Genomic DNA, 144,179 nt, shown 5'->3' on the forward strand with positions numbered 1-144,179 from the left:
CTTTGTATTCAGAAGTCAACTCCCATTAACTTCAACTTGCTAACAACTGGGGATGATGGCGACTGTAGTCCATGTCATTTAGATGGGCTTCAGATGGAGAAAATGGGGTGGGAGTTCATCCCTGTGTATGGGCTGGCTGTCAAATCCCTTTTGTGTATGTGTATCTGTGCCTTCAAGTCACCTTTCAGCATGGTGATCCCATCTATTTCATAGGATCCCCTTAGGCAAGGAATACTCCAGGTGGTTTTGCTAATTCCTTCCTCTGAAATAAAGCCTACAGCTCCTGGTATTTGTTGGTAGTACCCATCTATGTACTAACTAGGGCTGACACTGCTTAGCTTCCAGCATCAGACAGGATATGGTGCCATTACTCCCTGTACTGGAAGGAAGGTGGGATATTATTATTATTATTATTATTATTATTATTATTATTATTATTATTATTGGTATTTGTTATTGACTGTGATGACTGAGGCTTATGGTCATTGAAGTCCAGAACATGTAGAGAGCCAAATGGTCTCCACAATGTTTGACAATGTTGAGAACTATTTCTGGGCCTTCACACACATGCTAGTGGGAAATGCCATTTCAAAACCAGCCCATGTGACATTTAGTAAATGTTGGGATGGATGCCAGTGTTACAGATAAGCTATTCAGAGCAGCAGTATTTATGAGGACCTAGTAAAAAAAAGGACAAGTTTAGAGATACTGTAAACAAGTTGATGTTCCTTAATTTCTAGTTTAATTATCAGAGGCTATTGAGTAGATTATAAACATGCAGTAGCTGCTAGTTGATTATTGTTCCCTGAGGACCCCTGTTTGAGTAGCTGTAAAATATGTCCTAGAGCTGCTACTGTATTATGTGTTGTGAAAAGCTGCTTACAATTTAATACAGCTGTTGTTTGTAGCTTCTGCTGTTGCATACACTTAATTACCATTGAATGTGTAACATCAGTGAATCCTGAGTGTTAAATTACACGGATGATCAATAATTCATTTGCTAGCGGTGTATTGTTTTACTACAGAGTGACCTTGCAAGAATATAAAGCCTGAAAATAAACATCCCCCTCTCATGGTGGCTTTAGAGTTTGGTCAGTGGAAGCCGACACTCTAAAGTCTTCGATTTCCTTGCTCACTTGCTTGATAACAACTTGTATAAAATAATCATATGACTGATAAAACATAGTTAATGGTGAGTTTCAATTAAACCACTTCACTCATGGAGCTGCTTTCTTCTAACCACTCTCTGTTCTCACCGATCTGCAGGGATACGTGATCAGGTGAAGAAACATCTGTGCAAACGGTGCTGCATGTGAATATTGCTTTCATGCAGGAAAATGAAACATTCAGTATCACATGCAACCAGCGTGTGACTATCTTAACAAAGCAGTGGGCTAGCCAGGTTTCTGTGAAGTTCTGTAAGAATGTACTCATGATCTATGGATGTGTGTTTTAAGGGTACAAGGTTATGGGGATAAAGAAAAAGAATTATTTCTAATGAATTTCGTCCAAACGTTTGTCTTTTCTTTTCCATCTAAGTTCGTTGTCAGTTTCCCCCTTGGGTGGTTATAATGGTGTGAACGGAGAGAGTGAGGCCATGTCTTCCTTTGTTTGATTTAATTTATATACTGCTTTTCTCCTGACTCAAAGGACTCAAAGCATCTTAAAATATAAATTAGAATATCTAAAACCATACAGAGTACAAAAGTTATAAAAGCATTAAATGATATATTTCATTAAAACACTACATTTAAAAGATTAAAAAGTAAATAACTAAAACACTTAAAATGCACATTACATACTAAAAACAGCACATGTAATTGCACACCATTCTGCACTGGTCAGCCAAGTTTGAAGTTCTGTTTAAACAGGAAAGTCTTTGCCTGCTGGCAGGATGGAGCACAGACCACCCTGGGTAATGTGTTCCATAGACCAGGAGCAGCCACCAAGAAGTCTCTCTCTTGTGTCCTTACGAGGTGAGTCTGGGAGTATGGTGAGATGGAGAGAAAGACCTCTCTAAAGATTGGAAGACTTGGGCAGGCTCATATGGAGAGTGATTTTCAGATTGTCTGGACCTAAGCCATATAGGGTTTTAAAGGTCATGACTAACACTTTGAATTGTGCCCAGAAACACATTGGTAGCCAGTAAAGCTGTTTCAGCAAGGGAGTTAGCACATTTGCTTGACTATATGTTGACCTCAAGGGTAGGTTTTGGAGCCAAAATTATGGATTTTGATATGACTCGTGAATAAGTGGAAGTTAAAAAAGGATGCGAAGAATGAATCTAGGGAAACCTATGCCAAAGAATGTACAAAATTCCATCGGACATAACTGTTCACACTAAAGGGTCAATGGATGAAAGAGTACAAGGCATCGGTGGTTTCAGGATACATTACACTCTTGTCTTCCAACTGGATGGTTCCTTTTTCATATAAGAATTAATGTAAAGTGCATACATAGACCCATGGATAAGTCGAATCAAGTTTTTGGGGTCAATTTTTTGACTGAAATTTCTAGACTTACACATGGATATATACAGTATATGATCTCAGTAACCAGCCCTATACTATTCCATTCCCAGAAAAATAAGAGGGAGGTGACTCCGACACAAGAGCTGAGGCTAAACAGGACTGTAACTAATGAAAAGACCTAGAACAAATAATTGAAACAATAAGTAATGTATTAAACACGTATCTAAAAATAGTAACCCATTTTGACGGTACCAAAAACATGGGATAATGTACAAACCTCAACAGAACAAAATAGATACTCCACATCAAACACTAACAGAACAAAACAAATTCCACATGCAACACAAAGGACTAGCCAGGAATTAAAGATTAAACAAACAGATGAAAACAACTACTTGAAAGGACAACAATACCAACAGTATAGCTATGTACATAATTAATGACAAAATACAATCTGAGAAACTGAGACCTAAATGGAATACCAGCTACTCATAACAAACTATAAAATCCATATTAAACTACTAACAAACAAAACATGGTGAATTCAGGTCTGCTTAAATATAATCTATGGATACTGGCAAAAATTCCAGAAAATGTTTGGGGCAAACGTCCCTGCAGATCACAAGTTACCTATTACTTTCCAAACAGCTCCTGATACATTTAGGGAGGGGATGTCTGCAGTGTGCATTTATACGTGTGAGCGGGATTAGAAGCTCTGATCTGGCAGAGCCCTTATATTAGGAAGCTGTCTATTTCTCTGGAGGCTACCCTCATGATTTGGAACCCAGCACAGTATCAGTTCTGAATTACAGAAAGAAACCTTGCACATGCAGCAAGTGTACAAAGACCACCCTCTGTGTGCAAAGGACTCTTTCACTGTGACTGTAATTGTGTGTGTGCACCTGCAAACAACCACAATTCTTCCAGAATCTTCTTTGCTGTTCTTGTGCATCAAATAATGTCTCCAGACACTGCTGCTCTGAATTATTTTCTAACTTTATGTCATATCCTTACATGAACACATGGGGCAAGACTAGTTTGCTTAGTTCTCCTCTGGTATAGAAAACCTCAAGGCACATTGTTGCAATCCTTCTTGCATGTGGTAGCCACATAAAATGTGTTCTCTGTGCTAACAGTGCTACCACCTCAATACGTTGTGACCATTTTTTTTTAAATGAACACAAATTTCCTCATTGTCCATTACTTTTCTGTGCAGGAACCTGTGCAGCTCCTGAAGGGTTTCCTCAATCTGAGACTTGGAGGGTGGCCAGGGAATGTAGGACTGTTTTGAGGTCAGTCTAGCTCTGAAATGCTGACATTGCAAGAGCTTGCATACCTGTTACCTATTGCATTATCTTTTGATGTTATGCTAAGGCCTTTCTGTTTTCCTGGGCATTTAAAGTATTTTAGCTTATTTACTGCTTATTCACTGGAGACATTTTTTTTCTGGTATGATTTTAACATGTGTAATGGAGCTTTTATTTTTTTAAAATCTGCATTATATTTTGTGCTGCATTAATATGTTTTAGCTTGTATTGGATTTTTTAAATGTTTAATACGCTAAATTTTTAATGTTTTAAACTGTATAGTGTATTGCTTTTGTTGCTGTTGTGTGCCTTTAAGTCATTTCCAACTTACAGTGACTCTAAGCCAAACCTATCACAAGATTTTCTTGGTAAGATTTGTTCAGAAGGGGGTTGCTTTTGCCTTCCTCTGTGGCTGAGAGACTGTGACTTATCCACTGTCACCCAATGTGTTTCCATGACTGGGTGGGGACTGAAACCCTAGTCTCTGAGTCCTGGTCCAACACTCAAACTATTACACTATGTTGGTTCTCTAAGCTAATGCTCAGTGAATTTTGTTTTATGATCAAATAGAAGTTAATAAATAATGATGAACCCATTTTGGTACATAGATATGTGTGCTAGAAAGACAGATAAAGACAGAAATATAAACATGCTAAACCAGTAAGTTACCTTTGAGCTACAAAAACGGATACCATAATAAATATTAGTTTTAAGGTCCCACAGGAATATCTGATGTTTTGTAAAAATTGCAACAGACAGACAGACACAATGGCTGCTCTGGAATAAACTGGACAACCATTGCAAATGCTGTTTCTGGCTTCTTTGTATGCGTTACAACTTAACAGGACTGAGTCAATTACATCAGCACAGTCTTTCCCAAACTAGTGTCTTCCAGATAACCTGCACTCTACGCCTCATTGCCCCCAGCTATCCTCGTCAATGGCTATGTTGGCTGGGGATCATAGGGACTGCAGTCAAACACATGTAGATCTCTAGGTTTGGGGAAGGTGGTAGTAATATTTTGTGGAGGATACTGTATAAAAGAAGAAACAGCAAAGGGACCTATAGTATGTATAGAAGGCAGGCCTGGAAGAAAAGAAGACCAGCCTAGTGTGCTATGTGAATTTTTTTGACTATTATTATTTTGTAGCCTTTAGATGTCACTGTTGGTCAGAGGGAAGAAAAATACCTTGATCGGCTGGAGGAGTGTGCTTTCCCCAGTTCTCTCTTTTTCTTCTCATGAGGTCACAATAGAGCAGCTTTTGCATTCATTAAGGCAGATGTGTGAAATGCAAACCTCCACTTCTATGAGCTCCTTTACATTCCAACACAGCTGGGGACATTGCTTTTTTTGCTGATAATTACATCTACTTCACTCAGTTTAAGTCTCAGTTGATTAATATCATTCTGCCCATACACACAGCTCCAACAAGTAAGATGAAAATAGTGTTTCAGTTTAATTGCAGTCTAACAACCATATTCTACTGTGAACTGTACACGGTATTATTTAACCAACCTATAGGTCTCCTTTCTCCTTTTAAATGTGTGTTTGCTCACATCATGCAATAGGTAGTTTTTGCAGATTGTGCTAGTGTTCCTGCACTTGTCAGGCATCTCTTGGTTTGTTCCAATTTTGGATGGTTAATATTTTTCTTCTAAAGGTACGCCACATTTTATAAAATATTCTCTTAAAGGTATCCCCAGTTGCTCAGACTTAATGTGTAAATTAATGCATATTATTAGTATTAGTATTTTAAAGTGAAACTTGAGGGGATATATATATAGTACAATGTGAGGGCCATCATAAGGAAATTTAATCTTTGGAGATAAATGGAGAAAGGCTGGCTTTAGTGTCTAAAATAAGTGAGTAGAAATCAGTTCTTATGGAGCAAATTTCCAGTCCCCTGCTTTCCACACTGCCTGTTCCCCATTCTTTCCTTTCTGGACAGTATATAAGCTTTCTTGAACAATACTGTATGTGGAGGGGATGGGAAGGAATGAAGTCACCAGATGTGAAATCATCACAGTGATTTTTGCCTATTTAAAATATAACTTTGAGTTAGAGTGCTTTTCGATATTTCATCTTTCCAAATATTTGCCTTTTGCCTTTCCATAAACAATACTAAATTGGAAGCCGTACTAGACCACAGCGTGGAACGTTATCTTCAAAACATCCAGTCTTCCCCTGCCAATAATTCATATTTTAGATAATTAAAAAAACAACTAAAAGCAGGGTTTTTTTTTTTTTACTTGAAATACCTCCCCCCACCATTTAGAATGCTACAAGCTACTGGTCTATGGCCCAAACTCCCTTAAGCATTAAGGACACATACCACTATAACTATCTAAAAGTAACTAAGAGGCTTGACAATGGAAAGTCTTGAGTGCTGTCCTTGGCCACTGCAATACTGTAATGTGTGAATCAAGGGCAGTATAACATTGTGGCCAATGATATAGATGTTGGCTAATTTTTTCTGTTGTGCATTTGTTTTTGTTATGTGCCTTCAAGTCATTTCTGACTTATGGCAACCCTAAAGCCTACATATCATGGGGTTTTCTTGGCAATATTTGTTCAGAGGGGGTTTGCCATTGTCTTCCCATGAAACTGAGAGAGCGTGACTTACTTGCCCAAAGTCACCTAATGGGTTTCGTGGCTAAGCTGGAAATTGAACCCTGGTCTCCAGAACACTCTATGGACTTTATCACAGAAGGCTAGACAGGTAGAATTTTGACAGGATAAAAGCATCTTTGGCCGGTACTTATCACACAACATTATGTCCATCCTTCTGCTACCTTGTATTCTATTCATTACTGTAATGCACCTTGTCATTGATGGGCAAAACCCGTCAATAGGCTTTTAGTCTTGTTGCTATTCCAATACTGCCTTCATGCAGTAGGTCCCTTCTGCTGCAATGTGCTTCACAGGCAGTCATGTGGTGTAAGTGGCTGTGATTTTGCACCTTTCCCCCCACCCCCTTGCATTTCCCAAGCAGCTTCAGGAGGGGGGAGGAGTAGTGGTTTCAGTTGCCAACTGCCTCCTGAAGCTGGCTGGTTTGTTCACAGTCCTCCTGGAAGTGTTTGGCAGTGCAAAAAACAGATGGATTGCCAAAGCAATATTGTGGCAAAAAGTGTGATAAGAAAGTTAACCAAACCAGTATGCTTCCATTCTTAAACTTGAGCAATTGTGGTGGGACAGCAAGCTGGTGCGATAAAGTCAAAAGACATCAGTATCCCTAGGATTTGCTGTATCAACTAATAATTTAGTATCTGAGTAGCATCTTAATCACTGAGATGCCAGTTTAGAATTATAGAATCCTAGAATCTTGAAGTTACAAGAGGCTACACAGGGCACCAACTTCACTCCAGCCATGAAAGAATATGCAATTGAAGTGCTCCTGGAAGATGCTTACCCAGCTTCTGTTTAAGGACTTTCAAGTTTGTAGAATCCACCACCTTCCAAGGCAGTCCATTCCATTGTCAAATAGCTCATTCAGTAAAGAATTTCTTTCTATTGCTTGTTCGAAAGCTCTTTTATTGTAATTTGAATCCATTGGTTTATCTGCTAATCTCAAGCAGCAGAGGAACTTGGCCTGATTTCTTTCTTTCTTTCTTTCTTTCTTTCTTAAAGCATTCCATTTTCTTCCTTTAGCAGGACAACAACAAATTATCTTTTAAAAATCATGTTCACAGAAATAAGGATTTGTATTGTGAATTCTCCAGGTAAGGGATACTGTACACTGATCCTATGTATTTAGCACCCAGGGGTAACAGAAGGATCCATGTCTTGTTCCATGCTAGTCCAAACAGGAACAAGCCTATCCCAACTGGGGCAATGTGAGTTGCACTGTTCAAACCACCAATTGTGGGAATATATACTATGCTACTAACTAGACACATCTCTGTGGCAATATTGCACATAGTTTATGAATTAATAACTAGTTGCTTGTGTGTGTGGAACAACTGCTGGTAAAGCATTTTTTGTCTCCCCCTCCCCAGTGAATGATGCATTTCCAGTTAGTACTGATTTTTCCTCCTTTACTGCTCTAACAAACTTTAAAAGCAAATTTAAGAATAGTGCAAAATAAGTAGGACATTGGCATTCACTAGCTATCTGAGGGCATATGGTAAATCCTTTGTTCATTAAAAGAAAAAGATTTCCCTAGTTTCAAAAACAAGGGATGTTCTTGCACTTTTAGACATCTTCAACACAGAAAAATAACTTCAAAATGATCGGCTTCTAACCTTTCAATCTGCTTGCCCTTTGACTGGGCTAGTGATCAGAAATTAAGCTGAAAACTTAATCTTGGACTGACATTCTGTATTTTTGCAGGCTTGGCAGCTAATGATAATTCTATATATAAATGATCCATATCCTCTGCTGAACATGACTTTCAGATCACTTAGCAATTATAAAAAAGGTCTGTACCACCCACGTGATACATTTTAGCAACAAGAATAGCTCAAGCATAAATGTAAAAACTGCTAGCTGACATTTCCAGGGAAAATTTCCCAGGACGTCATAGGGTGTTTCACATCAGGGATGGAAGTTACATGTTTCTGAGGTACTTGTAACCTTCTGAGGAGGCCCCTGTAGCCCTTGGATTCCCAGACACCTGAATAATAATAATAATAATAATAATAATAATAATAATAATAATAATAATTCATAGAATCATAGAATCATAGAATTGAAAGAGACCGCAAGGGCCATCCAGTCCAACCCCTGCCATGCAGGAAATCTAAATCAAAGCATCCCTGACAGATGGCCATTCAGCCTTTGTTTAAAAACCTCTAAGGAAGGAAAAGCCCATCCAATCACGAAGAATCTGGACAGGTTACAACAGTAAGGAAAATACATAGCAATAACAATAGAATAAAAATAACATAACAATTTACAATAATAATAAATAGCAAGAAGAATGCATAGCAAATAATAACAATAATAGCAATAAAAACTGCATAACAATTAACATATCAAATCAATACAACTTAAAATTAATCCCCAAATACATAGCAAATAATAACAAAAATAACAGCAAATCAAAATAGCAATAAATAGCAAAAACTGACAATGTCTAACTCTCTCCTGGCAGCAGCAATATAATACAGTGCAAAATGCAAGATGACAATAACAACAAAAGACTTTTTTATGGGCCAAAATGTTTTCTTCAGGTGGCAATAATCTCTAAGGAGGTGTATTTTGGTCGATAAACACTGTTGGGGAGGAGGGGGTTCAAATCCAAACAGCAAAAAGTTCAGGCTAGCAACCTGTTCAGTAGTTACACAGCCATAAATTGGATTTACAACCTCACAATTATTGGGATTCATATCTACAATCATTACATGACTGGACCTAAGGCCTACCTTTTCAGTGAGGAACAGCTGAAAGATTTCCAAGTCATTGGGGATTGGGAAATGAAGTCTGCAGAGCTTTCTTAATTGTGGGATGCACTGAGAGAAACAGTTGCGGTAGGACCCCTTCAAGATGCCAGCCACAGATGCTGGCAAAACATCAGGAAGAAACTCTTCTAGAACACGGCCACATAGCCCAAAAAACCCACAAAAAACTATGGATGCTGGCCATGAAAACCTTCACATTGACAAACCAATTTTTTTCTTCTCTCCCATCGAGAACTAGATGCGATTTAAATAAAAATTCTTTTCAAAAGTCCCACTTTCAAAAGGTTATTTTTTCTCTCCCTGTCAAGAAGTATTTTTCACAGATTTCTTGAATGCAAATAAAAGGCAAAGGAAGCGAACATTTACACTAATTACCTGGCATTTCAAACTCAGTTAGCATGTCAAAAGGAAGTTTGGCAGAGGTTTAAAGAACATTCCTCTGCTAGAAAAACCTAATATTAAAAACCAAAATTTTTACTCGTTGATCGAGAAGTGCTCATAATTTCTTCTCTTCAAAAAGCTTTCGAAATCTTCAAATGACAGCTATTTCCTCTGTTTATCGAATTTTGATTCTTTACATCACTATTTACCAGTACCCTAATCTAGCGTGCCTTGGAAAACCTTTCATGTGGAGTGCACTCTGGCTGAAAAGGTAGGGGCTGGCAGGATGGCATTGTCAGACCTAGCTACAATGATGTAACTCTGTTAGATCTGGCTATAGTGATATAACTCTGTCATTGTAGTTATGTCTAACCATGCAGGATAGCAACCACAGTTTAAAATATCATTAAAATATAATGAAACATCATTACTAGGCATTGCTGATCCCATCCACCAAAGACTGGGATGTACTGAAGATAGCCCACTTACCATCTCTTGTTTTAGATTTCCCCTTCTAGTAGGGCTGGTTTTGCTTCAGGTGCCAGATTCTGATCAACGTGGTGGTGCTGGTGGGGCAGAAAGAGTAATTCCTTGGACATTTCCCTCTCCTGAGGACAGTTGTGTGTGTTCCAGGCAAGCTGATCGGCATCATGTCAACTATTCTCCTATCTTTGGGTGCAACAGAGAATGATGTCTCATTTCTAGTGTTGAATCAAAGCTTGCTGGCCATGGGATTCAGAAAGTTGTAGTCCAAAGTAACTTGTTCAAAACTCTATGTTCAATGGAGATTCAATTGTGGAATTATTCAGCTTCTGGAAGTGTAATAATGGATGCCATCTTGTCTTCCCCGCCAGTAACAAATTGTGTTGGGTTGGCCCTGACTCTTATGGAAGACAGAGGTGGACATCTGACCTGCCAACCACTCCCAGATGCTAAAGCAAAGGACAACAGCTATAGCTTCATGTGTAGCAGACCTGTGGTTAATGGTGGGAGTTTTGATCTTTTAATATGCATAGTTGGAAAAATAGTGGCTTTTTAGGAGAAGGGGGCATTGCTAGAGAGAATAAAAGCAAATCTTTGGCTAAGAATTCTGCATAACCTCTAGGTAAAGCTTCTTAGAGTGTTCTTAATTTTTTCTCCTGTTTTTCTAAAGAGGTTTAGCATTTATGCCCATTTAAAAGTATCTTTGCTTCCACAATGAAATGGGATTATAATTATGGTAGATAGTTTTAAAGCTATAATGTCAAAAAATGCCTGAGCAGACTGGTGAGCTAGTCTGAAGCAAAAGAGTACTGATTTCAAGGGTCATGTGTGAATAAAATTCAGCCACAGACCTGCTCTTTTTCCTGACAAAGAGATTAATACAGGGAAAAGAAATGGGTGAAGTCACCTGCAAGACTAGTGTAATGCTATGGCCTAACACAGTAGGAGATACATATATGCTCAATTCCCCACAATTATCTGAGGTCAGAGTGGTGCTTAAGTCTGAATTCCAGATTTTTTCATTTTCATATTGGTAAGCACCATTTTCTTTGTATGTGTGACTAGCACAAAGAGAGTTAATTTTTAATTTTTCACTTGGCAGCACAACCAAATTATTGCCTTCCAATCTCCTGCTAAGCACTGGCAAAATGCCTTCTCAATGGAAAATTACCTCATCAAATCCTATTATTTAAGAGAACAGGAGCTGGCAATTGCCTTCATGATCTTGACCTACATCTGTGCTATCTATATTGTCAAAGATCAACAAACTTGTTTACGAAGCGCTGACTGAGATCAGTACCAAACCGAACTTGCTCCAAATCACATTTTATTTTTGCTTGTCCTATTTGTCTCTTAGAGCCCTGCCGTACTACACTGTTATAGTGTTATCTTCCACTGTAACTGCCATGGAAATATTCTGTGGTATTCTGAGGTTGGTAGTTTAGTGTGGCCCAAGGAGCTCTCTGGCTGAGAAGTTTAAATGCCTCTCCCTCAACTACAAATCCCAGGATTCTGTACAATGTTGCCATGGCAGTTAAAGTGGGATATAGTGCTATAACAACATAGTATAATAGGGACCTTAAAAAGAGCTAAGATAATTAATACTATAAATAGTAAACAATACTGCAGCAAGAGAAAGGGGAGTAAGAAGATGCTAGTAGTCAAATATTTTGAAACAAGACCAATCCAAGAAGCAGTACACAAAATGCCTGCTTGGAAAAAGAGATCAGAGGTAGTGCAGGCCCAGGATGGACTTCTCTTGGAAGAAGTAAACACAGTCTGCATAAAATGCAAATAAATTTAAGCCATGATTATTTGGTACTCAATGTTTTTTATAGCTATATCATAAAAAGTACTGCAACTTGACTGATATCAAAAAGATCCTTCCATGGGTAGTTGCTGGAAAACTAGAAGATTGCTGTACCTGAGTGTAATGTAATATGTTTCTCATGTCCAGAATATAATTTTATAGAATATAATGCTAATTGTGCCACTGGAAGTGGCACTAGATTTTAAGAAATGAAGAAAAGGATGTGTGTGTGTGTGTGTGGGGGGGTGTTGGTGTGGCTGCAGTATTATCAGGAAGTGAGATTGAAACTTTGCATCACCAACTGTGATCCTATTGATACAGCACCACTGCCATTGGCTTTGGCAAGAAAAGTGTTCTCATTGGGGTCAGTGGAAGCCTTCCTCCAAGACTGACAGAAACACAGAAGCATTGCAGAGTTAAACTTTGCCTCCATGTGATTGATGGTCCTGATGCAGATCACTGTCTGCAGTGTTCCAATGAGCACTGTGATACTTGCTATATTGCCCCATAGTAGGGTTGCCAGGTTGAGACTATCCCAGGCACTGGGATTTCAGGACCCAAACCTGTGATCTTGTTGATGTCATTAAGCATGATCTATTAAGCATGAACCATAAGTGAACAGAATATACCAGATCTAACAACTGAAGAAATTATAAACATACAGTGGGCCCTTGGTATCTGCTGTGGTTTAGTGCCAGGACCCTGCATGGATACCAAGATCCATGGATGCTGAAGTCCAGTCGTATACAATGTCATAGTAAAAAGTGTTCCTTATATAAAATGGCAAAATCAAGGTTTGCTGTTTGGATTTTAATCCCCCCCCCACTTTTTTCCATAGTTGAATCCTTGGATATGTAGGGCTAACTGTATGAACACACTTTTCAAGAAGCACCCTGGTCCTTGGATTCTTCTCCCTTGCCATAAGGAGAAGAAGGCCCTGAAATCTATTGACACTACTACACAGTCTCTGCATGTGGACTCCCTTTATTTCCTCCACAGTAGATCCATCAGCAGCTGCTCAGGGCCTGTCACCCTGAATTGATTGATTATTACTGGTGTGGTTTAGTTCAATGCTTATATTGGCTTACTCAAGTTTCTACTCATCGTCTACAGTTAAGTCTTTGATCTCCTGAATGTATTGGTTTGATGTTCAAATAGTCTCACCAATAAAGTTGAAAAGTGATTTATATCAAGGTGTGGATTGGATATGAGTTTAGCTGCCTGGGTAGACACACATCTGAATGTGTGCTGAGTTTAGAACAGACCTTTCTGTGTGAGCTTGTTGAAGGCTTTAGAGGGCTAACAAAAGCACTAGTGTGGGAAGAGAAAAAAGAATCACTGCTCTTCAACAAGCTGAACATGTGTATCCTTTGAGCTAACAGAAATGCAGTTGTAAAGCAGTATTGCTCAATTACCTCTAGCTAAAAATACATCCCTAGTTGGATATTGACAAGCCAAAATCAGCTTGAGTGGCCATGTTAGGAAAAAGATAAATGGGAAGTGCTGATAATTAAAAGATGAAAAGGAGGAAATATTAGCCCAGGACTTGGAGTTCCAGTAAATGCGCAACTAAGATGGATGGGATAATCTTTGTTTCATGATACAGGAAGGCTTTTACTTTTTGAACAGAAACTGACAAAAAAATTGTATAACCACAGCTGTCCTAGGTACCATGTAATAGATAAAGAATTTCAATCACAAAGTGATCCAAAGTTTTCATTATGTGATTATTTAATTTTGATAAGAAAGCATTCGAGACAAGGCTATTGAAAGAAAGGGGTATAAAAGTGAAGAGTTGACCAAAAAGTGAAGGGACAAGTGTCAAATATAATTGGTTGCATCTAATTATCTAAAATAACTGGTGATGCTGATTTAATTGAAGCAACATTTTTAGCTTCAAAAAACTCCCTGGCCAACTGACTCCAGGATTGTCCATGTTTCATCTTTGAGGGCTTGCTGTAGTTGATGGAAAAGTTCAGGATTAATTTCTACTTGATGACTGGAGGACTCAGCAGCTCTCTTTGTGAGGTTATACAGTCTGTTCATACTGAGCCATCATTATTTGGTAAAGAGCCCCTGTGGCTGAAGTTTTGTGGGCAAATGCATGGCATTGCATGGTATGTTGCTGTAGCCTTGGCAGCAAAGGTACTGAAGCAAAGCCTCGAGGCTCACACCATGCCTTGGGATTTACACGGCATGCCTGGGGGGGGGGGGGTCTAGAGTAATGTAGACAATAAAACTGAGTTGTGGTCTGGATTTCTGTTCTTGAATGCTGTCTGTAAAATTCTGGTAAAACCTAACACAGTATTAGTGCTTGCTAGTATTATTGAAGGGGAGGGAGGAATTCACAAAAGTTCTCGTGTAGTCTGTAATAACATGCTTAGGTGTTAAACTTCAGCATCGCATGGACTTTGGCCCTAGGCTACCATGAAACTTATTTTTGTGATCATAAGCTGTCATATGAACTGTATGGAGAAAGGATTGCTTTCCTGCTATATCATAGGGCATGTTTGGGTTTAATGTATTATCTCACAGAGTAAGTAAGTTAAATTGTGTTCAGTGGGGATTGTCCTAAGGCTAGAATTTTAATACTTTCAATAAACCTAGAGATAATTTATACAAATAGCAAGCATCTTACTTACCTGTGACTGAACAGGGGACTAGAATTACAAAATACCAACACCCATTATTCTTATTTGGAGTTTATATGTATGCCAGCAATATGCCATTCTACCTACTGATCTGTGTGTAAATTGTTCAGTGCAAGTTTAATGGTGTTCTAGCCCTTAGTGATTTTAGTAATTTATAAAACTCCTCCAAGAGAATGTTGATTCAGATTGCTTGTCAGTCCACTACCATACCAAGCTGAACAAAGGTCATCATGTTAATCCTGATGTTGAGCAGTAACTATACAGGATACCAATTACTAGACTAATTGCTGTGGGTGCAACAGAGGATTCCTATACCTTTAATCTGGGAATCTACCCATTATTGGAATCTAAGTTTCATTAGGAAAGTGTTAGTCATGTAAAATGCCTATGGCAATGAAGATGGATCTTCTTGTCCAGGAACAATAAGAAAAAAGAGTTTGTGTGAATGATTTGGGTCAAGGCTGTGATGTGAAGTAATGAAACCATTGTGCTCATACCAGTTTCCCAGCTTAAATTGCTCCCTGAAGCATCTACTATCTATAGAGGAGGAAAAGGGAACAATACCTGTGCCATAGGTTCTGCCCTGTACAGGGAGTAGCATCTCTGAGACGGCAGTGAAGCCAAGGAATAGGTTGGATTTATCTTCTTATCCCTCCCGCATTTAAATCCTCATTTCTATAGATGCTTCCTCATGATGAAAATTCAACTGGGAGTTCTAGTAGCTCCATCCTAACATGTAGTGGATCTGTCAATTTCTCCTCCTCTTAGGTTATTCACACTTGGACTTATGGGACAGTCAGACTACAGTGGTGGAAGTACAGGGGACTCATACTCACAGGTCAAGGGCTATGTTATTTACAGTATGACTAGTATCTTACAGAGGTAGAACTTGTGAACCCATGCACATTTTAAGTCAGGATTGCCAAAATATTCTTTCTTGGTTCTCCAGGAATGAAACTCCTTTTTATTTAGGTTTAATACTCGGTGAACCAGTTCCAGGATATCTCCTTAAAATGTTTTAGATCAGATTTGATTTCAAGTTGCTACTGAATGTACTGAGAAACAGATATAATGAATAATTTAAAATATTAAAATATAGTATTTTAGCACCTATAAGCCTGCATAGGTCCTTTATTAAAGGTAGCTATAGAAATCTGTTATTCTTAAAAGGGGTTGCACCTTTTCTTCATTAAACATAAATATGTCCACACATTATATTCCACTTATTGTGCTTATTGTCAATAGCACACTTATAGGTTAAATATGTAACAACAGTATCAGTGTCCATATCTTGCCATTGCATAACTTTCTTACCTAATCTGTTTGCTTCCAATTAGATTTACCTTTACTGGAATATAGGGCAAAGGGCATTTGCTATACCCAGACCTTTCAATTTGCTCTGAAATAGTAAAGGAACACATTGGAAATCTACAATGAAGAGAAAGGTTTGCTTGTGACTTGCATTAGCGTGACAAAATCCTGATAGGCCTGTTGTGTTTTTCAGACCCCAGATGGGAAAGCAAAACAGTGAAAAGAAATAGTCTTACCAGCAACCTTTATTCCACTTCTCATATCTTTAAATGACCCATACATTTTTTTTTAAAAAAAACCCCAAACCCTTAATATTAAGTGTTGGGACAAAGGTAGCCTGCAGTCTGTATAGAATTATTCAAATGAAGCAGATTTGAATCTAGTTTGCATAATTCAGTGTGCTTCTGCTGTGCAGAAGAAGAATAGGGGACTTGAGGGACCATTGCCTTTCCAGCCATTACAAATCTTAGTCTACTTGCCCCAGCCATTGCCAGTATAATTTTATACCTTCCTCAGGAGTTCATAGGGAGGAGATTTTGTTTAAATAAGAAAAGAAATCAGAGGTGCTCAGCGCTTAGTGTTTTGAAACCAGTGCCAAATTCCAGACGTTTGTGGTATTTGCTTAAAACTCAGCACTCAGACATACACAGCTGCATGTGAGCAGAAGAGTTCCAACATCTGTTTAGTGCAAATAGGGGTCCCTCCAGATGTCAGACTCAAAGTCCCAGCAGGCTTAGCCAGAGCAGACAACAGTGAGGAAGGCTGCGACTTGCAGCCCAACAACAATTCATTTTAAACTATTATAAATAATTTAATCTGTCTTTTTGGACTTGTTCAATTGTTTCATATGTTTTTAACCTTTTAAAATAATTTAAATTATTCACACTGTTTTAAACTGTCAGATTTGTTTTCTTGTATGCCTCTGGATAAGGGCAGGATATAAATACCTTAATCAATAATAAATGAATAAACATCTGGTAGGGCACACAATTCCCACCACTTGCCTTATGCATTGGTTTTTGAAAGATAAACTGTTTATTGAAGAAGCATTGACTGATCTAATTTAGTCACCTTTAGAATTGATAAAAGTGGTAGCACAATGTTGATGTTTCCAGTACTCCTTTCTGCTGCTTTTCTATTCCTTCTCCCTAAAGAATCTGTTTTCTGTGGCCACTGAAAATGCTTGTAAATACACAGGAAATTATGCTTCCACACTACCCCATATTGGCACTTTGGTACCGCTGTAATTGCCATGGTTGCTTCCTACAGGATCCTGTGATTTGTAGTTTGTTGAGTCCCTAAAGCCCTCTGGTAGACCATTCTAAATAACTCATAAAACTACAAAGGCCAGAGTTCTGTAGGATAGGATCAGGACAGCTAAAGTATCAAAGCACTACAATTGTGTAGCATAAAAGAGACCTGTTGATTCATCTGGCCTAGAGTTGTCAGTTCTATTGGCAGCAGAGATTCGGGCAGGTTTCTTTTTTTTAGCCCTACTCAGTTATCTTTGTTGATCTGTCAGCCAGATACTAGTCAGGCCTGTTCCTACTTAGCTTCCAAAATCAGGTGAGAATGGGTGTGTCCAGAGTGGTATATACATTATTGAGCAGTGTGTCACCTTGGCATAAGGGTTCCCCCCCCTCCATTTATTTCTTTTATTTAGAAAAAAATCTATGGAGGATTTCGTCCCTTCTTGGTTGTGCATAATGCTGGTTTGTCTACATAAAGAATGATACTGATCTCTCAACATCAGTAAGGAGTAGTGATATGAAATAGCGGGTTACTCAAAGTGACTGTTACACTTTATACCTCTTTTATCCTAATACTAGGATTAGCCTCCAATCCAGATACATTTAAAAGAAGAAGAAAAAAATTCAGATAATTTGTACTTTTGAAAATAATTTATTACTGAAACAAATAAGTTAACATTTCATAGAAATGATAAAACATATCTCTACTGTGTAAACAGAACACTGTTTTAGAGATCAATACTTTAAATAACATTCATGTGAACCAACCCATCCGGCAAACAAAAATAATCAAATCACTATGTTTTTCATTGGTAAGGCACTCTATACTGTTCACTGAACAGTATAGAGCAGAAGATGAGTTATGGATAGTGTAGTGGCAAAAATGACATTTTGTTTATAATTCAGACATCATTGGTGCTCATTACATCTTCCCGTTTGACATTCTGTCCTCACCAATTTGCCATTTGCCCAACAGACTGAATGTATGTAATATAACAAAGATCCCACTGAAAATCTGACACGTTGTAACTCTCAAACCCTATAAAGGCAAGTGATTAAAATCAAGACGCAAAAGGGCTTAAAAATCATTTGGGACCAAACTGGCTTCTATTAGATTTTACTAGCTTATCAGTTAGTCTACCCTGAGGCAATCTACAACCCCCAACTTGTTTTGATTTTACATCAGAGTAAAGGGTTTAAGCTTCAATGATAGCTTCTAATAAACTTAATTTAATGAAAAACATATGTAGATGATAACAATCATTTCATTAAAACAATGATATATTTTTCATTGTGTTCTGCCACTTTCTGGAGTATATGGAATGTATTTTCAAAAGATGGTAGTTACATGTCAGGCAGTCCATTAAATAAATTGGTTGCCTTTATACCCTTCACTTTTATATCTTCATGCCATGTGATAATATTTCATCTCTAGTAAAATGTATGGGCTACATTCAGACTAACTTGGTTATATCTGGGTCACATGAATTACCATAGAAAATTATTCAAAACTAACTTGCCCCACTGACTTCACAGTATCATAAATATATTATCTTGAGTGACTCAGCTTGCATTGCTTTTGATGCAGCACACTAATGCAGCTAGTCTTTTGGAAACGGATTTCTGTACCTCATCTGACTCCAGCTCTATGGAAAATAGGCCTGTCAACTTTTAAGCTATATCTTATCATATATCTTTAACAATATTCTGACATGATCGATAACAACTGATGCTTAATCCTGACGCCAGCACAAAAAACACCCTCTATATCAAGAAAGGCTTCTATTGATATATGTCTTTTAGTAAGTGAAACAAGTCCATTTGGAAGCTCTATATGGAATATACCAATTTTGATCTAGAAGAAACATGATTATGAAGAAACAAAGAACCCTGTCAACCTCCCCAATAATAGCACTATGATTACACTTTAGTGGTCATGGTTCCATCCTATGTAATAGCATTTTCAAGAGGGATACTTGGAATTCTCATCCAGAAACTCCTTATACTACAAACTGTAAAATTCCATAGGAGACAGCCATGACAGCTGAAGTGGAATCATACTGTTAAAATTGTGTACCATGAAAGGGCTCAGAGTTCACTGAACACCTCACAGGACAATGGCCATAGACTTCAACTGGTTACATGATATGTTGGATACATATCTGATTTTTAGTAGGAAAGACAATAGAACAAAGTGGAGTGTTCATTCAAATTCTAAACATATGAAAGACACAAAAGTTTCCAGACTAGCATGGACATCCAAACCAGTTTTGCAATCTAAGCCTAATCCTTTGAGACTAGTCTCTACAGACTAGATTATCAAGAGATTCCAGAGTACATTGTATTGACTACACTGTGAAGACCATGATTCTCCCTCAGTTTGGCCAGTTATAGAATTAATATAACACAGTTAAAGAAAATAGAATTACTATAGATTTGAGCAATATAACAAAGTGTTACAATCAGTCTTCTCAATTATTCACACAGCATTATAGATTAAATAGAAAGGCATCTTCCACTGGCTCGGCATACATTGATGACTAGCTTCCAGAGCAGTTCAGTTTTGGATTGAGCTGAAGGACATACAAACCCTTGAGCACAGAATCTGAAGGCAACTTTAGGGTTGCTTCTCAGGAGAAAAAAAGGAAGTGATAACAAATAGTCCAAAGAGAACTGGCAATTCATTCATTGTCTTCAAGCAGTCTTTGTAAATTGTTCTGTATCTTTAAGAAAGGAAAATACAAAAGAAAGAAAATGGACAAAAGTTGTTCCCACTGTTGCAATGCATAAACTAACAATGATTGCTTTTGCAGTTCTCTATATTCACCTTTTCCAGTTTGATAAGATTAGCTGTTAGCTCTTCACAGAAACCATCAGCATTAAGGTGCAGATGAGATGCCAAGCCTTCTTGTAGTGGATGTCTTGACATACAAGACATGGACGGGGGAAAGGAAAGAGAAGACAATTAATTTTATGTCATTTAAAACAACCAGAAACAAAGTTTTAGGGAAAATTCTCCCATAGCAGCAAACATATATATTTTCAATCTCAAAACACCAAACAGCAATGAAAGTAACAGCAGAAACAAAATTAGCCAATGAAGCAGGGTGACAGCATATACACCATTGCAGTTAATAAAATCTGGACTCAGTGATAGATTCAAGATAAAAAAGGTCCATCTTTAGGGCCTGCTTGAAGACCAATAATGAGATAAATCAATTTGGACAGTTTCACAAACAGGGGACACTGTTGAGAAGACCCTATTAAATTTAATAGATAAAAATGGATTAAAAAAAAAGAGTTTGAATAACTGAATGACAGAAATGTGCGATTGGGTTTAGAATGATCAAGTATATAGCAGTGAAACAGAACATTGATTGCCATGGCAGCATTTCTTGGACTCCTGTGATTGTAGTTGGTGAGGCACTAGAGCAGTGATGGCGAACCTATGGCACACGTGTCAGAGCCCTCTGTGTGGGCACATGTCCCGTCGCTCCAGCACAGAGTTTGCCAGAGTTTGTTACTAGAAAGCCAGAGGGACATGGCACTTTGCAATAAATAAGTGGGTTTTGGATTGCAGTTTGGGTACTCAGCCTCTAAAAGGTTCAGCATCACTGCACTAGAGCTCTATGGCTGAGACCTCTAGCTACTCCTCCCTAAACTGCAGATCTCAGGATTCCATAGGATGAAACCATAGCAGTTAAAGTGGAATCATAGTCCTTATAACTGGGTGAAGTGAAAGGGCCCTGTGTCCAATATAATACATGTAGCTTGCATGGTATATTGGTTTGAGTGTTGGATTATGACTGTAGAGACCAGAGGTCAAATCTCCATTTAGCCATGAAATCCAGCTTAGGGTTGCCATAAGTCAGAAATGACTTGAAGGTACACAACAATAGCAACAGCAGCAGCAGCAACAACAGTAAATTGAGAGAGACAGAACATTTAGACAAAGACAATACCATCTTACTTAATATATGAATCCCTGAAGGAAGCCATGGAACCAAGTTGGTCTTCTAGCATGTGGATTTTATATCTCATGTAGAATGTGGAGAAAATGAGTACGCAAACACTGCAAGAGAGGTGTGGTGAGGAACAGAAAAAATAAACATGTGACTGCTTGATATCTTAATATGAAAGCATACTGAGAAAGTGTTGTTAAATTGATTTAGCAATGCTTAAACTGTGAAGGATTTAAGTTTATTTTCTGTCTCAGTCAAGCTGACGTGCTGCAATATAAGGCAGCAAAGCTTAACCAAGGAAAAGGGCTTTTAGAATTGTCTTTGACATATTTCCCCTCCTGGAAGTTTTAATACAGGCATGGGGAACCTTTGCCCCTGGGGACTGATGCATTTTACTGCACAACATAGCAAGCATTTCCCACTGATGTTTCATAGCTGCTGGCTTCACCACTCCCCCTTAGCTGCATTTTGGGTTGTGATGCTGCTGGCTGTTCTTACTGACCTGTAATCCTTGAAAATATCTCTCAATCTACTTTTAGTTAGCCTCCAGGAATTTGGCAAAATGCTTCTGGAAAACTATATAAGCATATTATCCATAACACAAAGCTGAACAATTTAGAAAAGGTCATTTTCCTTCTCCCTCCTTGTTCCCTCAGTAGAAAGTTTTTCCTGTGGAACATACTGAGTATTTGGTTGGTGTGTAACAAATAAGGGTGGCGGGGGGGGGGGGGGGAGGAATGTGTAAGCCATTTATTTAACCACAGGAAGCCCAACTTTCTGAGTACATCCCAGATTTATACCAGTGCAGTCCTCACAAAAATAGGGTATGTTGATAGGTGGTTTTCACAGAATTATATAGTGAAAGAATATATGGTTCACTTACAGAACTGCATAGAGAATAAGTATGTGGTTCACAGACAAGAACCTTTGGTAATTCAATCGGTAGAAGAATCCAAGGACTCCAGGTGAAACTATGGGATGAACAAAATATTCATGACTGCCAACATAGATCATGAGATACATCTGAAAATGTCATAGCTGAACACCTAGTGGGAGACTAGAACTGCCAAATAGAGATAAGATCCCAGTTTATATTAGTTGTCCCCCCCCCCCCTTAGTGAATTAAAAATAATAATACAGTGTGGTAATGCAGGTTGTGTGACCTCTTTGTGTTGCTGCTCAGTTGGAGGGGGTGGCGGAGACAGGACTCAGTTGGTGTTTAGCCCCACTCTCCTTGCCTCTCTGATGGTTCTTCACCCCCCAGCTGAGCAGCAACACAAAGAGGATAATCAGGGAATGAAAAGACAAGAAGAAACAGGGTGGCTTTCATACCAAGAAAAGATGTAGTAAAAGTAGTCAGAGAATACAATGCAAAATCAGACAGAATCATTTCAGTAAGGCTCCATGCTAAACCTATGAATATCACCATAATTCAGGTGATGCACCAACCACAGAGGCAGAATAGTAAGAAATTGATAGATTCTATGAAGGAGAGTATAGGAAGAAATTGACAGCACACCAACACAGGATATCCAGCTGATAATTGGAGATTGGAATGCAAAAGTTGGATTCAAAGAAGAATCAAAAACAGTAGACAGATTTGGATTAGGCAAAAGAAATGAAGCAGGTGAACATCTGATAGATTTTTGTGAAGCCAACAATTTATTCATTGCAAACACATGTTTCATACGACCAGAAAGAAGGCTGTACATATGGACATCACCAGATCGTCAACACAAAAATCAAACAGATTATATATTGGAAACGGAACTCTATACTGGTGGCCAAGACTAGACCAGGTGCCGATTATGGCACAGATCACAAATTACTCACATCAAAAATAAGAGTAAGACTCAAGAAGAAAACAAAACCAAAATATGATCTAAATAATATCTCAACAGAATTTACTGACAACATAAGAAACAGATTCACACTACTAAACATAATAGACCGAGAACCAGAGGCACTATGGTCTGAAGCCAGGGACATAATAAAAGAAGAATTTAGACAGACACTTTCAATAAACAAAAAGAAAGAGAAAAAACATTGATGACAAAAAAAAATACTACAAGCAATAAAGAAAAGAAGAGAAGAAAAACAAAAGGGAAATAGGAAGAAACTAAGAATTATGAATGCAACAGTACAAAGGCTTGTAGATAGGAAGAAAATCCATTCATTTGAGATGTGGTGTTGGAGAAGAGTACTGAGGATCCCATGGACAGCCAAAAGGACAAACAAATGAGTCCTATAGCAGATCAAGCTGGAAACCTCCTTGGAAGCCAAGATGACCAAATTGGAAAAGACAATTATGCTGGGAAAAGTGGAAGGAAGTAGGAAGAGAGGAAGGCCACATGCCAGATGGATGGACTCTATTAAGGGGGTCACAGGTATGGGGTTGCAGGAATTAAGCAGAGCAGTGGAGGACAGAGAGTCTTGGGAGTTTATCAGACAAGGGAAATTGGAAGTATAATCCAATGGCAATCTGAACACAATCATGGGGTTTAACGTTATTGCGTGATAACCCACTACATGCAAATTTGGGCAATGGGAAGTCAGTCCGAACGCAATCATGGGGTTTCATGTTATTGCGTGGTAGACTGCCACATGCAAATTCGGGCAATGACATACTATTTTTGGGCAATGGGGAGTCAGTTTGAATGCAATGCACATTCACGTAATTGCACTAAACTAGCGACCTTAAGTGAATGCGTTCTGGCCCCACTTTCTTTTCATCCGAATTTAAGAGAAATTCCTCCTGTTTGATAAACTCCTTGGAGATGTCTCACCCATAGGGTTGCATGAGTTGAGATCGACTCAAGGGCAGTTAACAACAAAATGCAGGTTATGTTTTTTTAAACTTTGCGTATTTTAATTTTTTTATTATTATTAAAACTATTCTACACAGATTCAGATTGACAGCCTTGCATATTCCACATCATATAAAATGCAATATACACAACTGAAAGTTAACTGTGTGTGAAAAAGTATAAAAAGATTCCACTTACATTTCAACTTAATCAACTTTCTATTGTATCTAGTTCCACAGAACATTTGCCTAGCTCTATATTCACAACTTCTGATTCTTTAACTTTTTATAGTCTCAACACTTTTAGCTAACTGGCTTTGTCTGCTATACCACATGAATACAAGATATGCTAAATCAGTGGAGCCTGTTGCTTATTGTAGTTGCATCAGCACTGGACACTTTTACAGCTAAGGAAGTCTTGATTAAAATCTACTGTTTAAATATGTGATTAACAGATTAGCAAGCTCATGTTCTCAGCCATATGGGAGATAGCATTCAAAGTGTAAACTAATCTGAACTGATTATTCAAATTTTCCAGTTTTGGTGGGTTCAGCTCCAAGCAGGAGGAAAGGGCTGTGGGAAAACCTCCAGCCCAGGTAGTAGAGTAGAAGCTTGCTGCAATTTGCAAGCCATAATTGATTTGTTTCTGCAACTTGCTGTGATTTTTCCAGGGGAATCTATGTTTTTACTTCCTCTTTTCCTTGCATTCATTGTGGCACTAGGCTCTGCTTTGAATTCAGCTTCTGTCTAGAAGTAAGTAGGCTAGAATCAAATGTTGCTTATCTGATTTCTCTAAGTAAGTGAGACGGCATAACTCCCTTGTTTCACCTTGATTTAGGAACAGCCCATTTAGCTAAGAACTGTGCCTTAATTTCCAAACAGAAAAATATGTTCTCTGCATGTTTGAACTATAAGCAGAGAACATCTGTGGTTGAAACTTAATGCATAACCTGTCCCCAGGTTTCAGGTTTTGGTCTGGAAACCTAAGGACCTGGGATGAGCCTAAACTGGTAACTCTAGCAGTATCATACTTTGAGGTAATGAATCTGCCTCAGGTTTGGGGATGCATGTAGAGCTCCATCTATAAGGAAAGTAGAATTGGAGAAAAGCTTCCAGTATGCTGGGAATATCAGCTAAAGGAAACACTGATCTATGTACACTTACCAATCCTTTCGTCACTACTCTCACAAAGAAAAACAAAAAACAAATTATGTATGTTTCCTGGGGGGCTCCTTTCTGTTGCATTCTCTGGATCCTAGCAGATTTTTTTTTTTTGCAAATGCTATCAGCTTTCTTGAGAGACAATATACAGTCTTCCTTCCGATTTCATGGAGATCCATTCCAAACCCCACCCTGCGAAAATGAAAAACTGCGCATATACAAGCCCTATTGGCTTGAATGGAAGTGCACCCCTGTGAGGATGTGCAGGCACGTGCCACAGGTGCACCCCCATTTTTGTTCCCTCCATTTGTCCCCCACGGATAATCAAAGGACATGGATGCAAAGTCCATGAGAATGGAGGAGGACTGTAGGATAGTGGTTTGAGTTCAGGATTAGAATTCTGGGAGACCACAGTTCAGATTCCAGCTCAGCTGTGGAAATCCACTGGGTGATCTAGGGAAAGTCACACTTGCTCAGCCTCAGAGGAAGTCAACAGCAAACCTCTTCTGAATATGACTCTTGCATGAAAACCCTATGAAAGGGTCAACATAACTTCCTCTCAACCAAGGATCACACTATATATACCACACTCACTTCCATGCCAGCATTCTCTGAAGATGCCAGCCACAGCTGCCGGTGAAGTGTCAGGAATAAACTCTTCCAGAACACGGCCACATAGCCCACCCACACCCCCCAAAAAACACAACTATATGCAACAGCTTTTCTATATGCAACAGGCACTTCCCATATGTGGATGGGCAGTTTTGGATTTAACCCATAGTGTTGTTTTTTAACATACTGTAGAGATCTCAGCCTTACTTGTCTACATCAGTCCCCCAGAACTCAATAAATGTGGATTGTGTTTATTTACCGTTTCTTGAAGTATTCCTGACTTTATCATCACACAAACATTTAGACTGTAAATCTGCATGCAGAGGATTTGTCTCCATCTTGGATGCTTTCAGATGAGCCTGGGTGCCAACTATGTGATAATCTGTGGAAGAACAAGAATTGTAAGTGAAAAGCAGAAGCACGGAAAGCATTATGAACAACTTAAGAAATACTTGAACTTGCACTTGAAGGATGAATTTGTAACACAAAGATGAGACTTTACACAATCAGGTTTCCTTGGTGCTATGAAGAGCCAGTGTGGTGTAGTGGTTTGAGTGCTGGACTATGGTCTAGAGACCAGGGTTCAATTCGCAGCTCAGCCATGAAACCCACTGGGTGACCTTGGCCAAGTCACATGCTCTCAGCCTCAGGGGAAGGAAGTGGCAAACCTCCTTTGAACAAACCTTACCAAGAAAACCCCATGATACGGTCACCTTAGGGGTTGCCATAAATTGGAAACAATTTGAAGGCACACAACATACACATGACAGTGCTTAGCAAATTATTAAAATTAGTTATTTAAATTAGTTTAAATTAAATTAAACTAAATTAAAATTGGTTATTTAAAAATCATCTGAATGCTACATGCTCTTCTCCCATCTACCTAATTTTTTTCGTTAATGCGCACACCAAAGCATGATGTGTAGCAGAGGACACTCTGAAATGTGAAATATCCTTATGCACACAAATTACTGAGGCCATATCTGCATAACTCTAACAATTAGCTTTAAAGGAATCAAGCAATTAGCCTTGTTAAATTAAGTTGCAATGTGGCTGTTATAACATTCTGATTGGGAAAAGGCATTAATTATTAGCAACTAGTTATTTGCAGCTAGTTACTTCTAAGTTCTGGTTAGTAGGTGAGAAAACCTTCAACCACAGTTTGATTTTGCATGTTTGGACCAAGGGCTTGTCTACACCAGGGAAAACTCTGAATTCAACCCAAAGCCAGTGCTGCAGTACTCATGACATGGCCACTTCTGGGTTCCTTAACCTAACTTTGCTCCGAACTAAGCAAAGTCAGGAGAAAGCCCAATGTTTCCCAGAAATTCTGGAATAACAGGGTTCTTTTGGCATGTGAACAGCTGGACTGGGTCCAATTTGGTCTGATCCATTGTCCAAATGACAAGAGCCATACCATGCCCCTGAGCAGCACAGGGAAAGGTGATGGCCTGTTTTAAGAGCCACTTGCCACTTCCTCATGGGCAGGAGCTCCATATAAAGCCTATCATGGCATACCACCACTTCTGCTGAGGACAGAAACGGGTGTTCAGACATGTGATCAACAAGTCTGGGTGTCTGTTTCTGTCCTCAGCAGAAGCGGCAGCACAGTAGGTTTTACATGGAGCTCCTGCCCATGAATAAGCAGTGCCAGTGGCTTTGAAAAGAGGCTGCTGCCTTTCTGATAAAGCAGTTCCCTGCAAATACCTGGCTGTTGCCATTGCTTTTGCTGATGTCAGAACAGGCTGCCCATGTGATCAATGAGGAGTGGGCTGAGTGACCTTCCCTCCTTTTTGACCAGATGTCTGGGTACCCAAAGGCTTCTAATATGAATAGTCTTGAAAGAATGCATTATGCAAACCTTGAAAGTGTTCCAGTTCTGGAGTCTGAGAACCAGTGCTGCTGGATTCTTCCATCTCATGCCTGCGTTGGTGGATGATGCCATCCAATTCAGAAAAATCTTCATTGAAATCCTAGAAAGGGTTGGTGCATCAAAAATATCAGGGTATTAGCTATTTCCCCTCCTGCTTGCCTTCAGTAATTTGTTTTAAAACCAGCATAGTATATTCATAATGAATTCTGTGTACATCTGCTCAAAAGGCACTGAGCTCAGTGGAGCTCGCATCTACCTAACTATATAGGATGCAATGGAGAAAACCCTGGAACTTCATAGTCCTGATGCTACAAAGATTAATAGATAATCTTCATGAAGACACACTTCGTAAATCTAATCTAGTTTGAATTAATCTGAAATTCTTGAAATATAGTGGCCAAGAATATTTGGTTTTCCTCTGATTATAGAATCATAGAGTTAGAAGGGTCACCTAGTCAAATCTGACATACAGATGACTCTTAGCTTCTTAAGTTTAGTGGGCACACTCTTACACATACGATAAAGAGAATGAGTATCTGAAGACTACCTTCCTGTGTGATCCTGACTGAATTTTAAGATCTTAGGAAAGGGCTTTTTTTCAGCCCTACCACGGTCACAGATATTGTTGGTTTGGTAAGGACACAGTAGACAGCTTTCTTGGTGACTGCACCAATGCTGTGGAATTCTCTCCCATGGGAGGCTAGGTTGGCCCCCTCTTTGCTATCTTTTTGTCAGCTGACAAAGAGCTTTTTATTTAAATGAGCCCTTGATTTTTTTTACTGGATGTGACAGAAGATTCAGGTATTTTAATAGGACTGTTGATTTAATAGCTTTAAAACTTTAGCACTGTACATTAATTTAATTGTATTTTGTTTTAATGTACTCTGAAAGATGTCTTGGGAGAAAATATAGGTAGATGTCTGTCTGTCTGTCATCTGTTTTGATGGGGAGGCTTGTGGGTATTCTGGGGTTGAAGGCTATAAAAATGGGTCTGGAGCCATGTGAAGATCAGTTTCCTCACTCCTGTTTTAGATTAGCTGCTATTTATCATGTTGTCTGAATACTAAACTCTAGATACTCTTATCTATGGCTTACATAATTAAGATATACTGTACTTTTCCAGGGCTCTAACATCATAACATAGTGTTGTTTGTCTCAAATGAAAGCTCGCCCAAATCATCTCTATAGCTTTACTATGGTGGGGAGAGGGAGAGAAGACATGAGCCTGAGGCTCATTGAAGCTTGATCCTTTAAATGCTGATTAACTTGGAACACAGTCATGATGCCAACAGAAAATTATCTTTTGCCAATTTTATATCAGTCATCATTCACTACCAATGCTGTTTCTACCCCATCCCCCCTCCAGCACCACTTACCAAAGGTAAGGTTGTAGGGCGATCACTCCTGAAACTGTTTTCTGGAGAAGAAGGATTGGGACTGTTGCCAACACTCAAATCCTGAAAACATAGTTTAAATGATACAGTTGGATCAGTTTCTAATAAGAACATACTCAGAAAGAGACATCTGAAGATACTTATAACTCACCTCTAAATGCCGACAAACAGATTTTAATAGTTTATAAGCTGTGTCTCTGGACAGAAAGGAGACAAATATGTACTGAAAAGAAAAGCAACAACAATAATTATTTAAAATCAAGAGAACATCTAGATTTTGTCTCTGCTAATTTTTAAAAACTTATTTATATCCTAGTTCAACAATTGCCTTTAAGGACACAACATATTTTAACAGTTTTCAAAGAAATAGCTGTGCTAATCTGTTGTAGCATAAAAAGGAGAAGGGGAGAGGAAAAACAAATAAATCTAACAGCACCTATAAGACTGTTTTATATTTTAGCATGAGCTTTCAGGGTATCAGTCCATTTCCTAGATGTACTGACAAGCTGATAGTAAAGCCACAGCTTTTTAAGGATCATTACACAGTTGTGAGAGTGGGATAGAATATAATAGGATACAGAAAGATGAAAATTGTGGCCCTGACCAAAAATGTTTATGGAGCTGTCTGTGATAATACAGGACTTTTGATCTGTGAAAGCAATAAATCAGTCTACCAAAAGTCAGTTCCCTTGGAGTCATATTTCCACTGGCACCCACAGACCACAACTACTTTCTGTCATCTGTCTGTATCATTTTTGCTCAAGCTATATAAAATTCAACTGGATTTCTTATGCCAAGGAGTCTTTCATGCCATTGCCGTTGTAGATTGAAGTGTGCTGACTTGCTCTCATAGAGTGCATCTGCATTGTAGAAATCATGCAGTCTGGCACCACTTCAAAGGCCAAGGCTGCATCCTACCAAATCCTGGGATTTGTAGTGTGGTGAGGCACTAGCACTCTGTGGTAGAGAAGGCAAAAGATCTTGTAAATTTGCAAATCCCAGGATTCCATAGAATGGAGCTACAACATTTAAAGTGGTCTCAATCTGCATTATTTCTGTAGATACACCCTAATTTGAGCCATCTTGTTTGTTTTACTGAGCCACTTGTCAAAGCACCTTTGATTTCATTAGGCATTATGGCTGCTTCCTTTTTCTGTCATACATTTCCTCATCTTTAATGGTTACAGAACTGGTATGAAACTGAAGAGATGGAGTCCTCTCTTATTACAGTTCCATGCTAGGAAAACTTGTTGCTAATTTTTCTGATCCCCAGTTGTTAAAAGCCAGCCTGTCTAAGTGTGCAAGACCAGCTTTGACAAAATATATCAGAAAGGCTCTTTAATGTTCTCTATTCAGGTACAATGCATTTTTATTTTATTTTATTTTTTATTTTATGTTTTGCACATTATTGGTGTTTCTACACAAACCAACACATACGTTTTAACCAATATTTCCAGATAGTTTATATCATAGTCAAGAAACCACATATAGATCAGTTTTATCATGAACCCTTTCATCCCAATAATCATTACAAATTATTGAACAATGAATACATTGAGTTCACATTTCTATAAAATGGTTATCTTGACTACCTTCTTAAACTCTAACTAAATTAATTAACTTGAATTTATAAGCCATTTCACAAATCCTGCATGCCCAATCTGGCCTTTTTGGAGTGAAGATTCCCCCACCTCATTTATTAGACATTCACATTTATATACTCGTTAGTAACTATACAATTAATTCAACATTTTCTGATTTTGCTACCCCTTTTGCATAATAAAAATATTAAGAATGGATCCAATGACAAAATATAGACATAATGTATTTTAACAACCCAATGCACTGCAGAATTTACAAGAATATGTCTACACTAAGTAGTTACAGCAGTTTCATACCATTCTTAGAATCTTGGCATGTGCAGTTTGGTGAGGCACCTAGAATTCTCCATAAAAGAGCTTTCGTAGTGCACTGAAGTGAACTAGAAGGAATTTTCAATATATCACCAAAGCTACAAGTTGCAGGATCATGTAGGATGGAGCCATTACCATTAAAGATACAAAACGGATATAACTGTGTTGTTCACATGTAATCTTAGTTCAAATAATAGAAGCAGCATATATTCTTTCGCAGATGTTTGTTTAGAATCAGAGCACTGGCATTAAGAAATCCAGAGATGCTTCTGTCAGGAAGAGCTTGCTATTTCATAAATGACTTTGCTTCCTTTTAATTTTTTTTTTTTGGGGGGAGGGAGGTCTAGTGGCACTATTGACTAATACTGTATCAGTCAATGCCTCTTCCTTCAGCTACTACAGAAAGCCACAAAACAGCTCCCAGTAGCTGCAGTTTTCCATTGACTGTTTTTTTTTTAATGCTGCAACCGCTGTGCAAAAGCAATGAACAATATTTACTACAGTCAATTCTTTGCTCAGTTTATAAGCTGGCCACGGTCGATATGTGTCAATTCAGTTGAGGCTAGTCTGGTCAACAACTAGTTTCACTACAGGGTTATATCCATGGTGGTGTAAGCAGAGTGGCACATGCAGGATCATTTCAGCAATGCATTTAAATATACAGAGTAGCATGTGAATGTGTATTGCCTATGTGCATTGCACCTTGCAACTGCAGAACAGGCTATCAGCCATAGACATTGGCCATTGATCTACATAGATTGCACTATTCATTATAGGGAATGTGTAATGTAACTCTGCTGACACATATTTATGCAACATAGGATCTCATTCAGGGTGGGAAGAACAATTTATCTATTTTTAAAAATGAGTTAAATTCAAAGTACAAGAAATAACTGGAAATAACAAAAACATAAAAAACAAAAATGTGAACTTACCCTATCAGAGAGAGTTGTTATAACCAAAGCATTTGGCACTAAAAGGGCAGTTTTAGTTTTCTTTATTAGTGTGACAGAAAGCACAGGTATAGTAATCTGAAATGAAATCACATTTATAATTACAGTGTAAACATGAGAATTCATTTAGAAATAGTCCATGGGATATGGATTTTGGATTTATGAGGCTTAAGCATTATGACATTTCCATCTGTACTAACAAAGACTGTAAGGTTGTGATAGTGTTTGTTAAGGCTTATCTGTTTTAGCATCCATCATCTGATACTGAACAGGAAATAATGCATTTGATACCCACACTGATCAAAGTTAAAACATAATGAATGTTATAGCATTCATTTCCCTTAAAAATCCTGTTGTAACATGTACAATAATTTGAAAATTAAGAAGTTTTCATTAACAAGAAAGCATTATAAAACATCTTAATGCTTATAAATACTAACCAGTACATTACAAATGTTCATTTTTATCCTTTTCCAGCTACAAGAAGCACCCTACATCTATAGGATCCTCCTGAATAGTGCTAAAACCAAATATCTTGTTCAAAGGGGTGGGTTTTTTGGGGAGGGGTTTGTCATGAAGAAAGAAGAAATAATTATTTCTCCTGATGGGAAATTTGCAATTGATTCCTACCGATGGGCTTTAAGGAAATCTGAGGCACACGAGAACCTTCCCACGAGGGAAGGAAATAATATTCACAGTTATTTATTTCCAAGTTGACAAACAGATTTTCTGTCAGGAGAAGTATTAGAGCAGTGAGACTTTGGCATGGTTTTTGTCGATAATCAAACCCAAAGTTTTGTAGAGGAATTAATTTTCAAATGTATACACATGTGTGTGTGTTTTTAAACAAAACCACAAACATTCTCCAGAGAAAACAGACTTACTGTGCAGAAAATACTGTTTTCGAAACTTTTCCTGCACAGAAAATGTGTGCAAAAGAAATAAATAGATATACATTTCTCAACACAATAATCCCTCTGAATCTTTTTGAGATATTCAAATACAGGAAGAATACAATGTAGAAATATTTGTTTTCTTCCCCAGTGGGGAAGAATTATTTGTCTTTGCCTGTATGGATGATATAATCATGTCTAGCTTCCAGAAATGCAATTCTACTCTAATACGAGGGCTCTATAATAAATCTCATGGCTCTAACACTGTATTCTGGCCCCAGAGCCATCCTGGATTCACCTCATTACCACCGCACTCTGTAGCAAGCAACACTGGGTGGCTGTCTACACAAGTGTTCTGCCATGTTCCCCAACACCAGTACCGCTGTTTTGAGTCACTTCCTCTGAGGTTGAAAATGAATTGCCCAGTGTCAGTCACATGACTGAGCACCTATTTGTGGCACCAGAGAGAGTGACTTGTGCTAGTGGTTGGCAGTGCCATGCAGTATAGTGAGACACAGCCATGTGGCAGTAAATAGCCACCTGGTATTGCTACAGAGTGCTCCAGATTTTCTGACAAAATCCAGAGCATAAGGTGAGTTATTGTACACTGGTTTAAGGGGGAGATAGGGTGGATTCAGTGCAGAACTAGCCTCATGTTGTAAAGACAGTCTGCAATCAAACTGGGACTTTTGCTCTACTTTATGTAGACAGGTTGCAGTGAGGGTCGGGGGAAACTGGTTTAATTGGCCCGGGTAGACATGCCCTCAGTGTATTCCACCTCCAGTGTAACTTAGTATGGGAAACAAGTAACAGTATATTGCTTCTTTAGAACTTGCCTTCTCTAAAGAAAGGGTCTTGACAATATTAGTTGTTATCATCCTCTACACTCAGTATCATCTTAGACAGCCACAGCTGAGCTACAAGACTTTTTGTGGAATAAATGCCTAGACAACAATTTAGAAAATTCACTTCTATTAATCAACATGGATGAATACATTGATATGGAAATGAAAATCTGATGATCTGATTTTCTACTTTTATGTTTTATGTTGTGCCAATTACCATTTGTATCCTATGCGTATTAAATTAGAATTAGGCATGACTCATTGAACCTAACTCATAAAATGTGACTTTACTTACCTTAGTGTCTTTGCCAAAGACCTTAGAATGGAAGCAAATCCAGTTTTCCGAAATGAAAAGCTTCCCTTGGTACAAGATTTCTTTCTGTAAGGCACAGGTGAAATCTACAAAGGTCATATATGACAAATTATCTATCAGTTACACTTGTGAAATTCTCTAGGAAATGTATTTAATATATTCTACATATATAAGACAATTTTTAATACACACACACACACACACACACACTACAGATGTTAAGGATGTGATTCTTGAGGAGGAAAATGACTTTGTAAAAGCCAAATGGCCTTGGATCATATCTTAGTACTTTTGTAATCTGAACCTTGATATTTATGGGGTGGGAGGAGTATTTAATATTAAATAGCCATTGGATTCTTGAATGAAAAGGAACCCAGCAATTACATCTTGGCTATGAACCAGAACAGACCATCAAAAAGTGGAAAATCTAAATTCATGAGTCAATAGCTGAAAATCTCCCACTAACATTTCAGCAATCAATAATCTTTGTTGCAGAAGATGCATTAAAGGGGGGGGGGGGGTGGGCCGTGATGGAACACAGAACACAGTCTATATGAACATAATAATAATAATAATAATAATAATAATAATAATAATAATAATAATAATAGAGTGAGCATTTTCAGCTTACTTTGTCTCAAAGGTTCATCAATTGGAACATCCAGAAACAGTTTGTGAAAGTGAGCATTTGCCTTAAACTGTATTTGGGAAAAATGGAATACATTTTAATGGTTAATGTTATCACCCATTTGTCAGCCTATGTCTCTCTTATATTTAAGTAACTGTGAATACATTTTCTGTATCAGGAAATGGAAGGAACCAGGAATGTCCATGCTTGTCAATAATGGAGAAAACAAATGAAGACTATGGGCCTGATACTTGTAGAAAAGGAGGGGTGTTATAAGGAAGGGATTGCAGTTGTTGTACAAATAGAATAGGCTAGAGGTCCAAGGGATCCCTATCTTATCTTAGTACCAGGGAGAATACTTTGGCCAGGTTGTGAAAATGTCCAAGGTTAGTCCCAAGTCCAATTTTCTTACAGGCTCCTGTTTGTATTTTGGTGTGACAATAATACATACACCATGCCTGTGTGGCATAGTTTGCTTAAAATGGTTAACTAGTCCCAAATGTCTTCTTCCCTCCCCCAACTTTTATGAATAACAAGCCCTATGAATTCACTAGTTGGCATTGGTTCACCATTCCTGGGCAATTGAGCAGGAGGGAGCATCATATTGTTTAGTTCATGAGTGGTACTGGACTTACCAAGGTGAAGTCAGGTCTTAGTTGTTCTGTTCTTGCTGAAGACAGAGAGTAACATACCCTCCAGCATTTCCCAGATGAAAACTGGGATATGTGTGACCAAATCACATCACAGTATGGTCATTGACAAAGAGCTTACCAGAGAGGAGAGCCTGCAGCAGTTTGCTTTTGCCTAAGCTTACTGGGAAGGGCAAAATTCCACCCCTCCTCTTCTCTCCCCATCCCCGCTGAGCTAATTCTGTGCAAACTAGTTTTGCACTTTAAACTCCATTTGCAGCATCTGATGTAAGCTGAGGACAAAGGGATGAAAGTGGGAGAAGGAGAGAGAAATTGGAACTTAGAAGCAGCTGAGAAAGTGGGATGACTGAGGATTAACTGGGACTGTCCGTGCCAAATTGGGACAGTTGGAGAGTATGCAGTAAAGTTTTGGAAGTAACTTATAGTATTTATTTGTCCCTAGGTTCTTGACAAATGTGTCCAATAATCATTCAATGAAAGCAGGAAAAGGGATGTAGAGCTCTCACTTCTGTTACTAGGTCTTAGGCTCAGTAGAATGTGGGTAGGGGAAGAAATTGCATGTCACTGCTATTGTATTCTTCCAGCCTGATTTTTTCAAGATGGTCCCCTGCCATAACCAGAGAATATAACAGAATCTTTTGTTCCCTGGCCCTCATGAGTCTACATCACTGCACATCACAAACAAGTAACATTTTTCCTTTACCTGATTTGAAGCATGCTTCTTTCTTTCAGGCTTTGAGTCATTTTTTCCATCTATTGCAAAGAAGGTATTATCCACAATAGTCTTTGACCTAGAATAATAATAATAATAATAATAATAATAATAATAATAATAATATACTTAAGACTGTTTCATTATTTTTGTTGCTGAAAGGATCGCCCCTCCACCTTTTTAGAAAGCTTCTGAATGGAATTATTGCTGGCCTTTGCTGATCTGAAGTTTGTTTGATTTTAATCAGATCTGCTCACTCTTGATGGCTTTTTTTTGGCCTCGGCATATTTTAAGAATATTTCTGAATATTTAATAAGTTAGATCTGGAAACAATGAGCTTATTTTGAGGTTTGAAATGAAGGTGACTCAACTGAGGCTCTTGTACCTGGGACATATCATGAGATGAAGTGACTCATTGAAAAAGATGGTAAAGTGGAAAGCAGTAGGAAAAGAAGGAGAGTGCAATACAAGTGGATTGATTCAGTCAAGGAAATCATAGCCCTGAGTTTGGAAGACCTCAGCAGAGTGGTTGATGACAGGGTTTCTTAGAGGTGTCTCATTCATAGGGTAAGCATAGGAAACAGTTGACTTAATGACAAAGAACAACAACAAACTACTGTAAGCTTTGAATCACAGACAGATTCATTCACCAGAACTATGTATGTAACTCATACATAGCAGCAGAGAAGTATGGCCTACAGTGTCCTAAAATGTAAGAAGTTGTCTTAAGGCACATCCAGACTGATTTTAAAAAATTCCCAGATTTTGTTCTTGTTCTTTCCAGTTTTATTTTGAGACCCTTAGGCGGGTTACAAACCGCCATAAAGTACGCGCTCCGCGCGTACTAGGGTTAGGAAGGGCCGTATTAGGGTTAGGAAGGTTCTTACCTTCCTGACAGCCCTTCGTCCCAGTACGCGCGGAGCGCGTACTTTTTTGCGGTGCCCATCCACATGGGCGCCGCCATGTTGACGTACTGGACGCTGTGCGTCCAGACGTGTCGCGGCGGAAGTGACGTCGTGAGGACGCACTCCACCCCTCGCGGCGCCACTTCCACATTCCAAAAAGGAGCGGCATTTCGCCGCTCCTTTTTTGCTGCGCAGGGAAGCCTTGCGGTCTGGCAGCTGGGGCTTCCCTACGCAGCGAATGGCGGCGGCGGCAAAACGGCCCCTTGAGGGCTGTTTGTAACCCGCCTTACATAATTTGTGAATCCCAGAGTATTTTCTGTCAGCTCCTGGTATAATCAGAAACTTTTTATACCAATTCCCCAGGTTGGTTTATTTTAATCCAGTATAAAATCAGAAAGAAGAGGAACAAAATCTGAGACTTTTCAGTCAGTCTAGATGTGCCCTTAAACTGAGTCAGATTGCTGGTCCATATAGCTGAGTACTGTTGACATTGACTGATGGTGCCCTTCCAGAGTTCTAACTAGAAATGTTTTCCAGCCTTAACTCAAGGTGCCAAGGATTAAATTGGGGATTATCTGTTTACAAATCTGCCCTCTACCATTGAGCCTCACTTCCTCAAGATGGAATAAACAAACAAACAAACAGCTTCATTTATATACCGCTTCATACTGAACTATCAGTGTCTAAGTGGTTTATAACTGTAAGCTAATTGCCCCCAACTATCTGGGTACTCATTTTAGCGACCTCCTTGGAAGGATGCAAGCCTGAGTCAAGCTTGAGCCCTTTTGCTGGTATTGAACGTGCAACCTTATGGTTTTGAGTGAGTGGCTGTAGTACAGGCATTTAACCACTGCTCCATCAGTGTCATGTTACACCAAGGAGTTTATCAAACGGGAGGAATTTCTCTGAAATTCAAATGAAAAGAAAGTGGGGCCAGAACGCATTCACTTAAAGTCGCTAGTTTCACGCAATTACGTGACTATGCATTGCATTCGAACTGGTTCCCCATTGCCCCAAAATAGCATGCCATTGCTCAAATATTGCAGTCTATCATGCAGTAATGTGAAACCACATGATTGCGTTTGGACTGACTTCCCATTGCCCGAATTTGAGTGTATTGGGTTATCATGCAATAATGTTAAACCTCATGATTGCATTCAGATTGCTATTGGATTATACTTCCAATTCCCCTTTGATAAACTCCCAAGACAGAAGACCTAAAGTTTGCCACAAACAACATTCATCATGTTTACCCTGACTGAATGCTGCCCCAACCCCCTTATTGATAGATAATCATCATTTATAGCCATGCAGGCTAATGAAGCATGGGGACAGCTTTAATTGTGCTCTGGTGCTTAATCAGGGATTTATTTGGAATGGACTAGAAAAAAGTTAGGGCTCTTTTGGACGGCTAATAGTCCTTATAAATGTTGAGCTATTCTGTTCCTGTATTGCATGCATCACAGTTGATGTTCCTGCATCCAGTTATATCTGAAATAATTATAAGGTCGATTCTTTTTTCCTGCTCAAAGTCTGGTGTGCAGGGTTTCATTTAGAGTTCTTCTTCTAGTCCAAACATGTCTTATGCTTAAGTGCATAAACCTTGATAGAACTCTAATGTTTGAAGGCTGTACAGTTATATTGGCTTTTGTAGATCAATATATTTTTGAAACGTTTACATTGTTTGAATTGTTTATTACCTTGAAACTGAAACTTTCCTCTGGTGTTCAAAATATTCTGCATCACTAGATGGTATCTGTGACAATTGAGGGGATGGCTTTCCAGATTTCTTCCTTTCTTCTGCTCCATTCTCACTCTCTGAACTGCAAGAAAGCAACATTCTTTCTTAGTCCTAATCAAGAAATAAAGGGCTGTTCCACACAAATGCAAAGTAGTAGGAGCGCTCATAACAAATATTGATGGTTGACGTCTTATGTTTCATCTGAGCATTTGCATGCAGTCGGTAAAAGGCAGCAGGAGTTGGGGACAGGGCATAGGGAAGAGAATGAAGGAAGTTGTGTGGTATGGTTGGCAATTACAGTCATCAGATCTCTTCAGTATCTTTGCTCACTTTAGTCTTTGGAGATGTGGATAGGCACATCTTCTTTTATAAAGGAATAGTTGTTTCAAAACTCTTCCTGTACTAATGTAAACTATGCTCTCATCCAGTGAGGAGGAGGAATGGCCAAGGAACCTGAAAGGAATTGGGGAGGGGGGGGCTATAAAACCATAAGAGTCCTCTGAGGTTTTTTTTTTTTTAGCTATGATGCATACAGGCATTTTTTTAAAAAAATCCTTCCTCTGCGTGAGGATAAAATATTGCTGATGCTGGCAATTGCCACTGAATGCTCTGGGACAACAAGAATATTATCTAGTTATTTAAAGTGTGAGAGAGAGTGCTACAAGAAGAAATGCAGCAGTCAACAGCAACATTTACTTTGACTGGAGACCTCTATTATAATATCTGCTTTAATTCTATTTTCCAGTTTCAGCTTGGTAGTTAAAGAGTGTGCTTTTTATATTTTAAAAGATGCAGTTTAAAAATAAAAAAATATTTCCCAATACTAGAGTGGCTTCAGTTGCTATGAAGAAACATTTAATTTTCACTGCATGGTCACTGAAACATCTAAAGTGGAAATAGCATCTGTTTTTTCTATGCGATGGCTAAGCTCTTAAAATTCTCACATCTCACCATGCATTGGGTGGACGATAAAGAGTAAAAGCAAAGACAGTCAATTCAACTCCTAAAAAGCAGTGTGGAGTCAATGAGCTTCTTGTTTCATCTGGATTATATATCATATCAGACCAAATGTGTTACTAGTTTTAATGGACCCATTAATATTTTTTCTCTCCATTGAGGGGCACAACATAAAGGGAGAATAGATTCTGTTTCACAACGGGATCATCTTTTTATTTAGGTACATTTCTATACAACTTTTTATTTAAAAACTACAATGCATTTCACAATGGTACAACTACAACAAAATGCAATAAAATGTATTAATCACTCATCATCATCATCATCATCATCATCATCATCATCATCATCATCATCATCATCTGTTAATAATAAAAGATTGTCTCTGTGTTTGTGGAAGCCATAAGCCACTGGAACTTTGTACGAAATGTCCCTAAATTTGATAGGAGTGCTTTTGGCTGTTACAGTGGCCTATTTCCTAGAAGCAATGGATGGAGATTCTCACATCTTCTCTTCAAATAATGACATCCCTTCATCTTTAATTAGGATGGATGTGACAGTATTTCATTGCCCAGGATTTGAACTTTCATTCATTCTTGGACAGAAAACAAATAGGATCATATGGTGCATTCCAAGTTTTTTTGCTCTCCAAAGAAGAGTCCACTCTCCCTTTCTCCAGAGCCAGGGCTAATGTTGTGAAAGGTATTCTGACACCAGCCCAGAGTTGAAATCAAGGCGCGTTATAGACAGGCCTAAGCAGCGCCCTCGTTGTGCCGTGAATACGCGTGAGGGGCGGCGCTTCCGGATGCGCCTTGCCCCTCGCGTGTATTCCGTACGTCAAGATGGCAGCGCCCTATACAGATGGGCGCGGCCATCTTGACGTAACAGATGCTGTGCGTCCGGACATCCAAACCCGGAAGAGACGTCGCAAATGCGCACTTTGGCATTTGCGGCATCTCTTCCGGGTTGCCGGAAGGAGCGCGATTTGCGCGCTCCTTTTTTACAGCGCGGGGGAGTCGCGCAGTTTGGCTGCAGCGGCTTCCCCGCGCTGCAACTGGCAGCGGCCCAAGACCGCCCCTTTTGGGTGGTCTGTAACGGGCCTTAGATTGGGCAACTGGTTAGACAATCTTGCTTTGATATTTTAAAGAATGGGCCTTGCCCATCTGATTATCATTATCTCAAGAGACTCAGTCTAAAACTTTTCATTTTATTATTTTATTGTTGTATAGCACCATGTACATTGATGATGAAAAAGGAGAAGGAGAAGAATTATTATGACAACAGACTAAGCAGAATGGAATGCCTCTTTGCTCTAGTCACACGCTACCTATGGCTTCCAAATAGGCATATTTTGAAATTATGTCTGTTTTCACATACAGATACAAAAGTACACCTGAGTCTGGTTCACTTCAAATATTTATTGCTGTACATTTATTTGATTCATCTCTTGGTCCAGGTCCTGGATGCAATTAGTAGCCTCAGATAATCTATGTTGGAGTGCACAGGTCTGGCTCGGTAGATCTTGGAGAGTAACTCCTCCCAAGCCACATCACTGACATTGCTGTCTTATACTGATGGAGTTTTGCTTCAGCAACATCTGGTGGGCCACAACTGCCTATTCCATTTTATGAGAACTGACCTTTTTCTTGAGTTGAATGTCATGCCTCTCTTCATCTATCCCTTTGTTCTGGTGTTGCCTGAAGCAGGTAAATTTACCTTGCTGCAGGGCAGGGCCCGCCCTGGAAAAATAGCCTCAGGAGTCCTAATGTACAATCACAACAGAGAGAACCTATTGGCTGTATCTTTGGAAAAGACAGTACATCAGACCTCCTTTGGTAGACACTGCCAAAACAAGCTGGATGAAAGTAAAACACCTTGTTGAAAGGCAAATAAAAGAAGGTACTGGCTGTGTTGAAACAGAATGACTTTGTTTTGCTTGTGCAGTGAACAAATATTGTATCTGTCCTGAGCAACATGAGCTGCCAAATGCAATTCCAGAAAAGGTCAGAGAAGCAATAGCTGACTTGGTGAACTAGCAGCTCATGTAATCTTTTCTCTCATTGTAGAGGAAAGGAGTAGATTCAGCTTGATGTCAAAGTTTTAAAGTATTAATTGTCTTGATGAGGAGTCAAGTATGGTATGTGCTATATTTAGTCTCAAACACATTTATGCAGAAGCCAGCCTCAATGGTTTCAGTGGAACTTGTTTCAGAATAAGCAGATTTAGGCTTCCATACATAAGACTGCAGACCTGTGGTTTTAAGAACACATCTTGTGGGCCATAAGAAGGAGCAGATCACCTCCTCCCAGATTAGTGACAATGTTCAATAAAGTTCTGATCTCAGAAGCAGAGTCCCAGAGCTTGGATTAGTTATTTTCACAGGTGCCCATATGCTATTATTATTATTATGTTTATTATGTTTATTTATAAAGCACCATAAATTTACACAGTGCTGTACATTGCAAGTAGCAAAATATAAATAAAAGCCTACCTGTGGCATACAGTCTAAAAACAAAAGGAAGAATTTATAGAATAAACAATGTATCATTAAAATAACTGTAAGCAATAAACTATCGAACAGTAGACATATCAGAACTATGAACCAAGAAAGGGAAAAAGTACAATGATAACCTAATTCCCTCCTCTTCGTTGCAGTGGAAGGCTTCAAAAGGTAGGATAAAACCCCAATGATGAAGAAATTGCAGCAAAAATTAAACCACTTGATATATTTATCATATTACAGTGAGTCTAGTATGTCAGAGTCTTTGAGTTTGGAGCATTCTCTTATCTGTCCCATCCCTTGATTTTAGCAGTTGGTAAATATACACTGTAAAGTGAAATTTGTTTCAGACAAAAATTAAACTATTATTCTGCTTGCTTGCCTGGCAAATATTTTGCTCTAGCTAACTGAATTATTTTCTCTTCAGTAGAGAGTGTTGAGACTCAAGAGTTTGTCCTACCTGTATTCACTGACAATGAAAAATGTTGCACTGTCCTCTATCACTTGACAGTTTGCATAGTTTTTCACCAATAGAGATTGATTCAGTGTTTCTCATTCCTTAGACCCCCCACCACCACCCATGTCAGAATGAGAGCTTTTATGGAAAACCTCACCAAACTAGTTTCAAGGACAGGCTGAAGTAAAATGAAGCCAGCGATGATACAAAACAGTTTTATTGATCATAAGTAGATGGCAGATGGCTGCAGTAACAGAAACAAAGGCAAGGACAGTTTTCTCACATACCTTCATCTGAAAGCAGACACAACTGATGTATATCTGATGGTCTAAGGTTGTCAGATCGAAAACTTGAGATGGTCCCTGTTCTTTTAATGGTTGTATAGAAGAGGGAATTTCAGCAGGTATTGCCTGTCATACAGCCAGGTAGCACCGGCTGAAATTGCCTTTTACACACAGCCATAAAAGATATAGGACATTGCTACAGTTTTCACTCTGGCAACTCTAAATTGGGCTCTGGAGATATATGGGCCATCTATATGGATCACTAGATCTCCTAGACAGGCAGTCAGCTGTTGCTCCCTATGGGACAGAGAGAAAGGAATGTTTCAATCACCAGGCTTTATAAACCCACCAGGCCTTGCTCTCTAGAAGCTATGGTGAAGCTTACAGGTTGGGAGACTTCATTTCCTTGTGATCAATAGAACTGGGAGAATGGATGATTCCTGTTCTCAAGGAGAAAAGCGTTCTTATCAGTAGGGAAGCTGGCAAAACCATGAACCAACAGCAAAGATGTTTAGGTTATGCTGTCTCTATGTTGCACAACCTATTTAGGGGACCTAAAAGGGATTACAATAAACCCAGGCAAAGAGAAAGAGACCTGCTAAACTAACATATGTATGCATCTAGACATTTTAGACTATACACACAATTTAACAGTGGTAGAGGAGGAATCAGAAGGCCAACAATCATAGTCCTTGCTAATTTACCAAAAACGCAATTCACAACATCCTCAAAATTGCTGCATTCACTTCTAGTCTCCCAAAGATAGAAAAGCTTTAATGACTGCACTGATAAACAGTCCTTCAGTTGTGGAATTGATAATCTGAGTTGCACATAGGAAGAGGGGTATAAAACCACCAAATATCAATGTTGTGTACTTTCACAGTATCACTGGCATTGCCAGCATGAGGGTTCTGCTTTCTTTTAAGTGGAGAAATTTTGCAATATGCTTGATCTGCAGCCTCTGACTGATAGCGCTACACTACGTGAAATGCATAGTGTGCATTTAGCAATCTCTTTTATTTGTACAACAAAGTAATCATGTGTGGGACTAGTCCAGACTGGGATCATTGTGTACAAGTGGAGGGTGGTTTTTGCCTCCTCCCACAAAGTTTTTATTTAATAATTGACACACAGGGGCTAACAGAACAGCCAATTTCATTTGGTGCTGATGGAGGGTGGTGGGTTTGGCCAGAGATTGGGGTCGGGTAGAAAACTGAAAAAACATAACCCAATCTCCTTTTATGCATGATGGTCCTGAGAGGCATTGCTTATGCTCACTTTAATGTAAAAAACACAGGAATCTAAAATTGCATGTTACACGTCAATGTACCTGTAATTTATATCTTAGTGCCGGCCTGTGGATGGGGTTAGGGTGCAGCGTCCACATGCTGTTTGCCCTAACCCTGCCCCCAGGGTGCCATTTAGGCATGTGCTGGTCCACATGATGATGTCCCTCCGGTGCTGCATTCACATGATGAAGCACCAAAGGGACATCATAAAGCCGTGCTGCTGCACTCCTTGGAGAGTGTAAAAAGGAGCCGCTTTCTGCCCAAAGGGGTGGTCTGTATAGCCCCTTAGCATATTTTGAAGAACCATTATCTTACAATGGAGTAGGAGATATTTCAGGCTTGTTGGACATACATGATTTGCTTTTAGAAGCTCAGTTTCTACTAGCTTTCTACAACACAAAATTAAAGAAAAGAGTGCTTCTGAGCACAGAGATAAGGAACTTGATTTTTAGTATCAGAGCTGAACTTTGTTTATACAAAATTCAATCTCTGGTCACTTAAAACTTTTCTCATTTGAGTAAATTGTTAAAGAGTTTCAGTATCTTGGATCAGTCATTAACCAGAATGGAGATTGCAGTAAAGACATCAGAAGACTATGCCTTGGGAGAGTATCTATGAAAGAACAAGACAAGATCTTCAAGTGCAAAGACATCTCATTTATTTTTTTATTTTTTATTTATTTTTATTTATGGCATTGTATTTCCCATCACTATGTATGAGTTTGAGAGCTGGACAGGAAAGAAAGCTGATAGGAAGAAAGCTGACTCACTTGAAATGTGGTACTGGACAAGAATTTTGTGGATATCATGGACTGCCAAAAAGACAAATAAAGACGTCTTAGAACAAATCATACCTGAACTACTACCTCTGGAGGCCAGGATGACTAGACATGGGCAGGTTACAGACCGCCTGTTTGGGGCGGCCCGCACCCGCCCCTTTCCCTGCTGTATCGGGGCCTCAGCTGCCAAAGTGGCAGCCTCCGAGGCCCCGATCCACCGCTTTGCAGGCCATGGGGAAGCGGCAAAAGGCCGCTTCCCCGCGGCCTGGAAAGGGGGGTTCTTGGGGCTTCAAGCTCCAAGGACACCCAGCGACGGCGGGGAGGAGGAGAAAGGGGCCGCTTGGCCCCTTTCTCCTCTGTGTCACTGGGCGCAGCCATGTAAAGGCTGCGCCCAGTGATGCAAACCCCAGAAGGAGCTCCTTTTCGGAGCTCCTTCTTGCGCCGCAGAAAGGGCGCTCTAGGCACCCTTGCGTGGCACAAAGATGTTACGTCCACGCCGCCTCGTTTGGAGGTGGCGCGGTCGTGATATCATAATGGCGGTGGCTGTGTGGAACGGCCACCGCCATTTTGTACGGACTGGGTCCATATTAGGGTTAGGGGCATCAGGAAGTCTGTATTTTCAGGCCCGTCTGTAACGGGCCTGAGGCTGTAATATTTTGGACACATCATGAGAAGACTTGACTCACTAGAAAATACAATAATAGGTAAGGTAGAAGTTAGCAGGAAAAGAGGAAGACTACATTCCAGATGAATAGACTGAATAAAGGAATAAAGGAATCTATGACCCTGAGTCAGCAAGACCTAAACAGGACTTTTGACAGGGCTTTTTGGAGGTGTTTCACCATACGTTGAGGTTGACTTGAAGACAGTTCACACACACACACACACACACACACACACGGGATGGGGAAGGGGAAGGGAGCTTTTCAGATGTTGTTCTTCTAATAAAGTTCTGGTGAGAAATGCTTGGTGCTCTACTATACATCACCTTAAGATCTACCAGGATGTTCTGACCTACATTTTGCTTACTGTTACCTTAGAGGAAGCAAACCCTGTGAGGAAAATCGGCCAAAATTGACATTATGCAAACATTTCTATAGATTAATGATATATGAGCCACTGGTAAGTTTATTATGTTTTCAGTCCACTTTACACAGAAATTATTTTTGTCTGGCTCCTTTATAATGTTTTTCTCTTTAAGATAGGCTGTTTGGCATTTTAATGACAATTACTTTCATCTGTGTTATGAGAAAACAGAATGTAGAATGTACTTTTTTGCTTTATGCTTTTAATGTAATAGAAGCAGGGAAGGAGAACAAATGTCATAAAGAAGAAAAAAAGAAGATTTTTTTGGATATGCACATCTGAAAGAGAGGCTAATTTTTAAAAGCTACGGTTCTGTATTAATAAATTAAGATGTTTGTCTTTTGCCATTTTATGCCAGAGGACTTTGAGGTGACATAGCATTGGCCAGCATATAATTTAATAACATTACATAATAAAATAAGAATAAAACATTAAAATAAAGCCCAAACAATAGTAGAACAAGAAAACCAAACCTAAATCAGAGAAGCACAAATCTTAGAAGAACGGCTCCGAACGTTCAAATGAAACAAGAGGGTTTTTGCTTCTCAAAGAAGGACAGGAATAAGGGGATAGATTATGCTCACCACAGGAAGGACCTTCAGATACTTATGGCTGTTAAAACATGAAAAATATTTTCAGCTAAATCACATACCAGAATACCCTATCTGGGAATTAATTTTGCATACTGAAGTTAACCAATGAAGACTGTTAACGTAAGCCTTCGTAAAGCCATGTTTAAAAGGGTAGCAGTCAATAGCTACCCTCCCACCCTGAGGCCTGCCTTTAGCAACAGAACAATCCACATGCAAATCACTCCTACCTTCCCAGGTCTATCTATATATCTATACACACACACACACACACACACCCCAACTCCTTTCTAGGCCAGCATTCTCTGAAGATGCCAGGCACAGATGCTGGTGAAATGTCAGGAAGAAACTCTTCTAGAACATGGCCACGTAGCCTGAAAAACCCACAAAAAACGAATAGCTACAAGTATAGGAATATCATCTTCTATTGTTAAAAGCTAATTGGTTCACATCTCCATATTTGGAGAAGACAATAGGAAGGACAAAGGAAGTCCTGGTGTCAGTACAACTGATATTTTTCTGAAAGTGCTCTTGTGGCTAGGTCCCCTTTGGCCTATTACCTGCCTTCTGTCCTTTCTAGTGGTGACAACCAGAACTAAATTATCCATGTGGACACAAAACTCAAGAGTGTTGCTACTGTAAATGACTAGGAAGGCTATTGGCTAGGTCAGGCTTCCACAGCCTGGTGTCCTCTGCATACTATAGACTGGACTCCCCATTAATCCCAGCTGATATGGACAATGGAGGTGGATCCTGGGAGATGAAATCCAAAATATGTGAAATGCACCTGGCTGGGGAAGGCAGGAGCTAGATGCTCCCTGTTAACAGTGCCTTTGTAGTGAATTCAAAGAGACAAAGAGATTGAGGAACCAGAGAAAGCAAAAAATAAGGCTGGAGGGAGAAATCTTGAGGAGGTTTCATTTCCTATTCTAGGGATTCAATGGATGGATAACATCTACACTATTACATACAAGTTCATACTTACGAATCTTTGGGATTTTGTCTGTGTTTGGATTTCTAAATTGGCACTCCGGTTAAATAATGTTAAATAAAAAGGCCCATGACATACAGAAAGAACCTAGAAATTATGCACATTTAAATGTTTTTAAAAAATGGAGGCATTTTTGATTGTTCCTTTATAAAGCAATAAAACCGAGATTTTGCTGCTTTATAACATAATCTATGATGATATAAGTGAACTTCTTGTGTTTAAAAAAAGTCATTGCAAGATGACACTTTCCACCATTATATATTTTCATATTTCCACTTGAATTCCAGAACAACTGCAGGACTCTTTGAAAATTAGCATTGCCCAGACATAGTATTTTAAAAATAAGATCTTGTTATAAATTAAGGAGCTGTTCTGCATACCTTGCCATTAACCATCATGAAATATATCACATGATAGGAACCTATTTGTCTGGTGAGTGTTATGTGTGAAATTAAAGATATTAACACACTAATAGATAATGTAATTTAAAATGACTGAATAATTAGCTCAACCAAGAATTGGAAGACATGTCTTCATTTTTACAGTAAGATTAAAATTAGGATTAGCGAACTTTTTGGAATGGTGTTTTAAAAAAGAAGACACACAGTGATCTGTATAGCAAGTCATTAATAACTCATGCAGAATAATGAATAAAATGCTTTGCAAGAAGAGAGAAGAGATTCATGGTATATTTAAGACAACTCCAAGTTGTAACTTTCATCTAATTGCAGAATCTGTACACTATTACTAACAGCCTTACTGAATTGTTAGCCATCATATCCTAACACAGTAGAAACTAGAAATGGAAAGAATGTTTGCAAATATTCAAATTCCACATGAAAATTGGGTTTTTTGAGGGCCAGGAAACCCTGATGAACCCTGGACAGAGAAGTATTTTTGCAGTTTGGGAAATATTCTGCATAAAAAGTGCACATGGAGTTGTTTGCACAGAAAATATCTTCTGTACAGAAATAATGACTGGTATCCTGTTAGGTATTTATGTCACCATTAACTGACACATGAATTGCAATATTGCAAAACACTCTTAATCTCAAGAGGTACTAGAGGCTTAGCTATATCTCTGGGTTGTCGATGTTGTGTTTAGTGGCATCACTAGGGTTGGTGTCATCCAGTAAGGTAACTCATAGTATCATCCCTCATTGATCTCTTCCCATGCTACACGTTACAGAATCCTCAGTAATGTTTTCTATACTAATATTACTCATAAATTTTAATTACCATATGTCACTGAATGTAATGGCAATAGTTGTGACATAAACACCAAGCAAAATTAAAATTATACCTTTGAATTACAATATCATATGTACTGTCTAAATGCATTTATATGTACACTGTTTCATGTGATTAAAATGGAAATTTAGTAAGATGCGATGTTTCTAAAGAATTTGAAAATTATGTTTAAATAAATTTTAAAAAATTAAAATTCATTTAAAAAAAACCTGGGCCTCTCCTTTTTCTTCCCACTGAGCCTCACCCCACTCACACCACGTCTTCAACATTTTAAAGGGACACAGCTGAATGTGCTCAAAGGCAGATGTTTGGGGATCAGTGGTGTCACTATCCCTTAGGGTGTCAGTTGGTGCAACATCACCCCTGTACTCTCCTAGTGACACCCTTGATTGTGTTTTCAAGTCATTTACAACTTAAGGTGACCCTAAAATGAATCTATCATAGCGTTTTCTTGACAAGATTTGTGCAGAGAGGGGGTGCCTTTGTTTTTCTGTAAGCTGAGTGTGACCTGCCCAAGGTAGCCTAGTGGCTTTCAATTGCCAGGCAAGGATTCAAACCCAGGTCTTCAGAGTCATAGCCTAACATCCAAATCATATATTATGCTGGTTCTATGGCACAAATGGAGCAAGCAGTGTTGCCATTGTGCCTTGGGTCCCATTGTGCCATAGGCATTGAAGTATTATGTGATTCATTAAGCAACAGGCACCAGAATACTATGGGATTTGTTGCACAACACAACTGTGTTGTTACATAATACACTTATTACACAACATGGTACTACACAGGACTCTTATATAGCTTGGGTCCAGGATATTTGAAGTATCATATCTCCCTTTATGAACCCATTAGATCTCCAAGATTGTCTGGAGAGGCCATTCTCTCTGTCTCACCACCTTCTCAGGCTTCTTTAGTAGGAAAGGGTCTTCTCGATGGTTGTTCCCAGACTTTGGACCTCCTTCCCTAAGGAAGACAGGAAGGACCAGTCCTTCCTCTCCTTCTGCTGGCAGGTCAAAACACCATTGTGCCCTCAGTCTTTTAGGAACTGATGAGGCTGGGCTTTTAAACCTGTGTGGTGCTTTTTAAGGTATTTATATAGTGTTTTAATAATTTTTAATATTTTTAATATTTTATGTTTTAGTCCCAAAGACTAATATCCTTTTGCAACTTTATAAATGGTTTGTGTTTATATCTTGAGTTTATAAGTAAGCTTCCTGCACAGAAAAAATGATTTTCTGCCAAGAATTATGCTGTTTTTTAAGCAAATCCCCCAATGAATGGGTTTTTCACAGAATAAACATGGAACTGTGAAGGTTCTGGTGCATGAGAGGAAAATGATTAAATCATTCTTGCCACACAGTCTCTTTTGTATTAATGATTTGAAGGACATGAAAAGAGTCCTAAGTTGATCCTGAGTCAATAGTGTGACGTGGCAGCTAAAAAGGCCAATGCTATTTTAGATTGCATCAATAGAAGTATAGTGTCTAGATCAAGGGAAGTAATACTGTACTGAGTCCAGGTCTGGACACCACAGTTCAGAAAGGATGTTATCAAATTGGAGCGTGTCCAGAGGAGGGCGACCAAAATGGTGAAGGGCCTGGAAACCATGCCCTATGAGGAACGACTTAGGGAGCTGGGTATGTTTAGCCTGGAGAAGAGAAGGTTAAGAGGTGATATGATAGCCCTGTTTAAATATTTGAAGGGATGCCATAGTGAGGAGGGAGCAAGCTTGTTTTCTGCTGCTCCAGAGACTAGAACACGGAACAATGAATGCAAGCAACAGGAAAAGAGATTCCATCTCAACATTAGGAGGAAACCTCCTGACAGTAAGGGCTGTTCAACAGTGAAACACACTCCCTTGGAGTGTGGAGGAGTCTCCATCATTGGAAGTCTTTAAACAGAGGCTGGATGGCCATCTGTCGGGGATGCTTTGATTGAGATTTCCTGCATGGCAGAATGCAGTTGAACTTCTGGTCCAACTCTATGATTCTATGAAAATACATATGTAGGATTGTACCAAGGTTGGGCAACTCTGGACTATCAGATATTGGTGAATTGTAGTTCCCATCAACCACAGCCAACATAGTAAAAGGTGAGAGATTATGGGAGTTGCAGTCCAGTATCTGGAAGATGTGATGGTCTTTTTGCCACATCCATGTTAATACAATATACACTTCTTTTGATCTCCCACCATGAAATAAAGAGACCAGACATGTAAATTGGATGTAAATAAATGGACCTTTATTAGACCTAAAACCTATTATTATTATTATTATTATTATTATTATTACCCCAATTGATAAGTGTAAACTTTTGTGACTTCAACTGAGGGTGAAATCCTGATGTGGGTTCAGCTGAAGCCAGGTGACTTTACCTAAACTACCTCTTCAGCCTTCCCAAAGGGTGAAAACACCAGACTCTGGCGGGTTACAGATGGGCAAAAAGGGGTGTGCTCATGACGTCATGAAGGTATAGCCTTTAGACAGCCCTTACCTGAATGCCGCCATGAACGCGCCGCCTGCACGCCCCAAGCAGGAAGAAGCGGCATTAAAAAGGTGCTGCTTTTTTCCCGCCAGCCGGCAAAAGAAAAAAAAAAAGCCCCGTTTTTGGCCGCCCGTGAGGAAGCTGCCTCTCTCTTTGCAGCGTCCTGCGAGGCGGTGGTATGGAAGCTACGGATCAGAAACGGCCCCAGGTGAGGCGTCTTCACTACCCCCATGTGGAAGCCCCATACACCTGAGCCACGCTCCCGGGGCGGGCGGTCTGGAGGCTCCGTATTCAGCAGAATACACCTTCAAGACGTCTTCCCCTGCCCGTCTGTAACCCGCCTCTGTGTGCAACCGAATCCTCGGATTGTATCTTCAGCCAGTCATAGGGAAGTTGATATGAGGCACACTCTCCCAAACTCCCTCGAGTTTGAATGAGAGGGCAAAACCCCCATATCTTCCCAAAAGGCTGTTTCACGAGTAGCCTCCATGGCCCTTGACATGTAAAGGCTGCCCCGATCCAGACCTTTCATCTCAATGGGGTGCCTGGGTGCACACCGATTGTTCCCCCACCCCCATTAGGCCAGGGGAAACCTATTTAACATCTTGCCCTAAGCCCATTACCCGTCCCTAGAAACAGTATGAGGTAGGCAAAAAACCCCGGGAAAAGGGGAGAAAATTGCTACCTGGCCCCGAAGTGACCGAACAGGTCCATACTGTCCTAAGGGTGGAAGGGTGGGATGCAATCTCGCAAAAGAGGCTGATGAGGGGGCAAGACAGCTTAAATAGCTTAGGTCTGCCCCCTGTTGGCAGATTAGGCCCATAAGGCCCCACCTTTTATTATAACTCTGGTCTCAATTCATGGGTGGTCTCAAATATTACACCCAAGCCTATAGTGGCAAGCCACTGTTTGGGTGTCCATTGCACAGTTCATATATTTTCCCTGTCAAATACATATGAATTAGTCCCAGAAACAAATTGTAAAGCAAATCAGCTAAGAAATGGTATATTGCAATATGTTTTAATTTCAAGCAACAGACATAGTCATAACATACTAGTTTTGGTGCTCTTCCTGATTTTATCTGGAGTTTCTTCCAACTCATCCAAAATTGCGAACCTCCTTCATTGACCCTGGTGAACAACATAGTCTTTCAGCTGCCCAGATTTCAGACCTTTTAAGGGTTTTAATTTAAAACTTTAAATTCATTAAATTAAATAAAACTAATGATAGAAATAGGCTGGTACTTTTCCCTCATACAAGTTCCTTTGTTCAAGTGAACCTTTATGTGGCAATCCTTTAACCATGCTCTGTGTCAAATTTTGGCAGACATGGTTAAATTCTTTGCTCCACACCTATAAGGTAAAGCATTGCTATGAAGCAACACTTGAGGAAATAGCTGTGGCAATGAACATGTTGTTATAGTTGGTTGACTAATACATCTTGATTGGTTTATTGATAGTTAACCCTCATATCTACTCAGAAATAGGTACCATCTATTCATATCTACTCAGAAATAGGTACCATCAAAATCACTTGGGACTTGGGGCTGGGTAGAGCTTTTGTACAAACCAAACTAACACTTTTGTACAAACCAAATGTAGCACTTTTGTACAATCCAAACTAGCAGTATAATCTTGTGGCTGTTCACTCAGAAAGACATGTCATACTTCCATTTCAGCATTATACTTTTGCAGAAATCTTGCAAACCCTGTTTGCTACAGGGTTATTTTTCTCCAATCTGTCATACTGTCTGGCAGAGAACATACATTTCCTGTGTGTCTCTGAAGCACACACATTCAAATGCTTCATGAAATTTCTTTTCTCTCCCACCTTAACTGATCCAGTACTGTGGATTATCAAGGACTAGCTTGCCTGCAAAAGGGATGGCAGTCCTTTTATATTTATATGTCAATGTCAAATTGAGCCAAATTAAGTATCCAATTAGGACATTAGAGAAATTGATTCACTGAAACACACACAAGAATTTAGCATGCCCTATTTCTCAACTAGAGAGGAGGACAAAATAAGTGGAAGTAAACACACAGCAATTTCAGATATATGATTTTGGGAATTAAGTGGACAGATGCTCATTAGGTGTGCAGCGTATTAACATAACTATAGACACATTGTCATTAGGCAACTGGAATCTCTCATAGCTCCATTTAAATAATTGCAAAGAATAAATCAAAGTAATTATACAATACTGTGGATGTTTACTTCAAAGTACATTCTATTAAATATAATGGAATATTCTTCCTATAAATCAGTTTAAGGTTGTAGCTTAACGGTGCAAATTTTCCTTTACTCTTCCTCCCAGAGTAGTTTATAACAATAAGAAATATGATTGCTCCAGGAATTTTCCAGACTGGATGTGTCAAGTAAGTAGGCAATCTGCTTGACTGATATGTGCAAATGTACACAGACACACAGACTGACTTACAAGAGCAAAGCCAACTGCAAGAAAAATTGGATGGCACTTCAGTAATATAAAAGTCCCAGAAACAGCTGGCATTTCTCAAAGCAAATGACTTGAAACACACAGAGAACACATAAATATGTTTTACAAAATCTTTACTGAAAAGAAGAGAAAGAAAAGCAGACTTGAGCATGTACAATTCTGCACGGAGGAGTGGTGAGAGAGGGGCTACTTAGTCTTACTTCTCTCAAAATAACTTCTGTAAATTCCACATATATACTTACACTGTAAATTTACATCTGGAAAACTCTCTCTGTGTGTAAGCATGTGCATGTGTGTGTGCACATGAAGAATAAGGAGGCTTTGAGTACCCCCCCCCCAAATAACCAGCCAGCAAGGAAAGGGTTAAGCAGTTCCCCCTGCTTCTTTTCTCTGAACAACAGCCTACCAGGTTGCTTTTTATTAAAAAAGTGAAATGATCAGGGCTTCAGTACACACATTTGCATGTTACTGAGGTTTTGTATTAAACCTATTCATACCTCAGTGAGAAAACTCACAGGAATGCCAACCAACTAAGTTATAAACTAGCTGTAGCTGTAATAAAACAGGTGCCAAGCCTTACCCACATAGGAGTGTAGTGAATTTGATGGGCCAGGATCATTTGGCTCCTCATTGCTGCTTACTGAGAGGACTGCAGCCTTTTCTATTTGACATAGATGGTTACTGTACTGTGAAATCCCAAGATCACAGTTCTGTCATTCAGCATCTGCTGGGCCGTCCTTGTTGGTTGTGTAGGCTGAAACTTCAGCTGGTGGAGAACGTGGTGGCCTAGTTTTTGGGAAGACAGATACTGATCTGGTTTGGATGATTGTATCTCAGAGTAATAAACTGAGACATGAGATAAACTGGCTCCCTCCATCTTGTGTATGTTTTGATTAAACCTAGAAATCTTTAATTTTTAAATTTCATCTAAATGAAAAAACTATGGTTACCAGATTCAGAACAAACCAGGACATTAAGACAGCTTCTTATAGTGGTTTAAAGTCTTGGCTTGCAACTAAGGTTTCCAAGTTTGGATGAAAGAAGTGAGGGAAGTATTATTAACAAAAGACATCTGAGTTTAATTGCAGCATGGTAAGAAGAAAGGATGAAAGAGACTATGTGCATAGGACTGGCTATCAAAATGCTCTTGAGCTTAACTTTCAGAGCCATGATGGCTGGAAACTTGAGAATTAAAATGGGAGCTTTAGAAATAAAGGCCAAGTTCCATATGAAATAAATGGGTTCTGCATAAACCCGTTGTTGTTGTGTGCTTCCAAGTCATTTTTTAAGGTAAATCTATCATAGGGTTTTCTTGGCATGTTTCTTCAGAGGGGGATTGCCATTGCCATCTTTTGAGGCTTAAAGAGTGTGACTTGCCCAAGTTGCCTAATAAGTTTTCAGAAAGTGCCAATTATATCTGGAAACAGAAGGAAGTCCCAATTATAGTATACCTGGAAACACAAGGAAGTCCCACTTTTAATTAAAGGTGAGTACTGTGTCTGAATAAAAGGTCAACAGGAGCCCATCTATTCAGCCATCCAATATGTGTCTTCTGACCTTCTGAAAATGCAGCAAAATAAAGTCCTGATATCCACAGTCATCTTCTCACTAACAACCTGCTCCTGTGACCTGGCCTCCCAAGGCATTCTACTGAAATAATTAATATTCTAGCATGAGCAGCAGACAGATGTGAATGGATGCAGGCAAACCTTGTCACTCCAAGTAAAACACAGTATTCATGTATATTTGTAACATTATAGATATTAATGAAGTCACTTTAATAAGCAGTTTTATAAATGAGATCTATACAGTTTAAAGAAATCCCAACGAGGAAAGATAATTGCCCAGAAAAACTGAATAAGATATGAGGAGTTGTGCTGAATCAGACTAAAGGCCTATCTCCTTCAGCATTCTCTTCTTACAGTGGCTAGCCACATGTCTATGGGAAGACCACAAAGTGGGAGTTAGTTCAACGGCACTTGTCTAGGCCTTGGTATTCAGAGCCATACTGCCTCCAGCACTGGGTTAAAATATAGCCATTGTGACTATCCAATGTTGATTCACATCTCATGGGAACAAACTCCATAATTTACCTCTGTGTGGCTCTCCCACAAGCTTCACTGGATGATCCTTGCTTTTGGTATGATATGATCAGAAGAAAAATGTCTCCCTATTTGCTTTTGTCACATCATGCATTATTTGCCCACCCAGTGAAAATTAAGAGTGAGACACAAAATGTATGGATAAACTAAGGGTCACTTTATTAACTATTTAATTCTGATCTGAAGCAGAGCTGCTTAGTGCAGTATATGTTCAAGTAACTGTTGTACTTTGGTGACATCATTAGAAAGCACGACTCATTAAAAAAAAAGAAGAATTCTGGAAAAGGTAGAAGGTAGCAGAAAGGGAGGAAGACCACCTGTCAGATGGATAGACTCAATCAGGGAGGACATGAGCCTGAGTTTGCAGTACCTAAGCAGAGCATTGGAGAACTATGGGTCTTGGAGATGTCTCATCCACAGGGTCACCAAGAATCGGGGTTGACTTGAGGGCAATTAACAACAGTCTTTTCTCCTCTTTAGCAAAGTAAGAGCCAGTCACCCCTAACCTCAGAGGCAACCCGATCAGTCTTGCTTGTCCCTGACCAGTCTATTTCCAGGAAGCCTAAGGACTTTATCATACCACCTCTGGTGCCTGACTTACCTCATCCAAATTTGAGCCAAATTTGGAAGTTATGCTGATTTTATCGGACAGACTTTCCCCTCAAAACAGCTTCCCAATGCTTCCATTGTTGAATTCAGGCCCTTTAAATCACTTTGGCAGCCATTTCCCCCAATTCTTAAGCTTCTGATTTGGAAAAATTGGCCACTGAAGTGACTTACGGGGCCCAAATTCAACACTGGAGGCAACAGGAAGCCATTTTGAGAGAAAAATCAATGTGATAAAATCAGTGTAACTTCCGAATTTGGCTCAAATTAGGAAGAAGTAAGTCGGGCATCAGAGACAATGCAATAAAGTCTTAGATCTGTTGACCTTTTCCCTCAAGCTGTGAACCCTAAAGGAGAAAGCCAACCTGGTTCAGTCCCCAAAGTTGTTTTCTTTCCTATCCCTGAGTCTCATGACCAATAGGGAATTCCAGAGAAATCCCTTTCATAGAATCATAGAGTTGAATGAGACCTCAAGGACCATCCAGACCAATCCCCTGCCATGCAAAAATACACAAAGCACCCCTGACAGATGGCTATCCAGCCTCTGTTTAAAAACCTCCAAAGAAGGAGACTCTACTACACTCCGAGGCTGCATATTCCACTACCAAACAGCTCTGATCATCAGATTTAGGTACTGTATATACTCGACTATAAGTCGATCTCATATATAAGTTGAGGGTAGAGTTGGGGGGGCAAAATTATGGTTTTTGATATGACTCATGGATCAGTCTAGGATAAAATTTAGGGCCATGCAACAAAGGATGTAAAAGACGAAGTTTAATGTCTTCATACAGAAATGTCTTATTCAGATCCTTCTAAGCCCAATTCCTCTTGGCACTCTTTTGAGAGGAAGCACCAAAGAGGTGCCACCACTGCCATTTTCCCACCCAAGCATTAAAAAATGCTAGAAGTAACATCATGGTGGAAAGAGTAGAAGGGGTTGGTGCTTTTTTTGGGTGCTCCCAGGATGAACTAAGCTCTTACCTTTTGCCAAGGAGAAGAGTTAAAATGCACTATTTATAGTGGATAAGTTGAGCCAGCTTTTTCTGGTTAATTTTTTGACAAAAATGTCTAGATTTATACATGAGTACTGTGGGCCCTTGCTTTATGCGGGGGATCCTTTCCGGACCCCCCCCCTCGTGTAAAGCAACATGCACATATGCTTGAGCCCCATTATATCCAATGGGGTTCGTGCTCGCTCCGTGGCCGTGCGCGTGTCCGGTGGCCGCACATGCCATATGCGAACCCCATTGGATATAATGGGGTGCGTGCTCACCATGCGGCTGTGAGCACACATTCTCCCCTTTCTCAAGCGGCTACAGCGTAAACTGAAAGCTGCCTATAATGAGCTCGCGTATGGTGCGGGCTCACTGTATATACAGTAATCAAATATGAATTATGTTAAATAAATATTAAATAAATAAATAACTTTAAATACAAATTACTTACATTATATTCAAGCCATATTTTAAAAAAATTAAAGCAACACCCAAAGCCAATTTTCCCATAGTACCATGGTGAATTGTGAAGGCCAAGGGAGGAGCAAAATTCCTACCTGGCCTCAAAAAGGTGACCAGCTGAGGCCAGGATAAGTTAGTAGACCAAGAAATGTTGAAGGGTAGTAGAAGTGTGATAAAGCAGTGATTTATTATAACTCTTCTTCTTTCTCTCCCCTCATGCCTCAACCCAAAATTTTAATGGCATTGTTTCTCTCTTTTCCCTTCCAGGGGTACAAATGATGTCCCCAGGTAATTGCTGTTCCAGATGAGACAAGGCATGGGGCCAGAATTTCATCCCCGTTATGTCTCTTGCCTTCACTTACTTTTTTCTAGGCTAAAATGTCCCAGTCATTGTAACTTTTCACATGTGCTGAGTTTCCACCTGCTATTGTTTGACTTTCTAAATGGAATTGCAGGAAAGTTTGCATAATTTGGCAGAGTTGATTAATTCTGCTCACGTGACAAGAACTGAAGACTGATTAGCAAATTAGCAAAATTCATAATAGCAGCTAATTGGCAGAACTTTTCTGTTTCAAATGCTTCAGTTGCTGGGTAAAGTGTAGGAGAGAAAGTATGCTTTCAGTTGTCCTTAAAACTGTGCACAAACCAAAGTAAAACTTACGTGATATTTGGCAATATTTAAAAGAGAAATTTTACCTGTGCTACTCCTGTTTCTTCCCTTTTTGGTTGATGGTTACCCTTGTCTCTCCCTCCTATTTTCACTTAGTGGCCAGGAACTATTTTGTCCATCTCTCTCTTTGTTCTGCTTATCTTACTTTATAGAGTTCCATGCACACTAATTGCACCATGCACACGATAACACAAACAGTGAGAGTGTCTTTTTATTTATAAACCATATCAATACCCTTGGCAGTGTAGATCAGAAAGAGAACTCAGTTCAAATACCTAATATTAACAGATTTTATACTAAAATCAAAATATGATCTGTGAGTTTTGCACATGTTCTAGAATTATTGAATGACACCTCCAAGGTTTTAGTATCTGGGATGATACAACCAGCCCTCCTTAACCATGAATTTGGCATCCAAGGATTCAACCATCAATGGTTTGAATATATATATATATATATATATATATATATATATGAAAACCAAACATTGATTTTGCCCTTTTATATTAAAAAAACCTACCATCTTACTACACCACTGTATATAATGGGATTTGAGCATCCACAGATTTTGGCATCTGCAGGGGGGGGAGGGGCGTTCTAGGAACCAATTTCCTCCCTGCTGCTTCATTAACTGAAGTATCATCTGTAGAAATTTATCTAGTGAAGCTATCCTGTTATGTCATCTCTGCATCAGAAACACATTGCCATTTATTGTCATGAAACTGCCCTATCATCCGGCAAAGCAGATAGCTGCCACAAGTGGCAGGCCTGGAGATGGTGGGAAGAGAAAGAAGAGGCCCCAGTTAAAAACATCACATCTTACCAAATTTTCACTTTAACCACATGAAACAAAGTACATGTAAATACATTTAGGCTGTGCATATGATATTGTAATTGAAATATATAATTTTAATTTTGCCAACCATTTATGTCACAACCATTGCCATTACATTCAGTGATATATGGGAGTTACGATTTATGAGTAACAATAGTACAAAAACATTATTGAGTATTCTGTATGGTGTGGCATGGGAGAAGGTCATTGGCGGGTGACACTATGAATTACCACACTAGATGACATCAACCCTAGTGATGGCACTGCTGCACTCTTGAAATAAGATTTAACTCTCATGAGCTTACTACCTGGAGTAAGGAGGAAATGGGTAGGAGAGAGGTGTCATCTTGTCAATTGTCTCTAGGGACAAAAAGTATGGACTAGTCTCCTACAGTTGGTAAAGACATGGAGCATGAAAAAAAACACCCCACCCTATTATCTGTGCCCTTCTCCTCCCCTAACTTTTAGCAGTGAATCAGTTCAGACTGATTTTGTAAGTAAGATCTGTAAATTTTCTGATCATATCTTGCATAGGAAAAAAGGGAAGAGGGAAAGAATATCAGGAAAAATGTGCATGAGAAGAAAGGGAAAGAAAAAATGAGAGTGAGAGTGAGAAGGGAGTGATCCCATACTGCTTTCTTCAGCCAGTCTATTTGTGGCATGTGGCCCAGTTCTTGTTGTCTCATGGTCAACAATGATTATCCCAAGAGGGAATGTGGCCCTCAACACAAAATATGATCTTAATCTTTGGTCTATAACCTCCTAATGTGTCTAGACTAAAAAAATAGGTAAGCAGAAACTGACAACTATAGGAACCCAGCCATTAACATCAGGCTTGGAAAATGAATAGTTCTCTAAATGTTGCTAGACTTAAACTGCCATCACCCCTCACCACTGGTAGTGCTGGTTGGGGCTAATGGGAAGTATAGTCCAATAACATTTGGCCATGCCTACATATTATAAATATTTCAATTTTATTAAAGCATCTATAACTGAGATGCCACAACTGAGAGCTTGTCAACACTACATATATGTTGTGTGTTGTGTAGTTTTGCCTTCAAGTTGTTTCTGACTTATGGTAACCCTACAGTGAACCTATCACAGGCTTTTCTTGGCAGGTTTCTTCAGAGGGGCGTTGTCTTTGCCATCCTCTGAGGTTGTGAGACTATGACTTGCCCAAGGTCACCCAGTGGGTTTTCATGGCTGATTGGGGATTTGAACTCTGGTCTCCAGAGTCAATGCTCAAACCACTACACCATGCTGACTCTCACTAAGGATATACATTGGACTTAACCCACTCCTTGTGTAATCTGACCAGGTGACATACAGCCACAATTGCAGCATAAATGCTATTTTAGGTTTAATAGAACCCACAGTTTTCTTGGCTGTCTGGACAGCTGGATCAGGTCTAATTTGGCATGAAACTCGAGTACCTTCAGTTCTCTTTGCTGTTTAGACAAATGAATCAGGCCCAATTTGGCGTAATCCACTTGTCCAGGCAGCAAACAAAGCACCAGCAACCTTACGCTACACTGGGCAGCATAGGGAAAGGGATGATTCACTTTGGAGATGCTGCCAGCATCTTGCCAGCCAAGTTGATGGCAGCATCTGCAAGAGCCTAGCCATTACCATCACTTCTGCTGAGGGTAGACTGGGGCACCCATGAGATCAACAAGAAAGAGGTTGAGTGATCTTCTCCTTGTTGAGCAGATGGCAGAGCATCCTGTCCTGCCCTTAGCAGATGCAACAGCAATGCCCAGACTCTAACAGGTAGCTGCTTAGTCAATCAGATGGTAGTGGCAGCAGTGACACTGAGGGAGATCGGCCAAAGGTGCTGATGCACAATGACATGCCGACACACCAGGCTTGGCCCAGTGTGTGTGGTCCCCATTGTGATCAGTCTGTGGCCAGTCTGGGGTATAATGCTCTGGACTGGTCATGGATTAAGCGGCTGGTATAGATGGTCCCTGAAAAGGCGCTTGCTATAGTCAATGCAAAGTGGTCTGATGGTATCGGCTGATGATCCTCTCTTAATGAGTCTATACCACAGGCAGACTGATATAGAGAAGGATGCTCTCAAAGTATTTCTGATTACAAGAATGGGTGAGCAATTACTCCACTGTGGCACCACTTCTGGCCTTTTTGAATGCCTTTCTGAAGTGGGAAAAATGGCAGCTGCTGTAGCTCTTTGGTGCTTGCCCTCAAAGAAGTGCTGAGTGAATAGAGAGGGCCAGTGCTTCTTTTGTATACTCCCAGGATGGACTAAGTTCTCACCTTTTGCCACACTGCTAGAGAAGGGGATTCCAGTGATTTTATTCCAGTGATGAAGAATTGGGCTTTGAAGGATTTAAATTAGGCATTTGTCAGCTTTTGGAGGTTAAAATCAGGCAAAAATATGACATTAAAGTTAAAGGCTGTAATCACTGCTAATATAGTCACAGTTTTCTTTGCTTTGTCATCATATCCTTTTTGACATGTGCATATTTTCTTAGCCTTGCGCATGCCTGGTCACCTCCCCTACATATGACATAGCCACCATTTACCATAGTTCCCTCCTCAGCCATCTAGCCTTTTGGATGAGCACAAATAGTTATGCCTGAAGGAATTTTGTAAGTTCTTTGGCATTATTTTCCTTTGCTTTGTTCTTTACATTCTTTGTGACATGCCCCTATGTTTTACCCCTGACTTATCCATGGATCATATCAAAATCTATAATTTTGGCCTCAAAACCTGCCCTTGATTTCTACATGCATATATAAGGTATAGAGATGGAATCCATTCAAATTCAAACAAAAACTTGTCAACAAATGTGAAAAAAACAAAGCAATGATCCACAGACTGGTGTAGGATAAGATCTTCACATGTAAAGATACATTAAATAACAAAGTCAGAATTATCCATGCCATTGAGTTTCTAGTTTCTATGTATGGTTGTAAAAGCTGGATAGTGAAGAAAGCTGACAGATAGAGAATCAACTCATTTGAAAAGTGATGCTGCAGAAGAATTCTATAGATACCAGAGACTGCTAAAATGGGTCTTAGAGCAAGTCAGGCCTGAGCTCTCACTAGAAGCAAAGTTGATTGAATTGAGGCTGTCATATGTTAGACATATGATGAGATTACATAACTCATTAGAAAAGATGATAAAGCTCTATAAGGTGGAAGGCAGTAGGAAAAGAGACAGCACTACAGCTGGAGTAACTGAATCAAGGAAACCATTCCCCTGAGTTTGCAATCCCTAAGCAGCGCAGTTGATGACTGGGGCTCTTGGAAGTCTCTCATTCAGTTGACCTGACAGTCAATAATAGCAACAATAATGTGTGTGTGTGTGTGTGTGTGTGTGTGCATGTATACTTTCATCCTTAATATTGATTATTTTTATCTGGAGTGTATCCTACTAGATGTCATTTGCCCACATATTTCTCAGTTTCTTTAAAGAAATCTTAGGCCCGGTACAAACGGTTGCTTAGTGGCATGACAGCAGCAATTTTAGGGTTCGGGAACATGCAGCAACCGTACGCTCCCAAACCCTAATATGTATGGGCAGTGCCTTCTATACGGCGCACATGTCCATGATGTGTCTTGTGCGATGCATCCAATTGGCGTGGTGCACAAGACACATCACCGCGATGCCCCAGGCTGCAAATGGCATTTTGGTGGCATCGCGGGACGGAGATCCAATTTGGAGCTCCTTTTTGCAGCAGACCATTGTCGCGGCCGTGGGGCTGCCGTGGCAATGATCCAAAGGAGAAAGGGACGACCTCTGGCCTCCCCTTTCTTCTAATCTGTACTGGGCCATAGAGTGTCAACAAAGATAGAATTACTGGCTGCTGGTAGTTCCTGTGTCAGTGGGATGGTGAATCCACTTCAGGATTTAGAAATAACCTTGAAGGAGCAGCTAAATTGCTAAATCTGATTTGGAGATAGAGTCTACCCCTTGGGTATCCTCTTTAAAGTTCAGTCTAAAACCCAGAGAGGATTCACACAAAGCCTCCAGCTGTCACTGCAGTTCATCACCAGCTGATCAAACCCCATACAAATCAATAATAGCATGATCAAAAATGTGTTTGTTTGAGTGTATAGTTTAAAAAATGATATAAAAGCTTAGCTATGTACATATTTCACCGGGCAACCTGCTGGGAAAGTACCCACCATTTCAAATGACACTTGGAATTAAACTAGTGATCTCTATAGTGAAAGGCATGATTTGTTGTAGTTTATGCTTTAAAAGCCTCCCTCTCTCTACTTCAAGCTATAACCTCATCTGGACTGGACACAGAGGTGGCAACTGAACATGATTGGCCATACATTATGCAACAACAGCAGGGCAAATGACTAAATTTACAATATACTATTTAGTCTTCACATTCTCAGAGTGAAATTGACCTTCAAGTGACAGACTTTTACATGGTGAGTTACCTAAGCCAAATATGTTAGGCATTCAGACTCTTTAGGGCCTTTTGCAGAGAATTGGAAGCTCTCTGTGTGACAGATTTTATCTCGATAGGAAGGCAAAGATGACAAGAGCAAGAGGGAAAAAGCAGCTGACAGGCAGACCAGCAGGCTATGAAAATTCTGGCTCTTTTGTCAGTACTACCGTCAGTACTACCAATCAGGCATATATCTGAGCTGGCTGAAGGAGAGAGAAAATGATATAATGTGACAAATATGACTCTCACCTCAACCACTATACCTGCTGACAGATGCAACATTCTTATTTCAAAGTATTCTTGGGATATTTGGGCTAGGGTTGCTAGGAGCTGTAGTCCAACAATGCCTGGAGATTTGCACAATTCCTCCTGATTATTAAAACACTAGTCCCTTTGTTTGTGATGTCCCCTTGCTTTTCTAAAATTATAAATTTGATCCAGCTTTCATGTCTCACATGTGTCCTCAGTTGTTCATTTGTCTAACATTTCTGATTCTGTGTTCTCAATTGCTTTGTTTACTTCAGATGACTATTCAGAACTACCCATATTTAAGTGCTTGAAGTATGGGGAAACTAAATGATGGGTTGGTTCCATTATATTTTGAGAAGATCTTAGCTACCATGTTTATAGAATGGGGGACATGATTTGTCTAAAGGTTAGGAAATATCAGAGATGGTATTTAAATACCCCCTTGGACCATACTGTAAAAACAGTAGAGACTTCTGCTTGAAAGGAGGAACCCTCAGATACACACATTAGTCAACCCAAGAAAAGTCTATTGATGCCTCTATGTTGCAGATTCACTAGCATATGTGGGGGATGGTCTTTTGAGCTATGAATTTTGTAGAACTTTGTAACAGACCTGAGCCACAGCAAAATGATTATCTCTTTAGTCCAGTGACAAATGGGAGCAGAACTGTATAGGCTTGTTCTACTTTTCTCTCATAGGATGGGGTGTAGTAGGTACAAGCTTGTAGCAGGATGTCCTTCAATAGTCTCATGCTTCTCCCCAGGCATAAGATTAAGCTGTCCAAAACCAGGGCATGGAAGTAGAAACTGTTTTCAGTGGTGGAACTTAGCCAAGAAAAGGCGGAATTATCCAATGATTTTCCCTGCAGGATGCTTTCCTCTTCAATACTAAATGCAACCCAAAATACACTAATTAGAGGAGAAAGCCACCAGGGCAGAGAGCATGGCTTTCATGCAGACCTGTCCTTCAGCAATTACTGCATTACAAATAGCACTATAAAAACCACTGAATGGAAATGTCAAGAAATACTCAAGATTTAGTTTGCACAATCCACACAGGAATGTCATTTGTGATGAGCTGGTGTTCAATCAGACTGGGAGGAAGTAGTATATAAATCATTGAGGTACCATGTAACGTCAGCCCAATCTATAATGATATCCATGGTTTAATCCATCATAAAACATAAAAATAGCCATATTACCTGGAGCAATTGTAGCTTTATCACAGACTACAAAACAAATGCCACAGTGAGATCTACTATGATGTCTATTCTAAGCCTGTGTCTGTCCAGCTACCTGTAGACAATAGTTTAGGCTAGTCATATGTATCTATAGTAATAGTAATAAAATTTATTCGGTCTTTGACCAGTATAAAAACAAAACCACACAAACAGTGTATCAGTGTAACAGTAACAGGTTAAAATATAAACTGATAGTAGACTATACATATACAATATCCAAACAGATCTTTCTACGACGTATCTATATTATATTGTGGTATATTGTACTTAGTGCACTATATTAACATTATATATATGTGTGTGTGCCATTGCTTGTATTACCATGTTTTGAGTATTTTGAAACGGCCCTCGGGCTATTCAATAAACATACTGACTGACTCTAGACAATAGATTAACAAAGAGTGCATATGTGCCTCTTCATTGCTCCACTGTAACATTAACTTAAAACTTGCAAGTGTGAAAAAGACATTAGAAATCAAGTATCAGCCGGCTTTTCTTCAATAACTGGCATCACCTCTTATTCAGCACTATTGAAGGAGCTAGTTCACACATTCAGCTAAGAACTATTGAGTGCAAGTTACTGATTTTTGTATACACCTATGAGAATGAGATTGAATCAAACTTTGCATAATATAAGCATTACTCACTATCTCTTTAGAAACCTGGGAAGACAATTACACCATTCAGCTTTACAATCATGCCACCAATCGCACCACTTAACCCACATTATTGCACCCTTTCAGTAGGGACTATTACCCATTTTATTATATACACAGATTATAAAACTACTCTCTCTCTCTCTAACCCTTATCTGCAACCCTTTGAATTACACAAAAGGTCAACTGGGGCTGTAATTGCAAAAAGAGCTCCCAGTGACAACCTGAGCCATTTATTAATTCACGTGACATACCCCTAAGAGTTTTGTTTGTATTGTTTTTACAAGGAAAGAACTCAGTTCTCATGTTAGTCAAGTGGCAGTCTCACTGAAAAACTTTCCAGGAAGTTTGTCATAAATTTAGCTTTTTCTGTGATGTTGTCATTCCAATCTGACAACTGGTGAGCAGAGCACTCTAGTACAGCATGTACTGCTAAGCAAGGTACTTACTGGATTAAGGCAGGTTTTTCTTTTCTACTGGTCACCCTGACAGGCTTCAGTTCTTCCTCATCCTGCTGTAGATCAGTCATTAGCACCATCGGAAGCAAGGCACACTCTGGTCTATCTAGCTTGCCAACTCCACTCTTCCCCCTCCCACTATTCCTAGCAATGTTTGAACAAGACTCACTCCAAGCTTTTCCAGTCCCCCCCTTCACTGCCTCCTCACACAGTACACTGCTTTGCACCTTCAGAATCCAAATAGAAAACAGCTTGCTCTCTCCTCTTCTTCTCGCTGTGGTTTCTCACTAACTAACCTGAGCAAGTTTGAACTGGTGGTGCTGTTGGATGAAGCAAGTGAGAAGGGAGGGGAAAAACCCAGAGAAGACACATCCCTCTTCTCAACCCGCAAACTAGTTAGGAGGAAAGGACACACATACACACACACTAAAATAAAACCTGTTGAACAAGCTTTGCATCAGAGAGGAAATGATTACTCAAGCACAGAAAAGTAGATCCAAATTTCAATTACTGGTTGTTGTTGTTGTCGTCGTTTTAACCTGGAAAGTCCAAGGGTTTCCGCTCCCCTCCAGTTTCAAGAAAGCTATTGTAGTAGGATTTAGGCATGCTGAATTTAAGAAGTGTTCATAACTACAAATCAGCCAGATAAGAAATGGAGGGAGGGGGTGGCAGGAGGAGGATGAGAGTTCCAAAGCAACCGACCATGATCTTGACTCCTTATATGACTTCAAGGGACTGGCTTGGTACAGAGTTTAAATTATTCAGACAGGATGTTGGGCTCCTGAGGTATTGTTTCTTGGTTGCTTAAAACAAAAGGTCTGCTCAATGTTTTATGTGGGAATGAGAAAGGTGACAAGGGGAAGGCACACTAATGTGAGTTGGTCTTTGGTTCCCAGCAAACAGGCAAAACACTTGGGATGTAATTCTTTGCTAAAACAGTTCTGAAAGGAATCAACAAGTAATTTTCACTATTTTCTTCCTGTTACAAGAACGTCTTGCTTATTTGAAGGCAAGGAATTATTTTGTGCAAAGTTTGCACTTTTTTGAACAGAAAACAACACCTTCTGTCCAGATGCTGTTTTCTGTGCAAATGTTGTGTAGAACAAACACCCAATTGCAGCATTTTCTGCACAAAATATTTATGAGTATAGATACTGTTTTCTGAACTGCAAAGATTCTTGTCATTCCATGATTCTTTTCATCAGGATTTCTTGACACTCCTGAAATGTTTGTCAACCACCTTTTGATTTTTTTTAAAAAAAATATTCCTTCCATCTTTCTAAAACAAACATTCATGAACCCATATTCCAGTTGACTAGAAAAAAAGCATTTTAAGGTTTACTACCAGTTTGATGTGCATGGCAGTTATATTATAATTTCATGTGATGTTGCCCTGAGGCATTATTATGATACTCTTAAAGCCCAGTTTTCTTAGAAGTTATTTTTTTTACTTGCCATACTCCTGTTTTTTTCACAGATGCTTGAAAAGAGTATGTGTGTGAAGGTATTTATGCCACAACCAGAAAAGATTCATTGACTCCTGTCTGCAGATTAAACCAGTTAAAGTGGCAAGAGTTTTACCAAAAATAACTATTGGAAGCTCTATGATTCTTTCTGAGGAAACCATGAGGTTGGACTTTTGTGTAAGGTTCCCTTCCCTCCTATGCATTTATAGATCTGATCATGCTGCTTTCCTATGGGGCAATAAACTTTGCAATAATTTTCATAACATTGGTTTGAATTACACAACACCAGGAAACTCCTTCCCTATCAAAGCGAACAAAACCCCTTCACCACAAGCATTTAGTAAAGATCTTTCTAAGGTTCAAAACATACTGCAGAAATAATCCAGTTTGAGACCACTTTTACTGCCCTGGCTCAAGGCTCTGGAATTCTGGGAGCTGGAGTTTGTTGTGTACCCAGAGCAGAGCGGAGTCCCACAACAAATTCCATAGCCCTAAGCCATGGCAGTTAAAGCGGTGCCAAACTAGGTTATTTCTCCAGTGTGGATGCAGCCTCAGTTGCCTAAGCCACTAGCAGGAAATAAGATGGAGTGATGGCACTTAAAGCAGTATCAAAGTGCTACAACTGGGTACTGTGAAAGAGAATATGAATACAAACTACAAAGACTACAAAGAGATTTATTCTGTTCTCCCTGGTTTGATCATCATTTACTATGAGAGTTTGCTTAGAGAGAGAAAAAATGTCCATACATGCTTTTATTTAGGAGGTACAGTATATAATCCTATACATGTCTATTCAGAAGTAAGACCACTAACTACAATAATAGTTATTTCCTACAAAGTAAGCATAGGATTGCCACTTTACCATTTAATAATAATAATAATAATAATAATAATAATAATAATAATAATAATAATAATAATAAATTATTTACGGTATTTATACCCCGCCCTTCAGCCCTAAAGGCTATCGGAGCAGCTTACAATTATTATATTTAATTAGATGGTTCCCTGCCCTCAGGCTTACAATCTAAAAGACACAACACAAAAGGAGAAGGGAATGGTGGTGGGAAAGGGGATGAGATTCAGTGGTTATTCTCTCCCTCTGAGGCCTGGACCAAGGCAGATGGATTGGAGGGAGGCTTCTTCTTTTTCAGGCTAGCCCTGATGGAGCTGGGCCTGCCTGTTCACTCCCTCGCAGTCCGAAGGATGATAGTTATCATGGAGGGAAGGCTCTCTTTCTTCAGGCTAGCCCTGATGGAGCTGGGCCTGCCTGTTCACTCCCTCGCAGGTCACCTCCTATCCCGCCTCCTCAACAAGACTGAGGCGGCTTTGAATTGTGTTACTAATTCAGTCAAACCAGTTGAATCATTTTAAACTTGAAACTGAGCCAGGAACCTTGGCCCGAAACAGACAGGCCAAAGATGCAGCTTCTGGCTGTGTTCAGGGTGTAGCATTTAGTTGATGCACACCCTGAATGTGTCCAGAAGCTGTCCCATGCCCATGTTTTTGCAGAAGTAGTTGGCCAAAAAGGAGTGGACAAGATCCACTTCTTCTGCTGGCCTGGTGTAGGACTGCCTGGATCAGGGCCGAGTGTGTGCAGTTGCTGCCATCAGAGCAGCCTCACACCACTCTTTCTGGGCTGTCTGTTTTGGCCCCTAGACATCAGAACCAGAATTATTAGCACACTATGAGGCTGTGCACACAGGCCATAAAGGCTGGCCTGAGGGCGGAATCAGGGCGTGATGTCCACACAACGTACAGCATCACGGCACTCCTCTGGTGCTGCATCCACACAATGCAGCACTAAAGGAGTGCCTTAAAGCCGTGGCACAGCGGCTATCGCACCCTTTCCATGGCGCAAAAATGAGCTGCTTTTTGCGGCTCCTTTTTGCACCCTGGGAAGGCCAGATTGGGGCCATGCCATATGGTTGTCATAGCCCTGATTTGGCACAGCTGGAGGCAGCTGGAGGCTGCCCCTTAGGGGTGGTCTGCACAGTCTCCTATGTCTGGAATACTCTTGGGGAGTTACAAATTCATAATCTAGAATTACATATTTGTAAGTGTTATCATTCATGATCCCTACATATCCCCTAGTTTAGGGGACAGGTAGCAACTGTGAAAGTGCCCCAATCCCAATTTACCAGGAAGCAGCCATACGATCAAGGAGGATCTGTTTTTCTGTTGCTTGAGAAACAGCTGACTGATGCCCCCTGCTTATGTGAGGGTGGATTGTGACAAAGGACCTGCTTCTGCCCATCACAATGGAGATTGCTCTTGGAGAGGGTAGAACAGGCAGCTTCCTGAGCAACAGGGGAATGGATCCCCATTGATCACAGTGGCTGCTTCCCAAGAAGTGGGGATCGGGTTGGGGGGGTTGGGCCAGATTTCATGTTGGATATACTTTGTAACTCTTTAACAGGATTCCAGCCAATAGGCATAGTAAACCTGATAGCAATCAAGTGAATTTATTAAGAACTTGTTCATATATTCATAGAGTTAACTAAGAACTGGTGCGAACTAGAATAGAAATGTTTGTAACTTCTCTCTCTAATACAGTGGATCCTCCGCATATGCGGTCTTTTTATCGGCAGCTTTGAGCATAGGCGCTCAAAGCCGCCGGTGCGCGCAAGGCGGAAGGGGCGGCGAGTCCCATTCAATTTACAATGGGGCTCGAGCATAGGCGGAAATCGCCATACACGGCGGGATCCGAAACGGATCCCCCGCGTATGGCGAGGTTCCACTGTACATATTCCTTTCTACCAGTTTAACTAACATTACTGCTCTCATTTTTTTAAAAAAATTATTCAAATGGAGATTACCAATTTTTCCAAAATTAGTTCACTTAATTATTTCTAAAATTTGGCAAATCATTGTCTAATTCAAGGACACTACTACTGCTTTACAATACAGCAGTAAAAATTTTCTTAAATCTAACAATGAAAATACCATAAAATCATTAAAAAAAACCCCTAACATCCAGACTCTAAACCAATGGTCCCCAAACTGTGCCCTTTAAGAGATTTTGGACTTCATCTCCCAGAAGCCTCAGCCATGTTGGCCAATATTCTGGGATTCTGGGAGCTGAAGTCCAAAATCCCTTAAAGAGCATAGTTTGGGGACCACTGAACAGAAAGCTAATATACTGTTGCTTTTGAATTACAGTACTGCTTAGGGAGCAAAATGAATTTGCTCATGTGTCCCTGCAATTTCCTATGGCTTGTTTTTCTAATATGTGACATTTTCTATTACAGTGACTGATTTTTTGGTTAAAAACATAAAATGCACACTTCCACTGGGTGGCATATCTTTCCCCATACTAATGCATTTTATTTTAAGATTTATACTCCCCTTTTCATAAAAAAAAGGTTGGTGGTTTCCATGTCAATGGGGTGGTGAATCCACTCCAAGTTTTATACCAGACCTTAAAGAAGCCATATAAGGTTCCAGATGCCATTTTCAAACCAAGGTCATTACTTTGGCTAGCTCCTTTAAAACCTGGAGCAGATTCATTGGCCCACTAACATTGAAGACACGAAATACCACTTCCCTTCTCCAAAATTATTTTTCTACATACACTGACTTGATATATAGGTATATTAAACATACATGCCACTTGGCACTTGTGGCCTCTGAAATACTTTGGTCAATCCCTTATTCTTGGAGAATGTTCCCTTTTGTTTTATCCCACTATTTCTGTGACCAGAGAAATGTTCTTCAGAGCTTGGAAAATTTGTTTTGGAGACTCCAAAAATCTCCCAGTCAGCCTTGTCTTTGTAGTTATCTGAATGTTCAGAAAGGCAAGCACTGAAGCCCAGACCACACTAGAAGCCAAAGTTCAGTCTACAAGACTTGCATGTAGAGCGGAGTACTAGTGGCACAAGATGGAAAGTACTTGCATATGATAGTCAAGGCCTTTTGTCTAAGACTCCAGCTTTCCTTTGCTCACCATGCTGGGAAACTATCCTTGCTTTGTTTGCTGGCTCAGACTTGGGAGCCTTGAGATCCTAAGTTAACAAATTGAACATAGTTGCAGAAAAGAGTCTTTAGTAAGTTTAGGATCTGTCATAGAGTTCTTTAATCCTTACTCATCCCTTTGCCCAACAAAGAACTTTGAAACTTAAAAGTGTGTTCAGCTCCCTGCTCTTAGTCCAATAAAACAGATTATGCTAGTTTATTTTATCTTAGTAATGTATGCATATGGATATACTGAATTCATATGGATTCTGTCTCCATAAATCTCTCTTTCTGAGGAATACATCTCTTTTTCTGAGGAAGCAAAGTGTTGTGAACAGCATATTTACAGCCATCCTTCACATCCTCTCTCTGTGAAAAACAAGGAGACAGCTATACTACTACAAGTTGGAAATGATGAAAATGTATACTGTGTGACCTGCAATGTATATCAGACTTTTCTCTAAAACTCAACTGCCTGTAGAGAAAGAAAAGAAATAAATGCAATTTGACTTGAGAATTATCTCTGGTTTACCATAGTACTGACCCCTGAGGAGATTATGGAGGCCTGGCTACTAATTCTGTCTTTTGTTCCATAACTGAAATTGATTCTTCCAGTTCATCCACATGGCCAGCTCATTCTGGGTCTTCTACTTTGCCTTTGTTGTTGTTAACTGCCCTTGAGTTGATCTCAACCCATGGTAACCCTGCTGATGAGACATCTCCAAGACCCTCTGTCCTCCACTGCTCTGCTCAACTCCTACAAACTCATACTCGTGATCCATTCATCTTGCATGCAGTCTTCCTCTCTTTCTACTTCACTCTACCTTTCCCAGCATTACTGTTTTTTCCAATGGTTCATGCCTTTTCATGATGTGTCCAAAGTACGACACCCTGAGTTTTGGCTTCTAGGGAGATTTTTCTCTTGATTTGCTCTAGGACCTATTTGCTTGTCTTTTTGGCTGTCCATGGAATGAATCCTTAGCACTTTTCTCCAGCAACACATTTTGAATGGGTTGATTTTCCTCATATCCTCCTTCTTAACTGTCCAGCTCTCAGATCCATACATGGCAATTGGGAATACCATGGGTTGTATGATTTTGTGCTCAGGTGTATACCCTTGTATTTTAGGATCTTCTCTAGTTCTTTCATAGCTGTCTTTCCCATTCTTAATTTTCTTCTGATTTCCTGGCTGCAGTCTCCATTTCTATCAATATTTGATTCCAGATATGTTCTATTTCTTAGTTGTCTAATTCAAATTTGTGTAGGTTCTCTGTGGTCATTATTTTTGTTTTCTTTATGTTCAACAATAGGCCTGCCTTTGCACTTTCTTCCTTGATCTTTCTTAGTAGTTGTTCCAGGTCGTTGAGGTTTTCTGCTAGTATTATGGTGTCATCTGCATATCTCAGATTGTTGATATTCCTTCCTCCTATTTTCACTTCTTCTTCTGTGTCCATACCTCCTTTTCTTACAATATGTTCTGCATATAAGTTGAACAGTTAGGGTGATAAGATGCAGCCTTGTCTGACTCCTTTGCCAATTGGGAACCATTCTGTTTCTCCATGTTCTGTTCTGACAGTAGCCTCTTGTCCTGATCAAGGGATAAATTCCCCAAACTATTGTCCTCTACCATTCAAGTCACAGACTATGCCTGTGCTACCAGAAGAGTCAGTGGCGAGTTGGAAGTTCCCCCCCCCCCTTGTTTTAAAAACTATACCCTTGATTTTTGTTGAGTGATCTGAAGTACTCACTATTTAAAGCATTAATGTTTTAATGTGACCTTATGCTTTAAGCCCATAGAGTCTTATAAAAGATAAATAGGAAATTGAGCAGTTGCCAATGTGGATGGAAAATCTTCTCAAACTGTAAGCTTTTATTCAGTGGCCAGATCTTGTTACACAAGTATGAGGCACTGTATTATTATGTAGTCTTAATAGCCTATGTATTATGGATGTAGTGAAACGTCTCTTTGAAAAGCAAATGCACCACAATTGAAACACACTATTCATGCTAGCAATCCACACCCTAAAGAGCCATCTAGATGATTAACAAAATTGCATTTCCCCCCTTAGTGTGACATTCTAGCCATGATCTTCCACAGCAGTGCTATGTATAGTGATGAGCAAACCCCACTAATACAGTTCTATCATGGTTAGATTTTTTTTCTTATTGAATTTGGATCTGATCCTCTAATTTTCCACTGACTTTTGAAAACCTAAGTGATTTTCAGTCTTGAGAGGTGGGATCTTATCTCATTTCCTCTAAATTTCATGGAGCATTATATTTCCTGGCTTCCCGACACATTGGTGCAATTGAGAGAAATTATGGCCTCTCCTTCAAACTTTCTAACAGATGTGAAGGCAGATTTGGTGTCAGCATACAGCACATTTTATAGGCATCCTTGTAGAATCTGATCTTTATGAAAATGAAACAAGGGCCCTTATCACAGGAGAGGTTTTGCAGCTCAAATCCGAAGCCACTATGGGTCCAACAATGAGAATTCACATGATTGCTTTCTATGAGGAATCGTTCCGGGGCGCATTCGCAGTGAATCTGAAGTGACTCCTCATTTTGGTGAATTCAGTAACAAGCAAATTCACAAAAATTGCTTCTAAGCGATTTCACTCTGAATTGGTCTAGTGTGGAATACAGCTTTGCTTCCATCCCGGTACAGCCCCCAAACCTCTAAGGTCCCATATTTCCCATGATGCCATGCTGCAATTTTGTCCCATTTGCTTCTGGTACTCCCCCCACTTCCATTGCTGTCGAGAGGAAATGCGGTTGTTTCCGATGCCGCTGAGGAAAGGGCATATTGGCGAATGAATATATTCACACTTTAACGTGGACAGGAGACATGCTGGCAAGGAGGGGGAAAGCGGCTGCTTCTGATGCTGTTGGGGAAGGCTGCTTATGTGGCTGGAAAAAGATGGACCATATATCCCATAGAAAGGAGGTGGTGGTGCAGATGAGCTCATGCAGCTGCTGCTGGCGATGAATGGCAGTTGAGGAAGGGTTAATGTCCCAAAGAGACGGAGTTGCCACTCTTCTCTCTCTCTCTTTCTCTTTCAGAGACAGACACAGAGACACAGGGCATCACGAAGGGAGCCCAGCCTGCCTTATTATGTTGCTGCCTGAGGAAGGGAGGGAAGCAGCTGGAGCTGTGGAGGAGGAAGAGGAGGAGATCAGGGAAGGGCTGTATTACTGGGGCTTTGTGAGGGAAGAGCCGGGACTGGAGGTGGAAGGAAGGCTCTGGCCATGACTGCCCAGTGCTGCTTGCCTCTTTCTCCTTCTTCACCTTGGTCTGTCTCTTATGGGTGCTTGTGTGACTGGAAGAATGGACCATATATCCCATAGAAAGGGAGCTTGTGTGACTGGAAAAAACGGACCATATATCCCATAGAAAGGCTGCTTGTGTGGCTGCAAAAATTGGACCATATATCCCATAGAAAGACTGCTTGTGTGGCTGCAAAAAACAGACCATATATCTCATAGAAAGGCTGCTCGTGTGGCTGCAAAAATTGGATCATATATCCCAGAAAAAGAGTACTAGTTTGGGTGCCAAAACAGACTCTAAAGCCCATAGAACATGAAGCAATCTTTCACATGAGGCTAGTATTCACGTGAAAGTGGAACCAGGTAGTGGCCTCCTTCTTCACCCTGGAAGTGCAAAGGTTCACGATGCATTCAGACCACCACTGAGCATGTGCAAGGGTCCCAATTTGAATCATTGAATCCGCATGGTATGTACTGGTGTGGTAATTCAATGTGCATTTGCTCCACTTTAACCCTGTAATTACCACAATTTCATTCTTCATATGTGATAGTTCATCATGTGAATTGCCTTGAATTCGAAGTGACTCCACTTCCCCCTCACCACAGAAGGGTTATGGAAGTACAGTGCTCCCTCGGGTTACGAATTTAATTTGTTCCGCCGCTCCGTTCGTAACCCGAGTAATTTCGCAACCCGAAAAGGGCTTTCCGTTAGCGCTGGAAAGCCGCGCGTTTGAATTTCGCGCCGAAAAAAATTTCGTAACCCGAAAAAAACATCGTAACCCAGAACAGTTTTTTCCAATCTAACTTTTTCGTAACCCGGAAATTTCGTAACGCGATCAATTCGTATCCCGGGGTACCACTGTACTTTGGTTTAGAGTTCCAGTCTCATGTGTGATAAGGGCCAAGGGCAAACAAAATGTTCAGAAGACTGGAGAAACTCCCCGATGAAGAAATGGTTACAACATTTGGAAGGTGTGCAGCTTGAGAGGCAAAAACCAAATAAAGGAAAGCATGGTAGAAGGCTATACAATTTTGAAATTTATGGAGAAAGTAGAGAGACAGAACTTTCATATAATACTAGAATCTGAAGCTGAATGGTGGGGAATTTAGGTCCAAAAATGATGAAACCTGCTTCCACAAGTTGAGGTGATGGCTATTAACTCAGATGGCTTTAAAAGATTAGATAAATTCTCAGAGGCTATTGGTTGTCAAGATGGTCATGATGGCTGGGTAGTCTCTCCAGTTCCTGAGGCTAAATCATCTTTATCAGCTGTTGGGAACATAAGCAGGAATATTAGTGTGCTCATTTCTTGCTGATGGCTTAGGCAACTGCTTGACCACCTTGTGAAAAGTTGTCCCACAGTACTCTTCTTAGGTTAACATATCAAGGGGAAAGCTGTGTTGGTTATGTAGCAAAATAAAATAACATCCAAATCTGGACAAAATCTGGATTTGAGGATACCACATTTTAGATGCTTCCAAGGAATCCTAAAGAAGAGGGAACTAAGGGACTGGAATTTAGCTCTATGAGAGTTCAACTTCCAATAGAGGTTAAAGACTTAAAAAAAAATTGGGACTGCATTTGTTGGGTTTCACCTACATAGCAGCTATACGTTTCCCCAGCTGCAAGAGCACAGAGGCTTCTTTAGAAATTCAGTATTCTTTGTCTAGAGACAAAGCCTCAAATATACACAGCCTAGATCTTAAGGGAAGTTACTTTTTTGTTGCTAATGGAATTTAAATTTTATTGCCTGGATTTTATGACTCTTTCTCTCCAGAGACTACATGGCCAAAGAACTGAGTGGACTCTGCCTACATGGATATCCCTCCAACAAAACCACCATCTTGACAAAATGCAGCCCCATGACTCTAGCCACATCATTTCGCCCTTCTCCTGAATGATTTTTAATACCTTTACCTTTGAAGAAGCTAGAGGAGCATCAAAATTTTGCGTTTAGTAAAGGTTCTTAGGTTAACATTCTCACGGATACCTTGAACAGGGAACATGAGTGGCCCTTTGCTTCCTCAGTACCTGACTCTCTTTGCACTTGTTTTTAACAAATGTGCAGTGTGTATTTGCATGAACCTTCTTTTTAACCTTAGACCTTCCTGGGCACATACCATAATTGTTTGCTCACTTATTAGTTAAATGTTTCTCTCAATAATCTCCTTTAACAGTTCTAATACATCTTTGGAATTTGTCCTTAGTTCTTATCCAATTGATAGCGAAACACCTTGAACTTATAGATACCTGCAATCTTTGTCTCCCTTTTTGCAGATAGGATACTTATACAAGGAGGGCCACTGCAGGCATTGCCTACTCTCTAATTCTTTGTCTAGATGTAGAACATATCTGAATGTAAAAAAGAAACCCTTTTTGTCCTGGCAGAGTTTTATATCCAGTCATGTTCATTCTTCCAAAAGTTTCCCTTGTTATGGTGCAAGTTGTTCTTTCTATTTTTCTTGCCCAACCCTAAGATTAATACTGAGTAGACCCTCCATATCTAGATTTTGTACTTCTGTCTAGGGAAAATCTCTTTCTGCAAAACATTTATTTATTTGTTATTAAAAACACTTCAAAGGCACATCTCCTCAATGGCTTGCCACTAAAATGTTTCTACTACCACACTATGCAATTAGTTCAAAGAGGACAATCTCTTTGCATGTTGTGGGAGGACATTAGTTTATAAACAATTGCCATGAGGCCTGTTTTCTTCAGAAAGATCTACTTCCTGGAACCTGCAGAGCAGTTGTCCAATCAATTCTATCTAGATATGTAAAACATTATGCGTTGGACTAGAAGAAATGAACTGATGTTCGCTTTGATAAACTCATTCTCAGCAACCTGTTCAGCTGAAGACATGAACCTGCTTTTTTAGGTCTGTCAGCTCTCTACTTTTCCATGCTCAGAGTCCATGAAAAAAAGAAAACAAAACAGGTTGCTTACCTGGAACTTGTGTATGTCTCATACTCATCTGTGCAGTCACATGACTCTCCTTCTTCCATGCTGCTTTCCCTACTGTGGGTTACTCTTATGACTATTATAAAAGGAATGGTAGGAAGAAACAGTGCCTGTCCTTCCTCTCAAAGCACACACAAAAGGAAAAACAGCAGTACTTTTCACTTGGAGTGCTGGGACAGAGGTGTCAGCTTCTTCGTCTTAATTCTAGAAATTGTCCAAACATTGCTCTAAGTGGCTGCCTATGCGTGGCTGAACAGAAACTGCTTGAAAAGCACCTGTTGGAGGTAAAGAACCCGTTTTTCTTCAACAACTGTTTAAATATGAAGTATGTCATAGAAGGAGGGCTGGAGGATTCTTAACTTGGTTCACCATCACTACTCATGTCTCCTTAGCTCCACTGATCAAATATATATGAGAAATGAATACGTTCTCTCTTTCCTCCCCCCATTTTGTATCCTGGTTGTCATTTTTAAAGCTATTCATCCAGCAATTGCCTCAGTTTATTTACAATGACTGTAACAGTTGCTAACGATCTGGGTGTTGGTCAATCTGAAATTCCTTCAGTAAATTAAAGATCAAATATTTGTGAATGCTACTGTGAAAAGTATCCATCCGTATACCAAGAACAATATAATTTTCTTTTACTATTTTTAGAATTGCCTCCGAGTAGCTATAAAGAGCACAATACTTATTTATATTCTTTAGATAATGCAACATCGGGGTCTGCCTGAAGGAAGAGGCCCCTCCCTCCTTCACTGTCATCTTGGCCTCAGAGGGAGCCATCAGGCAGACCCAGCAACATCAGGGACTGCCTGAAGGAAGAGGCACCTCTTTCCTCAACTGTCATCTCGGCCTCAGAGGGAGCCATCAGGTAGACCCAGCATACATTCCTTACTTGCCTCAAAGACAATTTCATTTTCTAAAAGGTGGAAGAGGCAACAAGGCAGTCAGCTATTTTAGATTTGATCCTAACCAACAGGGATGACCTAGTTAATGGGGTGCAAGTGGTGGGATCATTAGGTAGAAGTGACCATGTTCTCCTGGAGTGGAAAGGAGAAGCCAGGCATAGTCAGACACACATTCTAGACTTTAGGAGAGGGGGTTTCACTAAACTTAGAGAAGTATTGAGAGTGATCCCATGGTCAGAAATACTAAAGGAGAAGGGAGTTCAGGACGGATGGGAGTTTCTCAAAAGGGAGATACTGAAGGCACAATTTCAAACAGTTCCAGTGAGAAAGAAAAATGGGAGGTGTCTCAAGAAACCAGGATGGATGACTAAGGAACTTTAAACTGAGCTAAGTTTGAAACGGAACATGTATAAGAAATGGAAAAAGGGGGAAATCACGAAAAAGGAATTCAAAGAAATAGCAGGCATGTGTAGGGGTAAAGTCAGAAAAGCTAAAGCGCAGAATGAACTCAGGCTTGCTAGAGAGGTTAAGAACAACAAAAAGGGCTTTTTTGGATATGTCCGCAGCAAAAGGAAGAAGAAGGAAATGATAGGGCCACTGCGTCGAAAAGATGGCAAAATGCTAACAGGGGACAGAGAAAAGGCAGAATTACTCAACACCTTCTTTGCCTCAGTCTTCTCAGGAAAGGAAAAGGGTGCTCAACCTGAGGATAATGGAGCAGAGGACAGAACAGGGGAAATTCAGCACAGAATAAATAAAGAGATAGTATAGGAATATCTAGTTAATCTAAATGAATATAAGTCTCCAGGACCTGATGAACTACATCCAAGGGTATTAAAAGAACTGGCAAATGTAACATCGGAACCATTGGCAATAATCTTTGAAAACTCCTGGAGAACAGGAGAAATCCCAGCAGACTGGAGGAGGGTAAACATTGTCCTCATCTTCAAAAAGGGGGAGAAAAAGAGGATCCCAACAATTATCATCCAGTTAGTCTGACATCAGTACTAGGAAAGATTCTAGAGCAGATCATTAAACAGAAAGTCTGTGAACATTTAGAAGGCAATGCCATAATCACAAAAAGTCAACATGGGTTTCAGAGAAACAAGTCATGCCAGACAAACCTAATCTCTTTCTTTGATAAAATGACCATCTTGGTAGATGAAGGGAATGCTGTGGATATAGTATATCTTGATTTCAATAAGGCCTTTGACAAAGTTCCCCATGACATTCTTGCAAACAAGCTTGTAAAATGTGGGCTAGACAAGGCAACTTTTACATGAATTTGTAACTGGTTGACCGGCCGAACCCAAAGGGTGCTCAACAATGGCTCCTTTTCATCCTGGAGAGAAGTGACCAGTGGGGTCCCACAGAGTTCTGTACTGGGCCCAGTGCTATTCAACATCTTTATCAATGACCTGGATGACAGAATTGGGGGCATACTTATCAAATTTGCAGATGACACTAAATTAGGAGGAGTAGCTAATACCCCAGAGGACAGGATCAAAATTCAAAATGACTTGAATAGACTAGAAAGCTGGACCAAAGCTAACAGAATGAAATTCAACACGGAGAAATGTAAGGTACTGCACTTAGGGCAGAAAAATGAAATGAACTGATATAGGATGGGTGACACCTGGCTGAATGAAACTACGTGTGAAAGGGATCTAGGAGTCCAAGTGGACCACAAGTTGAACATGAGTCAACAGTGCGATGCGGCAGCTAACAAGGCCAATGCTATTTTAGGCTGCATCAATAGAAGTATAGTGTCTAGATCAAGAGAAGTAATAGTGCCACTGTATTCTGATCTGGTCAGGCCCCACCTAGAATATTGTGTCCAGTTCTGGGCACCACAATTTTAAAAGGACATTGAGAAACTGGAGTGTGTCCAAAGGAGGGCAACTAAAATGGTGAAGAGTCTGGAAACCATGCCCTATGAGGAACAATTTAGGGAGTTGGGGATGTTTAGCCTGGAGAAGAGAAGGTTAAGAGGTGATATGATAGCCCTGTTTAAATATTTGAAGGGATGTCATAGTGAGGAGGGAGCAAGCTTGTTTTCTGTTGCTCCAGAGACTAGAACATGGATGCAAGCTACAGGAAAAGAGATTCCACCTTAACATTAGGAGGAACTTCCTGACAGTAAGGGCTGTTTGACAGTGGAACAAACTCCCTCGGAGTGTAGTGGAGTCTCCTTCCTTAGAGGTCTTCAAACAGAGGCTGGATGGCCATCTGTCAGGGATGCTTTGATGGAGAGTTCCTGCATGGCGGGAGGGTTGGACTGGATGACCCTTGCGGTCTCTTCCAACTCTATGATTCTAACTAAATTTTGTACACTGTAAACTGGTGGTGGTGGGGAGATGGTTCTCCTGATATTCCTGGACTGTAACTCCAAGAATCTCTCACTTTTCAGACAGATGGAAACTATAGGCAAAAAAGATCTTGAGGACTTCAGTTGCCTATCCCAGCCGTAAAATATTTATTTATTTCCCCCCCTCTCTCCCAACCTATATTTGTGCAAGAAAAGCCAGCATAGTGTAGTGGTTTGGATTTGGGAATAGGACCTTGGCAAACCAAAAAATAACAATTTGTGTAAGAACATTAAGAGCTGGATGTCTCTGTATTTTCACAATATTTTAGATAGCTTACCATCCCTTATGTTAAACAGAATTAAGCAATAAAAATGAGACAGAGAGCATCTTGGAGGAAGGGCAGAATATAAATGTAACCAGTAAAATAACTGGATATTTTTTTAGTAGCACAACATTCTGGATGCCTTCCTTGGCAGGAGAGTTACAATGACATTGCAGCAAATACATCAGAATATATTGTAGCAGTATCTGTTTTTGCACAGTAATCGCTATCATTCAGTACATCAGTCAGCTGGCCATAACCCAGACAAATACTGCTTGTTACACCATAATAATTTCAGCCTGGTTCCTGCTACATCTGCAGGCTACAGATACTTCATCATCATGGAGACATATCTAGGTGTTCGCTTGTATAAATAATTGGACCCTTGCTAGGAATTTCTATTGCTAAGGTCAAAACAGCAGTGTAAAATCAAAACTGTCTATTAGGTAAAATAAATATAGTTTGCAAACACAATTTGATAGCCCCCCCCCCCCCATCCATTCTATCTTTCTGGTGTCTGGTACAACACAAATACCTAAGATGTCTTTCAGGTGACACCTTATAGTTAGTTTTATAAGATGACAACAATCTGGGAAGTTATTCTGAATACAGTAAAATATTTTCTGGAGTTTGATTTGTGTCTGTTTCCATTTTAGGGACAGATATCAGAGGATGACAAAGTTAGATACAGTGGTACCTCGGGATACGAAATACCCAGGTTACGAAATTTTCGGGATACGAAAAAATCCCATAGGGAATTATTGTTTCGGGTTACGAATGTTTTTTCGGGTTACGAAAAACTTTTGGTGCTTTTTTCGGCTTTTTCGCACGGAATCGCGGCTTTTCCCCATTAGCGCCTATGGCAATTCGGCTTACGAAGGCTTTTCGGGTTACGAAAGCGGCCGCGTTACGAATTAATTTCGTAACCCGAGGCACCACTGTATTTGCTATAATTCTGAGGCAGGTGAAAGGCCTCAATCATATAGCAGAATGGGCAGCAACAGAGAGGGCAGGGGCTATATTTCAACCCCTAATGGGCTGCACTAGTACACCAAACCCCCAAGATTACCTAATTTTTTAAAAAATTATCTATTAAGACCTGACATCACAGAGGTAGCGTTTATCTTACATCATAGATGTACTTATCAATTATGAAAAGATCATCATTTTGTGACTGTGGCAATAGTGTCACCTACATACTGATGGGACTGAACCCTAAAACTCTGGACAAACTCTTCCAGCATTTCATGTATATGTTAAGCAGCATGGGGGACAAAACAGATTCATGAGGGACTGCACACGCTAACCACCAAGGGGTCGAACAAGAATTTCCCAGCACTACCTTCTGGGTTCACTCCTCCGGAAAATAACAAAGCCACCATAAACAGTGCCTCCAAATCCCATGCTAGAAGGACACTATGGTCAATGGTATTCAAAACCACTCAGAGGTCTAGCAGAACCAATAGGGACACAGGGTCCCAACAGACAGGCCAAAATAAAGCTGCTTTGGGTCACTTTGGAGGTATGTTGTTTAAATGATGCATGCGTCCTAAGAGGCTGGAAGCCGCATCAAAGCCATGCTCCAGTTCTAAGGACTGGAGTGCAGCTTTGGTGTAGCTTCTGGCAGGGATGTAGCCAAGGGGGGGGGGGACCTTGGGGTCCGGACCCCCCCCTTCCATTAGAAAAATGAATGGTGTGTGCTGCTGTGCCGCTGCACCCAAGACCCATTATAAGGTGGCACTTAGTCTGGACCCCCCCCCTTCCTAAAATCCTGACTACGTCCCTGCTTCTGGCCTCTTAAAATGCATGTGTCATTTAAACAGCATATCTCCACAGTGACCCAAAGCAGCTTTATTTTGACTTGTTTGTTCGGGCCCATACTCCCCCTTTTAGTTCTTGGCTTCTGTCATCTGCCAAAGTGACCAAAGCCATTTCTGTCTCACATCAAAGCCTGAAATCAGATTGAAATAAATTAATCTAGATGATTATTATTGTTTTTGGATGCACCTCCCTTTGAGATTAAGGGGGTACACTGGAAGTACTTTGCCCAAGCATTGCCCTGGCATTCTCTAGCTAGAACATACTACATCCATTGGGTGATGAGAGTCAAATACACTTCAGCCATTTCACTTTGCCAGTGTTTTACATGAGCAAATACAAAGAAGTCTGACATCCTTACATAGCACTACTGAAGGGCTGTGTGTATATTCTGCTTATGTAAGAAACACATGAAATTATATAGACTTCATTATTTGGTTTCCATTCTCATATTCCTCAGCTAGTTCATTAGAATTAGTTACGGATGCCCATGAATTGTCAATACTGATCAGAAATACATTTGATTCAATCAGTTTTGTGCTTAATAAGTAGCACAATCCAGGTAATTAAACTGGATTGTCAGTACAGTCTATAAAGGTACACTGGGTGTTTTGATTTAGGTCAGAAATGAACAGCATGTGGCTCACAGTCTGAATATGGGTTCCTCTTTGTATTTGTGGTCTTTGCAGTTTCCAAATTTGGTGGTACAATAGCGTTTGTCAACCACACACAATCCACTGAAAACAAGGCACATGGAGAGCATTGTTTGTTTGAGAGAATAATTGGGATCCTGGGATCTTCCTGTTTTTGGATACTGGAATTGTTGCTGTTTTGTTTTGTTTTTTAAAAAAACCCAGTTGCCATTTCATTGCCAGTTTTCAATTATGTTAGGTGATGGAGATGATGGCAATAGTGACGCTGTCTATGCACAGGACACAAGAAGATCAAATGCGTATAACTGGCTCTTTTAGACTCTGGTCTGCTCATTTCTTATGCGCATGTAAAATATTATACTCGCTGTTCTGTATGCCTATGGACAGTCAACTTTGAGATACATGTGGAAGTAGAACATAGGTTACCCTCTAAGGGCGTCTCATTCTGTTAATGTTCAGTCCATGGCACTATTGCATATTTTATCCATCATTCAGTTCTGCTCCATATTTTTCATTAAACATTAAAAAAGTCTTTTCAAAATACACATTTGAATGTTATCCTTTCTTTGAAAGTACAGTGGGCCATTGGTATCTGCTGGGGTTTGGATCCAGGATTCCCCAATGAATACCAAAATCTGTGGATGGTCAAGTCCCATTAAATACAGTGGTGTTATGAAATGATATCTCTTACAGAAAATGGCAAAAACAATGTTTACTTTTGCAATTTATGTTATTTTTGAATATTTTCAACCTGTGGATAGTTAAATCCATTGATAAAAAAAATCTGTGGATACATAAAGCTGACTTTATACTGTTCAATGCAGGGATTTAGCTACAGAATGTATGTTGGGGCGGAGGCAGCATGAAGAGAATAAGGAAATTGTGACTCAAATAAAGATTCTGCCCCAATGACTTTTGCCCTTGTTCCTGAAATATGTAGCATTTCAGTCACGTAGAACCTCAGCTGAGCATTTAGAAATAGAGTTTAGGTATCTGATGAAACAAACAAAACACAGCAAATATACAAGTTATAAGTACATACAGTTATCACTGTCTCACTATCTAAAATTGGGGGTCTAAATGTAAATTTCATTGTGGGGGTAGAATTCATATTTGTGGGTGAATCAAAGTGTTCATTTTGCCTCCTCTCATAGCTACACACTTGCTTAAATGCATATTTTGATACATTTATACTGCTGAGAACCATGCCACAACATTAGCAAAAGTGCAAAATACACTGGAAAGTGGAGTTCCAATCTGAGCAATGTAGATCTGTTTGTTTATTATGTGAATTCACAATGAAGGAAAATATTCATGTAGCCTACAGTTTTAGACTCTGCATATACATTCTGGGAAAGAAAAATAAATTTCTGTGATACTACTCTGTTTCTGAAATGGGGCCAGGCAGAATCTTCTGTGACAGCACAGTCCTAACTTTTTATTGATAGGGTAGAGTCAGTCCTTGTGGAACAGAGAACTTATTTGACCAGAGTCTTGATCAAAATGAAAACATTACTGATCGCTAGAAAGGTATCATTTATGTTCATTGCCACTTGTCAAGTGTCTAGCGATGAGCAAATGTATATCATTTTGCTTCCTTGCATTCAGACTTTGAGACTTTTGGTCAATTCTGATTTAAAAAATTAACCAAATTAAGTTGTCACCAATCCCTACTGATGTCCTACCTGGAAGCAGCCCAAAGCAATCCACAGTGTTGGAATGGACCTAATAATATTTTATTAAATCAAAATATATTCAGGAAAAGGTTGCAATGAAAAAACAAAACAAAACATCAGAATCCAAGTTCATTAACATACCTTATAAACACTGAACCAGTGTCATCCATAGGGCTGAGGGGAGAAGGTTCACCACTTGATGTCTGGAAGCTGGATTGACTCTTGTATGAAACATCCCAGTCATCAGACGTGTGCCTTTTCCTCACCATATTGGATAAAGAACCAGTGCTTCTCACCTAAAACAGTATAGGCATTTGCGGATATGTGACATGGATTCTTACTCTGAATTTACCTGAAGCAGGAAGGGCTTTTTCCCCTCCAGTTTTAATAAGTTACTGATTTGCATGATGTCACATTCTGTTTTAACTACTGATGGGCAACCCTTTGTGTACCTGTCTTAAGGCAGTCTTATTGACTTTGGCACAAAGTCTTCAGGTTAGTCATATAAAAGCTCCACTAAAGGCATCAAAGAGTGCGAGAGAAAGATATTAATTTAATTTTGAACACATTTTATTTTATTTTTTAAATATTTGATCCTGCACCTCATACATTATATTATTCTACCTTTACACAAAGCTAAGCAGCATTGGTAGGCACAGCTTGACAAATCTATATTATAAACTGAACCCTCACATTAGAAATGGGCTACTTTAGAATAAAGGAAACTGACTCACACTGAGTCAGATGCTTATCCCCTCCCCCCAATATAATTTTCCTTCAGTCCTCAGATTTCTTTCATTGCAGTTGAAATATAGTTTAGGCATCACCCTCAAAAGGATATAGTAGAATTCTGCAAATTCCAACACTAACACTTCATAAACTAAAACGCTGTACATATACAAGTAAGTCTTTCCATGCATGTGCACTTTGTACACTGCAGGGCTTTCTCTTGATACATCTACAGCTGTGTGACAAAATTCATCCTCATTGTTGATACACCTGAGTCATTAAGGAAAAGCCAGTTTTGTGATCTTGGCTTTTGAACAGTGACATCACTAGGGCTGGCATCACCCTATGCACTAACTTAAGGTGTCAACCCCCTTCCACTTGATGGCATATATCTCCTGCACCCCCCCCAATGGTGGTCATATTTTTGAAAGTAACATATTTGAAAGAATTTCAATTGAATAGTTTATCTGCAGGTTTTCACAGTACTTTAGACTTTACCAACAGTTCAGATCATTATGGTAAGATGACTTGCATAATATGCATTTACTTCCTATTCACTGTTAGTTCAGTTTACATAACTGAATTTTGCATGGAGAACATATTATATTTTAAATTGATTTGCTTTTTGGGAAGCTTCATAGCATACTTTCTAATTAATTTTTTTTACTTGGATGACATTTTTGCCACTACCTATGGAAACCATTCCCCACAGTGACCTCTTTTATAGTGAACAAGATCCAAAGCCTTCCACTGCCACCAACTCATTTTGTCTCTGCGCCACCATGAAAATTGGTTTACTTCTGTCCTGCATCTACTCCACTATAATCAACACTGACTGGCAGTGGGTCTCAAAGGTTCCAGGCAAAACAATTTTCCAGCCTGCCCCAGAGATAATATTGATTGAATTGGGACTTCTGCATGCCAAATATATACTCTGCCACTTATTTGTAGACCCTCCCTGGTCTTCTGGTTTTAAGCACAGAAACAGACACCCACTCTCATGTTTCAGACTGAACACTGCTGGATTAATTGACTTCGGTGGGGTGAAAACACTGTTGCTTCAGGCAGAATTGTGGATGATCATGCCTGAGACTTTGGATATCTGTCAACACTCAGGACCAAATTGCATGTGATCTATAAAACATATGCATTATTTTCCATAAGTGATATGTTTTCTTAACAGCAACAGGAACAAAGCAATGACATAGCTTGGTTTAAACAAAACAAAACAAAACACACACACACACACACCATTCTCTTGTGTCAGAACTTAGAGAATTTACTTTTTGGACTACAGTTCTCAGAATTCTCCATTCAGCTTGCCAAAATTCTACATCTTACCTATTTTGGTACAAAGAATAGTCTCTATAGAATACTTTGTCCTGGCAGTTACTATCAAGGCTTTGTGTTTAAGCCTGCAGTTTCATAAAGCTTTTTGTGACAGAAAGATGGACTGTTGCATGGCTAGTGACTAAGGCCAGTATAAATGGCATGCTGGCAGTGATTTTAGGGTTCGGGAGCACGCAGCAACTGCACGTTCCCAAATCCTAATACATATGGGTGGCACCATCTTGACGCAGCACCGTCCATATGGCATGCACATCCTTGATGTGTCTTGTGCAATACGTCCAAATGGTGCGGCACACAAGACATGTCACCACGACACCCGAGGGTGCAAATGGCGCCTTGGCAGCATCGCAGGAAGGAGCTCCATTTCAGAGCTCCTTTTTGGGGTAGATTGTAGTCGCGGCTGTGTGGTTACTGTGGCAAGGATCTGGAGGATCCTCTGGCCGCCCCTTTCTTCTACTCTGTACCAGGCCAGACTGATAACCAGAGATAGATTCTGGACTTTAAATGGCTGTATAGAAGTATAGTAGTTTGAGCACTGGACTACTGACTTTATCACATGAGGCTTTGAAGGCACCACTATCGTGTTAATCTAGGAAATGCAAACTAGACAGTCAGTATCACACAGTTCCTCCAAGTGGCAGGTGTTACTTGTCATACATCCAGGAAACAAGCAACGCCTGGTGAATCTTCCTGTTATACGCAATCATTTCCCATTCTGGCAATCCTACCATGGCTCTTGCCACTAGCACCAGTACTTTTATCCCACAATAAGTAATTTTCAAAGGTAGAGGTATGAATTATTAGTTTTGATTAAAAGTCCATCAAAATATAGGGAATTTCCATTAAAGAGACACTTTTCTCAGCTGTGTATGCAAGCTCAGAATAGCAGGAATAAAACAAAGCCTCTATATTAAAATGAATCAAATATGCCTGTGAATGTTCATTCTATCCCACTCCCTTTACACACATACCCATTGTGAAATTGGAAAACTATATCACCTCTAGAAATCAATATAAAATGCCTACTGAATAAGAGATTTGGTTATATTTTTCCTGTGAAGAACTGAGTAGCAGATCACGTTTGAGGAGAAGATTGTGTTATAGTATAGATTAGCTGGTGCAGAAGTTTCCAAGATGTGATCCCACCCCCCCCTTCTATAAGAAATAATTCTTGTTACTTTCTGGCTTGTTGTTATACTTAAAATGCCTGGTCAGATTTTGTCCCACTCATTATTCAGTGCAGAGCAAATGAAATTAAACATTAGAAAGAGTTTGAACTCAAACAGTATGTTTTTAAAAAAGATATTTCGATTAGCATTCGCACTAATTTAACAACGGATGCCTAGCTAGAATTATGATATTCAAGAAACACAAGGCCTGCTATAGAATCTATTTTTTATACCACTGGTGGAACCTTATTGCATATAATAAGACTTGGCAGAAAACCACCAGTGGCTATTTTCCTTCTGTTCCTATTTATTTGGATCCAACTGTATGGTAGATTTCAAAGCCATATCATACCTATTATCGTCGGTTTCAAAGCCATATCATACCTATCATGTGCAAACTGAATGGATGGAATTGTCAGATCTGGCCACAGTAACATATTACTTGATGTCATCCAGACTAGACTGCTGCAGCATGCTCTACATAGATTTGAAGAGCATTTGGAAACTTTAATTTAGCAGTGAGGGTCCTACTGGAATTCATTAGCAAAAATTAATTATTCCAGAGTTTATGATCTCCACCAACTTCAAATTTGTTTCTGAGATCAACTTGGCAACTAAATACACATAGAAGGATAGTTTGTGATATAAAAAGACCACAAGTTTTATTTGATTACAGCTGTAGAAGGCTTGGCCTGTATGCAACTAGATTCTCCCCATCAGCTGAGCCACCTAACAACCAATAAACCAAAAGTAGCCTGCATGCTGGACATTGCTAGAGTGAGGGAAATTGGATGCCACTTGGGCAAAAGCCTCTGTGTGGATCCTTGCTACCTGAAGATGAGGCTGAATTGCTGAGCCTTAGCACATAAGTCCTTACTCCTGTTAAAATAGCATTAAAATATTGTTATTTTTGAAAGTGCTATGCAGTTGGGACTGCTCTTTCCCTACCATGCCTGAGGCATTATAGTTCTGTAGTGAGAGAGACTACCAAACAGGAAAAGGAAATGTGGTGGGAGGCAGTCAGCAAAGTTTTTTGGCCTCTCTGGCAAGCCCCAGTTGTCAGCGAGGTGGGATAATTTCTATAAAAGAAAAAAAAGTTTGAAAGTTTAAGAAAGCACTACAACCTCTCCTAGCTTGTCTGTTCTTCCTTATTCCTAACTTTTGCCATCTTGACCACGCTATGATGTTGCTTGAATGCATATGTTCCAGTTATCATCTGTGAAATATTAGAGTGTATGAGATTTGGTTTATAAAAGAAGGCACCTGAACTTTGCATTACAGTCCTTCTGTGGTGGAAACATGAAGAACAGAGAGAAAACTGGGTTAGAGGAGAGAGCTTCCACTTACTTGGCAGATCAAATTGAAATTCCCACCCCTTCTCCTTCTCCCTTGATCATCGGATGTGGACTGATGTTTCTCCATGCACAGCACACACACTGGCCAGTCCTGACTAGCCCAAAGCACAATGGAACTTTCACAGCAGAAATTAAAGCAAACAGAAGCAGGAAAGGGGGGGGGTCATTAACAGATTTTTTGTGTTATTAAAAAGAAACATGTTTCAAATGATTTCCCATGGGAGAAGAACAGGACAATGGTGTCATGTAGTAAGCCCCATCTGGAGGTACAATTATCCTGATGTACCGTAAATACTCAGCTATAAGTCAACTTCATGTATGAGTCGAGGGCAGGTTTTAGGGCCAAAATTATGGATTTTGACATGATCCATGTATAGGTCAAGGGTAAAGCTTAGGTGCATGCACCAAACGATCTAAAGGATGAAGCAAAGAAAAACAATGCCAAAAACTTACAAAAGTTCAGCAGGCATGTTTGTGCTCATACTAAAGGCTGTATGGTTGAGTGGATAGAGTGGGGTCAGTGCTTTGAGGACAGATTACACTCTTGCCTTTCACCAAGGGATGGTTTCTTTTTAAAATAAGAGTTAAACTACAGTACTTACATGGATAAGTCAACTCAGGATTTTTGGGACAATTTTTTGACTAAAATTTCTACACTTATCCATGAGTATAAAAAGTAGCTGTGCTTTACTCATCTCATGCAATAAAACCCTTTGCTTCTGAGCTAGGTATGACCTGTGTCAGTCTCACCCACAAAATCTGCTAAGGGAAACACCCCTCTCCCCGAGTATGACTGGTATTCAGTTTCATTTGCCCTCAAGCTAATTCAGTCTCATGACAAACCACTCCAAAGTTGTGACAAATATAAAGGAACCTAGTTGGACACTACTTAAAGGCACATAACACACACACAGTAATGGTCATATAATGGCATTTATCCTCAAATTGAGGCTTGGCTGTCCAGAGAGCAGCTTATATATCTCTCTGGCAGCTTGGAATGAAAACTTCACCCTCCCTTGTGGAATCCTGCCTCCAGAATAATCATGCCAAACCTGAATGGCTGGTTATTCCTGCTATTACAGGGAGTCTATGAAGATTTTGACATGCTGGTAAAACACTGGTAAAACGTCACGGAAGCACACATGTGTGAAAGTCTGACATGCTTCTGAAATGTCAGGGAATTGTCCCCTCACCTCTAGCATCCTTGAATCATTTGCAGAGTAGCAATTTCCTATGAATGCAAAGTTTTCATTAATAGGAAATTGCTGCTCCGCTAATGATTCAAGGATGCTAGAGGCAAGAGGATGATTCCCTGATGTTTCAGAAGTGCATCAGGCTTTCATACACATGTGCTTCCCTGACGTATTACCAACGTTTTACCAGTGCTTACCCCATGGTAGGTGCTGTGTGAAAATCTTCTATGAAAACCTCACGGGCTGCTGAGATAAAGAGTGTGGCACTGAAGGAAAATGGCGCTGAGCGTCCACTTTTCTCTCCCTGCTGCAATCCTGAAAAATGGCATCCCAGGAAAGTCTGGTGCTACTTCATGTTGAAAGAATAGGAAAATATGTAGGAGTGGTCACAAGATCAAACACTCTTACTTGATTTTTCAAAGCTGAAACTAGTGTCAGCTGCCTACCCCAGTTCTGTTCATATACTGTATCTTGATTATCTAAGATCCACTTCTTCACCTGGAAAATAAACCCATTGAGCCCAGCTGGATAGACTCAAACAGAGAGGTCATAGGTCTGAATTTATAAGATCTAAGCAGAGCTGTTGAGGACAGGGGTTTTGTAGATGTCTCATCCACTGAGTTGCCATGAGTCAGGGTTGACTTGAGGGCCATTCACAATAATCCCCCTTCCTGGTGTTTGAGTTCTGCCAAGAGATTGCTCTCTTGGCAAATTTCTGAAATCAGCAGGCAGAAGACGATTCTGGCAACAGAAGAGATCTGTACTGTATTTTAAACTGATACATCTTTGGGTTACGACTAACCTTTTCATCTGCAGCAAAAACAATAGAGACAAAAAGAGGCTGCACTTTAAATGTTCTTCATTAATTAATTTTCTCTATGGTTCTGATATTTGAAGAAAAACAACTTTTTGGCACAGACCCCTGTTGATCACAGCCCCAGTAAGTGGGCACTAAGAGATTTTCAGACTTTCGTGGTCCCACATATCCCTTTAACTAGAGTCTATGTAAGGATCATGAATATGAAACAGTTTTGAGTGCATAATTCTAGATTACACATTTGTAACTGTTCAACAGGAACAGTCAATTTTAATAAATAATCATAACATGAAAATATTTATTCTAATAAGTTAAATCTAGTATTATGGAGAGCAATACATAAATAATTCCAAATTTCAGAACTCATGATGTCTCACTGGAATGGAAGCTGAGCTACTCAAACAGAAAATATTTCAGTAAACTTGCAAAGACTCCAGGATCAAAGAGCACTGTGTTAGAGGGCAATGTCTCCCATCAAAACTGCAAAGGAGTGATTTGAAAAGCCTGCCTGTACCAATCTATCTAGGCAGAGTGAACAGTATTGAAGAGAAGCTGACATACAATAGAGTATTTATCCATCAAATCAGATGGTTATGACACCCTGTGGTTTATCAAGCACTGTTTAAAGATGAATATGTCCAAGGGAAAATAATAAAACAAATTTTCAAAAGATGTTGAGAACTATCAAATGGCTTACAGACTATTTCGTGCAGTGTAGGAATGGGCAGTTTGTGGCCCTCTAAATCTTGCTGGACTACAGCAGACCTACCCAGCCTAGTCAATGGTAAGATAAGATGGGAGCTTCTTGCAAAACTTTAGTTAAGCAATTAGAAATACAGTTCAGGCATCCAAAGAAAAGGGACAGGCACAGTTACCAAGGGAAGGGAAATGAAGCAAATATAAGCATTTTAGTTGTGAATGATTTTCAGTGTCTCACTCTGCAATGGTAGATATTTGCAGAACAAAAGAAAATTTCATTAGGTAGGGAGGATTCTTATTTGGGTGACTCAGTGCCCCCATTTTGTCCCCTTGCTATTCACACTCCCCCCCACACCATTCCCATTTCCCCCCTTGCCATCCAAACATTCACACTTACTATTTGCTGTGTTTACTTTCCCTTGGTAACTTTGTCTTTCCTTTGAATTCCTAAATGTTCAACTAAAAATTTTAAGTGACTGAAATACTAGAAATGTGGGGACCAAGAGAAAATTTTATTGAGGAAAGCAGAAATCTTATTGGCAAGAGCAATGCCCTCATTTTGACACCCTCACTCCATAGCTACATTCCTGCTCTCTGCAGTTACAGAAAATAAGATTGATCCATCTTCTACATGGCATTCCTTAAAATATTTAAAGATAGCTATCATGTTCTCTTTTAGGAGTTTATCGCATGCACTTTTCAGTCCAATCCAGGCACGGGATGGGATCGGGCTGGAAAGGGGGAAAATGGGTTTTATCGCACACAAAACTGCTGCTCTGCTGCCGCCTGACCATCACTATCCCCCAGCTTCACTTATACAGGTGATTTTGCTACCATGGAAGCTTTCGATAACACCAAAATTGGCCAGCAGAGCATGGCTGAGGTGACAGCACAGCCGCAATTTTGTGTGCGATAAAATCCGTTTTCCCCTGTACCAGCCCAATCCCGTCCCGTGCCCAGATTGAGCTAAAAAGTGCATGCGATAAACTTCCCAGTCTTCTCTTCTTTGAGCTAAACATATCCACTTTCCTATGTCAGCGGTAGGAAATTGTGGAAGGCTAGGCTGCATCATCCCGCTAGGAGAGCGTGAGAAGCCATACCATCCACTACAACATCTACCATAAAAAACACAAACATTTTTGCTTCTAAATGTTCCCTAATATCCTCTAGGAGCTGGGAAGGGCATTTTCACCATGTTTTAACCCACCCTGGTCCAATTTAGGCTCAAGAGGAGTCTTTTGTTCAAAACAGGAAGCAACTGGAAGTGACTTTACTGGTGCTTTACTGGAAGTGACTTTATTTCCTGTTGTAAAAAAGACCTTTCTTAGATGGCTCAAATGTCCCACATACCTGATAGAACATATTTGGAGGCAATTTTCTTTTGACCTATGGGGCTGACAAAAATGACCCTGGGGAAAACATGTGGCCCATGGGCTGCACTTTGCCCACATCTGCCCTGTCACTCCCCATAGCAGTTGGTTTCAACACTCAAGGCATCCCATTGCAGAAATGGAAAAAAGCCACAAGATAGTTCAGGATTTTATTTGGGAAAATTCATTTCCATAAAATTCATTTGCACAAAATCCTATGGGGTTTCACTGCACATGAAACCTATTTTGGGGTAGAAATGTGTTGGTGTAAAATTAGGCAAATTGTACAAATGCACCAATTCCAGAAGTTTGTAGTGACACCAGAGCTCTCCAACAGAGAAGCCTAAATATCTCACAAAGCAACAAATCCCAAAATTCCATAGCATTGAACCATGACAGTTAAAGTGGTTTCAAAACTGCATTATTTCTGCAGTGCAGATGCACCCTCAGACTAGAAATTTACCCCTTCACAGCAAACAACAGCAAAAAAAGGGTTTGTTTTTTTTTGTAAAATGGAAAGTAATTAGTAACCTGTAATAATATAACTGTAATTATAACTAACTGCTTGCCTTGCCCCCTGAAGGTAGAGCAAGGACTAATTGTTTTTTGGTTCCTGAATGAAATAGTTTCAATGGAAAGAAAATAATACTGCATGCAGATTGGCCAGAGTGGAACTACTTTAACTTTTAGTGATCTCAGTGACAGAGTGAAGCACATCTTTGAATAATTCTTTCCCCTTAAAATCAATGAAACTTTAAGTGGATAGCTCAGACTGGGTCATACTCTGCCTTTCTCTGCTAAGAACAAGAAGGACTGCTGAAACTTCTCTCAACACCACAGTGTAATCCTGCCATCTACTGTTCTACTTCAAGCATAAAAAGGAGGCAGGATGGGGGAGGAAAACCAGGAAAGAAAGAAAGAAAGAAAGAAAGAAAGAAAGAAAGAAAGAAAGATGTGACAGAATCCAGTTCCCTGCTCAGTCATGAAACCCACTGGATAATGTTGAGACTCAGGGGAAGGCAATGGCAAACCTCCTCTGAACAAATCTTGTCACAAAACTCAAAACACATAACAGCTTGAAGGCACATAACACAACAAACCTTTGAGACTAACTGGTTTTTATTTTTGCATGAGCTTTCATGGATATAAACCCACTTTTTTGGATGCAGTATAGAAAGATAATAAATGCTCAGGTATAAAGCATACTTACACAATTGTGGAAATGGGATGGGATGTAATAGGGTCCAGAAAGATGCAAATCATGACCCTTGCCCTAAATTTTCAAAGACCTGCCATGTGATAGAGGTCTTTCAGATATTTATAGTAATCATTTAGTGTTGATGTATAAGAGTGATAAATCTGCTTTCCAAAAGTTAATTTCACAGGGTTCAAAACTCTCTCTCAGAAAATTCCAGCTGAATCCACACCTGCAAAATAATTTGTTCTTACCTCCATCCCACTCCTATTTGAACACACACACATTCATCCGGTTTCAAAGTGAAAGTACTTCTTTTAATTGAGGGCTTGAATGCAATTTCAAAAACTTGCTTTTACTAAATAATTTCTAGGAAAGAACTGCTGTTCCCTGTGCCCTGAAATGGGATTGGGGTGGAATCAGGGCGGTGGGGTGGCTGCAAGGAAGGACAGGTTTGCTGGGTAGTTACCTAAGTTTGGCAAGCATGGTGTTGCCATTTTTTCCAGTCTGGAGGGTAGGCAAAAGTTCACCATGGGAAAAGTTCTAAAAGGGTTTACCTTGGCATCCACATTCAACAAGCATGATGTCAACATATATATATTTTTAAAGTTCAGTGTTTGTATGTATGCAGATATCATCATATTTGAATATTCAAAGGGACATCTCCATTTCAGAAGCCCTGTGAGCCTTCTAATATTCAAATAGGTGGATATCTGCACACATACACTGAACTAAAAGAAAATGATATCCTACTGACTGAACATGAATGCTAAGGTAAACCCCTTTGGTACCTTCCTGACATGAATTTTGCAACCTGCCAGGCTCAAGCTGTGAACAATCAGGGATCAACCCCCTCTCTGCCGAAGGACTTCAGAGTACCCTCAGCAACACGTCTTCCCTATCATTCATTAACAGTGTGATTTTATACATTCTCACACAGAAGTAAGTCCATTTGAGTACAGTGGGACTTCCTCCCGGGTAAGAGGGCAGAGGATTGCAGCCTTATAGGAGAATATATTCCTTTGGACCCTCAGGAAACAGATTCAAAGAAACACAGGGAGGATCAGACGGCAATTTTTGCTGGACTGGGGCACACACTGGATATGGCCCTTATGTGGATTCAGCCTCCTTTTGTTCTATGTACAGTAGCCCAGATTCTTGCAAGCATATATGTAAAGTACCATGAAGCCATTTCCTTTGGGCCAAGGATATGTTGTGTGGCATACACAGCTTTGTCCGCCAACCGTTGTGAAGATCCAACAAGTTTAGGAGCACGGGGAGCACCTCTGTTGTTTCCTATGGGAGATGCCTCACTTTGCCTAATGACAGAGCCTAATTTCTCCTATTCTATTATAAGAGTCTCCTAAAAACACCAGCAATCTTCAGAAGACCCAACTGTAATTGTTAGTACATATCATGTGACTTTTAAAAATTCATACATGCTGGATTGTCTTAATTTAGATGATTGAGAAAGCTATCCTGACTGATCAGGATGGCAAAAGGCGAGCTGAGTTGAGGCTAGGCCAGCCAAAACTGCAGTGGATTCAAACTTCTCCTATGCCAGCTTCTCCTCCTCTTCCTGGCAGATCTATAATTCTGGGAATTATAGTTTGTTGTGACACCAGAGTGCAGGTGAGAATTGTATAGCATCGAGTCATGGCAGTTAAAGTGGTGTCAAACTGGATTATTTCTGCAGTGCGGATGTGGCCCAAAACGGGCTGGCAGATGTGGGTTCTATCAGCAGATGTGCATTTCTGCCAGCAGAAGAAATGTGCTTAATCCTAACATATTACAGCCAGTGCATTTTTTCCAGTTAGGGTTGCACAGTCGTTCTGATAATACATTACAGATTTCCCAATAAGATCAGCTATGGAAAACACATATTGAGTTTTTTCTTTTTACTTCTGGGGGCAGCATCTGAACATTTTGCAACAACTGGGCATGACAGTGGAAGGTGAGTCTAACATGCTTACCTTTTATTATATTCCTCAGATGTCTTCTTTTATATCAAAGGAAATGCATGGAGAAAACAATAACAACTGCCTCCCCAAGCATTTATGAATGGGACAGTGCCTACATGTGAATGTAAAATAATAGGCTGCAATAAAGGCATTCAGTGAATAGGGTATAATTAGGTAACAGAAGCAGAGAGAGGCAAATTATTGAGCAGGTAAAAGTGTTTCTAGGGTTGATTTATTTTTTCTTTCTTTTATTATGTGCTGCCTTTCCTTGTGTTCTAAAATCCTGAGGCTTTATTGTATTTTCATTGACTGCCAGAATATCTGCTAATGAGGGCAGAAGAGATGCAAAGCAGGCTCAACTGAACATATCCAATAAGCTTTTAGTCGCTTCAGCAGATGATGCTTTTGCATTTAGACAAATGGAACTCAATGGATTTTTCTATTAGGAAGCTACAGCCATGCAAAAAGAAGGGGGAGGGGGGAAGGGAAAAAATCTCCACCAGTACGCAATGTGCACAGAATTCATGATTTACCTGAGAACATTGTGTCCACAATATCTGTTTGTCCAGATGTGTAACCTGTGCTCAGGATATGAGGCTGTTGTCAGAATGGAATACAGAGAAACAGAATGGTTCCCAACTGGCAAAAGGGTCTGGCAAGACTGCATACTATCACCCTATTTATTCAGCCTGTACGCAGAAAATATAGTATGCAGAGAAGGCTTAGACTTAGAAGCAGGAAGAATGAAGATTGGGGGAAAGGAACATTAACAACCTAAGATATACAGATGACACAATACTACTATCAGAAATCAACAAGGACCTGGAGCATTTTCTGAAGAAGGTTAAGGAGGATAGCATCAGGTTACATTAAGGGGGGGGGGGGAAAGACTACAGAATATCTACAAGAATTCATCCTAGATAAAGAGAAATTTGAAATAGTGAAAGAATTTCCATACTTTGGATCAAATATTGATCCGAATGGAGACTGCAGTCAAGAAAATAGAGGAGATTTGAACTGAGGAGGGCAGCTATGAAAGATCTGGAAAAGACCCTAAACTGTAAAGTGTTGAACACTAATGTTAGGATAGTTTAAGCCATTGTATTCTCATCACCGTGTATGAATAGGAGAGCTGGACAGTGAAGAAAGCTGATAGAAAGAAAATCAACTCATTTGAGATGTGGTGCTGGAGAAGAGTGCTGAGGAATCCATGGACGGCCAAGAAGATGAATAAATGGATCGTTGAACAGATCAAGCCTGAACTCTCCTTGGAAACCAGGATGACTAAAGACCATCGTACTTTGGCCACATCATGAGAAGTCATGATTAATTAGAAAAAGATAACGATGTTGGGAAAGGTAGAGGAAGATCACACTCCAGATAGTTAGACTTGATCAGGGAGGCCACAGGGCTAAGTCTGCAGGGCCTGAGTAGAGCAGTTGAGAACAGGGAATCTTGGAGATGTCTCATTCACAGAGTTGCCATGAGTTGAGGCCAATTTGAATGCAGTTAACAAGAACAACAAATTATGTCCCCATGAGGTCTAATTGCATTTATCATATCAGAACAAAATATTTTTTATAATCATTATTACAATGTGACGTTAAAATAAAATACCTGTTTTCACACACTGGAACCCCAGGAGCAGCAATTCACCTTTATTTGGTCTGGTGAGCTGGAGTGGTCAAGAGCTACAAAAACAGCTTTAGGGACCACATGCAGCCCCACAGCTCCATGCCCTCCAACACTGTACAAATGAAAACCAGGACATATGTGGCCAAGTAACATCAGAGTGTGGATAAGATGGCAAAAAGAATATACATGCTTGGAGAGGATGCCAATTCTGGTTTTGTCTGAATCTATTGGGAAGGGCAAGATTACATGTCTCCTCTCTCCCCTGCTGAGGTAATTGAATGCAAACTACTTTTGCAGTTTGAACTGTGTTTGAAGCAACTGAAGTAACCTGATGACAGTGAGGTAAAGTGAGAAGAACAGAGAGAAACTGGGACATTTTTAAAGCACCTGAAAAGAGTGGAATGACAGAGGATTGATTGGGCAATTGGATTAATAGGACAATTGGTCCCTGCCAAATCAGGACACTTGGAAGGTATGTAAGCAGAACCCTGTTCTCATTTAGGATGCATAGCATCAATTGCCCATTATGACCTAAACCCTATTCTTTGTCCAAAATAAAGTATATCCACCTTATTAGGGCAAAGTATGCCCTGTGTGCCATATGTAGTCCTGGAGACCACTTTAGCAGCCACTGAAGCCCCCTGCCAATTTCTCAAGGCGTCTCAGCCCCTGCATTTTATTTTTTTTCCACTGTGAATCTCAAACCTTTTGTACCTGACAACTGTGCTGAGAGCCCCTAATAGATGCGCCACCGCCAGATATACCTCTATTTTCACTGAAGCCTCAGTGACATCCCTTCCAGTAGTCCTTTGGAGAAGGGCTCAGATGAAAAGAGAGATATTTGGGAGCAGTGCACAGAGAAGTCAGAGGGAGAGAATCAGTCCCTGGTCCGCATGCAGTTGCATTAAATCTGTGGGATTTTACTTACATGGTCATTCACCATTCAGTGATTGATTCGATGGGTTTGTTCTGGTTGGGACTAATCCATAGGATGCAGTCCTAGGTGCCATAATGGAGGTGGGGGAACTATAGAAAACAATCACGCCCGATTTTCCTCCATGCCTTTTTTCAATTTTAAAACCAATGGAAAGACCTAAGTGGCTTTTGGCATTTGCAGGGAATTGTTTCCAGACAGCTGAACACAATTAGGCACTAGTGCTGTTAATGTTTACTTTGAACAAATCGAATACTGCTGGACAAGTCCAGCAAATAATGCAACATTCCTCCCCCTCTTCTCTGTGATGTTCTTATTTATGGTATCCTTAATTGATTCTGTGATGCTGTGAGATTGCTTCAGCAGCCAACAACAGTACGATTCCAAGCAGATTGAATTGTAAATAACCAGATGTTAGTGGAGTTTCAGGCAGAGGTCACTGTAGGAAAACACAGAAGTGGTTGCCTTTTAACTCTATTACAACATTTTTGTTCTGCTGTGTGATGTCCTCGCCTTGCCTAATTGAAGCACAATACTGAGATGCTAATTTAATATTGTCTAGTAATCAAACAAAGGACCTGGGCCAGGAAACATTTATGGTTCTGTGCAAGGCAAATGAATTCTCTTTGCCCAAGGGCATTTACTTTCTACGTATAACATAGGGACAGAATACCCATAATTTAAATGGAAACATTTTTAGATAGTGTTGGAATCAAATTAGAAACAGAATGACATTTCAAAATCTGTCAGACTTTGAAGCAAAACATGACTTCAAAGCCTGATTTCAAAATCTGATGAAGTGAGAAGGCTTAAGAGTTTAGGAATCATTTGGCATAACCTCTCTGCCCCACTCTCATATCCTTAATCTGTTATTTACCTAATGCTAAAAACACAGTGAACTGATTTGCTTATAGCATGGTTGGAGTAGGAAAAACCCCCAAACACTTTCCACAGAGATTATTCCTAATTTATGTACCAGGTCCTGCAACAGCAACTGTAGGGATCCAATAGCTTTCACCTCATGTTTCTTGTCAAAAAAAGTGCCAAATAGTTTCCTGGTAGCAAAACATAGCTCCATATGACATCTGTACTAGATGGTACAGTACCTCCATATACTTTATGGGATGAGTTCCAACTATCATGTTGATGATCTAAGGTGATATTACTTACGTTCTAAAATGGGAAACTAATATGATTAGAGGACACATCATACAGCTGAAATGCAAGATCCATTGATTTTCATTGACTAGAAATTTAGATGGCAGATGGATCATCAGTTCTCTTGGTGGACAGAGCTTGGCAAAGTTTCTTTTTTGCACAACAACTTCAAGAATTCCCCAACCAGCATGATCCCTGAGATGTTTAGTCAAGAAAAAAACATCTGGAAGTTCTGGTCTAGGAAAAAAAGTTTTCTCCACGTTTTGTTAATGGTTTTAATGATTTTTCTAGCATATTTTAACCAATGTACTATGTGTTATATTCCTAGAAGTAATTCATAATGGCTTCATGAATCTCATAAAGATCTACATGGATAGTTTGAATAAAAAGCTTGAATATCTAAACCTGGTTCCATTTTATTTCAAACCTATTTGATCACTACAGATTATTAGCCGTCAATTTATATTCCATCTAAAACAGCCTGATGACCTTTAATGACTAGGATTTGAGTTTCATAATCTGAATTTACTTAACAAGATAATTAAATATTTAAAGTCAGTTCATTTACAGGCTAGAAGGGATTACCACTCAGCACATGCAGAGCTCTGTCCTTTCATTAGTATGCATGGCTGCACTCCCCCAATTTTTGTTATAGCTTGTCTTTCAAATCTCATATCTCCGTCTTTGGCATAGCAATTAGGGCGGTAAAAAGCTTCCGTTGTCCTAGGAACGAAGGGAAAGGAGAAAAAGGGTGAAATGCTGAATAAGGCAAAATGAATCTAGTCTGCAAGGCAGTGGAGAGAAGCACTCAGAAAAGTTAATTAAGCTCAGGAAACAGGCAGCAAGATAATTAAAATGAGGCTTAATTTTATATGGTATGTTTTCTGGGCTGTTTCTGTCCAAGACGAAAGGGGTGTCATGTACAGAGAGAAACTCCATGCCTTTGATCAAATTCTAAGAAAACTGTTATGCTTGATGTTAAGCAGCCAGACAGATGAACGAGGCAAGATAAATGCTTCTGTACATTTCTTAACAATGTTGCTACTTACTATAGCTGTCAACAAATGGGAGTAAGTAATTTGCTGCTGCAGGCAAAGCTATGTGTAAGTCGATCCTTTGCTAAAATAAATGTTTTAAAGAGGTGCTATGGTTCAAATGTCACATACCAGGCAAAAAAACCATGTTTTATGTTATGATACAGTGAGTGTTATAGAAAATGACTGAACAACCACTTTGTATTTATCTGATTTAGACAGAAAGATGTGGCTGAATATGTACTGAAATAAAATGCATGAGATGATGTCTTCATATTTCCAAACACTTTGCCCCTCAAGCATCAGCCAAAAAGCGGAAATGCAGCAGGGTTCGAACAGTGACATCAGGAGAGTATGAATCTGGCCATTTCTGAAGGACCATATCTCTCTATATGAACCTACCTGAGTCTTAAGATTCTTGGTTTTCTTTCAGTCTCACAACTGTCATTGTCTTGTTTGGTGAGGAAAGGGAAGAGATTTTTTCCATGGCTGCTCCCCATCTGTGGAATTCCCTTCCATGGGTGGAAGGGGATCTCCAAGCAAATACCTTTTTATTTAAACAGGTAATGGAAGTTTGTTTGTTTGTTTAGAGTATTTATACCCTGCTCTTCAGCCACAAAAGCTTTCAGAGCAGCATACAATTTTTTAAAAAATTAGACACTTCCCTGTCCCCAGGCTTACAATCTAAAAAGACATGACACAAAAGGAGAAGGGAATGATGGTGGGGAAGGGATCAAGTTCATTGGTTCGCTTCTCCCTCTGGGGCCACGGCCGTGGCGGATGGGCTGGAGGGGGGGCTCTTCATCTTACTTTGGGCTAGGCCCAATGGAGCTGGCCTGCCTCTCTCTCCCTCTGATGGTGGATGGGCTGGAGGGAGGGCTCTTCCGTGTTTGCTTGTGAGCCATCTTTTTATAGTGTGTGTATGTGTTGTACTTTTACCTTTAATGCTATATTTTGATATGATTTTTACAATATCATGCATCAGGAGAACTACACGTCTCATGTTGCTACCCTCTGTAGCTATGTTTCCTTATGTTCCCCAAACCTAATGTATAAGCTTCACAGCCCCCAAACATGGCAATTTTCAGGTTGACAGAGTGTGAGGGGATCAGTGGTGATGCATCCAAGTATTTCCCTGTAGCTGGCCCAGCTGCAACAGACACTGGCTGGGACCTCCGGGGTGGGGAGTGTTCTTGGGGTATCCTTGCAGATTATGTCCTTGTAGCACATCCAGGTAAAGAAAAATAGCTGGAAACATCACCATTAATCCTCATGCTCACCAAAAACTCAGAAATTGATATGTGTGTGTGGGGTGTGTGGGGTGTGTGTGGGATTTATGGCATACACAATTTTTGGGGGTACTTTTAGTCATTGCAAAATCAGAACAGAATTCTGACTTATGAAATGAGCCCAAAAATGAATTGCAATATCAGGTAGACTAAAGACATCCTAAAATACTGACAGGATACCAGCCTATATCTTTCAAAATGATTGGGATTTAAAATATCTTGTTTAATTATGTTTTAACTTGTTATTTAACAAAGTTTTTAGATTTATTCTAGTTTAGTCTTGTAAGCCGCCTTGAGTCCCTATATTGGGAGAATCGCGGGATATAAGAAAATCAAATAATAACTAAATGGTACTATAACAAATTTTCTGTTCTGCTTGGTTTTTCAACTTTAGGCTTGTTTTGGCACTCCAGATTTGTGGCCTTGACATTTGTGGTTTTGGTTATTTGTGAGGTCAAGGCTGCTGGCCAAGGCATTCCTCCTCCCTCTCCCTTCAGGATTTTTCTCATCAGGAGAAAAAAACCTAAGAGCCAACTCTGTTTCTTTCCCAGCCAGCCAAGCAGCGACCTGGCTGGGAAAAGGAGGAGGAACCTTGACCCCCCCCCAGGACCCTTTGCCTGCCCCATCGCTCCCTGGGTTGTCCAAAGGGTGATGGGGTTGGCACAGGGAGGAGGATCCTCCACCCCTGGGACCCTTTGCCTGACTCATTGCTCCCTGGGCTGTCCCAGAGGCAATGGGTCTGGTAAAGGGAGGAAAATCCTCCATTCCCCCAGGACTCTTTGCCTGTCCCATCGCTCCCTGAGCTGTCCGAGGGACGATGGGGCAGGCAAATGGCAGAGGAACCTCCATTCCTCCCAGGACTCCTTCCCAGCCAGACTGCTGCCTGAGCAGCCCAGGAAGTGATCCAGCTGGGAAAGAGACTTGGGGGATAGAGGCTCCTCCTTCCTTTCCCTGCCCGATCGCCCCCTGGGGAAGGAAGCCATCAGGCTGGGAAAGGGGCAAGGATCCCATTAAAGGGACAGGAGGGTGGGAGAAAAAGTAGCAGCTGTCCCTGCTCCTCTTCCACCACCCGCCCTTCCCTTTAACTGGCTTCTGAGTGTGTGTGTGGGGGGGTATTCATGATTTTTTCATATTTGCAGGGGTCTCACTCCCCTAACCCCTGCAAATATGGAGATATGACTATTATTTTTTTAAAAATCCATGGGAAGTGCCTATGCATGGGAAGTGCCTGCTAGATGTATTTTTTGCAAGTCATCTCACCTAATATAACTCCTTTTCCACGTTATTTTCAGTACCACACAGGTTACTGTGTGCGTTTTTCCTTTATATATGGACTTTCCAATGATTTTAAAATTTTGCATGGAGAACTGCTTTGCATCATTGAAATGACTGTGAATATTAAAGCATGCCTGTCTCTTGGTTCCCATATTGGATATGAGACATAAAGTAAGTAAGTTTATATAAAGTTCATAAAAATGAGGACCTATTCAAAGACATCAACCACGTTAGTCTGTTGCTTTTTTGTGCCTTGAAGTCATTTCAACTTATAGCAACTCTAAGGTCAACTTATTATGGAGTTTGCTTGACAAGATGTGTTCAGAGGGGGTTTGCCTTTGCCTTTCTGTGAGGCTGCGAAGTGTGACTTGCCCAAGGTCACCCTGTGAGTTTCCATGCCATGTTCTCCAGGGTGGTAGTCCAATGCTCAAGCCACTATACCACACTGGTTATTAGTTAGTATCCAGGGACGTAGCCGGGGGGGGGGGTCTGGGGGTCTGGACCCCCCCTTCCATTAGAAAAATGAATGGTGTGTGCTGCTGCGCTGCCGCACTCAAGCCCCATTATAATGGTGGCACTTAGTCTGGCCCCCCCCCCTTCCTAAAATCCTAGCTACGTCCCTGTGGTATCAATATACAAAAGAAATCTGTTTCTAATTTAGTAACAAATGGAAACAAAGAAGTTTGCAGAATATTTTTTTCCACACACTGACTCTGTTGCATCTGTTGAAGTCAGCCCAATTGATGAAAGCTTATGCTACAAAAATCTTTCTCGCAGTCTCAAGGGTGCTACAAGATCCCTTTGTATAAAAATAGGAACTGAGTAAATTTCTTCCTTGTCCATAAGTGACATCATTCACATCCTAAATGTTTTAGGTCCCAAGCTTGTAAGACCTTGACTTTACATGAAGCCCTCCTTTGATGGTTGTTTTGAGTGTTCCATTACCTGTAGAAATGGAATGGAAGCTGATTAAAAAGAGGATGTTCTTGAGGATTACAACTCAGTTTTAGAAATATCTCTGACAAGAGATTCACTGTCACCACGCTATGCATTTTTGATGTGGTGGAAAACCATTTTGATTTTCCCAGGCCTTCAAAGAAGTTTACTTTCATTTTGTTAGACTGCTATTGTGTTTTATTATATTGTTATTGATTTCACCCTTTTATTGTCTTTCTTTCTTTCTTTCATTTTCTTTTTGGTACAGATACCATTCTGAGAAATTGTGTGGAAGACTGAGTTATAAATACCAAAATAAATGAATGAATGAATATTTTTTCATCTGCGATGGACACAAGAAAGAAGAGAATGGACTATTCTCTTATTTTTAAAAAGAGTTATGCATCTCTATTGATGTATATTTCGTGTCAGATGTGCCCCTTTGTACACTTATTCAGTAATAAAAAATAATCTGTTTTTTGTTGCAGTTCAGCTATAAATGAATGTTAATGTTACATAGTAATTTTTTAAAAAACAAAAACACAGGAACACCATCAACTCCTGACAAATTGTTTGCATGTATTGATAGTATGATACAAATTTTCCGGCAAGCTCTGCTACACTTAGCAACAAGCATCCTGGGATTTAAAGTGTAAACACAATCTGTGCCACTCAGATTATGTTCTGAGGCTGGAAATCAGGGCCTATTTTTTGTTTGCTCATGTTTACAGTCAATTAAATGCTTGAACCACTTGCTCAACAAGATAATGTTGTTTCAATGGGAGACCTTGATTAGTAATGACATTTTCATGAGATTCCATACAGACCGTTTCTCCTTTTCTGTGTTTAGGCAAGGTTTCTCCTGCACCTTACAAATAAAGAAATATTAAGGTTGAGACAAAGTTACAGGATGCAATGAAACTAGAATGTAAGGAATTAGGCCTTATTTTGTAAAAAACCTTTCAATTACATCCCACATTTGTTTTGTATTTCTATGTTGGTGTTGCCAATCCAAGAAATCAAACAAGATAAAACTAATATGAAAACTGAAATTAAACCAGCCTCCTGAAATATGCCACTCTTGTTCATGTTCCAGTTTTTATTCTTCAACCTGTTTTTCTTGGTCATCTGGAGCAAGGTTAAGATGTACCCTGCTACAGTCCCAGTTTGGCCGGGACAGTCCTGAATAATCTTCTGTTGTCCTGCTTTTTCAGCAGCTTTAAAAATGTCCCAGTTTCTCCTCCCCCTCCCACTCTTCTCCTTTGTCCTCAGCTCACTTCAGGTGCTGCAAACTGAGTTCGAAGTGAAAATTGTACTTTAACTCAGCAGAGTTAAAAGGAGGGTAAGGGCCTAATATTTGCCTTTTCCTGTAGAGTCAAATAATAGCAAACGATGCAGCCTCTCCTACCTTGTGTGTTCATCCTAATAAATAACTTTTGCCATCTTGACTATGCGCTAATGTTGCCTGGCCACATATGTCCCATTTTTCATCTGTAAAAAGTTGGAGAATGAACCTTATGACATTCATAGCATCACCATAAATTGACAGGCAACTTGAAGGCAGACACACACACACACGACAAGAAAGTCATTTATGTTAAAAGCACTCTCATTTTTTAAGCTCATGGGTATTCCTTGGCATAAAGTAGCTCTAACTTGTGGGTGATGTGCTATGCATAATCATGCTGCCAGTTAATTAAATGTATCATTTTCAATTAAAGCTTTTCTCCTGGAGTCCTAGTGCTGTTGTTGGCAAGGTCATAGATTAATGGAGAATGAAAAGCATTTCACCATAGCGCTCTGACATTACATTTTATGTGCTTCCTTTGAGTGAACATTTTCAATGCTATTTTTTTGCAGTTGATGTATTGCGTACACCCCCACCGTATCCTAGTTAAAAAAAAAAATAGAACTCCCCCCCCCCCCCCCATCTCTCTCTTTCACACACACAATTTTGGACTCATGGTCATGTAAATATTTAATGTAGTGAAATATGTTTCTTTCTGAACCTACTCTGTCCTGTCTTATTTCTTCTGATGGGTTGGCGCATGTGCAAATCAAACCAGAAATTCTCCTGGAATGCAGGAGAAAAGAGGATTAAATATCCACAGATTCACTCTGAGAATTTATTAATACTTAACACTTAAAATGAAATGTATGGTTGCAAGTTAAACCAACTCCATTAGATGTTAATTATTATTCTAAGATCAATAATCTCATGTACTTCCTGAACTCCCCATCAAGTAGGAGCTTGAAATATGTTCTTTTTACTACTAGCATTGTTTTAGAGGAATTAACTATTGAATAGAGATGGATGGATCTGTCAATTTCACTTTCCTCAGTTTTTTTGCCATCAAATTTTTGAGCAAATTGGTGGATTTCGAAACTGATTATAAAAAGGCATTAAATGAAATCATTTTCCATGTCCTCTGGATATGTTTAATAAGTAGCAGCAGAAGATCATGTTGCATCTGCTTGCTCTGTGGCTATTAAAGATGGGAGTCTATTAGAAAAACAGTTGGGACAACTTAATTTAGTACCACAAATGTGGTAGATTCACATGGATTCCAATTCTAAGCACGGAAAGCCATTTGCCTAAATATCTGCCTGTCTCCCACATATGGTTTTTTAAAATCTCAAGTTCTTTCAATGAAAAATAAAAAGAAATGTATGAATTGCTTACTTGCTGAATTAGCTTACTTGCTGTTCACCGCTATGATCTTTGGACTAGCGGTATATAAATAAAACAAATTATTATTATTATTAATTGTGAATAAATCTTTTCAGAAAATGAACCAAATAAATTCTTGTCAATTCCTGATATTGCCATTCCCCCGTCCCCACTAATCTATTTTAATAATAATAATAATAATAATAATAAAATTTATTTCTATACCGCTTTTCTGCATTGATCAAAGCGGTGTACAAAACAAAAGAATACAGCAATACAACAATACAAAATAAAATTACAATATATACATAACGATAAAACAGTGTAAAAGTTACAATTACAATTAAAAAAGACTATTAAACCAAAGCAAGGCCAGCTGAGTTGATGATCCATGATGCAAAATACATCATGTTGTCATTACTGTTTGAACATTATATAATTATACAATGGTTTAAGGAGTTCAAGCAGTTAAAGATAGGTAAGAAGCAAAAGTAAAAGATGACAGAAACAGGATCAGAACACTGAAGATAATTGTTCAATGACTTGTGTGCAGGGACTGAGAGAATTACTGCAAGAAGCAATGAAGGAGGGTGGGGGGATAGAAAAAGAGACCTTTCCCACAAGACCCAAGAAATCAAAGGGAATTTTAAACCAAGAGTGTGGATGCTCTATAACAAACAGGGAAAAATACTATATGATCAAAAAGAAATAAAAAGCCAATGGAAACGATACACTGAATAACTATATAAAAGAGATGGAATCAGGCCTAAGCTCTCCCTAAAAGCAAGGTGTCTAAAGTGCCACTGCTGTACTTTAGACATACCATGAAAAGACATGACTCACCAGAAAAGGCAGTAATGTTTGACAAGGTGAAAGGCAGTAGAAAAAGAAGTCCAGATTCCAGATGGGTAGACTCCATCCAAGAAGTTATAGATCTGAGTTTGCAATACCTGCACAAGGCTATTGATGACTGAGTGACTAGAAGGTCTCTGAATCATGAGGTTGCCATAAGTGGAAAGTTAGGCAAGAGAGCCTGGATTCTTGACCATTTTGGAGAAGTGAAACCTCATTTTAAACTGGAATTTCCCTCCCTCTTGCTGATGAAGAAATAGTCTTATTGATGTGTTCAGGAGAGCAACCACATCTCCTGATGATCTACAAACCGACCAAGAAAATCAAGCAAATGCTGCACTCAGTAAAGAACAAGAAAGACCATTTCACAGCTGTAGGAGTTTATTGCATACTGTGCAGCTGTGGACAAGTCTACATAGGGACCATCAAATGTAGTGTTCAAACACAAATCAAGGAACACAAGAGACATTGCAGACTGGAACAGCTAGAAAAGTCAGCAGTAGTAGAACACGTTATAAACCATCCTGGACATAAAATGCTTTTTGAAAACACTGAAGTTCTGGACCATGCCAAGAACTATCAGGACAAAATGCACAGGGAAGCCATGGACAACTTCAACAGGAAAGAAGAAACCCTGAAAGTAAACAAAATTTGGCTAGCACCCCTGAAAAACACGCAAATCAAGACTCAGGGGGTTTCCCAGCAGACAATGGATCACTAATTAAATGGACACAATACCTTCTCACATATTCCTCCCACCCTGAGGCCGTGTCATTCACCAACAGATCAACATAGATTAACTGTAAATCACTTCCCCCCAACTATACTCGGTCACCGAGTATATGTATCCCACATGCCTCCATTCTCTGAAAATGCCAGCCACAGATGCAGACAAAACATCAGGAATAAACTCTTTCAAAACATGGCCGCATAGCCTGAAAAACCCATTTGAAACTTCATTCTAGCTTACCTAGACACTTCTTCACATTGGAGGATGAGAAAATCTGTATGTTTAGTCTGTAGTCCCTTAATCTTAACTACATTCTTCTAGCCCCCTTAGTTTGGTCAAGAGTAGGGTTTTTAGTACCCCTAAAGCTTTCCCCCTCTTTTACTTTGAGAAACAGTCTGCATTCAACATAGACTGTTCTTCTGGTTTCCACTGCTATCTTTTTCTGTCTTTCTAATAAAGAAATAATGTTTTTGTTGCAAAATCAGTGTGTCCTTCCTTCCTTCCTTTCTGTCTCATTCTCACTTGGAGTCACTCTGGCTAACTGTCCATTTAAAAACCTTTTGCCAGGAAGATTCTTCAGAGATTAGTACCTGGAGTAGTTCTCCTCCGTCAGTCAGTAAACCCTGTGTACTGCTATTAACAATATAGTGAGTGGGCCAAGGTTGTCTGATGAGCTTTTCTGCATGTATTTATTTGCTTTATACCACAGCCAGGCATATAAAGAACTTTATCCTCAATAAAGTTGTGCAATCCCTATGATGCTGCTATCCATGTTGGTGGCCATCACTATATCATGTGGTAGCAAATTCCATCATTTAGCTGTGTGCTTTGTAAATAATTCCATTATTTAATGACTGATGATAAATTAAGGCTCATTTTTTTTAAAAAAAGACCCAACACAGCAAACACCATACTCTGTGTGCTGATGAAATGAGGCAATAAAAGTAGAACTACATATGCTCTGAACTTGTAACCCCCTGGATGAAAATTTGCCTCTGCATATTAAAATGGCCTGCATGAATTAATCACCTACCAATTTAGTTGATTATTTACCTGTTAAATTTACTATGCTTTTCTGCTAAGTTTTGTGTCTGAGCAGACTATCTTGATCAAAACAGGCACTGGATATTAAAACAACTCTGTTCTATTTTTGGTACAGTTATCTCATAAACAACTTTCTGAGTGATGCATGGAAGACCAGAAGAGAAAGGAATATGGCATACATCACCTGTGACAATTCCTAAGACATTTATGATAGCCAAAATATGATATCCCTCCCCAGTTTTTATGTTTCTGCATGAACGTTGTTGTTGGTCACCTTGGTGGATGACCTATGCTCAGAACTGAACAAGGAGAGTTTGTCCCTGTTGGTTCTGCTGGACTCTTGGCAATTTACTATACCATCGGTCATGATATCCTTCTGGGTTGACTCTCTGGGATTGGATTGTTCTGCAGTAGCTCTGTTCTTACCTGTAGAGTCAATCTCAGAGGTGAGTTTTGTGGGATTCCTGCTTGACTTCTTGGCCATTTTTTGAGTCAGTGCCTGGCAGCTATAATGGACTGGATGAAGGTGAATAAACTGAAACTTAATCCAGACAAGACAGAGGTGCTTCTGGTCAGTAAAAAATCTGGCAATAGGGATTCAGCCTGTGTTAGATAGGGTTACACTCCTCCTGAAAATGCAGATTTGCAGTTTGGGAGTACTCTTGGATTCAGCAGTAACCAGGAGTGCATTGACACAGTTAAAGCTAGTATACTAACTGCTCCTGTTCCTAGAGACATCGGATCTGGCCACAGTAAAACATGTCTTTGTTATAGCTTGTTTAGATAAGTGTAATGTGCTATATATGGGTCTGCCTTTGAAAATTGCTCAGAAACTCCAATTGGTCCAAACAGCTGCTGCCAGATTGCTAGCTGGTCTTGGCTGGGGGAGGGGGCATACAACTCCCTTGTTGCTATCTGAAGGACAGTATATCCCTTTATGAGGCCAGAGCTCTAAGATCTTCTGCAGAGGCCCACCATCTTCTCAGGCTTATTTGGGAGATGGCCTTCACAGTGGCTACTCCCAGTTTTAGGAACTCCCTCCAGGGAGTTTATCAGACAAGGGAAATTGGAAGTATAATCCAATGACAATCCGAATGCAATCATGGGGTTTAACGTTATTGCGTGATAGACTACCACACGCAATTTTGGGCAATGGCAAGCTATTTTTGGGCAATGGGAAGTCAGTTCGAACACAATTCGAATTCACATAAATTTGCTGAACTAGCGAATTCACATGAATGCATTCTGGCCCCACTTTCTTTTCATTCAAAATTAAGAGAAATTCATCTCGTGTGATAAACTCTCAGGATGGCTCCCTCTTTGCTCACCTTTCGTTGGCAACTGAAAACATTCTTGTGTCACCAGGATTTTGGAAACTGAAACAGATGGGCTTTTAATGCTGCATTGTGCTGTTTTATGATTTATTAATTAATTTTAATGTTTTACTAGTTAATGTTTTACTAGTTAATGTAATTAATTTTAATGTTTTACTAGTTAATGTTTTATGTTTATACATCATTTAATTGGTTTTATATTTATACTTTTATCTAAGGTTTGTATTGATTTTAATCTGTATTATTTTAAAATATTTTGCTAGTCATTTTGAGTCTCACTACCAGAAGAAAGGTTGGATATAAATGAATAACATAGTGGCTAGAATTCTGTTGGGACATACATCTGTGGGAATTAGAACTGCTCAGTTGCTTAATGTCTGAATCTAGTAGAGGGCAGGGTGACCAGATGTCATAACTGCAAAGGAAAAAACACTGCAAAATGTAGTACATTTAAGGAAAATTTAGGACATTACAAAATAAAAACTAAAATTATTAATATAAAAATAAATACATTTCATGTGGCTTATTTACAACTATATTACACACACTGTATTCTATTACCTATGCAATCACATTTTTCTGTTTAACTTATCTTTGTTAAAATGCTTTGTTGGCTTGCAAGAGAACTATGAGCAAGAAAAATACTTAAAACTGTATTTTACTAACAACAAATATTTAATTGTCTCTACATTTAAATTTTTCCTTTCATTTGTCCATTGTGCTGAAATTAAGGAAAAACCCCTTTCAACATTTGCACTGTGTCCTGAAGCAGCCTATTGCCTAATACATTTGCTGTCCTTTTCCTCTCTGAGAAACAAATGCGCCCTGAGCTCTGGAGGCAAGTCTTGTCTGATGCTGCTCCTAGGAAAAAAGAACTTTAAAAGGATCCGTCCTATCTCCCTATTTCCAGTGAGGACAGGCTGCCAAAGAGATAAATTTCTCAAATGGGAAGTTCTACTTAATGGGTTTAGTGATGTTCAAAATGGAGAACATTTTGGAATTCCTCCTGGACAGAAGGTTGAAATGTAGAACATGTCCTGGAAAAGGAGAACATTTGGTCACCCTGAGTAGAAAGCTGCTCTTCCATTACTGTACAGCAAAGCCCACAAAGTGCTCAATGTGCTTTAGTGTGCAAGCCACATCAGTATGTGATGTACATTGGTGTGCATCATACACCAATGTATATTGTGCACCAATGTTCATTGGGCACTCTTGCTGATATTTGATTTCACACATTTGCAACTCACTAAAGAGATTTCTTAGTGTATATTATTATTATTATTAACCTTTATTTATAAAGTGCTGTAAATGTACACAGTGCTGTACATACAATCTTTTTAATTAGACGGTTCCCTGCCCTCACGCTTACAATCTAAAAAGACAAGACATAAAAGGAGAAGGGAAAGGTGGTGGGGCTAGTAGGCTAATACATATAAACTACATAGCAATACAGGAAATGGTTCGATAAAAACAGGTACCAAAAGAACATCAAATAGCAAGCGACAATTATGCAATGCCTGGGAACGCTTCTCTGAACAGGATGGTCTTCAACTGCTACGTTTCTGCTATGTAGGTAGGTATATGTAAAGTTGCATAAGGATTTGGGTAATAATATATCTACTTCAAACAGGATTTTGGTGAATAATAATAATAATAATAATAATAATAATAATAATAATATTTCTACTTCAAACAATGAACGAGGAAAAGTCCTGGATAGGGAGATCCGATATCTGTGCTGCATAGCTGCTATAATACAATACGTGTGCAGACAATATATTAAAGGCCTACAATCTGGCAGTTGTTGATGGATCTGAAAGAGGAATGCAACACTCCAACATTTGTGCGTGAGGATGCACAAGCATGCATTGGCATGGCTGAATCTGAGAATCTTAGGCGTCGAACCAAGTACATAGCTGTGAGATACCAGAATGTATGTGAATGAGTTCAAAATGGAGTTTTGAAACTGCAGTATGTTGGTTCAGAGGACCACATAGCTGGGATTGTCACAAAGGCATTACTTGTGGAGAGGCATGAAAGGATGGACAGCAGGTTGGGTATCAGCATGTAGGTCTACACACAATACATGAGGAAATGTAGGAGTCTCATGATAGCACATCTCATGACATTTTGGAGGGGCTTGTCAGAGTACAGAGCACTCTGGACAGAAAATGTCAGAGATGTGGCTACAGCCTGGAACTGGAACAAAGGTGACAGTGTAACCTAAGTTCAGGTGGCAGACATGATGACTCAACATTTGGCGAGTCTTGAGTCCCAGGAAGCTGATGACAAAGGGACAGGAGGTGAAGCCAGCAGGCTTCAATTTTGGAGAGTCACTGCTGTCAGGTGACAGGAAACTGGGTGATGCCCCAGGAGGGGGAAGGACTCAAAACCCCAAGAGGGGAGCTGGATATAAGAGAGTGAGCTGAATACTCAATGTGGTGATGGTTGTATATAGGAGTCTGATGAAGCACTTTGATAGTCTATTGCAAATATCGGAAACAAAAATTAAAGTCCTCTTTGTGAGTACTCAGCAGTTCAGCAGTTTTTTATCCATCCGGCATCTTCGGCATGGGAGGATTTTTCCTTTGCAGCCTGCACAGAGCTACACAGCGGAGACCTTCCAGTGACATTCCTGTTCCATGTGCATGTCTTCTGTATGTTGCATGTTTAATCCTGATTCTACATGCCCCAGCAAAATATACCATTAAAAAAACCCAAATGAGTAAAATATATTCATCCTTTTCAAGGCAGTGCTCTTGCCCTGAAATTTCTTTTTCTTGCCCTGCGAACTGGAGAATTGGGGCCCAGCTCTGAGATCAGGCAAGCCCAGCAGGACCTAACATGCTGTCTTAATTTTAGAAAATCTAGACTACTAACACCTGAAGATCAGGAAGTTTCCAAATTTTTGTGGGGCAGGGAATGGCTCTATCTATTATGTTTAGTGGCTTTTCTGCAGTAAGGAAACAGATGGAAGTAGCAGCAAAAAAAGCAAGAAAGGATTAGAAGGAGAGGATGACATTGTTGAAACTTGCACAAGACTCAGTGAATGAGTCATGACAATGGCATGATAAAAGCCTTGCCTGAAACCTCTCCAAAACTCCTGATTCCATGCTGAACTATAAGTAGAAACAGGCTTCTGTATGCAGATTAGCTTTTCAGATAAGATCCTAGATATAGGAGATATGCGGCTATCAATAACATTTTTATATTGCCTTTTATCATATTGGACTTTAGGGCACAGCACACCATAAAATAAATACAAAACCTCAAACAAACAGATAAAGCCTCAAAGCAGACTAAACCTTGCATGATTAAAACAGAAGTACCTTTAAAATTCTGCAACATATACAAAATGTTTTTCCATTGGCACTGGGTGAATCTCTTGACTTGTGAACTAAAAAGCAGCTGGAATTGTACATGCAGTGCTCCATGTGAAATGCATCTACATGCTTGTATTGTGATAGAAACCTATCTTATACATTGGTCCATTTACCTTAACATTGTCTATACTGGCTGGGAACCATTCTCTAATCTTCCTCAGACCTAATCTGGGACATTTTGCGTACAAGTCATGTGATCTACCATTGAGGTACATCTCATTTAATAAGCTCCATCAGCAATGGCAGTGAGAATCTTTGTTGGGGTGGGCAATGGAGGCTATATTTTTTTTAATTTTTTTAAATTATCCTATAAAAATATGTATTTATAAAAGAAAGAAATGTCAGAACTGTCAAATTATCTTTTGCAGGCAAATTATCATCTCCGGACATCATGGACAATTTGCATCAAAATATACTTTAAGTCAGCATTAACTTAACTAATGGATAAATAAAATACGAATGCACTTATTACCCTCTTCAAGTCAGGCTTCAGCAGGAAATGAACCCAATCCATATTTTTAAGACTATAGCAAAATCCATTTTGCCACCTTGTCTTTGCACAGAATAATGTTTTAATTTTTATCTACAATCAGTTGAAGAGGTCTAGAAACATAGAGCATCAAAATAAGAGTCCTGCTGTGGTAAGAAGGGGCTCTACATGCAACAAAGCACTGTAAAAAGATACCAAATCTCAATGTTCTAAAGGAAGGTACATAATCTTTATGCACTGATGAAGTGACATTGATTTAGCAGAGATACATGAGCAGATACTTAATTTAATCAGGTTTTATGTAAATGAAATCTTTGGTGTATCATTTTAATGACAACCAAAAATAACTTACTCTCCTCAAGCAACACTTATTTCTGTGTGCAGCATGCTCATCAAACAAGCCTGGGTTTTGCACAAAAGATAAACTGTCAGAGAGATCACGGAATCATGCTGCCTATGAAGACATTACTGGTTTCTTCTTCTATATTTAGTTAAGAAGCAAGCACTGTTTTTTTTTTTAAATTTTAATAAAGCATTCTCTTCCAAAGGAAAGGCTGGTAAGGGAGGAAAAGCATTACATTGTGCAAAACATATATCTGTTATTTCATCAGCAGAAGCATGCTAAAACTCAATTAAAAGTTGTCTAAAATATGATGATTATCAAATATTCATATATGAGAAAATTTGCATAACCACAACCCTAGCATGCAAAGATGTTCCCATTCTACCTACACAGATATAATCACACTGACAGTTAAAGGGGTATATTATTCCATATGCCACTCACAAAAATCCTCTCCTAGAGATAGGACAACAGTGTAGGCTTCACAGCTGCACTAGCTATTTCACAGTCTGATTGATCAGAGACAAAAAGAAAAAAGAATAAAAGAAATGAATGTGTACATCATGGGAAACTATGCCTTGATCATAGCACTTGAAAGTCCCTTAAGAACCTTAGCACACCTCTATTCTTAGAAAGAGAAATCAGGACTCCACAAGAATACTGATGGCATCATATCCTTTATCCTTGACTGGCCAGATCTTATTCCCCATAATAAATATTCAGAGCTTCTAAGAGTCAGACATAATGGCCAGAAAGTTAATAAAGAGGGTGTGTGTGTAGCAGGAAGCTATTATGGCTAAGTAAGAAGCAATGACACCAATAGCTAAAGCAAATTAAAATTTTGTCATAGCAACTCCATTAGAAGTAGGAAAGCTCTCTGAGGCGCGTTACAGACTGCCCGTTTGGGGCGGCATGTAAGTGGCCCTTTCCCCGCCGGATCGGGGCCTCAGCTGCCACAACGGCAGCCTCCAAGGCCCCGATCCGCCGCTTTCCAGGCCGCGGGGAAGCTGCAAAAGGCCGCTTCCCCACAGCCTGGAAAGGGGTGTCCTCGGGGCTTCAAGCCCCGAGGACACCCGATGGCAGCGGGGAGGAGGAGAAAGGGGCCACTTGGCCCTTTTCTCCTCTGCGTCACTGGCGCAGCCATGTAAAGGCTGCGCCCAGCGACGCAAACCCCAGAAGGAGCTCCGTTTCGGAGCTCCTTCTTGCACCCGCCCTCGCGCAGCATGACGTCACAACCACGGCGCCTCGTTTGGAGGTGGCACGGTGGTGACGTCGTAATGGCGCCCCCCATGTGGAACAGGCGCTGCCATTTTTTATGGACTGGGTCCGTACTAGGGTTAGGGGCGTCAAGAAGTGAAGCCCCTTTCTAACCCTAGTATGTCCCCAGGACGTACTTTTATGCCCGTTTGTAACGGGCCTAAGGGTACTAAACTAAACTAAACTAAACCAGAGCAGGAGGAAAGGTCTAGCCTAGTTTCACCTTTGGAGTAGAGTGTGATAACAAAAAAGAGGCAAAGAAAACAGCTGGAGTGATCCCTAATAATATCAGTCTGTATCTCGGAGAAGTTAGGAGAGCTGGATAAGATAAGGGATTTTAGGTCACAGAATCACTATTTAATTCTTTCATCATTTCATTTCTTTTCGTTCTCTAAGACTCTGTCTGCATGGGCCAAATAAAATGTCCTTTCCCCTTCCTCTTCATGGGAAGACCAGATGATATAAACTCCAGTTCTGGGGGCCTGTTCAGCACCAGAACTGGGGTATATATCCCTTAAAATGGATTAAAATGCCTCACCAGTTGCTCCAGATCATTCTGGAAGATCCAGAGCCCTATGTCCTGATGATAGGAGACTGTTTGAAATGCATCCTATTCTGCCACCTGGTGCATCTGTGTCTGGTGCCAGTTACTTGTTCCAAAGTCAGAACAAGGCATCCAGCCATGTGTTCATCACTAGGTGCCTCATTCTGACCTTAGAGAGAAGCACAGTGGTGGCAAATGGTCTAGGATGTGTATATGAACAGCCACCCAGCACTGGAATGGAGGGGAAGGTAACAGGGGGAGATCAGAGTTGGCTCTGGAGTATCCTGGCCAGTGCAGACAAGACACATTTAATTATTGACATGCTGAGTATTGTTGGATTTCTAACAAAAGCCACCAGTTTCCCACTATTCTGCTACTACACTATTCTATAAATAATGGAAAAGTAGTATTAGAGGAGCTGTGGTACCACAATGGAAAATATAACTAAAGTTCAGCCTATCTCAAAATAAATCATGAGTAACCCAGTGAATTCAACATACTTTTGCTGCTTTGCAATATACGTTTGATAGGAATTTGGTCTGCATTTAAGAGAAAATGTTACAGTTGTTACACAATATATTCTGCTATGACATTTACGGCCCCAGTGAACCATCTTAGTGCACAGCAGTAATTAAAAACTCATTTCACAGGAGCATATTATTTCTTGATTCAGAATTACTGTGTCTTTCAAGGGCCTCCAGGACCCAGGCGTTTTGAAAACACAATGCTTCCTTTGCTTGCACAATTCCTAGCAAATCTTCAAAGGAGCTGCAAAACCTTTCTGAAGCGTGCTGATAAGGATCATGAATTTTTTAAAAAAGGGATGATAGGAGCATTTTAAGTGAAAATAATTAGGTTGCAGTGGATGCTTTCAAAGATGTGAGAGCCATGCAAGTAGGAGAGAACTCTGCAATTAACTAATGTGCTGTAAGCAGGAGAGCAACACTGTACTAATTACGTGGCAAAATATTAGATTGCCAAAAATCCCATTAGATCTTCCCCACCTGCAGATTACAGAGTACCCAATATATTTTCAGTCGTCAGATTTTTCAAGATATGACCAAACCAAGTAAACTTGGTGAATCAGGTATAATCTGCTTACAGTATCATGCACATAGGGTGTGATGTACTTGAAACATGACAATACATGAAAGGCCCAAATTTTTCTCTTTTTAAATGTTTATTAGCATTCTCCCAGTATCTTTAAACCACTGCCAATGATAAATGATTCTCAGGGTTGTTTCAGAATTATTTCTTCAAAACAAACCAACGAAATGAACCAAACAAATAAAAACTCACAATCAGTCTGACCGCCAACATAGCTAGTGATGATGGATGATGGGAACTGTACCCCAACATGGTGGGCCATATATTTCCCAGATATGCTGTCTAGTATTACCTGCACATATTGGATGCTTTTCTTTATGCTTCATTGGTTCAAGCCCCTGATTTTACACTTATATGCAGCCTAACAGGCTATCAGCATCACTTCTCTCCCCACTTTGGTCTATAAATGCATAAGCAGTGAGCCACAGATAGTGTTGGACTTAAGAGTATGGAAATGTAATGCTGTATTCCTACAGGACCTAACAAATTTGGAAAAGCGAGTTACTGGGAAAACTGTTTCCAGAGTCCCTCAGCCAATATGACCATTTTTCATACCGGCAAAGTTCATACTAGGATTCTGAATGTTGCAATCTAAAAAGGAACTTTCCCAGATTTTGAGATCACTGGGTGATCACTGCTTTGTTTGTTTGTTGTTGTGTGCCATCAAGTCATTTCTAACTTATGGTGCCCCTATCATGGAGGTTTTTTTTTTTTGTGGCAAGATGTATTTAGAGAAGGTTTGCCATTGCCTTCCCTTGAGACTGAAAGAGCGTGACTTGCCTAAGGTCACCTAAAAGGTTTCAACAGGCTGAGTTGGGAATTGAACCCAGGTCTCCAGAGTCATAGCCTAACACCCAAACTACTACGCCATGTTGATCACTGCTTCATGTTTTATTTAACAACCAAGTTTATTTAACAACCAAGAGAGACACAGAATATACTGAAACTGTGTGCGTTGGAGCAACTATGTTACTCCAAGGGCTCTTTCACATACACAATTATAGGACTATGATTTCACTTTAGCTGCTATGATTCTATCCAGTAGACTATTGGGATTTGCACTTTAGGGAAGGTGATCTGTCTCCCCAAACCATACACTCCTGAATGCCATGTTGTCATGACAAATAAAGTAGAATCACAGTGCTATAACTGTCTAGTGTGAAACAGTCCCCAGGACTCGTAGTTTGAGAAAAGAGAAACTTTACACTTTCCTACATGAAAGTCCATCTAATGAAATATTGAGAGGAGGCAGATAGTGTCATTATGAAAGTGTCATAAAGCTATCCTATGGTGCACCTACACTATAGAAAGAATGCAGTTTGACACCACTTTAACCATAGGATGGCCTCGCACCTTTCTACAAAATCCTGGGATTTGTAGTTTTTGTGAGGCACCTGCATTATTTGGTAGACAAGGCTAAATACCTTGTAAAACTACAAATCCCAGGATTCCATAGGCTGGAACTACAGCAGTTAAAGTGGTGTCAAACTACATTATTTCTACAGTTCAGATGCACCCTTAGGAGATTATCACATTGTGGTGGCGCAGTGGTTAAATGCCTGTACTGCAACCACTTACTCAAAACCATAAGGTTGTGAGTTCAATACCAGAAAAAGGGCTCAAGCTCAGCTCAGGCTTGCATCCTTCCGAGGTCGCTAAAATGAGTACTCAGCTTGTTGGGGGCAATTATTTTACTGTTGTAAACCGCTTAGACACTGTTAGTTCAGTATGAAGCAGTATATAAATGAAGCTGTTTGTTTTTAAGTGACTTATCCTCAATGGGATATAGTCGTATTTAATTTTAAAAGCAGGTGCCATTGCGCACAGACTAAGTTGAGTGAAATACAAATGTGATAATCTCCTTAAGTTTGTTTCAGCAAAACCCACTAAGAATCTACCTGCACTTCATAGTTTTATCACATGTTAATTTCATAGCTCCATCCTATGGCATTCTGAGATTTGTATTTTGGCAAGGTGCTTGGAATTCTCTGCTACAGATCTCTAGTGCATTTCCTTCAATTTACGATACTAGACTGGTGAGATTCCAAAGTGAATTTGCCCATGGACTCAAGATTGGAGGGGAAGGGAGAAGAGCCTTTTTGTCAGGAAACACATTCATGCTGTAGTACAACTGCATAAATAAAAACCACTATGCAAAAAAAAAAGGAGTTCCTTTTGGACAGGAGTGTTTGTTTTTCCTGTGTACATTCAGTATACATTTTTACAGATCGTAGACAAAAAAGCGAGTTGAACACTTCTTTCACATAGCTTGCCAAATGCCAAAAATGTGCCTGTGGAACAATAAAAAATTTGGACAGACCAAGTTCTGTTTCAGTAAGCATGCACAGTTCACCACAAACTCAAAATCTGGGCCAGAACCTGGTGACAGATTCCTACTTAAGAGCTTTGGAAATGTTGTGTCATTATTGTGAATTAATTTACATTAATGCCATGCATGAGCCTTTGCATGAGGTTGCTTGACTTCACCTTTGTTTTATTAAAGATGTGTATGAGATAAACTACCAGTAACTATGCTGTTAAAGATCGATTTAGCCATTTGAATTAATGTAATTTTCCATTTTCCCTCCTTACTTAATGCACTGCTGGAATTTAGTGACCCAGTCAATGAGATCAATAGTCTTCACATGAAGCAGCAGTTGACTTATCTTCGCCCTTCTGTCTGCTTATTTCAGCAAGAGGCTAGAACTAGCTATATCATAATCTGTGCCACCTATGATAGGTTTCAAGTTGCTCTAGTGTCTGAATATAAAATATTTTCCAGTTAGCACGGAAATAGTTTAAACCAGAAATGCTGTATACTTTACTTTCCACCAGACATCACACACTATTCTTGTGACAGAGAAAAATGAGAAAACAAAATGTCAGATTTTGTCTCTGACAATGGATATCTCAACATATTCCACTATTGATTAGCGGATATAAATTCTTCCCTCCCTCCTCCCCTTTAATCCATTTTCCAATTTAATCATATATGACAGTTGCAGACAAAAAGTATCCAGTCTTTTGCCATCACAACTCTTGAACAAAAGCAAAGAGATGTGTATCATGAAATAACAGAAACTCCCCATGTTATGAATATGGGGGGGGGGATTCACTTGTTTTTCTTTTTTAAAGCACACTGACTTAATTCACACATTTCTGGACTAATAAGCAGATCAGAATACAGTTATCAGAATGTGTACTTTAGATTTTGAAACAATTGCCCTAACGTGGATTCAGCTTGCATTGGAAGTGTCTCCCTCTGAAGACACAAGTTCACAGTTTGGGTGTACTTCTGGACCCAGCTTTGAAACGGAATGTTCAGGTTTTTGCAGTAGCACCCTAAAGGTGTCAAATCCCATCTGACTGTGGAATCTAAGCAGGGTCAGCTCTGGTTAGTACTTGGATGGGAGACTGCCTATGAATAGCAGGCGCTGTAGGCTATATTTCCAAAGAAGAAGGAACTGGCAAAATCACTTCTCTGAGTATTCCTTGCCAAAGAAAACACTATGAAATTAATGGATTCACCACAAGTTGACTGGTCATTTGAATGCACATTCACACACAGGAGTACATTTGCACAGGTAAAACTAGTGCATCAATTGTACTTGTTTCTAGGAATGCTGACTTGGCCATGGTGATGTGTGCCTTAATTTCATGCCATTTGGATTACAGCAACACACTCTATATGGGACAGCCTCTAAAAAGTTTTCAGAAACTTCAGCTTTGATCTTTGTGGGAAGTTGCTTCTCTCTTTTCCACCACCAGCACAGGGATGTTTAGTGGAAATGTGGAAGAGAGCCTTCTTTGTGGCTGCCCCCAGACTCTGGAACTCCTTTCCTCTAGAGATAAGATGGGCACCCTCCTTGCCATCAATTCATTGTTGTTGTGTGCCTTCAATTCATTTCTTGACTTATGGTGACCCCAAAGTGTTTTCTTGGTAGACGTTGTTCAGAGGGGGTTTGCCCTTGCTTTCCTCTGAGGCTGATAAGAGTCCAACGTGCCCAAGGCCACCCAATGGCCAAGAAGAGATTCAAACCCTAGTTCTCCAGTGTCCTAGTCGAAAACTCAAATCACTACAGGATGCCGACTTCTTATTCTTCAGCAGAGTTTGGGAACTGATTTTTTTATATGTAAGAGAGGTTTTTGGCTTATTATGATTTTATACTGTATTTTGAAATTATTTGAAATTATTTAAATTCTTTAGATAGTTTAAGTATTATTTTAATCTTAACTTTAAAAATGTTTTTAGCTACATATATTTTTTTTTTTAAAAAAAATCTTATAAGCTGCCCAGTCTTGGTGAAAAGGCAATGGATCAATAAAGTGATTGATTTGAGAAAGTTACATAGAAAAATGCACATATTATAGAAAATAATGTAAAATACGTATATTAGGGAAATGTTTATCTAAATATATCAGGGAACATGCATACAAAATACATGCAAATATATATGCAACAATTACATGCAAAAATATATGCATTTTTAAAACTGATGATGCTGAAACTAAATGGCATAGATGTATGACATGGAAGTGATATGGATTAGGAACAGGTTGAGGTATGTATCTCTATAGAAGACACAACACGTTTGCTCAGGTAGAAGCAGAAAAGAAACTTTCTTTAGCATTTATTGGACAACAATCCCCACCTCTTTTAAAAAGAATTCAGCCCTGCTGGGTTACCTTTTGACTTCACACACTGAAGTAATTTAAAATTCAGTCATATGGTGTTCCTGCGAATGCTAGGCCCAGAGTTTCTACTGTCTTGGGGGATATTCAGATGATGTAAATAATCTTGGTAGAACGTGGGATGAATCTGTATTATTCACATGAATTTTGAACGCATCCAATTACTTTTTTTTGGGGGGGGGACTGACAAAACCTCCACAAAACCTGGGATAATTGATTTTTGGATCCCCATCCCCCAGTTTTCCTGAAAGATTCACATTGTCAGCTGTGTGAATAACTGGTGCAAATAGTCCCAAGATAAACAGGGACAAAATTCTGCATGTCTTGAATGTGTTTTGAATACATCTGCATCATTGATTCCATCTTTATTCACAGCGCTGACACATGTGGCCAACAGAACTCACAAAGATGTGTAGAGATGCGGTTCTGATAGAAAAATAGTATGAACAACAAATTGTGAATGTGTGAGGGAGATTATTCATATAATTGCACTGCCAAACAAAATGTGTAGATAACCCCTTGGTGTTTTTTCCTTCTGTTGCTTTGGTGTCAGTATTTTCTCTCTGCTTCATATGGAAAGATTTTTTGGGGTGGAGGGATTGGGCATGGTTGTCTCTTCAGCAATCTTTATTAATGCTAGCAGTTTCAAAAGGTTTTTGTATGTCTGAATATTTAATGGCTTCCACTGTTTCTTCTAGAAAACTGCATCTCTGTTTTATTTAGAGAAAGGGTAGAGACCCACCTTTGTGATGTCTTAGGAGTGTATCTTCCTTGCTGCGTATTGTGGAAACACCATAGAATGCATCGTCTGGTATTAAATTAGAATCCTCTAGTGCTTGGCTAATGCAGTGATAAGATTACAGAAAGCAGCAGGGATAACACTGGCGCCACATCCCCATGTTTGATGTTCATGACAGGCAAAAGCATGTAGTCCACCCCCATCTTCTTACTGCCTTTACCCTTTTGTGCAGCTTAGTGAATGTGATTAGAAAACAATAGCTTAAACTGGGTAAGAGGAATTAAATTAACTGGAACAAAATGGTAAAATGGAACCAGGTCTTTTGTCCTAGCTCCAGATTACACAATGGACTACAGAGATCAATAATGAAAGCCACATGTTTTTTCTGCAGTGCCTCCCCATCTTTGAAAATGTGAATTCAGATAACAGCTCCTTAGTTATTTTACTCAGTTCGCACCAGACTTTTCAGAACGTACATAACACTTGGATGCAGGTAATACAAAAATGGATTGCTACCAGCTGGCCCAAGGAAGCTAGGGTAATAAAACAGTTCAGCCGTAGGCCTGCGTGAAGAAATCATAACATGAAAATGTAATTTATCATCTGGACAATCCACCAATGGAAAAGGACAACTGAAGAACAGGGCAGTCCCAATTTGCAAATGCATTATCATGTAAAGCTAAGCTGAATTTGCTTTTGTGGTTAAATAACCAGAGACTCTTCAGATTGGGATAGACAGCCTCTTTTGTCTTGCCTGGTTATATTTTCATTCACTTTGTAACCCTTTCTGTTGGACGGGAATGTAACAGATTAAAAATACCTCCAGGGAACCTTCTTTGCAAACTGCTGATTTCCTTGTTTATTTTGAAAAGGCTTTCTCAATGAGAACAAGGACCACATTGGTCTCATTAATATTCCTTCTTTCCTCCTGCTCCTCCTCCTCCTCCTCCTCTCCCATTTGGCTTTTCCCCCTCTCCTCTCTCTTTCCTTGCTCCCTTGTTTCTCAGTCACACTGAAAGATAAAGTGATGATTAAAAATGCTCATCATGACCATCTGTGTGTGTGCCCTGTACATTGTCAGTCCTCTGTTGGGTATCAAAGCTGTATCATCAGTGTTCTTTGAAGACTAAGCAGGTTGGACATGCAATTTAGATGAAAAACAATTACGCTGCTTTAGCTTGCTTTTGGCAAGAGGAGTGGGGCTCATCTCAGAGACGAGAAACAAAAGCAGCACTTCATCTTCATGAATTTCAAATGAGGAGAAGAGAGAGAGGGAAGAAAAATGGAGGGGGGGGCAGAGAGCATCGTCTGCCAAGAGTCATTTCATATAACCTTCCCCTAACTAGCTCCTTTCTCAGAAGAATATGCTTTGCCTCTGCTACTGACTGCAGGGAAAGGGGGATTTATTTCATCTTTTTTCCCCTTCCTGAAGACAGATAATGCTAATCATTTGACTGCAAGAATATCTTTGTAGTCTCCTTTTGTCACAGTATTTACATTTTAAAAGGCAACCACAACTGGGACTAAATTCATCTTTCAAAAGTAAAAAGATCTATTGAGCTTAAAAACCCACGAATGTCACATATATAAAGACACAGAGACTGGTTTAGGGCAACCTACTGTTTTTTTAAAAAATCTTGTCCTAGTGGTTTTTATTTTAATTCTCACATTCACCTTTGAGGAACATTTCTTCTCAGTCATCCACCTAGCCACAGAACACTAAACAGAGATCCTGGAGTCCCTAAATAGTCTTTAAAATGTCATATTGAACCATTTTGCATATGAACACATTCTCCTCTGTTTTTGCATGCTATTCAAATGCAGTTTACAGAACAGCATTTGAATGAATATAACACTGACTATAGGGAGCTACTATATACTGGCAAGGACAGTTATAACCATGGTATTTGTTGTCTGCAGTCAGGAGCTTTAATTCTTCAAGCATGTTTAACTATGCTGGTTGGAGGCCAGGGACTTATCAGGGTATGCAGATGTATTCAGTGAGAGTTTGAAAAAAAAAATTATCTATCTATTATTTGGATTATGATTCCCAGAATCATCCAAGTAGTATGGCCATTGGCTAGGTTAGTGGTTTTTAAACTGTGGGGTGACATGCCCTAGGGTGGGCATGAGAGTTGCTCAAGGAGGCATGACACTTGGAGGCCCTGACTTGCCCTACTCCTCTTTCCAAACCTTTTCTGTTGTAGAGGGGAAGAGAAAAGCAAGGAGGGTGCTTAGAGCCTTTGTTTGAGGAAGGAGGAAGATGGAGAGACCTGTTTTCTTATAAGCTGTCAAAATATATGAATATATGAACAAAAATATGTACACGAAACAAACAAAATATTTTATTCATATGTGATGTCCAGCGGGGGGGGGATGTCCAGATCTGGAGCTTCCCATTTTTGAAATTCGGCTGGATAAATGTGGCTGGGGTCTGGGCTGCAACCGGGTTGTACTTGCTTGCCTGCCGGAGTATGCGATAACATGCGGTTTAAAATTATCAATCCTGAATCTATTTCAGGACTTTTAGTCCATGTGATAATCTCCATAAAGGGGATCACAAGGGTAAAAAGTTTCAGATCCACTTTGCTAGGGGATTCTGGGAGCTGTGATTCCTATATCAGTGGTGCTGAATCCACACTATATTTTAGACCAAACTTTAAATGAACTATAGTTTTTTGTGGGTTTTTTGGGCTATGTGGCCATGTTCTAGAAGAGTTTCTTCCTGACGTTTCACCAGCATCTGTGGCTGCCAGCCACAGATGCTGGCGAAATGTCAGGAAGAAACTCTTCTAGAACATGGCCACATAGCCCAAAAAACCCACAAAAAAACTATGGATGCCGGCCTTAAAAGCCTTTGACTTTAAATGAATTATCCAAGATGCTGGATTTGTAGGGGGGTATGAGCAAATGAGCAAATGACATGGAAGCTACCAGCCACCACTGACAGGACACCATGGTGAATCACTCTGTGGTCACCACAACATCAACAACAGAGAATAATCCTGTTGTGTTCTGGCCTAAGTCTGCATTGGTGTATATCTACATTCAAAACAGTGATAGCCCTCCCCTGCTGTTTAACAACATCATAGCCCATGGCTATAAAAGGATATAAAAGATACAGTTATTGCACAGTGAACTTATCTCTTGTTCAGCTATAATTGTAAATTTACTATATCATTATTATTGGCAAAAATATATATATATATAGTACAAGCAATTAGTTATTTCTGTTTGTAACTTGTTATTGCCAATCTGTACTGAATACTGCATGAGAAGTTTTCAGTACTACAACCAATATAAGTGGCTGGCTTACATCCAATTGTTTGTCCCTGCTAGAGTAGATTCATTGAATTGATGTGGTTTTGTATTGCATATGTGAGGTATGGTACTGAGCCTGAAGTCCTATTCAATATTGAAATCCTTAATTTGTTCAGAAAAAAAATGCTGTTGATTTACATAATGCTTTCTCCCTTTTTACTTTTATAATCTCCTTTATTTATTTTGTCAAGCCTCCAAATAACATGGTTTTCTGTCCATTGGTGAAGACAAACAAAATGCCTCCTGTACAGAAACCTATATGTATGCATTTGTATTCCATGGCTGTGTTTTACAAATACTTATAGAAATAGCTAGATAGTGTTTTGTGTTTGTCGTCTTACAGCTTTTTCCCTCTGCCTTTTAAGAAGACACTTTACTTTTGACTCTTCCCCATAAGAGTTTAGAAATATAAAAATTGTGAACAGCATTAAAGACTCTTCTTTTTTAAAAAAAAAATTACTGGCAGTGCGTGCAAATGTATGTGGTTGTGGAGCATGGTTTTAAACTCCAAATGTTTACCATATTAATTTGTATTTTCTATCCTTGCTTTTAACATTTTCATTCAAGGAATAGTAGTGCAAAACAATTCATTTGACTTTATTAATGGATACATTTCCATAAACCTTAAGGAGAAAAGAGATGCTATAATTCTCTTTGTAAGGTTTGTAAGGGTGAGTATTGGACATCATATAGCCAAAATGACACCAACTATGCAAACCAAGGAAATTTCATTCTCCTCCCAAACAGCCCATTGCAGAACTTGGAATCATTACTTTAATATGCATTATCATTAGTGCTAACAAGTGGTACATTGCTGCATGTTACCCTGGGTTGAGGGGGAAGTAACACATAATTATATTTGTTGGTAATGGGTAGGAAGCCTGTATGGGGTGGGGTGGAGGAAGTGTGGTCTGCTACCTGAATACAGGGGTTGGCAAAATGTACCCAGTGGCCTATATACAGCTCAGAGGCTTGTCAGAATAGAGAAATATGGCCTCCAATCCTCATCAAAACAAGCACCCCCTAAAAAAGACCAGGATGACCACTTACACATTACCAGGAAAGAGGAACTGCCTTACCAAGAAAAAAAAGAGAAAGAGAAAACACAGATTTGTGTAAAATACAGTGAGCCCTTGGTATCCATGAATTCTTTATCCATGGATTCAACCATCCACTGCTTGAAAATATTTAAAACAAATATAACTTCCAAAAAGCAAATCTTGATTTTATCATTTTATAGAAGGGACACCATTTTACTGCCCCACTGTATTTAATGAGACTTGAGCATAGCTGTGTTTAAATACTTGAAGAGATGTCATATTGGGGAGGGAGCTGCCTTGTTTTCTGCTGCTCCAGAGACTAGGACCTGGAGCAATGGATGCAAGCTACAGCAAAAGAGATTCCACCTCAACATTAGGAGGAACTTCCTGACAGTAAGGGATGTTCAACAGTGGAACAAACTCCCTTGGAGTGTAGTGGAGTCTCCTTCCTTAGAGGTCTTTAAACAGAGCACATGTTGTTTATATTATAGATGTAACTTTAGAATTATATGCTATAATGTAAATAGAAATTCAATGCACCCTACCATGATGGGGAAGACTGTGACCAAGAGACCTGTGTGCTTGCTCAGTTTTCTCTCCAGTGACTAGCTGTTAATGGGCCCCTATTCTCCCTTCTTATGGTTCTTTGTCTTTAAGTCAGAATGTTATTGGACAGCCCTTTTGATAGAAGATGCTTTCAACAGTATTTGAACAGAGGACTGTAAAACTGAACATGCCTACTGGACATGTCTCCATTGTACAATGTGGGTCTAAATATCCTAAAGGCATGAGGATCTGTCTGATCTTGGAAGCTAAACAGGGTCAGTGGCATCACTAGCAGGGTGTGGTGGGTGTTCACTGGGCCAGGCGACACCCATCAAAAGGGTTACACTATTAGGGAGGTAGAGGCAGCATGCCCAGTACCCCAAGGAGACCTCATCCTGGTCACTGGGGCTGGTGGCAAGTGCTGAGATGCTTTTGCACATGGAGAAATTGAGCATTGGTGGCAGGGGATGTTGTGTAACATCATGTGCATGTGGGCTCCCAAATTTCCAAAATGGTTGTGCCACTACCTTCTGGCTGGTGAGGAGTGCAGCCATCGGGTGACACTGTGAGCTGCACTGGGATGACACCATTTCTAGTGATGCCACTGACTTAGAGTTAACCCTGTTTAGTACTTGGATGAGGAACCACTAAAGAATACTAGACTATATTTCAGAGGAAGGTACTGGCAAAACCACCTCTGAATATACCTTGTTTAAAAAAATGCTATTAAATTAATGGGTTAACCATAAGTTCACCGACATCTTGAAGGCAGACAGACAAACAGACAGACAGACAGACAGACACCTCCCCTAAATGCACCAATTCGTGCTGGACACGAACTGAGTGGAATTCATTTATTAGGATGCTAATGAACTATAGCTTATCCAACAATGTTTCAAAAACCTAGCTTGTTGACAGCAGCATTCATAATTCTTGAACCTTTTCAGCCAACCTAATGTTGCTTTCCCCCCACCAGTTTATGACTAGTAAAGTCAACAATACTTGCTGTCTCCTTTTCACTTAGTGCTTAGGCCAATTCTTCAATTCTAATCATTGAAAGCAACAAAACGTCTTTTTGGTTTTGCTGTTCCACTCCTTAGCTCTGATGAATTCTCTTCTCTGCCTCATTTTCTTATAGAAAAATGGGAAATTGGCCACCAGGTACACTAGAAGGCAAAACTGCCTTCAAAAACATTGTGATATATTTGCCACTTTGGCACCATTAAGATGTATCACTGTGATATATTGCTATAATATATATAGTATGTTAGATTAAGCCTGCATTGTAGCTGATCTAATTCATTATTGTTCCCATCAGTGCCAGACTGAATATAATGGCAGCAGTGGTGTGCATTTTAACATGACACTGCCCCAATTTCATAGAAAGATGTGCTTGAATTTGGGTTGTTTTTTTAAAAGAAAGTGAGGCATGTGGGTGAGAGCTGTGATGGAGGAGAAATGTGTTTTGGGTTACATTTTAATAGCAACCAGCCTAGTTCACATTTCCTGAACTAATACATCAATGAGAATGCAGCACTTCTTTGATTTTGTGATGCAGTTCTGTTATTTAAAAAAATGGATACATCATTGAAGATATTGAAGATAAATAGCATTAATTAGCTTTATGCTAGTGAAAATAATTTGCAGAACAAAATTAAAAATAGCATCAACATTTATATGAAACTTTCTGCAGGTGAAAATGGCAATGAATATTTCTGTGGACTTAAAAAAATTTGCAACCTTATTTAGAAATGAGATACAATGATCATATACAAGTAAAAAAAAACAACAAACCTCCAAAACACCAGCTATTCATCTATCTCTGTGAGGAGTACAAAACAATCCCTTTTATTTGCCATCAACTTGACTTTGACTTATGATGACCATATGAGAAGCCTTCAAGAGCCTCAGTCATCAGCAACTATGCTTAGGGGCATGACTTCCTTTATTGTATCAATTCATCTGTAATGTGGTCTTTCTCTACCTTACATATAGTTTATCCCTTTCAGCTTCTATCTCTGAGTGCCTCCCCTCCACACTGCACAGCTGAGCTTTGATTTGCCTGGATAAAATTTACTGAGCCAAGGGGCTGCAGAAACATGAGTAATGATCACTGAGCAGAGAGGTGCACTTTGGCAGTGAGGTTAGGACCTTTTGCCAGCATGTCCATTTACTTTTAGAACTGGATGTTCCCCTTTTATGTGATTAGGGTATTTTGTGTTAAATATATGGAATTACTATTCTCATGTCTCCCTTGGACCTCAGTGCAATGTATCTAGCTGTCTAAATATTCATTTTCCTCTAGACAAAGTCTTTCAGAAATGGAGAAACTAGGTTAGCTGGCTCTTTGAGCTTTAGGCTTTGAAGCTGAAAAGGTAAACATTTTCTTAGGATTTTTATAACCCTTCTAGACTATTCTTCACACTGTGTGCATTTGTGTAGATGGGTACACCCATCAACCCAGCCACATATAAGTCCCAGTTGTGCTTTTCCCATACAATGATGCAGTGATAGATGACAGCAACATGTCTAAAAGCTAGCCATTAGACACTTTGTAGAACTGGAAGTACATGGGGAAAAAGACTTCTATTTTTCCATGTTTTTTTATTATTTCTTATTTTCATTAATAAAACATAACATCAATCATGTATACCCAACACACAAATATACTTACAAGTACATATAAACCACACAATATGAAACATTCTAACAAATAACATTACATTGCATCACAACAAACAAAACAATTTCCTTTACATCAGGTCTTGCTATTATTGTCTGTTTATATGTCTTATCTTAATATTGATACTTGAATTGTCCATCCTATCTTAAATTTTCCATTTGCCTATATTTATTATAAACATAAACACTGTATATGTTCTCATTTTTCTGGTTATACATTCTATCTATGCCAATACAAATATATTTCCTCTCTTCTTTAAGTCTCCTATGTTATTTGGCTTTCCTCTTATTTTTTAAGATTCATCATTATTATTTTTTAAAGATGGAAGAGTCTTAAAAATGTAGTTTTGTAGGATATTTATTTAACCTTCTCTTGCCACAACAAACTACAAATCACAGGATTTCATAGGATTAAACCATTACAGTTGATGCAGTGTCCAACTGCATTAATTCTGCAGTGTGGCAGCAGCCACAGGAAGACTCAAAAGTAAAACAGTATTCCTTCACAGTGACTGACGGAAGCAACGGACACACCTCGGTCCTGAATGGAAATGGCTTGGTGCTGGGTGATGGAATAAGGCCATTTTGAGGACACTTTGAGGTGTGGTAAAATTAGTTTTTTCTCGAACTCGTGCGACCCTGAGTGTCCCCTTCCTGCGCCCATAATGGTGGTGATGGTGGGGAGATGGGCCCGATAAGGTCCCAAGTTTCAAGATGTTTCAACACCACCTTCCCCATTCTTTTATTCCTGTCTGGTTTTCTTTCTTTCTTTCTTTCTTTCTTTCTTTCTTTCTTTCTTTTTTGTGGGTGAGCTTCTTTCTATTATGCCCAGGTCAACTTTGGACCAGGGAAGAATGTATAGATCAGTAACATAGCAACAGAAAGTTTATAACTCTTTTAATTAAGGTAGGTGACTATTTCTTTAAAAATAGAAATTAGAATGGGAGACAAACTGAAACTGTTTCCCCTCTCTCTGCTGTTACCTCCTGTGATCAAATAATACTTGGTTCTCTTGTCCATACTTTACAATGAAGTAAATACTGGCCTGCCTACCATTTCCTTCAGTCTTTCTTAACTGAATCTTCTTTTGATAGAAATGACCTTTCTACTAACCTTTAGTTGGAATTGTTTCAGAAAGTTCTGTACTGGAGTTTCACAGGAGAGAGAGATTAGGGTAAGAAAAAACAAAACAAAACACAGTATATGGATTAGAACTTAAATTGCTTTGAAACTTGCTACTGAGTGATGGAAATTCAGCATGTATGTGTTCTTAAGAGTTCACAAACGACCAAAATAATACTCATTTAAAATATTATGCTGTTTTACTTACTTCATTGTATATTTCATTACTTTCTTATGTATGTTCACATGAGTTTTGTCTAGGCATTCAGTGAAGGGTTAAATCAACACACAAGGAAGGGAATGTGCTAGTCTACTGTCATTCTGTTTATTTGAAAAGCAATTATTGGCCTTATACACATGAAGGGTCTTCAGGAAAACTAGAAGCTAGGTTTTCTATAATTCTGGTTGGCATGGGGATCCTCTGCAGGTAGAAAACACTCTCCTTTTCAGAACCATTGCTTTTCAAAGTGATAATGAAGAGGGACTAGAATGCTCCCTTCCTCCCATGTTGATTTAACCTGGCTATACAGCTGAATAGGGCTTTAGTGTGTATTAACCAGTCAACAGAACATTAGTGGAGAAGAGCAAAGCAAGGAATAGGAAAGTGTCCAACACATAAGCATATAAAGTTTTGCTTATTTCATTCTTACATATGAGGATTATCAAAATTCATGTTTTCTCTCTGATAGATAAGATTATGTGTAGTGGAATGCATCATTTTCAATCATTTTCACAGTTTGGAATATTTTTGGTGAAAATTTTACAAAAATATTTTCAAGAAAATTTGGTTTTTGCAGTGTTTTAGGCACGTAGTGAAAAATATCTCACAAAGTATAGAATGGATAACAAAATGTATTTCTGTTTCTTTAAACTCATGTTGGAGAGATTTTTGTTGAGACGAGACATAACAGCATGCTGAGACTGCTCTGAAATTACTTTTTCAGCCCCCATATGAATTCTTCTCTCCAGAATGAGAGTGAGATGCTCGGAACTCCCCAATGATTTAAGCTTATCTCACAGCACTTGCAGGAATGGGAACGGGACAGAATGTAATGGACCAGGGGGTAAATGGGTGTTAGCGCTGGGAGTCCCCAAGCTGTTCCCCAGCCGTTCCTGGCAGCCAATTCTTAAGGATGATTTTGAACTGTTCTTTAAAATTGTCTGCCATGGAATGGCTTCGGGACTCCTGGCAGGATCGGTGGCATTCCCCCATGAGGTAACACCCATTTCCCCCCATTCCATTCCATTCCCATTCCTGTAAGTGTTGTGAAATAAGCTTCATATTTTCCACAAGTTGCACTAAAGGTACTGTAATACTACATCTCTACAGAACTAGTGTTTCACTTTCTGTAACTAAGTGTACACATTCAGCAAGTACTGTCATGCAACCAGGCTGACCAATGCTCTTCTTTTTAACAATGCAAGCAACAAGGCAATATTTATTTCAACTTTAAATGTTGCTCTGAAATGCACAAAATTCAGCCGTGAAAAGACAAAAAATCTCACCTATATTACCTGTTACAAAAACCACCAACAACAGCTCACTGTGTTGTGGTGAGATTTTTATATGCGTTGTTCCATTAACTGTATGAGAATGGACCAAACAGGATTTGCATCTATAAATGGCATCCTTCCCCGTCTGTTATACAGAAACAGGCTGAACTGGCACCAAAATTTTACTTGCTGTGGGGTAAAATTTACTATTACATTCTTCGCTGTACCTCAACCATCCCAGAGCGGAAAGCAATGTTGCGAGCAGGAGGCTCATGATGGTCAGCCAGAGAATGGGTTTGCTGCCCCCAAGAATCTGCCACCAGTATCAGTTGCTGCATTTTGCCTAATGATTGGACTGGATCAGTGCAACAGTGTAGATTCCATGTACAGTGATCCCTCTACATTGTCTGGGGTTAAGCGTGCAAGACCCCATGAAAGTGGAAAAACTGCAAATAAACCCTCCACTTTTTTAAAATATGAGAGAACACCTGTCTAGGAATTTCTAGGTCCTCCAGTGCAACTCTGTGGTCAACATGCACCAAATGCTTATCATAGAATTATGCTTGAGGACCTACAAATGCCCAGACAAGTATTTTCTCTAGGAATCTTTATGTCCTCCAGCATGACCGTATGGTCAGAGTCATGCTGGGGGGATATACAGATTCCTAGAGAGAACATATTAATCAAATCTATGAATAATCAAATCCACAATGTCCAAACTGTAAATTTGGAGGGCTGACTGTAGATTGAAATACACCAAGAGTCTGAAACTGGTTATCAAGGAGGTAATGATACAACGCTTTGCCACAGAAACTAATTAATCTTTAATCCCAAAGCTTTCTGTGCTGCTTCTTTGATTATCCAGCTCTATGTGAGTGTGTGATGCAGAATTTAGTCTTCAGCAAGCCACATTTTTACATACTAGCCTGTAAGCTATACCGCTATCAGGTCTGTGGTGGATTGATTTCTTCCTGCTCCACTGAGTAGCCCAAGTACTACTCAATGTTCATAATGAGTTCCTCTTATCAATACATGCTTGGACTCCTGGTAAGGAAGGCTAATCTTGGTTGTGGTTCCTGCAAAGACAACACTGCCACTGCTTCAAAGCTGTAGTCTTGTTTTTCTTGCTTATTTATTTGATTCTTTCATGGCAGAGCTTTAATACCTTTGCAGAAGTGCTTATATAAATGAAGTAGTCAAAGTTTGTAAACTTATGATGGGATTTACAGAACAGTGATATCACTGCAAGTTTTCCCCCATTCTCCTCAGACAAATACATATTTAATCATTATTGTACAAAGTTGTTCTGTAGCCTTGCATATACAGAACATATAATGTGGGGGAAATGTAGAATGTGATATTCAGAATGTCATTCTTAATATAAACAAGCCGAGTGTTCTCATCCCATGTTCTATTCTTTCCAAGTATTAGCATGGACATAAGTTACCCATCAGTAACTTCCAAAGGTGGTTCAAATGAATAGTCAGGTTTGTGTATGACATGGTTTTTGTCATACCTATTGCTGCTCAGCATCAACGATTATGTTGTCTTTCCAAACGTATTTTCAGGGGACTTCTATGACCTTGAAAATGAAATGGGATCACAATATCATTTCTCTGAAGAGATGGACTTCAGATGTGCTCATTCTTAAAAGATCTGTCATTTGAATTCCTTTAGGGTATCACCTTCATCATTCTTTCAATAAAAATAAAACAAAAAGCTTTGTCTCTCTGTACAAAACACAGTCCTGTGGGTGTCTCCCCAATAGGCTCTTTCCTTCTCCTTTTTTATTTTTGAAGTCCCAAAGCAATGTGAAGATGAAGACATTGCCTTTCCCCTAGTCTGGTAGCCGTTTCTCCCCCACCCCTTGCACTCCACATATTTTAGATGACTTCTAAGCAATGGGTAGGGTGCATACAGATGTAGCTTTAAACAGGACTCACTGTGTTCTTTCTTCCTTTCTTTTTCCCACAGGGCAAACCTGCCAGCTTCCTCCTGTGTTCATGACACATTCAACAGACATGCTCATCAGCAATCTCAATGTTGATTTTGGTCTTGGGTGTTGCAGAAGAGAGCTCTGCAAAAATGTTGACCCAGTGTCTGGCAGCTGTGAAAAAAAAAAGTTCATGCTAGTGATGATTAGAAAATTGACTGAAAATTAAATGCCAGTATTTTGATGCTCTTAAAGGAATCTATGCTGTGTTCTTGGAAAGCTGTATACAGTTCTGGTTACTACATCAACAAAATAGCATTGTAGAGAAAGGTGATATGCAACCTCTCCTCAACAAATATGAAAGTTCTGAACTGGAGGAAAGTTTACAATTGGGGACTTGTAGGACCAAACAACACATTATATTTACTGTGTAACACAGAATAGGGAATAGATGGCCTTTCATCTGCAACTCCCATCAGTCCTAGCTAGCACAGTCAGTGGTGAGGAATGCTGGGAGTTGCTATCCAAAAATATCTGTGAAGCAACACATATTCCACCCATAATGCAATGTACAGTACACCTCTTCTTTTTCTTAAATTAATTACAGCCATGAAGGCTTTTCTTTTTGTAGAACTTGTCACAATGAGGGGAAGGCTATACCTTTTCTTGCCAGCCACAGTACCACAAACTCTCCCCAACTGCCCCACCTTGCTATAAATTTCTTAAGTTACATAGTGCACTTGCGTCATATGCAGGCATGCTTTATGCAGCTTTCAGCATATGCTGAAAGCCGTGTGGGGAGGAAGGGGTGGCACATCCCATAGGGACTAATGGGGCGTGCACCTCTGGCGTGCGTGCACCGCTGCAATGCCATGCCACCACATGCACAAGCCCCATTCATTTAAATGGGCTTGAGCATACGCGGAATTTGCTTTATGCGGGGGAGTCCGGAATGGATCCCCCGTGTAAAGCAAGGGTGCACTGTAGTTTCATAAAGTTAAATATTTATAAATATATAAATAAGAACATTGTAATAGTAAATACTTTGCTGCTGTTTACCAGCCCTGGTGGTGCAGTGGTTAAATGCCTGTACTGCAGCCACTCACTCACAAACCATAAGGTTGCAAGTTCAGCAAAAGGGCTGAAGCTCGACTCAGGCCTGCATCCTTCCGAGGTCGCTAAAATGAGTACCCAGATTGTTGGGGGCAATTAGCTTGCAATTTGTAAACTGCATAGGGATTGCTTAAGTGCCCTAATAAGCGGTATAGAAATGTACTTGCTATTGCTATTGCTATTATTTAATAGCCAATTGAATGAAGATGTAAAGTTGGGTTACTGAAGCAGTAACTTTTCAGACTGATGTTGGGAAAAAAAACATACCATACTCTCAATTTTTAAGATTGAAAAGGAATTCTTCCATCAACACCCATTATGAAATGGCAGCTGACCAGTATCAATTAGATTTACAGGATAGAGCTTTTCCTCCTCGTGTAGTCCAACATGCTAGAAACAGAGCTTCCCTCAAGGATCGTTCCACATTGTTTCTTCCCTCGAACAGAACAACTGATAACAGGATTATAGGCTCCTTTACCTTCACTCACGCTGCCCATCACATCAAACATATCATACAAAAACATTGGCATATAGTCCAGAATATTCCAGGCTGTTTACAGAAACCCATTATAGCCTTTCGAAGAACTAGAAATCTCAAGGACTCTTTAGTACATACAGAGTTTTATAAACAGGCTCAAGAGACATTTCAGGTTAGAGGACATCACAGATGTGGCCGTTGCAGCTGTTGCAAACAATCTTTGAACATAAAATCCTTTATCCATCCCACATCTAAGGAAAGTTATGAATTAAGATCATTTACTAATTGTAACTCGCTAAATGTCATTTATGTGATTTTATGCCCTTGTCAGAAGATTTATGTAGGACAAACTTCGAGACCACTGAGGACTAGAATATCCGAGCATAAAAGCACCATCCGGAATAAAAGTTTGGATACCCTATTGGTTACACATTGGTCACAATTACATCATTCCCCAGAATCCCTCAAATTCTTTGAATCGACAAGTCAGGTTTGGTCCTTTTATAATGGTAATAAACCTACTAAACTATACCAACGGGAATCATTTTGGATTCCATAAGTTAGTCTCGCATATACACCAAGGGTCTAAATGAACGTTTAAGATTTGAGTTCTTTTTATGAAATTGTTTAAATTTAATATTTAATTGTTAATTGTATCACCCACACCAGAGACAGTTGTTCGATATGGGAAGGAGGCCAGAATAACAATATAAGCCTATACTGTGCTTGTAATGTATTTGTAATGTGACCAGAATAGTTGTTTCCCTTATAATTATTATACATGTAAGCGTATTGTATATTAACATTAGGATTCAATACCTTCAGCTGTGGTTCAAGCTTACTTTATGGGAAATAAGCCACTATATAATTTCTAGGAAGACTATACCTATTAAGGATATGCTAATGGAGCAGGCAATCACTGCAGCCCACTTGCTAGACTAGGTATTATATTATGAACATACTCATTCCTGTAAAACTGGTACCAGCATTGCTGACCCAAACTCACTTAATTAATCGAGACCAGACACAAGAGAACTGGGACTATACAATGGGCCAACTTTATTAAAACTCAACTTATTTAAACTTACTTTCTTCTGGAGACACTGCACAAAAAACCAGGGGGGATGAACCTTGTGTCAGGACACAGCTGGCAGATGGTCTGCTCCAAGACCAATTCCCCCTCTTCCAAAGGGCGAAAAAACACCTGGCCCCAAGGGCAATCCATACTTTGGGGTTGCTCCCCGGCCGGCCATCCGGAAGGCTCAACCCAAGCACTCCCCCCACTTAACTCGCACAGATCTTAAGTGAGGGTCTTTAACTATCTCACAGCCCAGCCCCAACACAAGGCAATGTCTCTTTCCCTTCACGTTAACTCTGCAAGACCTCAAACGTGCATTTCCAGGCAGACCTAGCTTCACCCTGTACGGAGGGTGCCGAGGTGTTCACCAAAATCCGTCTATCCCCCTCCCGCACTACTGCCACACAGACTAAGGGGTCAAAGCGTCTGCTTAGCCCCTATCCCCACACACGGCTGGCCAAACACGCCCACAACAAACCCTGCATGCAGGATCTCGAAGAAAGAGCCTGGTTCCCCACTTCAACAAACGTGTGATTGCCATGCCACTCAGTAGCACTCAAGCTAAGCAACATCGCATATCCATCGTGAACATAAGCAGGCGTAGAACACACCCATCTCCATTTATAGCTTGTCAGATCTTATCGTTGGCACTTTTACAGGCCCCCCTAATCTAAAGGCGTTGGATCACCCTCCACCGCCCCCAAACTTGATGTGGCAGCCATGCCACCAACTCTAAAAGCATAAACAAAAATGCCATCTCTCACTGAGATGCACCGCATGCTCATGAAATGGCTTGACAAACAATGGGGCCTGACCTCTTGAACAAAAAACACCAAATCATTGCCTCCCCAATAGTATCGCCAAAACAAGGAGCGGGAGCAGAAAACTGCCTTTCCTTTTTTTTTTTTTTTTTTTTTTTTTTTTGGCCAAAGACAGGGAGACCAGTCGCCGCCACAGGGACACCATTTTTCTTCTCCATTTCATCAAATGGACACATATCTGATACGCCCCAGCTTGCCTCCAAAATGGCAACCTTCCTGGGCTTGGAGCGGCCACCAACAGCAATCACCCATGATGTGTACGTCAGATAAACACACAGGTCGTGTCCTACCATCACAGTGCATACTGATCCTCCGCAAAACGACAGTTCAGCCCGTGCCCACCACAGGACACGTTTTCTTTCTTTCCATTCACAACACTGGCCTTATCTGATTAGCCCCATCTGCCTTACACAAAATGCGCACCTCCTGGCTTGCTGGACCCCAACGAACACCATATGTGTCCACCTAATCCACACAGGTGTCTCATCCCACAGGTGTGTTATACGATGGTACCCTAGCGTGTTCTACAAAATTATAATTCGTTTCCGCGGCTAATTTCGTAACCCGAAAAAACCCTTCGTAAAGCCGATATGCACAATAGGCGCTACATGGAAACAATCAGCTCTACTGCTGCCCTCGGTGGCGGCAAAGAAGGAAAAATAGAGCCGAGGTTTTTTTCGGTAACCCGAAGAAAGAAAACCTTCGAAGCCGAAACACTATACATAACATAAGCCCTATGGGATTTTTTCGTTAATCTAACCCGAAAAACTCGTAAACCTGGGTAATTCGTATCCCGCGGTACAACCTGGACTGCCATCCTGAAACACAAGATACATTGACAACAAAATCACAGACAATTAAGTCAGAGGTCGCAAACAACTGACCCCTAAAAACCTGGAGGATTTCAATCGACCGATCCTCTGGCAGATCTCCGTTGATGTCACGCCCAAGGCAGCCATCTGTTAGTTCAAAGCCACCTATACAAAAACGGACGACATGTGTTTTGGCATAATACAACTCCATTCCAAGGCAAACACATTTTAATCATTATTGCGGAAATGACACAAACAACTGGAAACCTGTTGGATTGGTTACGCCCATCCAAATAGACACAACAAAGGCCAGGGGATGCACCTTCAACTGTAGGAATTGTTCTAAAGCTCTCCAAAGGACAGAGCCAATTATCACTGACACTGATAGTAATTGTAGCACCTTGTCATTTTTTGCTTGTTTGATTTGGAGCGAATGGATAACAAGGAAAATAGACTGCTCGGATCGACGTAACATCTTGACAATAACAGGGCCTCATTGGAGAAAATCTTGTCTTGAAGCTTACCCACTAAGCTCGCACTATCCCTCACGACATGCCAACAACAAGGCATTTACGTTTGCGGCTGCAGGAAAACGACATTTCCTATAAGAGGAATGGATAGAATTAGAACTGGCCCAAAATAACCACCGAGAGGACCCTTTAAACAAATATGGGTGACAAGGCCTTTGTTGTGGGTCCTAGTTCATATAAGCTTCCCTGTACCATCATTCCAGTAGCTTATGTCATCCTAAAATCCACTTTGCAAGAGTACCATGGCTGTAGCCAAACAAGGTATTAGACAAACACCTGTTACATCCTTAAACTCACTGTAAGGACACAACAAAAACCTTGTAAGAAAGTTATAAACAGACCACCAGTGGTACGGTCAGCACAACCTACTGAGCATTTCTTGGACTGTCCATAAAATTCAATTGGCTGCCCACAACCACAGGTCTTCTTTGACTGCCAGGCGTCAATCGACTACATCCCAACAGCCAGAACTAATTTTCCCTGCAGATTCCATATGTCCGTATCATCAGGTGTGGAATCTGCCACCTCGGTTGTAGAGAATCTGCCACCTCTTGAGCTAGTTGCCTGAATCGCTCCCTCTGCATACAAGAAATAGAATCAGAATCTCATTATCATTCCAGGGAGCCTGCGAAGAGAATTTATGCGACAAACAATGCAATGGAATTTGCACATTTTAATCTCCTGACTTATGTGATCTAGAGGTCGTGGACTCACTACTTGTACAAAAAACCATGTTGTCACACCAGAGTTGGCCAACTCGCTTGTCCATCAATGTACGACAACTAAAACGGGGAAACAATTGCAAGAATGTTAAGTCTAAAGTAATATCTGTTCTAATATTGCACAGGCCACCTGTGGGCATACCATAATTTTCAAAACTGGACTAGAAGCTATTGAACCTGTTATCTATAGAAAATATGTAACGGGGGCATCTAGCTTCTTCACCTCTCTCCGATGGTTATAGCACTGAACTATCTAAGAATAGATCAAATGGTGGATAGTTTGCATCAACCTTGTTCTATGGTAAGGTGTGAAATCCCACCAAAGGCATCACAGGACTCTTAAGAACGCCCTACCTGGGCCAAAACCCTAAATCGAATTTAACGTGGCCAATGAGCTCTGAAATTCCCGTAGTGTTGCCTTTCTAAGGGAAGCCAAAGCCAGTTGACCCTCTACCAGCATTGGTAACCGTACAGTGTACTCGGGTTACGAAATTAATTCGTTCCGCCGGCTAATTTCGTTAACCCGAAAAAACCTTCGTAAGCCGAACTGCCATAGGCGCTAATGGAAAAATAGCTCTCTGCTGCCCTCCGGTCGCGGAAATAGCGCCGAGGGTTTTTTTGTAAACCCGAAAAAAACCTTGATAAGCCGAAACAATAAATCCCTTTTATTTGGATTTTCGTAACCCGAAAAAATCTTAACCTGGGTAATTCGTATCCCGGGGTACCACTGTATCTATATTTTCCTAGAAGGGTAGCAATTGGCCTGGCCTCTGTCTTAATTTGGTGACGAAAGGAACCCCCACTCTCCAGCTAGTTTCAAAACAATGTAATCATTGAGACACTGTCCAGAGCTAGATGCCCCCGATGAACAGGAATCATCTAATAATGTATAACCCCTTTTAAGCCCAATTTAGTCTTAAAACCCCATTTACACAAATGTGCTAAAAAATTTGAAAAAATTGAACAAGACATTCAGCACCCCATAGAAAGTGTCAGATCCATATAAAATGTACCACCAAAACTAAAACCTAACCAATCAAATTTCCGGGTGAACTGGCAACAGGAGGACAAGCTGAAATATCACATTTTGCCAACACTGCTTTCAATCCGTATTTGCTGACCTTCCCTATCGAAGTGCCAAAGAGATATATTAACCAGTAACCAATTGGTGTGGAATGGCATCCTTAACACAGTCTCTCTTGGGAAAAGAAAGATGAGTCAAAGCTGGAATTTCCCCAGGTGTCTTCTTAAGGACTACCCAATGGAGAGACCCACAGGTCTGGAAACGGAGGTTCTGGAAGAGTCCAATCAACCCTATCTTCGGAAAACTTCCTTGATTATCATTTATATACCCAGGTCTCCCATTTGCCTAACTAATTTTAAGTTAGGACCAGAAGAGGGGACGCAATATCACAAAAAGGGGATCTTCAAACCATAAGTAAACACCTTTAACAAGACAATGCAGGCCTGTCTGATGGGATAAAGTTTCAGCCAGTAGAGAGGGTATCGCATCTAATGAGTTAGGTCCCATTTGTGTAGCAGGTGTGGGCTTTTTCTCGATCTGGTCCTAATGTTCCATTTGTCCCCTTATCGGGTGAAGTTATTAAAGGA

The 144,179-nt window shown here is 39.8% G+C and overlaps 1 protein-coding gene across 2 annotated transcripts; it reads right to left on the bottom strand.

Annotated features, from left to right (window-relative positions):
- Positions 1-17,700: 17,700 nt before the first annotated feature.
- On the bottom strand, positions 17,701-85,953 carry GRAMD2B (GRAM domain containing 2B). Of its 2 annotated transcripts, none has more exons than XM_042451120.1 (14): positions 85,733-85,953; positions 38,385-38,507; positions 35,771-35,858; positions 34,421-34,487; positions 33,772-33,875; positions 31,721-31,816; positions 29,024-29,095; positions 28,855-28,935; positions 27,467-27,578; positions 25,865-25,987; positions 21,910-21,997; positions 21,035-21,136; positions 19,892-19,985; positions 17,701-19,787 (listed from the first exon to the last, which is right to left on the bottom strand). In XM_042451120.1, the coding sequence occupies exons 1-14, from the start codon at positions 85,858-85,860 to the stop codon at positions 19,746-19,748; spliced, it is 1,320 nt and encodes a 439-aa protein (XP_042307054.1). In that variant the 5' UTR covers positions 85,861-85,953; the 3' UTR covers positions 17,701-19,745. The 2 variants fall into 2 exon arrangements, with proteins under 2 accessions (XP_042307054.1, XP_042307056.1); XM_042451122.1 differs by lacking the exon at positions 85,733-85,953 and adding an exon at positions 66,245-67,739.
- Between the last annotated feature and the right edge of the window lie 58,226 nt (positions 85,954-144,179).

This window comes from Sceloporus undulatus, chromosome 2, assembly GCF_019175285.1.
Source record: "Sceloporus undulatus isolate JIND9_A2432 ecotype Alabama chromosome 2, SceUnd_v1.1, whole genome shotgun sequence".
Lineage (NCBI taxonomy): Eukaryota > Metazoa > Chordata > Lepidosauria > Squamata > Phrynosomatidae > Sceloporus > Sceloporus undulatus.

Bases quoted from the DNA above. Each gene is read 5' to 3' on its own strand.
- GRAMD2B (XM_042451120.1), bottom strand. From the start codon at position 85,860: ATGGTGAGGAAAAGGCACACGTCTGATGACTGGGATGTTTCATACAAG. The intron at 25,988-27,466 runs GTTTGCATAATG...GTTCTTCCACAG, and splicing joins AGAACTGGAACACTTTCAAG to ATTATCACATAGTTGGCACC. The intron at 19,986-21,034 runs GTAAGATGGTAT...TTGTATGTCAAG, and splicing joins TTCAGGGATTCATATATTAA to ACATCCACTACAAGAAGGCT.